Source organism: Panthera pardus, unplaced genomic scaffold, assembly GCF_024362965.1.
Source record: "Panthera pardus isolate Hobbes unplaced genomic scaffold, ASM2436296v1 HiC_scaffold_2, whole genome shotgun sequence".
Lineage (NCBI taxonomy): Eukaryota > Metazoa > Chordata > Mammalia > Carnivora > Felidae > Panthera > Panthera pardus.
Genome location: NW_026526765.1, coordinates 140,822,100 through 140,956,730, shown reverse-complemented (window position 1 = coordinate 140,956,730; position 134,631 = coordinate 140,822,100). Strand labels below are relative to the sequence as shown.

The 134,631-nt window shown below is 40.9% G+C and overlaps 1 protein-coding gene and 1 pseudogene across 2 annotated transcripts; one reads left to right on the top strand and one right to left on the bottom strand.

The window, feature by feature from the left end:
* Window positions 1-9,746: 9,746 nt before the first annotated feature.
* On the bottom strand, window positions 9,747-13,808 carry LOC109278990 (60S ribosomal protein L23-like; annotated as a pseudogene).
* Window positions 13,809-32,097: 18,289 nt separating this feature from the next.
* HSD17B4 (hydroxysteroid 17-beta dehydrogenase 4) lies at window positions 32,098-120,641 on the top strand. 2 transcript variants are annotated; one of them, XM_019469575.2, is made up of 24 exons: window positions 32,098-32,156; window positions 39,646-39,699; window positions 48,070-48,177; window positions 50,316-50,375; window positions 51,930-51,951; window positions 52,059-52,105; window positions 54,931-55,015; window positions 56,359-56,546; window positions 63,320-63,411; window positions 66,931-66,955; window positions 69,007-69,135; window positions 71,616-71,719; window positions 73,201-73,437; window positions 76,462-76,513; window positions 78,703-78,774; window positions 82,065-82,168; window positions 85,088-85,153; window positions 94,974-95,043; window positions 96,400-96,506; window positions 97,610-97,696; window positions 101,939-102,025; window positions 103,245-103,383; window positions 112,926-113,053; window positions 120,247-120,641. In XM_019469575.2, exons 7-24 carry the CDS (start codon window positions 54,993-54,995, stop codon window positions 120,334-120,336), a joined length of 1,800 nt encoding a protein of 599 aa, XP_019325120.2. In that variant the 5' UTR covers window positions 32,098-32,156; window positions 39,646-39,699; window positions 48,070-48,177; window positions 50,316-50,375; window positions 51,930-51,951; window positions 52,059-52,105; window positions 54,931-54,992; the 3' UTR covers window positions 120,337-120,641. The 2 variants fall into 2 exon arrangements, with proteins under 2 accessions (XP_019325120.2, XP_019325121.2); XM_019469576.2 differs by lacking the exon at window positions 32,098-32,156 and adding an exon at window positions 34,751-34,913.
* The last annotated feature ends 13,990 nt before the right edge of the window (window positions 120,642-134,631 follow it).

The window sequence follows — 134,631 nt, the reverse complement described above, 5'->3', positions numbered from 1 at the left end:
CATTGTGTTCCCCAGCAAAGGTATGGCTTCACTTGGAGATATAACTGTTATTTGTCAGGTTTAGATGCTAGAAATATCTGAGCAAGTTAATTTAATTTTTTTTTAATGTTGATCTATTATTTTTGAGAGACAGAGACAGAACGTGAACGGGGGAGGGACAGAGAAGCTCCAGGCTCCACACTGTCAGCACAGAGCCCGATGGGGGGCTCGAACTCATGAGCCGCAAGATCGTGACCTGAGCTGAAGTTGGTTGCTCAACCAACTGAGCCACCCAGGCGCCAAGAGAATTGTGATTTATCGTTGAAATCCCTGATGAGACCCCCCCAATTATAACTTAGCATACCATTCTTGACAGATACTAAATCAAAGATGAGCATCTCTACCCATTTGATGAAATATTTGTAGTAAATAGCTAAGTGCTATGTAATTGCTAGGAAATTAAAGTATTGTAATAAAACAAATTTAATTAGTATATTAATAAGATTTATAATATTTTTACATTTTTAGTGAAGCTTGCATTTCCAAACTTGCATTATCTAAAGTAGTTGAACTTTGCAGTATTTGAAAAATCACTGTTTTATTTGATATATTGCATTCCTCCTGGGTATAAAGCTTCTATGAAATTTGTCAAACACAAAGCAGGTTTTAGCAGTCAGTGGTATTAATGAAAGAGAAACTTTTATCCAAGCTCTGAAATGATTGTCCTTAGGATGTTCAGATAAAGTCTTTATAGAAACCCCTGTCGCACTAACCAGAAATGAGTCAACTTTTTGTTTCCAAAATGAAACAACAGGAAAACGTACAGGAGCTCATAATCACATAGCACTATTGTGGCAAGCTATTGAAAATCCATTATTGCTTTTACTGAAGTGTCCTCATGGTTACTTACATATGCCCAGAGCCAGAAAAACACTTTTATCTCAGGGAATTTCCCAAAATGGAAACATTTTTGTGTCACCAGCCAAAGATGTGTTTTTATGTCTGTCTAGCCAAAGACGTGTTTTCTGTCCAGCAGCGAACATCAGCCCCAAGTTCTAGGGGACAAGACACTCCAAAAACGTCCCGTCTGCTGAGCACTGAAAAAGGATACAGACAAGTCAGCCAGCGTTCACGGTTAAGAGAAAAACATCTGTGCTTTGGAAAATGTTCTTCAGTACACAGAACTGTGCTCTGTGTCCACCAAATTTCCATGAGATCTTTGCAAGATGAGCCAGCGAATGGATAAGGCCCCCTCATCTTCCTTCATGGGTGGCTGAGGAAATTCTTTGCCTGCCTCACTAATAGATAATGTAACTGTTTCTGCCTCATGGAGATAAGATGCTGATCTGGTGCTTGGGGTTTGTTTTTAATGCCAGTATAGTTAACATACGGTGTTATATGAGTTTCAGGTGTACAATTTAGTGATTCCACACTGTCACATACGATGCCCGATGCTCATCACAAGTGCCCCCCTTAATCCCCATCACCTATCTCACCCATCCCCCCACTCACCTCCCCTCAGGTAACCACCAGTTTGTTCTCTGCAGTTAGGAGGTTTTTGGTACTTTTGTTCTTAACACAAGGAAAGAATATGTTTTGATTCACAGAACAACCTAAGACAATGTGCTTCTCTGTACTTCGGTTTTTTCATTTAAAAGCTGATGGGTTGCAGGGTGCGCGCCTGGGTGGCTCAGTTGGTTGAGCATCCAACTTCGGCCCAGGTAATGATCTCATGGTTTGTGAGTTCAAGCCCCACGTCGGGCTCTGTGCTGACAGCTCAGAGCCTGGAGCCTGCTTCAGATTCTGTCTCCTTCTCTCTCTGCCCCTCCCCATTTGTGCTCTGTCTCTCTGTCTCTCAAAAATAGATAAATGTAAAAAAAAAATTTTTTAAAGCTGATGGATTGGGGCCCCTGGGTGGCTCAGTCGGTTAAGCATCTGCCTTTGTTTGGCTCAGGTCATGATCTCACCATTCTTAGGTTCGAGCCCCAGATCGGGCTCTGTGCTGACAGTGTGGATCCTCCTTGGGATCTCTCTCTCTCTCTCTCTCTCTCTTTTTCTCTCTCTCTTTCTCTCTCTCTCTCCCCCTTCCCACTTGTGCTTTCTCTCTCTCTTAAATAAACTTTAAAAAATTAGAAAATAAAGAAAAGCCGATGGATTAATGAAGTCACTTAAACCTGCCTGATGTGAGGTATAAATTCAAGACACGCAAGTGAAAACCCTGAGTACACATACCTGGACTGTCGCCATTATCTGGGATGATCGATGTTTTATGAGAGAGAAATCCAGGTTCCATTTTCCCGCAAACGAGCCACCCCTCAACCAGCCCAAGTGACTGTTCAGCAGCTCTTCCTGCTTTTTTCTAAGACCGCTTATTATCCCGAAAGGATAAATACTTGCAAAGCAAATTATACATTTTTATAAGACATTTAATGTCCCGCAAGAGGGCTTTCACACGGACTTTGTGTTCTCATGACCAAGGAGTCACGGTTTTAGCTTGCTGAAAATATTCACTGAGCTTGAGGTGAGATCCACAAGTGGAAATATTGCACAGTATTGTCGAACACCACGTGTGGGGAATTTGGCATCTCTCCCTCCCGGGAACTCACTGGTGGACGGTCAGGTAGAACCCTGTGGGTACAGAGGGCATGTGCAGGTGAGACCAGTGGGTCTAGCTCCTGTCTGCCAGCCCCTCTCTTGCCTTATCTGAACTTCAAATAAGATCAACTACCTCACATTCTCATTTTAAGGATAAAACTAAAACACGGTGGGCATCGAAACCTGAAGGCCGTCCCTTTGTGAGGTGTTCTTTATCGATGGCCTCTTGCTGTTTGCAAACAAGCGATGAAAATAAGCCTGGAATCTTAAATAAATTAAACAACAGATTTCCAAAGCCTGAGAGCATTTCATTCATTTCTGGTTTCCTTAAAAAAAATTGTCTTTTGCTTTCAATTTAGGAAAATTCTCTCGAGTCGAGTTGTTGAAAGGAATGGTTTCTGGCCATTACTTACACATGATCTCTTAGCCAGTTACATTCAGAATCTCTTCAATTATTTTATCGTTCTGGTTGGTGTTAGTTTTCTATTGCTACATAATAAGCCACCCCAAACTTTACTGGTTTAAGTAACAACAATCATTTTGGGGACACCTGAGTGGCTCAGTGGGTTAAGCATCTGACTTCGGTTCAGGTCATGATCACATGGTTCATGATTCGAGCCTCGAGCCCCTCATCAGACTCTGTGCTGTCAGCATGGAGCCTGCTTAGGATCCTCTGTCCCCTTCTCTCTGCCCCTCCCCAGCTCACTCTCTCTCTCTCAAAAATAAGTAAACATTGAAGAAAAAAAAAAAGACCACAACCATTTTTTTCTCCCATGATTCTGTGGGTTGACTGGGCATAACTGGTCAGTTGTCTTTATCGGGGTTTTCCGTGGTTGTGGTCAGATAGTGGCTCAGACTGGAGTCCTCTGGAGATTTCACTGTGCCACTGTGCCAGCCTCGCCTCTTCCCCTAGTCTCTACTTATTAGTCAGGGCATCCAAAAGTGCAGGAACAGAAGCTTCCAGACCTTGTTAAGACAAATGTCCAGCATAGGCACGCTGTTCCTTCTGCCCCATTCTACTGGTTAAAGCAAACTACAGGCTAGGTGTAGGGTCCTCAAGACCACCTTCAGGTTTGATGATTTGCTAGAAGGACTTGCAGAACTCAGAAAAGCTGTTACACTCACGATTAAGGTTTATTACAGTGAAAGGATATGGATTAAAATTAGCAAAGGAAAAAGGCACAGGACAGAATACAAGAGAAATCAGGTGCAAGCTTCCAGATGTCTTGTTCTAGTCGAGTTTTACAGATGACATTTAATTGTCCTGGCAATGATGTATGACACCACGTACAGTGTGGCCAACAGGAGCCATGATGTCTGGCTTTTTATTAGGAGTCACTCAGATAGGCCTGGAATGCCCACATGACCGACCTTAGTTACTCAGTCTCCAGAACCCCCAGAGGTCAAACTGTTACAGGATGGTCCAAAGTCCCAGGCAAATAAAACATAAATTAATCAGAAATCACATTGTTAGCACAAACTATCTGGCATGGCCCAAGGCCCTTGATACACGAAGACACTCTAATTAAAGAGGATCTGTCAAGGATTAGAGATTGTTTCTAGCTAGTCATGGATTGGTTCTTTCTTTGGATTGCATGAATTTTTTTTTTAAGTTTATTTATTTATTTCAAGACAGAGAGCATGAGTTGGGGAGTGGCAGAGAGAGAGAGAATCCCAAGCAGGCTCCACATTGCCAGCATAGAGCCCAATTCGAGGCTTGAACTTACAAACCATGAGATCATGACCTGAGCCAAAGTGGGACACTTACCTGACCGAGCCACCCAGGCACCTCTGAATTGCACAAGTTTTGATCATCCCAAGCCTGCTGAGTTACCCCTTTACTGCACTTAAGTCCAACTATGATTTAGTATAGGAAGGTCTCCACAAGGGCATTAAATGTGTCATGCATGGTTTTCTGGGGCCATCTTTGAAAACTAGGTACCATATGACTATTCCCCCCCACCCCTTGGCTCCAATAGAGGTAACAGAATACTTAGGGTGTCTTGTGTTCTTCATGGGATAGTCTGGGTTTTGTTTTGTTTTGTTTTGTTTTACCATTAATAGTGTCTTTATTTATTTATTTATTTATTTATTTATTTTTAAAATTTTTTAACGTTTTTTTTAATTTATTTTTGAGACAGAGAGAGACAGAGCATGAACGGGGGAGGGTCAGAGAGAGAGGGAGACACAGAATCTGAAACAGGCTCCAGGCTCTGAGCAGTCAGCACAGAGCCGGACGTGGGGCTCGAACTCACAGACAGTGAGATCGTGACCTGAGCCGAAGTCGGATGCTTAACCGACTGAGCCACCCAGGCGCCCCAATAGTGTCTTTATTTTTTTTAATTTAATTTTTTAAAATTTACATCCAAATTAGTTAGCATATAGTGCAACAATGATTTCAGGACTAGATTCCTTAGTGCCCCTTACCCATTTAGCCCATCCCCCCTTCCCACAACCCCTCCAGTAAACCTCAGTTTGTTCTCCATATTTATGAGTCTCTTCTGTTTTGTCCCTCTCCCTGTTTTTATATTATTTTTGCTTCCCTTCCCTATGTTCATGTGTTTTGTATCTTCAAGTCCTCATATGAGTGAAGTCATATGATTTTTGTCTTTCTCTAATTTCGCTTAGCATAATACCCTCCAGTTCCATCCACATGGTTGCAAATGGCAAGGTTTCCTTCTTTTTGATTGCAAAAAGATTTTTTGATTCTTTTTGGAGTAATACTCCATTGTATATCTATACCACATCTTCTTTATCCATTCACCCATCGATGGACATTTGGGCTCTTTCCGTACTTTGGCTATTGTGGATAGTGCTGCTATAAACATTGGGGCGCATGTGCCCTTCGAAACAGCACACCTGTATCCCTTTGGTAAATACCTAGTAGTGCAATTTCTGGGTCATAGGGTAGTTCTATTTTTAATTTTTTAAGGAAACTCCATACTGTTTTCCAGAGTGGCTGCACCAGTTTGCATTCCCACCAGCAGTGCAAAAGAGATCCTCTTTCTCTGCATCCTGGACAACATCTGTTGTTGCCTGAGTTGTTAATGTTAGCCATTCTGACAGGCGTTGAGGTGGTATTTCATTATGGTTTTGATTTGTATTTCCCGGATGATGAGTGATGTTGAGCATTTTTTCATGTGTCGGTTGGCCATCTGGATGTCTTCTTTAGAGAAGTATCTATTCATGTCTTTTGCCCATTTCTTCAGTGGATTATTTGTTTTTTGGGTGTTGAGTTTGATAAGTTCTGTATAGATTTTGGATACTAACCCTTTATCTGATATGTCGTTTGCAAATATCTTCTCCTATTCCGTCAGTTGCCTTTTAGTTTCACTGTGCAGATGCTTTTTATTTTGATGAGGTCCCAGTAGTTGATTTTTGCTTTTGTTTCTCTTGCCTCTGGAGACGTGTTGGGTAAGAAGTTGCTGCAACTGAGGTCAAAGAGGTTTTTGCCTGCTTTCTCCTCGATGATTTTTATGGATTCCTGTCTTACATTGAGGTCTTTCATCCATTTTGAGTTCATTTTTGTCAAACACATCTTTTTAATACCTATATTTTTTCTTGAGATGACAATACCAATACTATTCATAGCACTTAGACTTATCAAAGTAGTTTCTTTTTTGGATGAACTACAGTGCTCTTCCCTGGTCGACAGCAATGCTTGCTTTTATCACTCTTCCAAATAACTGTTGGTTGTTTATTGCCCTGGTACAGTTTTGTGCAGGGTCTTTATCCAAAAATAAAGTAAATGCAACTCCTTTGCTCTTCCTGGTATCTTTATCTTTCATTATAGTAACCTTTACAACTTTGCCGTACTGGGAAAATATCCAGTGTAAGTCATTCTTGGTGAGGGAAAGGGTCAAGTTGGATACATATACTGTGCTTTTATTTGGGGCCAATCCACCACTCATTTCTTGAGGTGGGGCAGGCTGAGGAGACTAGACCACAAGCCCTCAACTCAGCTGGGGTTCAACCCGACTCTTCCTTGTCTCCTGCTAGGGTCTTGGCATCACGGGTCCTGGGAGGGGTCAAGCGCCAAACTATTTTTGATTTTTAATGTTTATTTATTTTTGAGAGAGAGAGAGAGACACACAGTGTGAGTAGGGGAGGGGCAGAGAGAAAGGGAGACACAGAATCTGAAGCAGGCTCCAGGCTCTGGGCTGTCAGCACAGAGCCCGACACAGGGCTGGAACTCATGAACCATGAGATCATGACCTGAGCCAATGTTGGATGCTTAACCGACTGGGCCACCCAGGCGCCCGGGGAAGACATTTTAAAAACATCATTTTTCTGGAAGTAGATTGCAGCCAAACTTGTAAAGCTAGATAAACTCTGGCTTTACATCCTTGTGCTCAGTGGGGTGTATCTGTGTCCCCGGAGGGCTAAGACCAAAACACGGAAGCACATGGTTGGACCGGTCCAGTGAGCATGGCCCTTCCATGTTTTTTGCCAGCCTAGCCAGTGAGCCAGATCTCAGTGGGTCCTGCCCACTATTTAGTTCTGTCTGCTTGCTTGTCGCTGATCACTGCCCAGCTCCCTGAGTCTTCAGGAGGAAAACATTAACAAGCAGCAATGTCCTCTTGCTAGCCAAGGACTAGGCATACAGCCTGACGAAGGAGCCAATGTGTAGTTTAGGCCCTGGCTGTGTTTCATCTCCAGTGGCTTTCTTTGTGGCTCTATACAAGACGAGGAGCTTTTCCCTTTCATTGGGTTGTGTTCAGAGAATTGGTGTCCAAAGTCCTTTTTGGACAAATCACAACACTTCCTGATCCTCGGTGACTCATGGCAGGATTTTTTTTTATATCTCCTGATGACAAAAAGATGGGCTTTTGAAGTTTCAGTTTTAGTTTGTTCTACCTATCTCTTGACTAACCGCATAATCTCAACCAAAAAAATAATATAAACATGGCTGATTACTCAAAAACCTACCCTACCTGCTGAGCCAGTTTGGTTTTCATTAGCAGCCCAAGAAAGATGTCCCCTCTAGTCTGTATGAAGCTAGCATTTGCTACATTTCTTTCTCCCAGACTTTAAAAGAAGCAATCCCACCAAAAGCACTCTGACTTCTCACTCTCTTTAACTTAAGGAAAGAGAAAGCTGCCATCTTAGTAAGAGGCTCTAGCTTCCTGGTTGCTATCAGCAAGAACAAAGTTGGAAATGTAAGACAACCTAAGCTTTTCAGTCTTTTTCTAGCGCTAATTTTAATACAGATGTTTTTCCTAAGTCGCTTACCTTTATGATGCCAAATGGACTAAGGCTCTGAGTGGGAGGGCCTCAAGCCAGTGGCCTAGAGGGTTCTTGGCTTTGCACAAGGAAGAATTTAAGAGCAAGACTTTAAGAGAAAGGGACAAAGGTTTACTAAGTAGAGAAGAAAGGAGCTACTTCATAGACAAAGTGGTGGTCTCTCCTCCCAGATAGGGCAGATGACTTCCCTTTGCCTCTAACAAAAGCTTTTATAAGTTTGCAAAAATTAACTAACTTTATAGGGAAGGGCTTACTCTTTAAATTTTGGGTGTATCACTTACATTGGGTGAGTAGTTTTTTCATTGTCTTAGGGTTGTGGATTACCTACAGGGAGAAATTTTAAGAATGTTCAGCCTAGGGACACCTGGGTGGCTCAGTCAGTTAAGCATCCGACCTCTGCTCAGGTCATGATCTCATGGTACGTGGGTTCGAGCCCTATGTCAGACACTCTGCTGTCAGCAGGGAGCCCACTTTAGATCTTCTGTCCCCCTCTCTCTGTGCCCCTTCCCCCTTCTCAAAAATAAATAAACATTAAAGTAAAATTAAAAAAAAAGAATGTTCAGCCTATGTAGCTTTTACCTGCCAGAGGGAGTGGGGTCTTGGAATCTTTGGTTCTTGTGACTCTTTTTATGACCTGCTGACTTGTAGGCTAAGGGTCAGCCTAAAACCAAAATGGCTTTGCTTTGGTCAATCTGTCTCCTGAATCTCCCTTCCCTCCTGCCTCTCTTCTGTGTAGTGTTCACGACACTTAAGAAAAGCTTTCTACACATATATGAAGATTCCACTTTCAGTTAAAGGGTCTTAAATTCAGAGTTGATATGGAACCCATTATGCATGGCATACAAGACCTAGAATCAAGAGACGTGAACCAGTGAACCCAAGAAGCATAATTTGGTTGCTCCTCTCCCTCACCATTCGTGAATGTTTTCTGTAGATGAGCTTCCACGTAATACTGTGTGTTTTCATCTAACAGTGCCTGACGGTAGGACACAGGAGTTATGTGGTAACAACCCTGCCCGAAGGGCACGGGCTTTGCAAACACACATGGGGCTAATCGAAAATGGCCAGGGTTGAAGAGTCTTCTCTCTCTCTCTCTTTGTTTTGTACACTTTTCTTTTTAAAATAATTAAAGACTCCTAAGAAGTTGTAAAAATAGTATGAGTCCTATGTACCCTTCACCCAGCTTTCTCCAGCTGTGACCTGTTGTGGAGGTGCAGTATAATATCAAAACCAGGGACTGACATCAGTAGGTTGGTACCAGACTACAGACCTTATTTAATTTTCACTAAATAACATTCGTTACTTTTTTTTTTTTTTTTAAGTAGGCTCCATGCAGCATTGGAGCCCAATGCGGGGCTTGCACTCATGACCCTGAGTTGAAGATCTGAGCTAAGATCAGGAGGCAGATGCTTAACCGATTGAGCCACTCAGGTGCCCCTGGTTCATTATTTTTTTACTGCATTTGTGAGTGTGTAGAGTCCTATGTAATATTATCCCATATATATATTTGTGTAACTACCACCAAAATCAAGATACAGAACTGTTTCGGGGGCACCTGGGTGGCTCAGTCGTTAAGCGTCTGACTCTTGGTTTTGGCTCAGGTCATGGTCCCATGGTTTGTGGGTTCAAGCCCTGTATCAGGCTCTGTGCTGATGGTGCAGGGCCTGCTTGGGATTCACTTTTCCCTCTCTCTCTGCCCCTAACCCTCTTGTGCACTTTCTCTCTCAAAATAAATAAACTTAAAAATAATTTTAAAAAATTATAAAAAGACACAGAACAGTTTCATTACCACAAAGGAATTCTCTCAGGCCACCCACCTCTTTGTACTCACACCCCCGCCTACTTCATCCCCCTCCCATCCCTAGAAACCAGTCATCTGTTCTCCAGCTCTGTGGTTTTATCATTTTGGGAGTGTTGCATAAATGGACTCATAAAGTATGTAATTTTGGGGGGAACAAATAATTTTTATTAGTATTTTTAACAAAGACACCAAAGAATTGTGCAATGGTGCCCGCGTTGGATGCAATCCTTGGCCACAAGTCTATACACTCTTTTGCAACTGGTCCAGTGACAGCACAGTCGTTCATTTTGCCTTGTATTTTGCTATGACCTCCACCTTATCTTCAAAATAGAGAAACACACCGTCTATCCTCCAATATGACTTTTGTTGTCAAATTGCCACTGCTGTATGTACCTTCTTTCTGAGCTCTGCTGTGCCTTTCTTTACTATGGCCATCACCATGACATCCACAGCATCAGGAAGTCTGTTCAGTTGACCCCTGATCCCTTTCAGAGAGATGATATACAGATTTTTGGCTCCTGTGTTGTCAGGCTAGTAGATCACGACTCCTACCAGAAGACCCAGGGAAATCCAGAATTTCACGCCAGAGGACCCACCACATCCTCATTTCGACACCTTAAACATTGGAAAGGGACAGAAAGAGTATGTAATCTTTTGAGATTGCCTTTTTCCACCAAAGCAGAATGCCCTTGGGGGTCCATTCTTGTTGCTGCTTGTATCAGCAATTCATCCCTTTTTATTTCTGAGTAGTATTCCATTATGTGGACACTCTAGAGTTTGTCCAACCATTCATCCATTGAAGGGCATTGGAATTGTTTCTAATATTTTTCTACCATACATAAACATTTGTGCTATGAACATTTGTATACATGTTTTGGGGGGAAATAAATTTTTATTTCTCTGAGATAAATGTCCAAGAGCATGAGTGCTGAATCGTATGGTAAACACTGCAAAAAAAAATTTTTTTTCAGAGTATCTATGCCATTTTACTTTCACAGCAGCAATGTATGAGATCCAGTTTCTCCAAATCCTTGTCAGCATTGGGCATGATCAATGTTTCTTACTTTAGCTGTTTTAATACATGTGTAGTGATGGCTCATTGTGATTTTAATTAATGTCACATCTTTTCAGACTGTTTTTTTTTTGTTTTTTTTTTTTTTTTTTTTTAGAGAGAGAGAGAGCATGTGCATGTACTGGGGAGGGGCAGAGGGAGAGGGATAGAGAATCCCAAGCAGGCTCCATGCTCAGCATGGAGCCCAGTGCGGGCCTTGATCCCACAACTCTGGGATCTTGACCTAAGCTGAAATCAAGAGTTGGATGCTCAACCGACTGAGCCACCCAGGTGCCCCTATTTTCTTTCATTCTTTCTTTTGTTCCCTCCTGCTCCTCCTCTTTCTTTCAATAAACTCTCTAAAGTATAACATACATATAGAAAATCATAAGGGTACAGTTCTAGACATTTCTCACAAAGTGAATACATCGGTTAACTGGGACTTCAATTAAGAAAAGAACATTTCTTCTTTCTCTCACCCAGAAATCCCCCACCCGAGGTGTCCACTGTTCTGACTTCCAGCACTAGAGATTAGTTTTGCCTGTTTTTAAACTTCATATAAATGGAATCAGTCAATATATCTTCTTTTGTATCTGCTTTTACGCATAAGATTCATCAAGTGTTCTTGTGAAACATCTCTAAGAGTGACTGACTGTCAACTTGAGGTAGCAAATACCATGAAGATGTTTTGGAGTTAAATGTTAGGGTTCCAAACCACTTGGCTTACTGGTCACTTAGGCTTAATGTCAGCAGCCAGCCAGCAAGTAGTTGTGATGTCTGACAGACACGAATGGTCAAATCTTGTTTGGGGATGATGAGGATAGTGGTTGGGCCAAAGCAACTTCTGAGGTATAAGCCACTGAGCCAACCTCTTACCCTCTCGACCTTCTTCTTGATCTATCTTGTCAGGGGAGTAAGAGTTGTTTTAAGGATAGCTTTCACAGGGGCGCCTGGGTGGTTCAGTGGCATTCGACTTCAGCTTAGGTCATGACCTCACAGTGGTCTGTGAGCTTGAGCCCTGAGTTGGGCTCTGTGCTGACAGCTCAAACCCTAGAGTCTGCTTTGGATTCTGTGTCTTTCTCTCTCTCTCTCTCTCTCTCTCTCTCTCTGTACCTTCCCTACTCATGCTCTGTCTCTCAAAAATGAATGAACGTTAAAAATTTGTTCTTAATTAAAAAAATAGCTTTGGTAATGGGGAAGCAGATTACCAAGAAAGAAGACAAATGAGTCGGAACAAGGATCATACTTCCCTGAGGTGCGATGAACCATCAGCTTCCTAGTACCGCTCAACAAGTGACGTTCTTGAGGTCATTTGGGTAAAGGTAGAGGCTGATGGCCTGATCGGTGCCCCCCAATCCCCTCACCAGTTCCTTTCCTCACCACTGGTATGCCGCTGCTGGTCGTAATCCGAAAACATTTGTGTAGAAGTGAGAGCGGATAAGGGGAAACTTTGATGGAAGCTCTCACAGATGATACATTCGTTCTTTGTTCCAGGAAAGAGGAAGTAGCACATTTGGGGTTATTTTAGTCAAGATTAGTTCTAGCAGAGATAGAACGGCTATCTCTAAATTTGGTCTTTTCCTGTCTTCTGAGTTTTCTGTCCCTTCTGCAGATATCTTATAGTGATCATCTGGGGATTCAAACCTTCCCACCCTGAGTATGATGCTATTATAGTGAAGTGTGTACTGGGGGCCAGCATGAAGCTGTTAGCTGTTTTGTAGCGTAGTCTGTACTGTGAGGTATGTGGTGTCACTCTCCGCAGAGACTGACACTGAGAAGATAAGAAATTTTCCTCATGACTCAGCTGCCAAGCAGGGGAGCCGGGCTTGAACCCAGAACTGATACTGAGAGCCCTACTCTCTGCACGGCATCCTACAGCTCCCAGCACGGGTAGGTGGCTGAGGCAAATTCTTAGTATTCGTCTTCTCTGGTTCCAGATGTTCAATGACAGAATGTTCTGTGGTGGGCGTAAGAAAGTGGCCGTCACAAAGTGACCCAGTTCACCTTAGTCCTGCCCCTACTCATGTGAGGCTTGTTCAGGCATATCCAAATCAGAAGGCTGATTACAATTTTTAGACGTAACAACTGGCATGTTACCAAAAGTGATAAAATGGAGATTTTTACTATCCTGTCCACAAATTGGATGGTTGGGTTAAACAGGTGGGTGAGGGAGCTGCTCAATGGCTGTCACTTTGCACAGGTTACTTGTTTTCTCTGTCTCTTGTTATTTTTACTTGTTAAGTGGAGATAACTGTGGCACTTCTATATCGTCCATGGCAAACGCTCAGGCACAGAAGAGCGCCTCGCATATAGTAAGTGATTAATTCCTGGGAGGTACCACCACACCATCATCATTATCATTATCATCATCATCATCACTACCACCACCTGGAGATGTGGAGGAGGATGTGGAAGTGATGGGGTGGTGTCGAGTGGGAGCTGAACTCAGGTCTCTGGGCTGAGATCCTGGTGTGGTTGACAGCTGCCTTTTCTAAGAAAATGCTTTCTGTTGAAGTTTACATTTGAAATATACATAGGTATTGTCCATACTATTTTGTGAGGAAGGAATCTAATACACAGAGAGTTTCTTTAGGAGACCAGCTTAATCCTCGGGGTATTGTATTGTATTTAAGTTTATTTATTTATTTCGAGAGACACAGAGAAAGAGTGCGAGGGGCAGAGCCAGAGGGAGACAGAATCCCAAGCAGGCTCTGCACTGTCGGTGCAGAGCCCGACCTGGGACTCAAACTCACAAAACTGAGACCATGACCTGAGCTGAAATCAAGAGTCGGTCACTTGCCTAAGCGACTGAGCCACCCAGGCGCCCCAAGTCTTTGGGGCATGTTAAATTCGTTTATATTTGAGAAAGATTCAAATTCAGAGTTAAATATTCATCTTCATTTTGAAAATATTCACTATCATGTTGCACTTTCTCTTTATTTTCGGAATACACTAACATATTCCATCAAGGGTTCCATGGCTGTGCTAACAGTTTCATTCAAGCAAAACCCGATTCCATCTTACCAGTCTGCAGACTCCTCCAACAATGACCCGTTTCATTCCCCCGTGCCTTAGCTGAGCTTCTGTTCTTGGTGGATTCCAGCTCTCTGAAAGGTGAGTGGCCTGTTCCTTCTGCATCACCCTTGTCTCTGGCTGTAGGTTTCACATAAACTCTATGTATACAATACGTAAACCAGATGGACACCATCTGAGTAGAGACTTTCTTCGCTGCTAGCTCTTCGGGATAAGCTGAAAATTTTGGCACCTGCTTGCCTGTGGCTCCTTTAATCCCTGTTATGGCTTCTTTGTTTTAAACTGTGGAATTTCCAAGGTCATGACAATGTCAGTGTGGGAGAAGAGGGATGATTGACACTTGTTTTACTGCTATGGAAACACAGATATTGACTCTGGCATAACTTAATTTTTGCGTGAAATGTGCTTTATATTAACTGAATCCATACTTAGAACATAGGACCTCCGTCCATATGTTGGCAGTTTTTATCTGTGTTTTAGGAATTATCCTGATTTCTAATGTTATGTCTTCTTTTAAAAAAAATTTTTTTTAATGTTTATTTACTTTTTTGAGAGAGAGAGAGAAAGAGAGACGGTGCGAGCAGAGGAGGCAGAGAGGGAGAGACACAGAATTCCACACAGGCTCCGGGCTCTGAGCTGTCCTCAAAGAGCCCGATATGGGGCTGAAACTCATGAATCATGAGACCATGACCTGAGCCAAAGTTGGATACTCAACCGACTGAGCCACCCAGGTGCCCCTAATGTTAGGTCTTTTTGTCATTCCATGTGCAGAGACTTTAGAATGTATGTAATTGAGAATCCCTAGGCTCATAGGGCATTTAGGACCCATTACATTGTGGTCATTTACATTTGCTGCTGGGCATTCATTTCATTCTATTGTTAACAACACCTTGGTTTTTCTTTAGGACTACCACCTGTCCCCCACTCTCTATCCAGGTACTGATATCAACTGTAATGACAGTTGGGCACAGAACCTGGGTCTGACCAATCAGACTATTTCATCCCCGTTGAGTCAGCCGTTGATTCCGGGATGAATATGTAATAGAGTCACATGATCAGCTCAGCTATAGATCATCCAAGGACTTTTGTTTGAGAAACAGGCAAAGAACCATTCTTTCATCCCACCGGACTTGAAATCATGAGCTTTTGAGTCTGGAACTTCTGACAGCCAGTGTGTTTCCAGGAGGAGAAGAAAGTGATGGTTTGAGCCATGTCTGCAGTAAGTCTTCTCTTGGACTTCTTAGTTTGCTTCTTTATTTTTTAAATTCTTTTGATTTTTTTTTATTTTTATTTTTGAGAGAGAGAGAGAGAGAGAGAGAGAGATAATGAGCAGGGAAAGGGCAGAGAGAGAGAGAGAGAGAGAGAGGATCCCAAGCAGGCTCTGCACTGTCAGTGTGGAACCGGGGGCGGGGCTCAAACTCACTAACTGGAGATAATGACCTGAGCCAAAGTCAAGAGTCCAGTGGCTTGGGGCACCTGGGTGACTCAGTAGGCTGAGCATCCGATTTCCACTTGGGTCGTGATCTCATGGCTCGTGAGTTCGAGCCCCATGTTGGGCTCTGCGCTGACAGCTCAGAGCCTGGAGTCTGCTTTGGATTCTGTGTCCCTCTCTTGCTGTGCCCCTCCCTCACTCATGCTCTGTCTCCCTTTCTCTCAAGAATAAATAAAACATTAAAAAAAAAAAAAAAGGGGGCGCCTGGGTGGCGCCGTCGGTTAAGCGTCCGACTTCAGCCAGGTCACGATCTCGCGGTCCATGAGTTCGAGCCCCGCGTCAGGCTCTGGGCTGATGGCTCGGAGCCTGGAGCCTGTTTCCGATTCTGTGTCTCCCTCTCTCTCTGCCCCTCCCCCGTTCATGCTCTGTCTCTCTCTGTCCCAAAAATAAGTAAAAAACGTTGAAAAAAAAAATTAAAAAAAAAAAAAAAAAAAAAGAGTCCGGTGGCTTAACCAACTGAGTCACCCAGGTGCCCCTAGACTTCTTAGTTTCAAGAGCCAATAACACATTTGATCCTTTTGCTTAAGCCAGTTTGAGTTAAGTTTCTTTCCTCATAACTGAAAGGGTTCTGACTGATACAGGGTGATTGTCAGGTTGGTTTTGCATTTCCTGTGGAATAGAGAAGAGAGAGGGAACCTAAGAAACCTCTAATCCCAGGAAACCTTGCCAAGAAACAGACTAGTGGGCACCTACCATGGTTAGTGGACACACACTAGCTAGAATGCAGAATTAAAGTCTGTCCTTGGGGCACCTGGCTGGCTCAATCGGTTGAGCTTCTGACCTCACCTCAGGTCATGATCTCACAGTTCATGCCCCTCTCCAGGCTCTCTGCTGTCAGTACAGAGCCTGCTTTGGATCCTTTGTCCCCACCTTTCTCTGCACCCCCAACGATTTCTCTATCACTGTATAAAAAATTAGGGGCGCCTGGGTGGCCCAGTCAGTTGAGCCTCCCACTTCGGCTCAGGTCATGATCTTATGATTGGTGGGTTCGGGCCCTGACAGTTCAGAGCCTGGAGCCTACTTCGGATTATGTCTCCTTCTCTCTCTGCTCCTCCCCCGCTCCCACACTGTCTCACTCTGTCTCTCAAAAATAAATAAATGTAAATAAATAAATAAAATAAAATAAAATAAATAAAATTAAATTTTGTCCTTAAGTATTATGAGAAAACCTTCAAATTCAGGTTTATAATTTTTAAGCATTTGTGATTATTCTCTCTCTGCCCCTCACCCCTCTCTAAAAAGAAATAAAGAAGCAAACAAACATTTAAATTATTTTGGAAGGCTGTAAAGTGTCCTCAGGTGAAGGAAACCAGCTTTGTAGTTGAAGCTTGGGAAAGTGGTTTCATTTCTTTGAGCCAATGTTTCCTCATCTGTAAAGTGGGTATATCCTACCTCAAATAATCATTTAAGGCACATAAAACACTCAGAACAGAATGTCTGGTATATCCTCAATAAATAGAAGCTATCACTATTAAAAATGCTCTGAACTTTTCCTTTTTGGACTCTGTGATGGATTGCATTATATCCTTGAGACAAAATTAAGAGTCAAAATAATGAAAAAGAATGAAACCTTGCCATTTCCAATGACAGATGGAGCTAGAGAGTACAATGCTAGGGAAATAAGTCCGTCAGAGAAACACAATTACCATATGATTTCGCTCATATATGGAATTTACGAAACAAACAAGCAAAGGAAAAAAAAAAGAGAGAGAGAAAGACAAATCAAGAAACAGACTCTTTACTCTAGAGAACAAACTGACGGTTACCAGAGGGGAGGTGGGCTGAGGGATGGGGGAATTAGGCGGTAGGGATTGACCAGGGCACTCGTGATGAGTGCCAGGTGATGTATGGAAATGTTGGATTACTATATTGTACACTTGAACCTCATATAACACTGTACGTTAATTAACTGGAATTAAAAACTTTTTTTTACAGCATAAAAAATAAAACTAATCAAAAAATTCAGAATTTTGCCATTCAGCCTATCAGGTCATAAAAATTGAAAACAATAATATAGGATTCTGCTCTAATCTGAGATGTTAAAGGCAGAATTTTATAACGAGAAATATGCAATAATATGAAATATTTAAAAAACAGATTAGTAGTTGTAAACACACATGTAGTCTAATTTGTTAAATCATCTAATATGCTCCTCAGTTGCTACTTTTTTATGCAACTCTAAACGTAATTGAAGAGAATTGGGTCAATCAGAGATGAACTTTGAATATTAAACAAAAAGCAAAAGTAATAATTTGTAACTGATACATCAGTGTCAACATGGGTATGTACACAGAAAGTATTAATGCACACATGAAACACACACGCAGAAAACATACCTTGATTGCATAACTGTAAATTTACTAGAAGTCATTGCATCACACACTTAAAACAGGTGAATTTTGGGGTTCTGTAAATTATGCATCAATAAAACTGTTAAAAGAAACAAAAAATGAAAACTTTTAACCAAAAAAAGAAAAAGTTTACATAAATGAGTCACAAAGACCAAAATGTTAAACTTTAAAAATAATACTAATAAAAAAAAATTATTAAAAAAATAATGTAAGCTAGAAGTATACACTGTGTAGAAAGGGGATATTAGGTACATAAAACATTATTTAGGCTGCCTAAGATTTGCTCGCTAGCTCTTTCAGGTTGTTAGGCAAAGGGCTATTTTCTTATTTTCAGTGAAGGACCAGGTTACCCAATTGTGTTCCCCTGCTCAGTTTAAGGCTGCTACAAGTTGTCAATGATAGTCCTCCTGATGGCAGTGAGAGCTCACCCCAAGCTTTGTCTCCTGGTGCTTAAAACAACAACAACAACAACAACAACAACAACAAACAACAACAACAAAAACCCCACAACACAACACAAATAAAAACTCAATCCAAACTAACTTAGTATTGAGGGCCTGGCTAAACTCAGTGTGCCATCTTGTTTTCCATTACAACTGGAGAAAGTATCTTTTTTGTTGTTAAATGTTTTTATTTATTTTTGAGAGAGAGTGAGAGGGCAGGGGAAGGGCAGAGAGAACAGAGAATCCCAAGCACTGACAGTAGAGAGCCTGATTTGGGACTCAGACTCACGAACCATGAGTTCATGACCAGAGCTGATACCAAGAGTCAGCCACTTAACTGAGCTGAAGTCAGAGAGAAGGTATAAATTCTTATTATCATTTTACACGGGAGAAAAGTCAGGCTCAGAAAGAAAGGATGGTTGAAGGACACCTAGCTGGTAAATTAAGAGCTGGGAAGATAGCCCAGGCTGCCTGTGTTTTAGCCATTGTACACAGGGTGCCTTTGCCCATGCACTGTTTTTGTTTTTTAAATAAGAGTTCAATTATCTATTTATTTGTTTTTTATTATTTTTAAGTTTAAATCCAAGTTAACATACAGTGTAATAATGATTTCAGGAATAGAATTTAGTGATTCATCACTTATATATAACACCCAGTGCTCATTCCAGCAAAGTGCCCTTCTTACTGCCCGTCACCCATTTAGCCCATCCCCGCACCCAATACCCTGCCAGCAACCCTCAGCTTGTTCTCCATATTTAAGAGTATCTTATGGTTTGTCTCCCTCTGTGTGTTTATCTTATTCTGGCTTCCCTCCCCCTATGTTCATCTGTTTGTTTCTTATATTCCACATATGAATGAAATCATATGATAATTGCCTTTCTCTGACTGACTTATTTTGCTTACCATGGGACACTCTAGTTCCATCCACGGTGTTGCAAATGGCAAGATTTCATTCTTTTTGATCTCTGAGTGATATTCCATTGTATGTGTATACCACATCTTCTTTATCCATTCACCCGTCAATGGACATTTGGGTTCTTTCCATACTTTGGCTACTGTGAATAGTGCCGCTATAAACATTGGGGTGCATGTGCCCCTTCAAATCAGCATTTTTGTATCCTTTGGATAAATACCAGTAGTGCAATTGCTGGGTCATAGGGTAGTTCTATTTTTAATTTTTTGAAGAACCTCCATACTGTTTTCCAGAGTGGCTTGTGCCAGTTTGCATTCCCACCAGCAGTGTAAAAGGGTTCCTCTTTCTCCGCATCGTGGCCAACATCTGTCGTTGCCCGAGTTGTTAATGTGAGCCATTTTGACAGGTGTGAGGTGGTATCCCATTTTGGTTTTGATTTGTATTTCCTGAATGATGAGTGATGTTGAGCATTTTTTCATGTGTCAGCCATCTGGATGTCTTCTTTGGAGAAGTGTCTATTCATGTCTTCTGCCCATTTCTTCACTGGATTGTTTTTTGAGTGTTGAGTTTGATAAGTTCTTCATACATTTTGGACACTAACCCTTTATCTGATATGTCGTTTGCAGATACCTTCTCCCATTCTGTCCATTGCCTTTTAGTTTTGCTGATTGTTTCCTTTGCTGTGCAGAAACTTTATTTTGATGAGGTCCCAATAGTTCATTTTTGCTTTTGTTTCCCTTGCCTCTGGAGATGTGTTGAGTAAGAAGTTGCTGTGGCCAAGATCAAAGAGGTTTTTGCCTGCTTTCTCCTTGAGGATTTTTATGGCTTCCTGTCTTACATTGAGGTCTTTCATCCATTTTGAGTTTATTTTTGTGTTTGGTGTCAGAAAGTGGTCCAGGTTCATTCTTCTGCAGCTCATGCACTATTGAGACCAGCAGAATGGTGTCCTGACCTTCCAGCTCCTGAGCCTATGTTGGTTCACCGCAGGTCAGAGAACATCAGGAGACCTAGTTCTCAGGAGTCATTCTCCTCAGGATTACCCCAAAGGCTGATAGTGAGATTTTCCAGTGGCAAGCTACAGATGGTGGGGGTAGAATTGAATCACCCTGAGGAAACAGGATGTCTTTCCTGGGAAAAACTGCTATATCTCCTTGTTGCTCTGATAATTTGGAAAAGATGTCTCATTATGGAAGGACAATTGCTCCTTCCTAATAACCACTCAATAATTGATTTGATACTATGTGGTTAATATGGGAACCAGATGTGGGTAAAATTACCTGCTCTTTAAAAAAAACTTTTTTTTTAACATTTAGTTTAGTTTAGTTTTTTTTTTTTTTTTTTTTTTTTGAGAGAGAGAGAGAGAGAGACAGAGAGAGACACAGCGTGAGCCGGGGTGGGGCAGAGTGAGAGGGAGACACAGAGTCTGAAGCAGGCTCCAAGCTCTGAGCTGTTAGCACAGAGCCTGATGCAGGGCCCTGAACTCATGAACTGTGATCTCATGACCTGAGCTGAAGTCGGGAGCTTAACTGTCTGAACCACCCAGGTGCCCCTAAGAAATTTTTTTAACTTTAGTTCTAAAAAGGGGAAATAAAGGTGTTTACCTGAAACAGGTGAGTTATTTAATGTGCATTTTGCATAGATAACATGCCTTGTTCTAAGATGATTTGAAAATAGTGGTAATAAATGCTTTCTACAACCCTGACCATGATGGTTACTGAGGTCTTTGTTGTTGCTGTCAGGTGTTGTCATTAGCTTAGCTTGTTTCCCTGAGGTGTGTGTGTGTGTGAGCATGCATGTGTGAGTGCAACTTGATGACAATAGAAATTAACAAACGATATGAGCAGATACTGAAACAGATATTTAATGATGCTCATCACATAGCAGTGACCAGTGTGCTAATGGTCAGGGCCACCATATTGCACAACGCCAACAGTTCTATTTGCCCTTTCTTCAGACTTCAAATGTTCCTTGGAAGGCAAATGGGCCCATACTGGAGACTGTGGAGAGGAAAGGGTGAAAAGTGGTTTAGATGGACATGTGTTGTTTCTTGGCTGCTCAGAATTCACTTATTCTCTTTCTAGTAGTTTCTAACTGTAACTAGGAATCTACTATTCTCCTATTATCAATGCAGGTGGCCCTCATTTCACCCCCAACCCTAAAAGTGGCATGTGACCCACTTCTGACCAGTTTCACATTCCCCAAGTTGCATAGATGGATAACGACAAGCCAGGGATAACAGAGCCGCCGGGGTTTCACGTTTCTTTGCTGAGACTTCTGAGATGGACCTTGACTGGTGACTTCTCAGTAGACAGGTCTACTTCTCAGAAGTTCCTGAGCTGGTGGGGCCTGATTCTGAAATCATACTGGTTTGAGCAGATCCAAAGCTGAACAGGAACCCTGACACAATGGCAGGAATACAAGTTTGTGGTGAGTTAGAGGCATTTATGTCTCCATAAGTAAACGTGGTATTCGAGGGAAACATATTAATGGCAGAAGGGTGTTAGAAGAAGTGTTTGGGGAATTGCATCATGTTATGTTCTGGATCTGAAATCTTCTGGAGGATTCCAAGACTCAAGATGCCATGTGCCCCCCAAGTTGGGATAAACTCCCCCCCACTTTCAAGAGTGCTATAGTACAGGGCCTTGGCTGTATTCTGAATCCTTTAGTTAAATGTTTCACACCAAAAGATCTAGCCATTGCTCTGTCTCCGGGCATCTGGAGTCACCTCCATCTTGGTTATTGGTTTTTTCCATCTCTCATCTTTTCTCCCACGACTACCAGAGGATTTCCCTCTGACAGTGTCTAAACTTACATTCTTATTTAATACAACACTTTGAACTCTTTGGAGAAGAGTTATCATAGAAATACCTAGTAAAAGGGCATGCCTGGGTGGTCCAGTCAGTTAAGTGTCTGACTCCTGGTTTTGGCTCAGGTCATGATGTCATGGTTTTGTGTGTTTGAGCCCCGCATCAGGCTCTGTGCTGAGAGCACGGAGCCTGCTTGGGATTCTCGCTCTCTCTCCCCCTCTTTCTCTGCCCCTCCCCTACTTTTGCTCACTCCCTCAAAATAAATAAACTTAAAAAAAAAAAAGAAATATTTAGTAAAAGAATGAACTCTTGCAGCAGACTTTTGGTAACTTATTTTCAATTTTTGTTTTTGTTTTTGTTTTTTTATCGTAGCTTGGAAACCTTTTCTGTTGACTCCGTGTGCGTTAGTTAGCATCAGCCGGGACTCAAGGAATCATATTTCTATTGTCACAGCCATTAATTATCTACCACGGTATTTACTCCTCCCTGGATTTTTGCCTGACATTCTGCCTGCAGCATCTGACTAACTCATTTGAGGGAAAACTGTCTTACTCAGCTCTACTCATTATTCTTTTTCCAGGCTTCGCAAATAATGGGGGGAAAAATCCCAAAACACCCTATGTGGTGAGGTGCAATAAACCACCACCATTTATGGCACACAGAGCTTTAGAATTTCCCCAGGCACAAAGGACTCGAGAATGATTGTGGATCATAATTGGGGATTTCTATTTATGTTATTCTGAGAGAGGTGTGTTCCCCAGGCTCTAAATCTGACCTTTCTCTGCTTATGGAGTGCTTACTGAAGGACTTTCAAAGTTACTCATTGGCCTCTGTACTACCTGGTTGTGTTAGTGCCGTGAGAAATTAATTCAAGGACTATTTAAATCACTGACCATAGCAAGCATTCTCATAAACCCAGCATTTGGGCTCTGGTAGCAAATCAGGGAGCAGAGACAGGCACTGGAGGGTGCCTTCAGCATTGACACAGCAACCCACCTCAGTGTGAATCAGCACTGGCCGCCATTCCCTCAGGAAAGTCGTTAGCAAGAGAAATGAGCTGCTCCCAGCGATGTTTTCCTCATCTTTACAGAGATCTGCAGATATCGGCCCTGCCTTGGCCCAGAAGGTGTCTGGGGAAAGAAAGGCAGAGCCTAGCCTTAAAAACAATGAATGAGATGCTTCTGTGGCTCTGTGCTCCCTCTGGTGGTGATGTCGCTCCACTGCTTTATAACCCAAGTAGAAGCTTGTGTTTCTGTCTGAGGGAGAAATCACCAAGTTGTTTTAACATGAGGACATATTTAGGTCGGAGGTAACAATCCTCTAGGGCAAAAAGCAGAGGGTCTATGCTGCATTTGGAAACATTTCTCAGAGAGTTAAGGAATTCCACTGTTAAAAGTTGTAAATAAGTGTTCTCTCTCTCTCACTCTCTCTCTCAAAACAAATAAATAAAACTTAAAAAAAAATCAGGGGCGCTTGGGTGGCTCAGTTGGTTAAGCATCTGACTCCTGATTTTGGTTCAGGTCATAATCTCACGGTTTTGTGGGTTCGAGCCCGCATTGGGCTCTGCACTGTCAGTGAGGAGCCTGCTTGGGAATTCTCTCTCTCTCCCTCTTTTGCCCCTTCCATGCTCATGCTCTTTCTTTTTCTCTCGAAATAAATAAATACAACTTTAAAAAAAACTTGTGAATAAGTATGTCAATCCACTTTTTCCACTAAGTGCTGGTTTCACTCTTTTTCCACCAAATGTTGGGCTACTATGGGAAGTTTAGGATCTGAGTAGGAAAGAAAGTACCAGATTTTCACCCTTGTGTTTCAGCTGAAGGTAAAGAACGGAAATTTTCACAATAAGAAGTAAGGGGTGCTTGTGTGGCTCAGCAGGTTAGGTGTTGGATTGCCGCTCAGGTCACGATCTGTGAGTTTGAGCCCTACGTTGGGCTCTATGCTGACAGCTCAGAGCCTGGAGCCTGCTTCAGATTCTGTGTCTCCCTCTCTCTCTCTCCCCACTCCTCGCTTGCCATCTGCTCTCTGTCTCTCTCAAAAATAAATAAGCATTAAAAAAAAAAGTAACATTGTAGGATTTGAAATTATATAAATATTCCAATGATATTTTACATATGTGATATGAGTGATATAATATATGCAGTGATACTGGAATTTTTTTATTTATTGGATTTTTTATCCTTTATAGTATACTCTGGTCTGTATCATAGACAGGGGTGGAACAATGGCACACTTTAGCTGGAAGGTCACTGTTTTGAAAACCTGAATAGGCCTGGCAGCTGTCCAAAAAACGTGCCAGAAGTAGATTCTGTTTTTCTAGGAAATGAGCTGGCAGCAAATTTTAAAGTACTGTGCACTGCTTTAAGATCATTCTCAATTGGGCCAGGTGCATTCGTTATGTTGCTCATTAGTCTTTAGTACTTTGGTAAATTGTGTTACATCAAAATAAGAATAGAATCTTTCCAAGCACAGATCCTATAAAAGGCTTTCTTTAAGTGGCTTGGCTGTTCAGGCATTGTCAAGGTAGCTGTAAACATTTGCCTCCCCGCTGGTTTGGTAGACAACCTCTCTGGTTTCTAGGATCCTCCCCTCTGAGGTGTTCACACCTTTGTGTAATCTCTCCCCTGTGAGGGTGGTCTGGACTTACTGACCCGCTTCCAATGCATTGCATGCCACGGAAGTAATGAGATGTTACTTCCAAGATTAGGTTACAAAAAGACAATGGTTTGCCAAATGTGGAAGCAACCAAGATGTCCTTCAGTAGGTGAATGGGTAGAGAGTCTGCAGCAAATCCAAGTAATGGAATATTGTGCAACACTAGGAGGTGACCTATCAAGTTATGAAAAGACACAGAGGAAACTTCAATGCATAATACTAAGTGAAAGAAGCCAATCTGAAAAGTCTACATACTATATGATTTCTACTATCTGCCATTCTGGAAAAGATAAGACAACAGAGTCAGTAAAATGATTGGTGGTTGCCAGGGGTTAGGGAAAGGGAGGGATGAATAGGCAGAGCACAGCAGATAGTTAAGGCAGTGCAACTATTTTTATGTGATACTACAATGGTGAATACATGCCATCATACATTTGTCAAAAACAATAAAATGTACAAAACCAAGAATGAACCAAACTATGGACTTTGGGTGATAATGGTATGACAATGTCGTCTCATCAAGTGTAACATATGTACCACTCTGATGAGGGATGTCGGTAGTATGGGAGGGTGAGTAGGTGTGTGTGTGTGTGTGTGTGTGTGTGTATGTATGTAGGTAGAGGGTATATGAACTCTGTACTTTCTACTCACTGTTGCTATAAACCTAAAACTGCTCTAAAAGTCTATTTAAAAAAGGGTGTCTGTCTTGGGTGCCTTCTCTTGCTCACTCATTTGCCTGCTCTGGGGGAAGCCAGCTGCCATGTTGGGAATGCCTTTATGGAGAGGCCCATGTTGCAGAGAACTGACGTCTCCAGCCAATAGCCAGCAAAGACCCGAGGTCTGCCAATGGCCGTAAGGGTGAGCTCACAGTGGATCCTCCCTCACATGAGCCTTGAGATGATTCCAGCTACAGCGGAACTTTGATGAGAGACATTTTGAGAGACTCTGAGTTTAAGGTGCCCAGCTACAGCATGCCCAGAATTTGAAACCACATTAATAATAATAATAATAATAATAATTGAGATAATAAATGTTTGTGATTTTAAAGTGTCTAGGTTTTACAGGAATTTGTTATGTAGCAGTAGGTAACTAATATAGGCAAATGTTGAAGAAATTCTTTAATACTTTAATAGTAGATGAGAAGGACTTATAGTTCATACCAGGAATGCCATGCACAGTTAAGCATAAATATATCGAACTGCTTAGGAGTATAAAGTTAAAATCACTGCGTTGTTCTAGAATAAAATATCAATCCCTCCACATAACATAAAGGAAATTAATTTTTACTGGCACATATGATTTACTAGACACTTAAATGATCTCTTTTAGGAGGAGATGAGGGTAGTTAAATAATTTATCCAAGGCTACATAGATAGAAGGGAGAGGGGATAGGATGAGAAGTGAGGTGTCACTTTCACATAAAAGTAACATATATCAGTCTTTCTACAACCTTCCTTTGAATTTTTTTATTCAAATCCCTGACAAAAGAGTTTGGACTTGCCCATAGCCCACAATCACAGTGGGATATTTTATGCATGTTTTTCTCAGTAATGAACAGAACAAGCAGGAAAAATGTCAGTTAAGGATATACAAGATTTGAATAATGTGATGTGCAAACTTGACCTTATGCCCATATATAGAACCCAGAGCCCCAAATTGCAAAATACACATTCTTTTTTTAAAAAATGTTTTTATTTATGTATTTATTTTAAAGTTTATTCATTTGTTTTTGAGAGGGAGAGAGTGCAGGAGGGGCAGAGAGAGAGGGAGACAGAGAATCCCAAGCAGGTCCTGTGTTGTTAGTGCAGAGCCTGACACAGGGCCCAAACCCACAAACCCATGAGATCATGACCTGATCCAAAACCAAGAGTTGGCTGCTTAACTGAGCCACCCAGGTGCCCCTGCAAAATACACATTCTTAAGAACATACGTTGGGTCCTAAAGGCAACCCCAGTATATCAAAACGGATTGAAATCAGAATATGTTCTCTGATAATAATGCATTAAGTTCAAAATCAACAACAAAAAGATTACTAGAAAATCCCTTTATGTTTGATATTAAGAAACATACTTGTAAATGGGGCACCTGGGTGGCTTAGTCAGTTAAGCATCTGACTTTGGCTCAGGTCATGATCTCATGGCTCATGAGTTCGAGCCCTGCATCGGGCTCTGTGTTGACAGCTCAGAGTCCGGAGCCTGCTTTGGATTCTGGGTCTTCCTCTCTCTCTTTCCCTCCTCTACTTGTGTGTGCTCTCTCTCTCTGTCTCTCTTTCAAAATATAAATAAACATTGAATTATAAAAATTAAAAAAAAAGAATCATACTTGTAAATAACTCTTGTATCAAGAAAGAAATAATAATAAAATTAGAAAAGTTTTTGAGGATTGTGCAGTAGGAGGAAAAGAAACAAGATGGTGAATTGTAATGATGAACCATGGAGTCTAAGCAAGACAGAAAGGGAGACCAGAAGAGGCTGTCAGCTTTGAGAGAGTCACAGGAGTCAAGCACTGGAGGTCAGAATGATAGGGAAGAATTCCACAATGGGAACACCTGAGCTGGAAAGGTAGAATGTTTGGACATGTTTTTCAGAAGTGGTGAGAGGTAATGAACATGTGCAGGATTTAACCATGGGAGAAAATGCCAGCAGTTGGTTGGATAGAAAAAGTCACTGGAAGTGAGACCATTAATAATTAACTAGGAGACGCTAGACAGATTGTGCACATGTTTCTGATGACTCCAAGTGGAATGGAAGGAGGTGAGGTGAACAGCAAGGCAGCAGGAAGTAAACTGTGTGATGAATGAGGGGTTGTGAACAGGAAGTTGGATGACTGAAAGCCATGAGCTACGCAAGTAGGCGGTAAATCCCACGTGGCTTAAGCGTCCATAGAGCAGGTGTACGAGATAAGCCAGGCTTACTCTCAGAGCACATTTCATCAGGTTCATTTTATAAAGAAATAGGGAAATGGCAGTAGCTCACCAGATACTGAAAAGGGTTTTCAGTGTTTCATACAACGCACAGGAGTAGAGACTGCTTCCCACGGGGACGAACCAGCCAAGGTCTTATTCCTTATTTGGGTTTGCCAAGCCTCACAATGCAGCTTCACTTAGTATGCCTCTTCTTGGTGTTCTCAACTTCTCCCTACAATGATGTGTTCACTGGGCAATACACGTGACTGCTTGTGGTTTCTCTAAGGGAGCTACACATTCCGGAACTCAGGTTTGTGTCTAAAGCAGACTTCACAAGCAGCACAAATACTGTGATTTCTTTAACATCATGCATCTGCTTGGAACTGAGTGGGTTTTAAGCGACAATTCATGGGATCTTATGGAGCTTAAATTGTTTCTAAAAGTTTTTCATTTGTAGGGGTGCCTGGGTGGCTCAGTCAGTTGAGCATCCGACTTTGGCTCAGGTCATGATCTCGCAGCCTGTGAATTTGAGCCCTGCCTGGGGCTCTGTACTAACAGTTCAGAGGCCTGGGGACTGCTTCAGATCCTGTGTCTCCCTCTCTCTCTCTGCCCCTCCCTGGCTCATGCTCTGTCTTTCTCTCTCTCTCAAAAATAAATAAACATTAAAAAAATAAAATCAAAAGTTCTTCATTTGTATAAATTACACAGTAATTTTTTTTAAGTTCATTTATTTATTTTGAGAGAGAGAGAGAGAGAGCACACAAGCAAGGAAGGACAGAGGGAGAGAGAATCCCAAGCAGGCTCTGCACTGTTAGCACAGAGACAGATCTGGGGCTCCAACCGACGAACCATAAGATCATGACCTGAACCAAAATCAAGAGTCAGAAACTTAACCAACTGAGCCACCCAGGTGTCCCTGACAAGTACATTTTCATGCAACGAACAGATAAAGCAGTCTCCTTGATCATTGCCATGGTCCCCAACCCAGGTTCAGAACCAACCAGTTATTGGGTGATGTGTTCCTCCCAGGGCACTTACATTGTTCTAATGTAGTTTGCATATCAGATCATTTTGCTTCCCTGGTTTTCAAGGGATTCCCTTTATAGTTAGAATAAAATCCACACTCCCAACAGTGGTTTACAAGACTACACACAGGCTGGTCCTTGCCCACTTCTTTGACCTCCTCATGTGCCAGGAAGTGTGAAGGTTTTCTCCCCACAGAGCTTGGTATGTGCTATTTGTTCTGTTCCAGAAGCTCCTTCACAATCCTTGTCTGACAGGTTCTTCACAGGTTCCAGACTCAGCTGCAAATTCACCTCTTCACAAGCCTTTCCTAGTTATATTCTCTAAATTAGTACCTCCCTCCTGTCTCCACTTCCAATGTCTTTTGAATGCTATTACTTTGTTTCAGCAACAGAGCTACACTGTGGGGGGTTTGACTCCTCACTTCACTGCATGCTGGCTAAGTTATTTACCCTTTTTTGTGCTTTTAGTTTCCTCATCTCTCAAGGAGGATAATTGTAGTATGTACTTTACAGATTGTTATAAGGAAATCAAATAAGGAAATATTTATAAAGCACTAAGAAAGTGCCCATAATGAACTCTGATGAATCGATAATTTTTTTCCTTAGTGCCTGCAATTAGATGGAATCATTTATTTATCCGTATGTTAATCATCTCTCTTCTCTCGAATAGAAGCTATGTGAGTGCAAGGACCTTGTCTGTTTTATTCTTGGCATCAAGAACATTGCCTGACTCATAGTGCAAGAGTCTTAATAAATAAAGGTGGAACATATCAATATTCAAATCTTAACTCTTGCATAAGGTGCTGTGTGTACAAGAGACACATTTAAAACGGAAAACATGGTCCTACTTTTATGTAAATGCTTTTAACTTTTTTTTAAGTTTATTTTTGAGAGAGAGAGAGAGACAGCATGCCAGCAGAAGAGGGGCAGAGAGAGAGGAAGACACAGAATCTGAAGCAGGCTCCAGGCTCTGAGCTTTCAGCACAGAGCCCCACGCGAGGCTCAAATTCATGGACTGTGAGATCATGACCTGAGCCCAAGTCAGGGACTCAACCAGTGGAGCCACCCAGGTGCCCCGAATGCCTTTAACTTTTATACACTGGCCCCCACTAGATGCTTTCCCCATATCTCGTGCATCTTATACTAGAATGGATGTGACTCCTCCAAGCCCTGGAGAGCAAGACAGAGCCAACTGTAAGTCCCTCACGTGTCTTACTATTCCAAAGAGCACAGGCTACATAAAGTCAGCATAGTAGCAGCCACACTCCCGTGATATTTATAAAAACACCAGCAGCAGTTACCAGAGGCAAAAATAACATTCCCAGATCCCAGCACGATCCCGACCGATACTGCAGTCGCCAGCCAACTGTGTTAGGATTATCTGGGGAATGGAGAAAAAGAGAAGAGCCTCTTGCTTGAGCTTGTCAGCTTACCGGTCATACTGTGTAAGTTAGCCCGGGTCTGTGAAGCTAAACTCAATCGGGAAAATCTTCTGTAGGGAGGTGAGTTGTGTTTCCATATACTCCTCTTGCAGATACCTCGCAGAACCCAAGGCTTTCTCTGGCTGTATGGTCACCACCATCAACATCAAGATGATGCTTCCGAGGCCCAGTGAAGGCACGCTCACGTAAGCTGTCCTACTCTGAAAGATGCACTACCATTTCTTGCCTGCAAATATCTTCTTATTGCAGCAAATCCAAGCTGGGTAATCTACCCCAGGTTGAGAAACAAGAAAAAGGAGGGGGAAAAATCACAAAAAAATCCGTTAGATTCCTACTTATTAACGTGAGCTTGAGAAAAAGCCAGGTCTGAAGGGCTCCATGCTTGCTAATAGCCCTGGGTCTGAAGTTCATCCAAAGTACAGCTACTCTAGGGTCCCTTTGAGTGCTTGTTGTGACTCAGAAGAGAAATTTCTATCTCTTTCCAAGACTTGATTCTGGCTTATGCAGTCTGAGTTCCTGGAAAGTCTGTGCTGATTCTCAAATGAATCTATTTTCTTATAAAACTCAGCTACTGTGGTCTTCAAGGGCTCAATCAGCCTGCACAGTGACAATCTCGAACCAGCTGCAGCTCGGGGACACCTTAAACCAGCCATGGTGAATACAGATGTTTTCATCTCTCCTTGTTTTATTTTAGCTCCAGATGGAAGTTCTTATCTGTGCAATGTGGACTTCTCCCTATTTCACATTCCAAACTCTGCAAGTGCAGGGTTAGAAAAAGGAAGCCCACAGGAGAAACAAAAAGAAACAGATTACAAAAAAGTGTATGTTTGTCCTAATGCCCAATGCTAAGCAGGCCTAGGCTGGCCACTCTATGACTCAAGTGATCATCTAGATCAAGCTGTCATATTGGGAAAGAAAGGGCAGGAAGGAGATGGCTGAGCCTCATACCAGCTGAGAAGCAGTCTTGCCTGGCTTGCTGGTCTGCACGGAAGATGAGAGGAAGCAGAAGAAAGTCCACTGTGTAGGTGTAGGAAGTGAAAGGGAAATGGGGCTTGATTACTGCCTTTAGAGCATGATATCCTCACTGTGGTAAATGTGGTTCAAAACATATGTGTCCTTGGCTATGCAGTAGGATTAGCCATCCCTCCTTCTTTGGGAGATCCATATTAAGTGGGGCCATAGGAAAGAGGGGCTAGATATATCCTCCTGTTCATTGTTGTTGAAGGTATTCTCCAACAATAGGAAGTGGGTTCAGTCTGGCAGTAAAAAGAATATCTTTCACTGTACTATCATATCCTTTTATGCTCTCCCAGTTCACCATATACTGTTGGGACTAAGCCATAAAGCTTATTAGCATCCCTCTTAGAAGAGTAACCCCTTAGAAAAGAGACATCCATAAAATGGGAGCAAAGAGGACAAACTTAGGAGGAGTTTTGACCAGCAGGAAAGATTAAATAGAATTCTCATTGGGAAGAGGATGGAGAAAGATTAGGAAGGTAGCTGATAGGGGGTGTGGTTGGCTTGGGTTCTTCAGGGATGCAGCACTCCTTGTTCCCTCCCTGGGACCTGAGTTTGAAGAAATGAGACAATGAAAAGGATAATTTTGACTCTGAGAAGTCACTGCCATGCAAGTGACCTTGAATTATCAGAGGGTCACTGCAGCAGCATGGCAATGGGCTTGTTAGTGTATGGGATGAGCAAGCATTAGGTCCTACTCCTGTCTCTTTTGGCTCCTGGCTGGTATGGAAGAGATAGATACATACATACATATTTCTGATTTATTTTAAAATTGTATTTGAGTAATTTTTTTATTTGCCTACATATGTTTATGGATCTAGACTTACATAGAAGTTGCTAAAACAGTTCAGAGAGTGACAAAGAATGCAGAGCAGATTCTAGGACTATCTAAGCCCATGCACTTTATCAGTAGCTAGAAGGGAAAAAAGAGGCCAGCATGGCTCCGCTTCTGCCAAACCTTTCCTCTCTGTTAAGGTGACATTTGGGCCAGAAGGAGGAGGGTGAAATCCTGAAAGATAGCATTCACCTCAAACAGATGGAGTTGCCTTTAACTGGCAAGTTCAAGTGTCCTTTTTCGCCTCCCCTCCCACAAGAATGAGGATGTGAGGGTAACCCAAGAACACTAGAGAATAACTTACACATAGATAGCAGTGCTCTGGTAGTGTATTAACTTCCAAGACTCTAGGTCTTAAATCTGTGCCGCCTCTCATTCATATTCAAAGCATATTTATTGGGCAATCATTGAAGACTAGTTGGTGCTTGGTCATGCCTGTTGGCCCTGGTCTGGGACAAGCCAGTGCCCAGTTGTGAGTCTGGGACATGGAGGACTGGCTCCCCAGCAATGGCTGAGAAATCTTTACTTTTGGCTCCTGTTGTAGGCCTTTGGCTGAAAGCACTTCAGAGTAAGTCACCTGGGTTCATTTTGTGCTTACATTTCTGTAAGTAGGAATAATGAACGAAGTCTTTTTTTTCCCCCTTCCAACAGAAGAACGGGGTTACTGGATTAAGCAACAGAGATTACAACACTATATAAAAACAGATGTCCAGCTATTGCAACATCTTAAACCAGGGGAGTCTGGCGAATGGGCCAGTGCTTCCCGGTGGGTTCTAGCTTGAGGCGTTATCAGTCGCTGAAATTCCATCCTTCGTGGGTAAGAAGTAGGGACCTGGAGACCAATATTTGCTGAGTTGTCACACAGGGTTACTCTTGAACCTGGGATTCCCATTTGGCCTTGCCCCCGGCTCACTTACAGGGTGAGCAGAGCTTGCCTTCGAAATGCCTGCGGTTGAGGCCTCCAGGCGTTCTTCATGACCAATAAGCAAAGAAGTTTGCCATTGGCCTGAACCGAGGAGCCTTTGGGCGGAGCAGAGGGTGGCAGCTGCGCAGGCCCGGAACTGAGAGGTGAGCCCCGCCTTCTAGGCGGTGCGTTCCCATTGGTTGGAGGCGATGCCTGGGCGGGGCAAGTTTCCGCCAGAAGTGCGGGGAAGGAATTCTTAACACCCTAGCCCTCTTGTCTTTGGGTCCAGCGCGCTCTGGGCTGTCCTTCCTGGGTTTCAATGAGCAGCAGAATTCAGGGTTCAAACGTCATAAGGCAGATGTGGACAAATGACTAAGACAGCAGGGTGCTGGTTTAGTTTTCTGTGAAAGAAAGGACTGCTCTCTGGAGCTTTAGGCTTGAGTTCAAGGATACCCAAAACTCTCAGTGCTCTAGAATCACAGCTGTCTGTAGACAACTCCAGCTGTAGCTTCGCTTCCCTTCCCTTCCCAAATGCAGTTTGCCCTAAATCGAAGCCGTGTTCCCTTCAAAAGCTGCTCTTCTCTCACTATTCCTTATTTTGAAGAATGGCCCACCATAACCTAGATTCTCAAGCCAGAAATACCGGGGTTCAATCGTTCCTCACATTCACAGTCAACTAATCACAAAGAGCTGACCCCATTTCCAGAAATATCTCCAGATTTTCCCTCTCCAACATTTCCTCTGTCTTACTTTGAATCTCCAAGATTTTTCCCAGTAGGTTTCTGCTCACCTTGTTCACTTCCAACCAATCGTCAGTAATGAGGCAGAGTGAGCTTTCCACGATGTTAATGTGTAGTCTGGAGTAATCCTGCTTAAAACCATTTGCAATAAGTTAAAACATCTAAACATGATCTGACCGACTGGCTATTTCTGCGGCTTTACATCCTCCCTCCCCCGCATCTAGCTAGTGTTTCCATTGCCTGTAATATTCGTTGTTTGCAGAGCTCACTTTTAAGGGTCTTTGTGCATCATCTCCTTTGGAAATTTCCCCTTTCACCCTAAGGATAGGGGCCGTTTATTTTGGCACTAGTTGCAGACCTGTACAGATTTGTCATGTGTTTTATCATGCTGTAGGGTTATGAAAGGCTTACCTTTAATAACTTTGAACACCTCTGGAGGACCTGATTGTTCATCTGTAAACTTGTGTCTACCGCCTGTAAGTATTGAATCAGTGATAAATGAATGAATCACACCATATGACCTTTCTCTTTAAATTTTTTTTAACGTTTATTTATTTTTGAGACACACACACACACACACACACACACACACACACACACATACAGAGTGTGAGTGGGGGAGGGGCAGAGAGAGAGGGAGAAACAGAATCCCAAGCAGGCTCCAGGCTCTGAGCTGTCAGCACAAAGCCCGACAGCGGGACTGGAACCCACGAACCAGGAATCATGACCTGGGGCGAAGTCACCACCCAATCCACTGTGCCCTCTTTTTCTTTTCTTTTCTTTTCTTTTTTCTTTTCTTTTCTTTTCTTTTCTTTTCTTTTCTTTTCTTTTCTTTTCTTTCATGTTTTATTTTTGTGACAGCGCAAGTGGGGGAGGAGCAGAGAGAGTGGGAGACAGGGTCTGAAGCAGGCTCTGCAGTGAGCAGTGAGTCTGATGCGGGGCTGAAACTCACAAACGTCCAGATCTTGACTTGAGCTGAAGTCCGACACTTTACCAACTGAGCAAACCTGACACCCCCATATGACCTTTCTTAATATACAAAAGCGAAGGTCATTTAGGAGCACTTGTTAAAAGTTTGTTTTTGTTTTTGTCCCCTGAGTTTCTTCTTTGGGAGTTCACTGTCAGGGTCTAGGACTGTCCGTTTTTGACAGTTCTTGGATGATTTTCATGCATGAGGTTCAAGTATTACATTGTAAGAAATCTTTACCCATTGGTAAAGGTGCCTTTCTTAGAGGCTATGTCTTAAAGCTATTTAAGGCTAGGGCCAAAGTCCAGAAAACAGTTTTGAGTGAATGACAAAACGACAAGAGCATGGAGGTAAGTCTGGTGTCGTGTGAGCCATTTTACTGCACAGGTCCTAGGAGGTCCCACTACTTCCAGCAGCAAAAGTGGCCCTTTCAAGCCAAACCGCCTGAGCTGGCTCTTGCCGCCACGTGAAGCACGCCGGACTACATTTCCCAGAGTTCCAAGGGATTCTCGCGCGGGCGCACTTGGAAAACTACGGCGTCCTTTCCTAAAACCCGCGGGTCACTCCCATCCCGCCTCCGCGTCCCCCGCTCTCCTTTCGGTCTCTCAGTGTGAGCTGCGGCATTTCGGCTTGTGTGTGTGTCGCAGGCAGGACTCATGGCCTCGCCGCTGCGATTCGACGGGCGGGTGGTACTGGTCACCGGCGCGGGGGGAGGTGAGCACGCGAAAGCCGGAGGGCGGACGCCGGTCTAGCTGTTGCACCCTGAAGACCCCCTTTTCGTCCCAGGATACCCGCGCAGCCAGAGCTGCATTCCTGGCGTCGGGGCTGCGGGCAGCGGTGGGGCGGCGGGAGTAGGCGATTTGTGGAGACCCACTGGACCCGGTGGGCCGGGAGGGAGGACGGGTAACGGCTGTTCTTGGGTCGTCGACTCTGCCGAGCCGGGAGAGGTGGGCCTGGCCAGCACAGAGTGGGGAGCCATCAACACCTCGTCACACAGTCCCGTGCAGCCCGCTTCCCGCCTCACCTTCCTTGTGGCCGCTTCCCAAGGCCTTGGGTCTTGCAAGACGGAGGCCGGGCTGGATTACGGCTTGCAGGACTGGGTAAAAGTGGCTAATGACGCTCGATCGCGACCCTTCTTGTGACTCTTAGGCCTGTCGTCAAGTCTTTTAAAGGTTGCAGGAAAGTCGTTCGCGGCAGGAACCTTCCGCCGCACCCACCCCCAGCAGAGGAGTAGAGATGTCAGCCCCTTGCCTTTGAAAAGTCAACCATGCAGTGTTTCTTTTCATCTGTCGGTTGATTTGGGCATCTTGAGAAGTTCCTCTTTAAAGAAGTTATCTGATAAGAGTCTTCTTGTTGAAGTTTAAGTTGGTATGCTTATCAAGCCTCAAATGCCTACAGTAGTCAGGCAGGCGTTAGTGTGGGAGTGGAGTGGGGACAAACTGGTGGGCAGAGACATTTCTGAAGTAGACCAGATCTTCCTGTATTTCGGGAGAAACAAAATGGAGATGTGTTATGTGAAATAACCCCATTCTTGAAGGAGAAAAAACTAAAACCACTCATACCCATACCGGTGCTTGGCAGTGTGATTTTTCAGTGTTTCCCCTCTGTAACCACCACGTGTAGGGATCTTGACCTTCAGTGCCTTTGAATCCCCTTTGGTGGTACCTTATATCTAAAATAGACCTAATGTGTAATTAATTTAAATTGTGTATTAACAGTCACAGCAGTGGAATTATTCCAGTTGGTCCATTTGTATCTTTATATCTCCATTGATAGAATGGATTCTAATGCTGCCTTTTGGAAAGTGCTTTTAGTATTAATTGGTGGCCAAGTTTGTATTCCTCGCTATATTCATTCTAAAATGATCGTATGTCCTTAGGAAAACATTTGGTTTACACTTTGCTTTTGATGGAAATAATTAAGTGATGCACTCAGTGTTTTAAGCCTCTTTTGACAGTGAGTGATTCACAGTATGAAATGCATTTTGCACCAAGATTCAGTACACAGGTACATCATTTATATTTGAAGCAAGTTCCTGACATGGTACATAGTAAATGAAGTGCACTCTAAAATTTTCTATTCTCTTTCACTAAGTACATGCAGATTGCAAAACCTACGAAATTGATTTTGTGAATCATTAGAGTTGTGACTGGACAATTAAGGACTTAGTACCTCCTGTTTACAAACTGGTTTGTGTCTTAAAGAGCTGTGCAGTCTTTCCATTGCCTGGATTATGATACAATCATTAGCTGTTGCCGATATGAGGGAGTTTTGTGGTGAAGTAGAGACTGTTCCAGATCATCATTGGGGAAGGGAGATAGGGATCAAATTCCAGTCCTGCCACAGAGACCATTGTCCTTGAGTCTTGGGGTTCTTATTTAGAGATCCAAACCCATTGAACTGAGGTAGTGCTGAACATCTCTGGAGAGGGTGTCCATGAATGCCTATTGGGCCTGTGTGGGAATTAGTCTGACTTCAATCCACTCATGTTCTGCAGCTAAAGAGAAATATATCTGCATTATTAAAGTGTTGTTGTGTAGCTTGAAATATAGATTAGTTTAATGTATTTCAGGAGCAACAATGGGAGATCTGTTACGTGAAATAACCTGATAGGAGAGGTTTAGAATTGTCCAGGCTTTATGTAAACACTTTTGCCATGATTGGTAGTACAACAGGGGAATAACAGGGTATAACAGCTGTTTATTAGCTGACTGAAATGGTTATTGGGGATGTAACTGTTGAGAGTGGAGGATTTGGGCCGGGAAAGAAGGGAGGCCATTTTGAATTTGAGATGGTTATGAGATTAGCAAATGTTGGATCTGGAGATAGTGAGAAGGGTGTGAGTAGGTGGAGATCCTGAAGTCAGGGGAGAGATTTGGAAGTCATCTGAATTCCTTAGACTGATAAAGCTACAGAGTGAAAGAGTCTAGGAAGCTATTCTCAGGGGCTCCATTGTTAGAGTAGAGAGAAGTGTAAGCCATCGAAGAGAAACTGAACCAGCAGTTTGAGTTAAGAATCAACTGAGATTTAACAATGCTAAAGAAATTAAGGTCAAAAAAAAAAAAAAAAAAAGAGAAAGAAAGAAATGGAGGGGAGGGGGTGATTGGCAGTGTATTTAGGTGTGGGGGAGATTTAAGACAGGATTTAAGAGATTAAGACAAAATGGAGGCTCTTGGGTTTAAGTTTTTGTGCCCTTGGCCCTTAAAGCCAAGTTGTGGGAAATGCAAAAGAGTGACATATTCAATCTCAGCCATCAAGAGCCTTCTAGTTTAAGTGGGGAGGCAGACTAATGGACATGAAGTAGTTAAATAATGTTTACCTAAGCACACATGTTAGAATCTGGAAGGACCCTTACCAGTCTGCTATGGGCTAGTGGTATTGGAGGAAAAAGGAGGCTGTCATTTTTTACTTTGTGTGCAGATTTGTGTACAGTTTATATGGGCCTTTGTGATAAAAGTACATCACTTACAATCTTTTGAGAGAACTGTGTATCTTGATTTTAAGTTGAGGTAATTTTCTGATTAGGTCACTTTCTCTCCGAGAGACCTACCCTGTTCCTTTCATCTGATGATTTTCTACTGTGTTACCATTAATTTTGCATTCTGGTCATGAGCATGTGATTTCTTTAAACACCATGTTTAGAACAAGTGCTTCAGCCTTGCTTGGATAAAATATGAGAAGACTTGAGTTCTTGTATTGGCTGAGGTCTCTCTTATCCATTCAAAGTGGATTAACTTCTAAAAAAAATTTCTGAAAAAGAGGCACCTGGGCGGATCAGTTGGTTGAGCGTCCCACTCTTGATTTTGGCTCATGTCATGATCCCAGAGTTGTGGGATCAAGCCCTGAGTCAGGCTCCGCACTGAGCATGGAGCCTGCTTGGAGTTCATTTTTTTTCTCTCTCTCCCTCTGCCCCTCTTCCTGCTCTCTCTCTCTCTCTCTCTAAAAAAAAAAAAAAAAAAAAAAAAGGTGAATTAACTTGTAAAATAAATTAATTATTTGGTGATATCTTTCAGTTTTGGAAAACTATCTTTTGGGTTCTTTCTTCTTTGTATACTTCTTTATCCAGTTAAATTAAAGCTACTAATCACATTTGCCAATCAATTTAAATAAAAAATGTATACATGCTAAAACAATTTAAACAATACAAAAGCAAGCATTCCTCTCTTTAAATGTCTACTAATTTCTGAGAGAGTGAGAGAGACAGCATGAGTTTACTTACTTTTGAGAGGCAGAGAGAGAAGGAGACACAGAATCTGAAGCAGGCTCCAGGCTCCAAGCTGTGGGGCTTAAACCCATGGACCACGAGATCACAACCCGAGCTGAAGCTGGACACTCAACCGACTGAACCACCCAGGCGCCCTGCAAGCATTCCTCCCTTGGTTGCTAGTCACACACTTGTGTTTCCCAGAAAACTCCTAAGTGTATATACATTTTCAGATAACAAATTTACACCTCATACCTTTGAGTCAGAATTAAATATTTTTTGTGTTTGGTGATTATGTAGTCAGGGTTCAGTGCAGGATATAGAAATCTCTAGATATCTGGAGCAGGAAAGGATTTAACACAGGCACTGGGTCTTAGGCACTTCCTCTTGCATTGACTTGTGGAACGATATGGAAGTGGTTCATTAGGGGAGCTACTACCCCTGCGGCTGCTTCTGGAACTGCTGCAGCCCAAACAGCCCTGGATATCAAGGATCTAGAGAATGGAAGGTGCTGTCCAGAGATTAGGGAGCTAGATCAAGAAGTTGCCCCTATAACCACTGTTTCCTTGTTTTCTCTTCTCTTTCTTTTCTTTTTCTTTACTTTCCTTTTCTTTCTTTCTCTTTCCTTCCTTCCTTCCTTCCTTCCTTCTTTCTTTTTCTTTTATTTATTTATTTTGAAAGCGAGAGAGTGAGCAGAGGAGGGGCAGAGAGAGAGGGGGAGAGAGAGAATTCCAAGCAGCCTCTGTGCTGTCAGCGCACAGCCCAACACAGGGCTCGGTCTTATAAACCCTGAGATCATGAGCTGAAATCAAAAGTCAGACGCTCAACTGATTGAGCCACCCAGGTTCCCCACTCACTGTTTCTTAATATCTAGGAAACTTCAAGAAATCAGCCTCTTAACCAACAGCAACAGCCAGAAGTCACAGTAAGGTAACTTTTGCCTCCTTTCTACCTTCCAGGTAGGCAAATACATGTAATGGTGGTGCCCACATTGAGCCAGCCTAGCAGCTATGTAGAGGGGTAGGAAATGGTAGGCAGAATAGATAGAAAATATAGTTTTAAGCTTTCAGACCTCTATAGGTTGAAGAAGGTAAAATAGATGTTGAGAGTACCAATGAAGACACTACCACTGTAATATAATTAATTCCTCACCAGTTACTTTGAAATAGGGGTTGATTTGAGTGGACCAAAAAAATGATGCCAACATTTGGTCGACTTTCTGATTATTTTATTTTTCATTAGGACTGGGCCGAGCCTATGCCCTGGCGTTTGCAGAAAGAGGTGCATCAGTTGTTGGTAAGTTGATATTTTTCTTTTTGATGAGTAGCTGGTATTTAAAGTAGAGTCTTCACAAGTCAGCCAGCTTTGCCTTTATAGCAAATAATTTGCCCAAGTCAGATTTCATCACTGGTTAATTTCTTCTGCCAGCACAATTGTCCTCCTTGAGAATGACTTTATAACTTAATTTTTAAAGTAGACTAGTTTCATAGACTTTGCACATGAACAGAATTGATAAAGATGGTCAGGCATTTATTGTATAAAAGGAAGTTCTTGAATTTGGTAAATTGCCAGCTGTAAGTTTTTGAGATAGAAGGCTGGTTCGAGATGAAGCTCTGTAAGTATAAGTATATTGGTAAGAATAAGAAGTATTTTGAGGACTAGAAGTTTGGAGTCAGAGAATCCAAAGTATGTTGTTGTTGTTTTTTTTAAACCTCTTTCATTAAAATTTTTCACATGGAAGCTTTTTGCAACACATTTTTAAAGTTTTAATTGGAGAGGCAGTTGCATGAATTTTATTATGGCTCATCAGTTAGAAGATGCTGTACTGAAGAATCCCAAAGGTGGGAGGTTGTAGGAATCTAAACGTTTTGGACTGACATGATGTGGTGTGCACACAGGAGTGGATTCGTCTTCAGCCATTCCTTTCTGGGGAATAAATGAATGAGTGTTCAGTGCAGGATAGGTGGGTAAGGCAGATGATATGGCCCAATATTTATTAGTATCTTTGCTGGGATAAAATTGTTCGCCTATGATGACTTTCTATAGCCCGTTTTTCTACCTCTTACTAAGGAATACAGAGAAGCAAATTTCCTCCAATTTGTTTATGGAGCCATGCATAACAAAAGGGTAAGTGCGCAGCCTGGTTTTCTAAAGAACACCCAAGCAGGACATTTGAATATACTCTTCTCCCTCAGTGTGGATCCGTTGCTTATCTTTTTTTTTTTTTTTTAATTTTTTAAAATGTTTATTCATTTTTGAGAGAGAGAGAGAGAGAGACAGAGTGCAAGTTGGGGAGAGGCAGAGAGAAAGGGAGACACAGAAACCCAAGTAGGCTCCAGGCTCTGAGCTGTTAGCACAGAGCCTGATGTGAGCCCAAACCCATGAACTGTGAGATCATGGCCTGAACCGAAGTTGAACACTTAACCAACTGAGCCACCCAGGTGCCCCTATGTAGCTTACCTTTATGGAAGGGACACAGAGTCTTTGGATGTTCCTTGTTTAAGGTCATGTCCACTGTCCATTAATCCCATCTTCTTGTGACAAGGACACATTTTGACATTGTGAAATTTAGCCATAGGGTATATAGTTCTGGCCCTCTTTGCCACATTTTCCCAAGATATTTCATGTTGTTACTGTTTTGTCTTTTTTTTTTTTTTCTTTTCTATCCATTTCTTAATATTATTAACTTTTAACTTTTATGCATTTACTTTTTTTTTTCTACTCACTTCTGTAAGTATAAGGTCCTTGTTTTATCTTCTCTATCTCCTATAGGACCTGGAATATATCCTTGTGCAAAGAAGGTACTTTGTTCCTTGGGGCCTTTATAGTTGTTTGAAGCAGACTCGTTCTGGAGGGAATGGGGGAGGGCCTGGTGTGTCTTTGAGACTGGTTGGATAAAATCCTACTTGTCGTGATTAGGTATAATCTTAGCTTATAAACTTGTTTTGGAGAGAAATTTACAGCAGTGTGAGTTTGTGTGGATCAGGTTCCCTATATTTTTGTGTTACCGCTGAACTTACTAAATTGGGGAGAGGAGTTTTTGAGTTCCAGCAAGCAGATAAATAGGCATGGCATGTCCCTTTGCTTAGAGGAGTGTTGCCACAAGTGCTGGTAGAACTCCGGCGAGGCAGGAAGTTTTGCCCCTTGGAAAAATATTTGTCAAACTTGATTGAAGAGCCAGATGTAGTTTGGTGGAGGGGAGAAGTCGGACTGTGTCATACTGCTTAGCTTTTGGCTGATATTTTCTACAGCTTTTTATTCTGTGACTTACCCGTGAGCTTTCTAGGCCAGCCGTGAGTTGTGTTCTTCCCCGACCACTGCTGCCCTCTCTTTCAGCTTTTGAAAACCTAGATGCCCTGCTCCCGGGGTGCCTCACGCACACTAATGTTTCTCCTTTGTTAATGTTAGTTCTGCTCGTGTATGTTTTACACGAGTAAGAAAAAGTAGAGGAATAAGTAAACCTAGAACGGCGCGACATCAGAACATCTCATTTGCGGGAGGGTGATTCCTCCGATAATTTTATGACTAGCTTAGAGTCCAGTAAGAAGTAAGAACAGAGGGATAGAAGAACTTGTTTCTCATATAAGTCAACTTATGTCAGGTTATGCCGGATAAACAAATGTATCTCAGTGATGTAGAATAATAAAGGGTTATTTCATGTTTTTTGTGAGCTTTCAGCTTCTGGTCAGCTGTGTCTCTGCTCTAAGCATCTTCCTAATTTCAGGATTCCAGTTAAAGGAGCAGCTCTGTCTGGGACATTGCTGGTGGTGGATGGATGAGAAATACCAGTGGGTCTGCTTGCTGGCTCTGAAATCCACTTCCACTCATGTTTCAGTGACCAAAGGAAATCACTTGGCCAAGCATCACTTAAGATATTCTCTAACTCTGTATTAATATGATTGCTATGTTTTTTTTTAAATAGAGGTTTTTTTTTTTTTTTTAAGTTTATTATTTTTTTTCGAGGGAGAGAGCATGCAAAAACAGGGGAGAGGCAGAGAGAGAGAAGGAGAGAGAGAATCCCAAGCAGGCTCTACACTGTCTCTGTGGAGCTGGACATGGGGCTTGATCTCATGAACCATGAGATCATGACCTGAGCTGAAATCAAGAGTCGGACGCTTAACCGCCTGAGCCACCAGGGTGCCCCTGATTGCTGTTTTATGTTGCATAATAGAAAACCTTAGGGGAGGTTTCAGTCTGGGCATAAGGACTGCTCAGCCTTTGGCTAATAGTTACAACAAAGGATGATTGGTTTTCTAGAAACTACAGCTTACAGGAAATGTTTGCCCATATTTGAAGGGAATGCTGGGAATGGAATAGTTTTGAATTTTGCTCAGTAGGTGAGCCATGTCCACTACTCAAATATTAAGTTTTCTCTTGAGGGCACGAACATGAAGAAGACTGAAGTTGTGCAGCAAGAAGAACCTCTTCTCTGACAGTAAGCAAGGAGGAAAGTTTTCTGTTCTTGAGCTGGAGAAGTAGCACCTTTGGGTAACCGAAATCCTAATCCTCTCGTGTGAGGTGGGCACCATTTCTTTCCTGGGCTACAGTTACACAGTGACTGGTAAAGATGCCTTTCAGATTCTTGGGGGCTGATGCCAGAGCCCGTGTTTCTACCCCTGTGTGATCCTCATGGCCAAAAGCTGAACCGTGGTGGGGAAAGTGAGCTGCCTTTGAAGTTAGGTCACGTTTCCAGTCCTGGCCATACTGCCTAATCGTGTGACCTCTCACACACTTGGTAACCACCTTGTCTGACTTTCAGGATTATGGTAGGGGTTCAGTGGCATCAACAATTTCTAAGGGGAAAGCAAGGAGCCAGTAGTCAGGACTGCCTGCCACGTGCTGGGCACTGTGCTCAGGACTTGGATATATGTCACAACTCACGGGCATCCCAGCCTCCTTATCTAACACGTGTTCCTTTTCTAGATTCTTAGAGAAAAGGGCCTGCCTTACGTACTAAGGTATTCTCTTCACGTGTGAGCATAGTGCTTCGCTTAGTAATCGGTCAAGACCTACGTGCTGATGAAGGGAATGGGTTACATGACACACGGAGATCACGAGAAAGCACATGTGGATTCCGGCTTATAATAAATGAGCTATACATGCAACGCTCACGTCTTCCCCAGATGCTTCCTATGACTGTCACTAACCCAGGTTATGGGTGACAGCCTGTAAAGATAGCTTTAGAATAGCTCTTAGCCATTTATTGCTTAAAAACCCTGGTTTTGAGAAACTAAAAGTAATCCATACATTTTGTAGCATCATCTGGGCTCATTTATTCATCCAGCACTTAATTTATTGGGTGCTTGTTAGGTAGCAAGCATTGCTCTAGGAGTCGAGGAGATGGAGTGGGGAATAAAACTGACAGGGGCCCTGCTTTCACAGAGCTGACGTTCTAGGGGTGGGTGATGGGGAGACAGACAGTGAATACCTGTGTATATATATCAGATAACGATATGGAGAGAAAACCAGAGTGAATGAGCTGGAAGAGAGCTCTTAGGAGAGACCTACAGGCAGGGGACAAGATGGGGGGCCCAGGAGCCTATGGCAGGGGCACACCCAGTGCCTCTGTGTTGAGGCAGGGGCAGGCTCAGCATGTTTAGGGTCAATGATTGGGCCGGTGCAGCGGCCGCAAAATCATCACAGGGAACAAAACCAAGAGATGAGGGCAGAGAGTTCACAGGAGGCCAGGGCGCATAAGACCATTTAGTTCTGAGTCAGGACCGGCTTTTACCCTGATGGAGATGGGAAGCCTTTGGTGAGTGTGAATGGCAGAGCAGCATGCCCTAATTTAAATTTTATTTATTTTATTTTTTTTAAGTTTATGTGAGAGAGAGAGAGAGAGAGAGAGAGAGAGAGAGAGAGAGAGAAAGCTCGAGTCAGGGAGGGGCAGAGAGAGAAGGAGAGGGAGAATCCAAGCCGGCTCTGCACTGTCAGCACGGAGCCTGACATGGGGCTTGAACTCATAAACCGCGAGATCATGACCTGAGCTGAAGTTGGACGCTTAACCGACTGAGCCACCCAGGCGCCCTGAAGTTTTAAATGGATCACTCTGCTTGCCATGTGGAGAATGATTGCAGAGGAGCAAGGGTCTTAGAAGTGGAGGAGGATGATGGGCTCGTTGGGGCTTTTATACTGTTAACTCCTCTTGTACACTCTTGTGATTTTCCACGAAAAAAGAGAGGGGGTGGGTAAGAAGTGGAAACAGAGTCCTGTCAAGATATTGCAGTAATGCATGTAAGAGCTGGTGGTGATTTAAACAGGTCATAGGAGTGTAGGTGGTACAAAGGGGTTAAATTCTGGGTATATCGTGAAGGTAGATATGGCAGGATTTGCTGATTTGCTAATGTGGGTTGCAAGGGAAGGCAGAGGATAGAATGGCCATTTACTGAGACAAGAAGCCCTGAAGGAGGGCCAGATGGGCAGAGAGGAGGCGCTCCTGGTAGACTTTCAGACAGTTACTAAGTAGGCAGTGGGATGCGCGACCAGTGGGGGACACAGGCAAACTCTATAAATCTGGAGATTCTCGGTTTATAGGTGGTATTTGAAGCCAGGGGACTGGATCAGGTTACCCAGGTAGTAAGTATGAATGAGAAAGAGAAGAGGTCCAAGGACTGAACTCTGGATGATCAGTTTCCCACTTTCTGTTTTTTCTCCCAGTAAAGATACCTTTGATGCCATCTTGTTGTTGAGACAGGAGAATTGGTTACTGGGACCTAATTTAAGATGCCCCTACCTCGACACTACCTCTACCCCTACATCTGCACTGCGTCCACATTTTGTGGTCCTTCAAATATTTAGATACATTTATGGCTCTCTGGAGAAGATTCCTGATGAACTAGGCTGATGAACAGTGAAAATAGTATGATGACTCCGTGTTGTTCTCTTTTCATTTAGTGGAAAAAATTACACCCTTTTTAGGATAAAAGAGACTTGTTTACAGCATTAGAGGCACTGTTAGTTCGTCCGCGCTCTAGTCTGGGTTTGCCATTTCATACTGCGTTCGAGTTGGGGGCAGGTTTCCTAACTTGTCCAAATTTTCCTTATCCATGAAAGTTGAAACAGCTGTTCCCACCAGCTTCCTAATAAGGTCTATGGACATCAGAGGCAGCAGTGTACGTCATGGCTCTTTACAAATGTACAGTTTACGTATCCCAGTGTAAGGTAGCATTGGTATTTTAAAAATATACTTACTTACTATTATTCCTTCGCCACACGTTTGAGTGGTAACAGTGTCACACAGTATGGATACATGTCTCTTTGCATAATACAGTGGCTAAAAAAGGTTTTCACAAAAGCAGAGTGCTTTTGTAGTTCAGGTTGTAACCCTGTGATTTAGGTCTGGTGATGATGGCATGACTGATGGGGGTCAGGGTTAACTTAGTGCACTCTCGTGTAAAGACTTGTCTTAAATAAATCTGTCTCACGTTGTTTCGCTGCAAATCATTGACCTCAGTGAATTATTTACCCAGGTTTCAGTGCTTACGTGTTTGGTTGTACTTTGAACAGTTTCCACTTGAGGGTAGTGTTCTATTGCACAACAGAACAGTTGTTTCTTAAATATCCCGTTTGCCAATTCGCTTTTGAACTTTCCCTTACTTAGTTAAAAAGGCTCTTAAAAGACTGTTAGCTGCATGTCTTAAAATCTTGATTTTTTTTTTACTGGTTGTTTCCTGTCATTGGAATAATTGCACGGAAATGGACATTTCATAGGAATTGAGTCTTGAGAATCTTTTCTTCATCTCTTGAGGGATAATGTAAACCTCTTTTCTTTACTTTGTGCCTCCATACCGGTTTGTATTTGTGGTAAGACAATAAGACTGTATTGTTAGAAAAATGTATCCCAGGCCACATTTTGAGAAGCCCATTTCCTTAAAAACGTTATGTGAAAATACACCTGACTTAGTGGATTTTCAGTATGGCTAGGCCTTGGCTTTTTCTAATGTCTCTCTTTTTTATTTTAATATTTATTTATTTTTGAAAGAGCCCAAGCAGGGGAGGGGGACAGAGGATCCAAAGCAGGCTCTGCACTAACAGCAGTGAGCCTGATGTGGGGCTTGAACTCATGAACTGTGACATCATGACTTGAGCCAAAGTCAGGCACTCAACTGACTGAGCCACCAGGTGCCTTGGTATTGGCTTTTTCTCTGCATCATTCTTTCGTCTCTTTAATCACCCAGTCCCACCAGCCTTGACTCCCATCCAAAGGGGGGGGGGGGGAAGAAAAACTATTCAAAAGAAAAAAAATTTTTTTTCCGTACGTGGCAACCGTCAATTTGGTAATGTTAAAAAAAACTTTAAATTTTAGTATATGCTACCATGCCATTTATTAACTGGTAAATTTTTTACTCCCCAAATGTTCATCTTGCGAAGTAAATTATTTCTTTGTCCCAGGTGTTTTTATTAAATTGTGTTTTTCAAGTTCTTTGGTCTTGCTCTATCTATCGTTTCATTAGGTTTTGCATACTATTATATAAATTTTACCTTAAATTGTCACATAAAACTAACTTTATTATTTGTCCCCATTCTTTAGTTTTGTTACCTTCATACACTTGTTGCTAAAATCTGTGCAGGGGCGCCTGGGTGGCTCAGTTGGTTAAATGTCTGACTTCAGCTCAGGTCACCATCTTATGGTTTGTGAGTTCAAGCCCCGTATCGGTCTCTTGTGCTGACAGCTCAGAGCCTGGAGCCTGCTTTGGATTCTGTGTCTTCCTCTGTCTCTGCCCCAACCCTGTTCTGTCTCTGTTTCTCTCAAAAATACACAAACATTAAAGAAACAAAAAAGATTGGTTAGTCATCATTAAAAAAAATAAAATAAAATGTGTGCATTATTGTAGTCATCCCATACTTAATTTTCAGTAGATGAGAAAGTCTTTGAGGACAGACACCACTTTTACACATCTTTGTGCCTCTCCGTAGATTTCCTTGCTAATAGTAAATGCTCAATTAATGTTTATACCTTTATGGCTGGATATAGGGAGATGCTATGTAGTGAGCGTGGTCACTTGTTTAACATATAATAATGGAGTCATGGTATCAATCAGTGACTGAATGCGTGAGTTTTATATGTGGTTTCTGATCTCTTTTAATAAATAATCTTTCTCTCTTTTATTGTACACCCTGAAACAATATGTTTTATGAATACTTTTCTTCTTTTTGCTGAAATTGGGTTGAATCATGTTCTTTTTCTTTCCAAAAAAGGAAAACCATTGCAAAGTTGAGCACTTCATGACGTGAGCCTGTGTTTAATATCTGCTTCATATCTGTATCTAAAAACGAAGAGGCATGTTTGAAAGTGTGTATCTCATGATGTGTTTGTTTATTAAGGTTTATTTATTTATTTTGAGAGAGCGTTATGCTTGCGAGCAGGGAAGGGGCAGAGAAAGAGTGAGAGAAAATCCCATGCAGGCTCCACTCTGTCAACGCAGAGCCCTACTTGGGGCTCAAACTCGTGAACTGTGAGTGAGATCACAACCTGAGCTGAAATCAGGAGTCGGATGCTTAACTGACTTAGCCACCCAGGCACCTGTCATGGTGTGTTTAATGAGATGGGGTTACCGAAGGAGGGAATTGAAGAGGTGACTGAAGAAATATATTCATTGTAGGATTTTATTTCCAATTCGTATTTGGACTGTCTAGAAATGACTTGTGTATGTTTTTGCATTGCAGTGAATGACCTAGGTGGGGACTTCAGGGGAGTTGGTAAAGGCTCCTCTGCTGCTGATAAGGTTGTTGAAGAAATAAGAAGTAAAGGTGGAAAAGCCGTGGCCAACTATGGTAGGATATTCGAAAGAACTATACTCTTTTATTCTCCTTCAATTAACGCTTTTGCTCCCATTAATGATCATTGAACAAATACCTCAGCATTCCATTGTGATTAGGAGATTAGATTTTTTTCTGAGTCAGCCAAATCTGTTTGGCTATCTATCTTATATAACATATGAGGTTTCCATAAACTTTTGATGTAGATTATTTCATGAGTCTATCTTTTAGCATATTGTTTATGTAATATTTTTATTAATAAGCACATGATAAAATCAGTAAATTATTAATAATGTGGATATGAATATGCTCTTGTTCTTGGGAGACCTATTTTAGCTGAAACATTTTCTGTATTTCTACAGAGTAACATGAGATTCTTCTTTTAAAAATTGTTTTAGAACAGCTCTTGAAGTAATACAGCGTGGGAAGTGAAATGCCCCCTTTCTCTACTCAACCACTGCGTTCCATTTTGCATAAGTAATCATTGCTTATGTAACTTTCTTACCTGTAGAAAAACTTGAGACTCAAAGTTAGGCATTAAAATGAAGCCAGGAGGAAAACAGCATTTGGTACATTGATTATAATAGTATCTGTAAGGAACCTTCTCAAACAGAAATGAATACTTACTGACTTCTTCGCAAATCAGATTGTTTTTATTGGCCAGAGATAAAATTAGATTGCCAGTGACTTCATTTTGAAATTTTTTTTTTTTTTTAACGTTTATTTATTTTTGAGACAGAGAGAGACAGAGCATGAATGGGGGAGGGGCAGAGAGAGAGGGAGACACACAATTGGAAGCAGGCTCCAGGCTCTGAGCCATCAGCCCAGAGCCCGATGCGGGGCTCGAACTCATGGACCGTGAGATCGTGACCTGAGCTGAAGTCGGACGCTTAACCGACTGAGCCACCCAGGCGCCCCTTCATTTTGAAATTTTAAGGGAAGGGAAATAGGAAATGATTTGTTTTGAGTGTTCCAGGGAATAATGAGACAGACATCTTAGCATCTTCTTCACACTGAGGATCTAGAAAAATGTTTTCAACTTTTTTTTTTTTTTTTTTTTTTAAGTTCTGGAGTTTAAAGAATCACTTTTATAAAGATAATAATTCCAGACCCCCTCCTCTTCCCCTCCCCCCCCAACTTTTGACACGCAACCCTTATCACCCAAGATTCAGTGAGGAAAACAGAGACCCCTCTAGGTTTCCAAGTGTGAAGCGTTTTCATGCAAAGAATTAGAGGCTTGCATGACCATTGGAAGGGCATGTCTGGGAAACCGGGTAACCTTGTCAGCCTGCAGCCCGTGGTTCTCACAGCTCACCTAGATGTGGCTGCGAGCCTTCATCGGCACTCTGCTCATAAGATTTGCCCACACCTGCAGGCTTTTCCTACTTTTCTGTCCTTTAGTGGGTATCTCTTTTTGGCAGATCTAACTCCACTGTATGGATCTCAGGGAAGGGAATGTATTTCCTGGCTCCTCCCAAGTGATGGCAGAGAGTACAGAGAAAGGCAGGGGTGATGTTGAGTTGACCCCTGACCATTTGACACACAACTGTGGGCCTGTGAGCTCTTCCCTTGGGCTGATGAACAGAAAATAAGAAAGCTATGCTATTTTGTTGAGCTTTACTTTTTGTATTTAATAATGCAGTGTCTCCATGTGTAGTTATATAGCATTGGACATGCTTTTTCAAATTAAACGTGTACCCCCTTTCCTCCCTCCTCATTTCTAATTTGCATCTTTAAGGGGAAGTGTCCGTGTGACTTTTTCAAATTAAACAAAATGAAATACTCAGTTTGTCTGTCATACTAGTCACACTTCAAGGTTAGTAGTTAGTGGCTACTGTCTTAGTACAGAAATAGGACAGAAAGTTGTACTAGACAGTGCTGTTTCAGATAGCGTTTGCCAAATATTTCTTACTCCCCTTCTCTTTCTCTCTCTCTTTTTTTAGTAGGTTAAATAATTGTTTTAGGGGCTACATTTCTTTTGTAACATTAGGTCATCTATATTTTGATTTGTTATGTGCCTGTAATACACATTTATTTTTGTGGAAATGAATTCTGTCGAGAAGAGTATCTGTCCTGTGCTCTGATCCACAGAATTTAGGAGTCAATCGTGAGGGATATTACTGATGTTTTACACTAATTCTCCCTTCCCCCAGATTCAGTAGAAGCAGGAGAGAAGGTTGTGAAGACAGCACTGGACGCTTTTGGAAGAATAGGTGATGTTTCTTTGTGTTTATGGTCCTGACAGAGCACTTTCTACCTTTCCTAATAAAATGTTCTTGATGTAATTTTGGTTTATAAAAAACTCCTTTTTTTAAACATTTTTTTTTAAGTTTATTCATTTTTGAAAGAGAGACACAGAGCGTGAGCAGGGGGAGCGCAAAGAGAGGGAGACACAGAATATGAAGCAGGCTCCAGGCTTTGAGCTGCCAGCACAGAGCCTGACGTGGGGCTCGAACTCGTGAATCATGAGATGACGACCTGAGCTGAAGTTGGATGCTTAACCAACTGAGCCACCCATGCACCCCAAAACTCCTTCTTTATAACTAAATTTTTAGATTTGTTTTAAAAATTATTTTATATACTCTACCTCATTCACACAAAGGGCTAAGAGGTGGCATTTTTTTTAATGCAAGAATGTGTCGAGTTTGTTTTATATTTTTTCAGATTTTAAGAATGTTTAAAAAATTAGAAGCATTTTCTAAGTTCCTTATGTATCATAATTTGATTATACCTCAAATATATTTATAAAATAAATATTTTGGCAATAGAGGACCCAGTAGAATTTTGGGATAATTATGATTTAGATTAAAATGATTCAATGTTTTGCAAATTAGTTAAGATGAATTATATATAATTAAAATCTTAATTTTTAAGAAGCATTTCATATGTATTGTTTAGTTTATCCCTCTCTAGATAATGTTCTTCGTTTAGTTCCACACATTCTTAGTAAAGGTTATTAGTTACTTCAGGGAAACATTACCTCTGGTAAGCCCAACATGTTTATAGTCTGGAAGACATTAACTTTTATAATGTGAATGTGCTCCCCCTGCTTTTATTTTTGGCTAGGATGTTTGTTTTTCTAGTTATGTTTGGTTAATCTTATGAGGGACTTGTTTACATATAGTTTGACAGAGGGATAGAGGCCACAGAGGTGTGAAGTCACAGGGTGAAAACAGCCACAAGAACCTTAAAAAAATGGTTCCTTTTTTTTTTTTTTTTTTAAATAGTGGGAATACAAGTGTGTGTTGTGATAGGCCGTTAGTTTCTCACTCTGATGGGTTCCTTTCTGGGATTTTGACTTTTGAGTGGCAAAAACAAATCTTTTAAACTTGATTTTCTGAGTGAATTCTGAGATTAATTGAGGGATGGCTTGTGGTTACCACTGAATGCTAAGAACCTTACAGGTTGGACAACAGCTAATCCTACAAACAATCTGATAGAATTTTGGCAGAAGGTGGAGGTGGAAAAACGTACGTATGTAAGTTTGAGAGGAAAGCACTGATAAGGATGTGATACTTGTGAATTGTTTTTGTTTTTGTTTTTTTGTTATTTTACTTTAGGTATAAAATTTTTTTCTGATATCACTCTTTTCCTATTATTTACTTTTCCATGGGGGGACCCCAATTTTGAAAGAAATATGAATTGTAAGCCAATGCAAATTAACATGCTTGCTTTTATATTTGTGACTTGGATATATATATATATATATATATATATATATATATATACATATATATATATATATATTTTCTTTTTTTATGTTGTAGATGTTGTGGTCAACAATGCTGGGTGAGTATTTCTTTTTTCATTTTAAGTAAAATAATGTGTCTGTGAAATTTTTTTTTTTCCAAGTAGGTACTCCTCCCCTCTAACCTGTATAATATCATTGTTTTTAGAATTCTGAGGGATGGTTCTTTTGCTAGAATAAGTGATGAAGACTGGGGTAAGTTGTTTGTAACATATATCTCTGTGGGACATAACCTATCCATTTAACCTTATAATAGTTGAGACATTTGTATATTTAAGGAAAAACCTACTTCTGCCTACTTTTGCTCCTCCAAATGTAGATGATGAATATGATGAATAAACTTTACAACTGAAAATGACAACAACATTTGGAAGTAGCTTATTTTCTTTTAACATTTGATAAACCAGAAAACTTTAAATCAGTTGACAGAAGTTACCTGAAAGGATTTTGTGCCTTTCAAGTCATTTTCCCCTTTTTCTTGAGAAGATGTTAGCATTTCCCAGCTGTACTAACTCTTTTTTTTTTTTTTTTAGTTATTTTTGAGAGAGAGAGAGAGAGAGAGCAGGGGAGGGGCAGAGAGAGAGGGAGAGAGAATGGCAGGCAAGCTTCTCACTGTTAGCACAGAGCCTGACACGGGGCTCGAATCTCCAAACTGTGAGATCATGACCTGAGCTGAAATTAAGAGTTGGACACTTACCTGACTGAGCCATCCAGGTGCCCCTCAGCTGTATTAACTCTTTGTAACGGTCTTCAACATGCTTAGCTGTTTGTGTGATTCCTATTTCAAGAGCCAGAGCAGGATATAGAAGGGGTGTGAGGCACCGAAGATATTGGAGTTCTGAGAACTGGGGAGGGAAAACCATCAATGTAATTTCAAAGTTTCTAATGAGTAGGGGAAAATCCCGTTAGGAATGCCACAGAAAGATTGAGTTTATTTATTTATTTTTAAATGTTTATTTATTTGTTTTTGATTGGGGGTGGGGGTGGTGAGCCAGGGAAGGGTAGAGAGAGAGGGAGACCGAGAATCCGACGTGTGCAGAGCCCGATGTGGAACTTGTGAGATCAAGACCTGAGCTGAAGTCGGACACGTAACTGACTGAGCCACCCAGGAGCCCCAGAAAGATTGAGTTTAGATAACAAACAAGTCACAGTTGTCCCCTGTCCCCCGCCGTTTGGTCTTCATGTGTTTACTTTCATTGGCTGTCAGAACGAAAGTAAACAAAGGTGGTTGAGACCTTGGGAGGCATGGCAACTGAGGTAAATCATATCACCGTCTATAGAATGTGCTTCTGGGGACAATGGCCAGGAGTTCTTTCAGAAGAAGCAAAATATTTTTATGATTGAGAATTAAGCAAAGAAGGGCTTTTAATTTCCTCTTTCTGTTTTAACAACTGGGGCAAAAAAAGAAGCTGAGAAAGTTAGCAAAAGGGGCTTACCTTTTCGATTTCCTTTCCACTCTGGTGGGGCCAGGCCGTTTCCTCCTCTGCTTTTATCCCAGGCTCACTATTCTGAACCCCCTAGTCACCTTCCCTTTCTTCTTTTTCTTTCTTAAGTTTCTCTCTTTTCATTTTTACCTTATTCTTCTAATATACATGTGAAAACATTTGTCGATGTTCCAGATCAGAACAAAAATAAGTAATGGTAAAACCTTGATAATTAAGAGAACAAATGAAATCTGCAGCTGTTTGTCTATCTGAATCATTCCCCAACTTGTGTGTTCATGAGATTGACCTCTCTAAAAGCAGATGGGTCTGTCTTAACCCTGTCTCCTCCCTCTCTCCCTCCATTTTCTTACCCCCTCTGCCCCAACTCATTTATAGTTTACCCTGGTAAAAATAGGGAAATAGTGAGCAACGTTTTCTGGACAGTGAACTGTGTAGTTTATAATCACGCTTTTTCAAAATTTTATTTATTTCATTAAAAATGTTCATTATTGAAGTATAGTTAACATACAATGTTATATTATTTTCAAATGCACAGCATAGTGATTCAACAATTATATACATTACACTTTAATGTTTGTGTTGATTCCCAATGTATGTGTAAAATTCTTGGATATTTATACTAGTGGATTAAAAAAATTTTTTCTTAATCTTTATTTATTTTTGAGAGAGAGAGAGAGAGTGTGAGCAGGGGAGGGGCAGAGAAAGAGAGGGAGACAGAATCTGAAGCAGGCTCCCAGCTCGGAGCTGTCACCCCAGGGCCTGACGTGGGGCTCAAACCCACGGACTGTGAGATCATGACTTGAGCTGAAGTCAGACAATTGAGCCACCCAGGTGCTCCAGTGGATTTTATTTTTTTAAGTTTATTTATTTATTTTGAGAGAGAGAGAAAGTGCAAATGGGGGAGGGGCAAAGGGAGAGAGAAGAGAGTGAGAATCCAAGCAGGCTCTATACCAGCAGCTTGGAGCCTGATGAAGGGCTTGAAGCCATGAGCTGCAAGATCATGACCTGAAGTCTGACACTTAACTGACTGGCCACCCAGGCACCCCTGTAGTAGTGGATTTTTAAATTAAATTATTTTTAAAATAAAGATGGCATTGTATTTAGATGTGCTCAGGGATTATAATAATTTTATCATGAATTATAGGGAAAATGAGTATGAACTATTGATTGTTTACATAATTGGGATAAAAGCAAAAAATAGTTACTCAGGGAGCAGTGTGATAATAGTTGATTTTGAATGCTTGGTATAGGGGTATCTAGGTGATTCTATTGGTTGAGCATCTGACTCTTGATTTCAGCTCAGGTCATGATCCCAGGGTTGTGGGATTGAGCCCTGCATTGGGCTCTTTACTGAGCGTGGAGCCTGCTTAAGATTCTCTCTCTCTTCTGGCCTTCCCCTGCTCATGCTCACTCACTCTCTCTCTCTCAAAATAAGTAAATTAACTAAAAAAGTTAAATGAATGTTTGGTATAAAATGGATGTCTTTGTATAAATAAATCATTGCTTATGTTGATTATGAGACATGCCTGTCTAATTTTTAACAAAATATGTAATAAAAATAATTTGTTGTTTTAGATATAATCCATAGAGTCCATTTACGAGGCTCATTCCAAGTGACCCGGGCAGCTTGGGATCATATGAAGAAACAGAAGTTTGGGAGGTAGAGTTGCATGTGGCTGTTGGGGGACTGGAGACGCTGTGTGTGGGTCCTCATGTCCAGGGAAAGATAAGTGCTTTGACATTGATGAAGATATATTCAGATCTGCACAGGCTTTTTTTTTTTTTTTTTTTTTTTTTTTAATTTATTTATTTTGAGACAGAGATAGCACAAGGGGAGTAGAGACAGAGAGAGAGGGAGAGAGAGAGAATCTCAAGCAGGCTCCGCACTCTAAGTGCAGAGCCCGATGCAGGGCTCAGACTCACAAACTGTGAAATCATGACCTGAGCTGAAACCAAGAGTTGGATGTTTAAACGACTGAGCCACTCAGGTGCCCCTCACAGGCTTTTTAATGCAGTGTTGCCATATACCCTCTCATTAAATTGGGGGTCATTTAGCCACATATTAGCTGAGCCGGCCAACTTTGTATTTCTTTTCACCTCCTGCTTTTCATTATTAATGAATTTCCTGCTGCTCTCTGATATTCTAGCAGTGCAAACATGGAGGATTCAGCCGTACGTTATTTTTTAACCAAAGTATTATTTTGTGTCTACTGATCACTGATCACGTGAGGGGAGATGAGCTGTGTGTCCAGCTGGCTGGTACTGGTCAGACAGGAGCTGGTCTTTATAAATGGTTTGGGACCTGTAGGTCCCATCTGTGGCGGTGTTTGTGCGAGTGCCTTGGAACAAAGCAGAGCTGGGAGGTGGCTTGGTGCCCTCTGACACAGTCCGTCCTGTTAACTTATGGTTCACACGCATTTTCTAGCAGTAAATTGTTTGTGATACCTGTTCTTGGAGCGTTTCTCCTGACCCTCAGTTTCTGAAAATGAATGACGTGAATTGTTTTCTTTGGTCGACTAAATAGAGTGAGTGAGATTGGGTCCAGTTTTGGAGATGGCATAGTTTTAGTATGAGGCATTTAACATTATTCACAAAAAGGGGCAGTGTAATGAGAAGTAAAGAATTAGAACTGGTTTTTCTTATACTTCTTATTGTAGCATTAACTCATATATTGCCACTTTATTTTGTTTATAAATATTTATTGTTGTTCTCAGTAGATAATAAATATACGTTCTTCCACTTGAATTTATTTGGTCCTGATTGGGGATTCTTTTTAAAAGTTAAATCTTGTAGTTAAATTTTGAGAGTTACTTTTATTATTAATATTATTTTATGAATAATATTTTATTATTTTATGAATCATGACTGTAGGAACCTAATGACAGTATACAGAGTTGCTTTTGACAGGTGTAATAGTACGGAAAAAGAAAAAATTAAGTTTGGAGTTTGCATTGTTGTCAAAACATGAGAAAGAGATTTTGAGAGATGAATTTTTCCTTTCAGGATTATTATGACTACATCAGCTTCAGGAATATACGGCAACTTTGGCCAGGCCAATTATAGTGCTGCGAAGCTGGGTCTTCTGGGCCTTTCAAACACTATTGCACTTGAAGGCAAGAAAAGCAACATTCACTGTAACACTATTGCCCCTACGGCTGGATCCCGGATGACCCAGACAGTTATGCCTGAAGGTAAATAGCTTAGATTTTTCAGTGCTCTTAGCTACAAATCTGTGTGGAGTGAGTTTTGCAGAAGTACTTAATTTTCTGAATACTTAAAATGTTATTTATCTTACAGTTTCAAAAAGCATTATGCATAATTTGTATTTGTTACAGAAAATTTAGGAAAACCCAAAGGAAAAAAATGTAAAATGACCCATAATTTTACCATTCAGAGATGAAATTTCATTCTTTTTCTCTGCATAGGTACACATGAATACCTAAATATCTTTGTTGTTTTTGCTTTTTACTGAAGGTAGCAATAGCATTCTGGTTTACAGCAATGATTATTTTTTAATACTAATAGGCTGTATTTTTTAGAGTAGTTTGAGGTTTATAGAAAAATTGGGCAGATAGTGAAGATAGTTCCCATACGGTTTTTCCTACTATGTATTAACACTTTGTGCTAGTGCGCTACCTCTGTTATCACTGATGAACAAGTATTGATCCACTATGGTTAATTCAAGTTCATCGTTTCTACTTGGGCTTACTCTTTGTGTTGTATAGTTATACGGGCTTTCACAAACGCATAATGTTCTGTATCCACTGTTATATACAGAATTCTCTTCTATAGAATAGTTTCACTGCCCTGAAAGTACCCCCGTGCCTTCACCTCTTCATCCTCCCTCTCCTTGAATGTCTGGGAGGACTGAAGTTCATTTCTTTTTGTCAATGAATAACATACCCTGGTGTGGAGGGCCTGTAATTTATTCATTCTCCTATTGAGGAACATCTTAGTTGCTTCCAGCTTTTGGCAATTATGGATAAAAGCTGTTGTAAACATTCATGTGCAGTTTGAGAAAATTTTTTTTTCAAGTGTCTTCACTTAGAGAGAGAGAGAGAGAGAGAGAGTGTGTGTGTGTGTGTGTATGCATGCGTTGGGGAGGGGGAGAGAGAGGGAGAGAGAATCCCAAGCAGGCTTTGTGCTGTCCGCACAGACCCCACTGCAGGGCTTGATCCCATGAGCCAGGAGATTATGCCCTAAGCCGAATCAAGAGTCGGACTCTTAACTGACTGAGCCATCCAGGTGCCCCCATGTGCAGGTTTTTGTGTGAACGTAAGTTTTCAACTTGTTTGGGTAAATACCAAGGGGCGTGGTTGCTGGATTGTATGTTAAGACTGTTTAGCTTTGTTAAGAAATTTCCAGACTTCCTTTCAAAAGGGGTGCGTTGTGCTGTAGTACCACTAGCAACAAAGGAGAGTTCTCACTGCTCCACATCTTTGCCAGCATTTACTGTTGTCTGTCTTCTGCATTTTAGTCCTTCTCATAGGTCTGTAGTGGTGTCTCATGTTTTAATTTGCAGCTCCCTAATGATAGGTGATCTTGTGCATTTTTTCCTATGCTTGTTTGCCGTTTATCTATTCACTCCTGTGATGTGTCTGCACACATCTTTTGCTCATTTTTTTTTTTAATTTTTTAAATGTTTGTTTATTTTTGAGAGAGAGACAGAGTGTGAGCAGGGAGGGGCAGAGAGAGAGGGAGACACAGAATCCAAAACAGGCTCCAGGCCCCGAGCTGTCAGCACAGAGCCTGACATGGGGCTTGAACCCACGAGCTGTAAGATCATGACCTGAGCTGAAGTCGGATGCCCAACTGACTCAGCCACCCAGGTGCCCCTTATTTATTCATTTTTTAATGTTTACTTATTTTTGCGAGAGAGAGATAGATGGAGCACCTGCAGGGGAGGGGCAGAGGGAGAGGGAGACACAGAATCCAAAGCAGGCTCCAGGGTCCAAGCTGTCAGCACAGAGCCCAATGCAGGGCTCGAACCCACGAACTGTGAGATCATGACCTGAGCCAAAGTCAGACGCTTAACTGATGGAGCCACCCAGGCCCCCTATCTTTTGCTCATTTTTAAATTGGGTGGTTTATTTTCCTACTGTTGAGTTTTTAGCATTCTTTGCATATTTTGGAAACAAGTTCTTGATCAGATACGTGTTTTGCAAAGTTTTTTCCCCACTCTATAGCTTGTCTTTTTTTCCCTTTAATGTTTCTCAATTTTGAAGGATGATTTCACTGATAATGGGATCCTGGATTGGTAGTTGTTTTTCTTTCAACACTTAACTATTTCACTCCACCTTCTTCTTGCTTCTTACATGGTTTCTGATTCAGAAGAGAAGTCTGCTGTAATCCTTTCCTTATACATCTGTAGGCAAGGTGTTTTTTCCCCCCTGTCTTCTTCCCAGATATTTCTCTTTGTTTTTCTGCAGTTGGAATATAATGTACTTAGGTGGAGATTTTTGGCAATGTACTGATACTTGATAGTCTCTGAACTTATGGATCTGTGGTTTGGTGTCTGTCATTAATTTTGGAAAACTTTCAGCCTCTACTGCTTTAAATATTTTTTTCTATTTCTTCTCCTTCTGGTGTTACCCTTACGTACACATTCTCTCTTTTGCAGTTATCTCACAGTTCTTGGATATTCTTTTCCTTTTTTAAAATTCTTTTTTCTTTTTGCATTTTAGTTTGGGAAGTTTCTATCGACATATATTTAAGTTCACTGACCCTTTTCGTTTCTGTTATATTGCTTTTGTTTTCTGACATTTCCTTTGATTTGTTCTTAGAGTTTCCATCTCCCTGCTTATTGTAGCCATATCTATTGTTGCATGCTGTCTGCTTTTTCCATTACAGCCCGTAGCATATTAATTATAGTTATTGTATGTATTCATTTATTTATTTTAAAGACTTTTTTTAAAGTTTATTTATCTTGAGAGAGCGCACACACATGTGCACGATTGGGGTAGGAGCAGAGAGAATGGGGAATAGAGAGAATCACAAGCAGACTTTGCACTGTCAGTGCCCAGCCTCAGGTTGGGTTCGAACTCACGAACTGCAAGGTCATGACCTGAGCTGAAACCAAGAGTCAGACGTGTAACTGACTGAGCCACCTAGGCACCCCTAATTGTAGCTGTTTTAAATTCTTCGTCTCATAATTCTAGAATGTCTATTTTATTTGAACCTGGTTCTGATACTTTGTCTCTTCAGCCTGTGCTTTTCTTGCCTTTTAGCATGCCTTGAAATGTTTGTTGAAAGCTGAACATGGTGCACTGGGGTATAGTAGAAAGTGAGGTAAATAGCCCTTTAGTGTGAGATTTTAAGTATATGTGCTTAGGCCATAGGCCATGTTTTTTGTTTGCTGGGACTATCTGTGTCAGAGGCTTTTTTCCTCTCTGTCCTTGTTTTTGTGTTCCCTGTTGTCTTTGGGTTTCCCCAAAAACTCTTTGTTAAATAGAATGTGTCTTTGAGTTCTGTCAGGTATAACCCACTGTTGTTATACTGGAGTCCTGTTGCTGTGGCTGTAAGTCATGGGGAGGGAAGATGTTCTATAATCTTATGATTGAATCTCCATTTTTCTTTAGGGAGTCAAAGTCCTGGGTTGTGACTTTCAGAAGAGTTTCTTAGCCATTTTCACCCTCTTTCCTTAATTGAGACAGGAATGCTAGAGAGGCTCCAGTTTGCTAATTGCCTTTTCCCTAGGTCAGATGAGGCTCTGGTAGTCTCCCGTGAAGATAGCCCTTTGTTAAGGAAAGCACCATGCTCTGGGTATATTTCAAAATGATTTTTTTTTGTCACCTTCTTCCTTTTTTTTTTTTTTTTTTCTGTAATATTTCAAAATAAGTCTTAGACTTTATATTTCACCTAATAAATTCTTGGAAATATATCTCTAACTGATAGGGACATTATAACCACAGTGTCATCATCACATCAAACAAAATAATTCTTTCACATCACCTAATAAATTAATATTAAGATTTACTGGCTGTCTAAAAGGTACCCTTTTTGAGTTGGCTTATTCCACAGGGTCCAGATAAAGTCCACAGGCATTTTGTTACCATAGCTCTTGTTTTATTTAATAAAAGTGTTTGTTCTTTAAAAAAAAAAAAGCCATTTATTTGTTGAAGAAACTAGTTAATTTGTCCTAGAGATTAGTACTCATTCTTGGTTTGCGTTGTCCTTGTCCTTTTGTGGAAAATCAATTGACCATGTAGGTGCGGGGTCTGTTCCTGAATTCTGTGTTCTGTTCCACTGACGTGTGCCTGTCTTTTTACCAATGCCATGAAGTTTTGGTTACTATAGTTTTTCCTTTTTTCTTTCTTTCTTTCTTTCTTTCTTTCTTTCTTTCTTTCTTTCTTTCTTTCTTTCTTTCTTTCTTTCTTTTGACAGAGAGAGTGCAAGTAGGGGAGGAGCAAAGGGAGAAGGAGAGAAAGTCTCTTAAGCAGGCTCAGTCTGACATGGGGCTTGATCTCACTATTGTGAGGTCATGACCTGAGCCCAAATTAAGAGTCGGATGCTTAACCGACTGAGCCACCAAGGTGTCCCTTGGTTACTGTAGTTTTATAGTAAGTCTTGAACTCAGGTAATATGAGTCTTCCAACTTTGTTCTTTGAAAATGTAAAATTTAAGTGTATGATTGAGAGCCTGTTCTTATACTTAATTATATAATAGACTACTTGACTAGTGGACAACCTTGTGGTTTTTAATACTTCTGGTTTTTAACATAATTTCTAAAAGGAAATCTTTATAATATTTTATTTTATTAAAACTTTTTAAAATATTTATTTATTTTTGAGAGAGAGAGAGACAGAACATGAGTTGGGGAGGGGCAGACAGAGAGGGAGACACAGAATCCGAAGCAGGTTCCAGGTTCTAAAATGTCACCACAGAGTCTGACGTGGGGCTGGAACTTACAGGCTGCAAGATCATGACCCAAGCTGAAGTCGGACACTTAACCAACTGAGCTACCCAGGCATCCCATGCAGCTGATGACTTTAAATTGATGCCAGTGCTCATTTACCATTCTGAAAATCCTAGGACCCTTAAGAATTATGCAAAATCTACTCTGCCTGTGTTCTATAAATGGAACAACAAAGCCTTGATGACAACACATGTGTTTACAGCAGGGTTGACTGAATATTTTGGGTCTACTGTTGAGACCTAGTGCTCAGAAGAAAAGATATCTTTCAAAATATTACTGTTCATTAACAGTACACCAGCTCACCCAAGAGTTCTGATGGAGATGTAGATTAATGTTGTTTTCAGGCCTGCTACAAGGAGTCATTTCAACTTTCAAGTCTTATTATTTAAGATATACATTTTATAATGTTATAGCTGACCTAGACAGTGATTCCCGTGATGGATCTGGGAGAAATAAATTGAAAACCTTCTGGAAAGGATTCACCATTCTAGATGCCATTAAGAACATTTGTGATTTGTGGGAAGAGATTAAACTATCAACATTCACAGGAATTTGGAAGATGTTGATTTCCACTCTCATGGATGACTTTGAGGGGTTCTAGACTTCAGTGAAAGAAGTCACTGCAGATTCAGTGGAAATAGCAAGAGAACTAGCATTAGAAGTAGAGCCTGATGGTGTGACTGAATTCTTGCAGTCACATGATAAAACTTGAACGGATGAGGAGCTCTTAGGGATGAGCAAAGAAAGTGGTGCTTGAGATGGAATCTACTCCTGGTGAAGAGGTCATGATGATTGTTGAAATAATAACACAGGATTTAGAATATTATATAAATTGAGTTGTTAAAGCAGCAGCAGGGTTTGAGAGATTGACTCGTTTTGAAAGTTCTAGTGTGGGTAAAATGCTGTCAGACAACATCATATCCTACAGAGAAATCAGTTGACAGGGAGAGTCAAGTGATTGGACATACTTCATTATTGTATTTTAAGAAAGTGTCACAGCCACCCCAGCCTTCAGCAGCCACCCCCCTGATTAATCAGCAGCCATTTACATTGAGGCAAGACTCTCATCTAGCTAAAATATTATAACTCACTGAAAACCCAGATGATGATTATCGTTTTTTAGCAATAAGGTATTTTATTTTATTATTAGTTTTTAAATATTTATTTTGAGAGAGAGATAGTATGAGCAGGGGAGGGGTAGAGAGAGGGAAACAGAATCCCAAGTAGGCTCCATGCTCAGCGTGGACCCTGATGCAAAGCTCAGTCTCACAAACCGCGAGATCATGATCTGAGCTGAAATCAAGTGTTGGAGGCTTAACCAACTAAACCACCCAGGTGTGGCTAAAGTATTTTAAAATTAAAATATGTACATTGTTTTTTTAGGCATAATGTTAATGTACAGTTTAACTGACTATAGGGTAGCATGAACATGACTTTTATATGCTCCGGGGAACCAAAAAATTCATTTGACTAGCTTTATTGGTATATTTGCTTTATTGTGGTGGTCTGGAACCAAACCCACAATATCTCCAAGGTATGCCTGTTCCTTTCTACTCTATTAAGTTGCTCATGGAAAGCATCAAGTGGGAAAATATTTCTTACACTTTGTTACTCATCAGTGATGGTTGCAAGCTTCATTTCACATCATTATCTTACCACCATTACAATGGTCAAGGCTGTTTTGTAGTTTTCTAGCTTCTGGTTAAATTGCTGGGAGAGCCAAATAGTTTTGGGAATGAATGGTGACTTCAGTTCCTCATGTTAAGTAGAATTCTACTCACCACTTACTGCCTAGGTAGCTTTAACTTAACTTGTCGTCTGTATAGTATGTTACCCCTCTTGGAAAGGTGTATCTGTTGCCTTCAAAGTTAGAAGGGATGAAACAGTTCTTTCAAAAGCTTTGAATGTTAGACTGATTAATTTTGTAGATCTCATTTTGTTCTTATTTTGAATTACCAAAATTTGTAAGTAAGGAGTTTTCAGAAAGCAAAATGGTGGATTGAATATGTGTATATTCTTGTTAACAAACATTTTTGGGATGTGTTTTAGATCTCCTGGAAACTTTGAAGCCTGATTACGTGGCGCCCTTGGTCCTTTGGCTTTGCCATGAGAGCTGTGAGGAAAACGGTGGCTTGTTTGAGGTATTTTGCACCTTCCTGCTTTCTCTCAAAGTAATATTTGTGTAATTAAACATAAAAAATGATTTAAGCATTAATATTTTCCACTTGCTCACATTTGGAAAGATCTGCATCATTTGATATCACTTGTATATTTTTCTTTAATGTTTATTTACTTATTTTGAGAGAGAGAGAGAGACAGAGACAGAGAGACAAAATGTGAATAGGGGAGGGGCAGGGAAAGAGGGAGAGAGAATCCCAAGCAGGCTCCATGTTGTCATCGCAGAGTCCAACGCGGGGCTCGATCTCAGGAACTGTGAGATCATGACCTGAGATAAAATCAGGAGTCGGGTGTTTAAGCAACTGAGCCACCCAGGTGCCCCTCACTTGTGTATTTTTTAAATATTATAGTTAACTAAGGAACAAGTGTTGACAAATGTCCTTTTTTGAGAAAGAAATAGCAACTTGATAAATTCTGTTTTTCTTTCTTTCTTCATTTCTAATATGCTTACCAAATGAAAATGTGGCTGGTTAGAGGTGTTTAGTCAAATGAAGAAGGTTTTATTTGGTTTGGGAACCTGAATGTTAAAGTAGGAGGATAGAGCTTATGGTTCAGAGTCAGCCAGCCTGAGTTTTGAATTCTCTGTTTTGACAGTTGCTGGCTCGCTGGAATATTGTACAAATTAATGTCCCCGAGCATTAGTTTTCTTGGGCTTTTGTGACAACGAGAAATCCTATTTTTAAACTCTTAGCACTGGATCTAGTACATAACAGTTAGCCTTCAATTGTAACTGTTATGTCAGCATACCAGAAATTTAGTCTGGGCATGATAGGTCAGTAAACATAACCTATTATGTATTTTAACTTTAAGAATAAACATTCCTCTTTTTCCTCATCGTAGAGCTTTAAGTGTTTATTGTAAAAATAAGCACACGTAATCCAAACATCCAGTGAGATCCAGTTTTCACTTTGTAATCAAAGTCCTTTTAGATCTCTTTATGCCAATTTATACATTTTTGATTCCTCATTTAAGTGTGATCTCTTTTTTCCCCCTAGTACTGTTATATTTTATATTTTATTTATTTATTTATTTAAAAAAAAATTTTTTTTTTTCAACGTTTTTTATTTATTTTTTTTGGGACAGAGAGAGACAGAGCATGAACGGGGGAGGGGCAGAGAGAGAGGGAGACACAGAATCGGAAACAGGCTCCAGGCTCCGAGCCATCAGCCCAGAGCCTGACGCGGGGCTCGAACTCACGGACCGCGAGATCGTGACCTGGCTGAAGTCGGACACTTAACCGACTGCGCCACCCAGGCGCCCCTATATTTTAGATTCTCCGCCCCACCTTTATTTGATTCTCTGTGGTAATAATGAACCTGTTATATGAAGAATACTATGACATCCAAAAATATTTCTTGGTAGCAAAATTACCTGGCTTAGTTGGAAGTGAATGCTATGTTAACCTGATGCATTTGAATAAAAACTTGATAAAATAAAAAATAATGTACACATATCTAAGCAGAGATGTGTGCCTCCACTTTCTTAATGACAGACATTGCGAATTGTGGAAAATTAGAGGCGAAAAGAACTTTCTAAGAACTTTACAGATTTAATAATATCAAGCCATCTGGAGCTCAGAAGTTGGCCTGCCTTTTATGTCATTAAGGAATTTTTATTATTTTGTAGATAAAAATCGTATATGCTTTTATAGAAAAATTTAAATATACAGGAAAGTTTAGAGAAGAAAATAAAAACCTCCATATTACCCTTATCTGGAGATAACTACTATTAATATTTTTATGTATTCTTCCAGTCTTTTATTAGATTTGCATCTTTTTTAAAAAAATTTTTTAATGTTTATTTATTTTTGAGGGAGAGATAGACATATAGAACACAAGCAGTGGAGGGGCAGGGTGAGAGGGAGACACAGAATCTGAAGCAGGTTCCAGGCAGTGTGCTGTCAGCAATGAGCCCAATGAGGGGCTTGAACCCACAAACCATGGGATCATGACCTGAGCCGAAGTTGGACACTTAACTGACTGAGCCACCCAGGCGCCCCTAGATGTTTATCTTACACGAATAGTCTCTTTTCTTAGATATACATTTTATACATACAGCAAAACCTATAGAGACAACAAGGTCATGTTATACGTACAGTTTTATGTGTTTTGTATGTTGTGAACATTTTTAGTGAGGAACATTTGGTATGCGTGATTGATAAAATACAGTAAGAAACATCTGTAATATCCCACCTTAAACCTTGAAATTAAGTTTTGCCACTGTTTGCCAAATTCTGAGAGGTACCTAGAGGGAGAGATAGAGATTCTTTGGCTCAGTTGGACCTCCTGTTTCTAGCGCCTGGAGGAGTTTCCAGCTTTGAGCCTCTCCCAAATACGGTACAATATGACATCTGTCTTGTCTGTTACCGAAACCACTGCTGACTTACCTACCCTGACAGCATCAGGGCTGACTGGTCTGTTGTAAAAGTTGTGGGCATATTCATATATAGGCAAAGGGTGATAAAAAGCCATGCCCTTGACCTGGAGCCACTAACCTGTGTGCTCTCTACTGATAACATATTCTGTTGTCCTCTGCCTGTGGAATTCTCATGATAAATTCTGACACATTGTAGTTGTGGTGCTTGAAGATTTTTTTTTTTTTTTTTTTTTTTTTTTTTTAACATCAGACATTCTCTTCTGGGGATTCCCCTGCATGACCTCTAGAAAAAATGTGATCTTTCTGTGTGGCAACTAATATATTTGGTCGTTTGCCTTCTCTCTATAAAGATATCTTATTGAAACGACTATATGTAGTTGTTTAAGTCAAATCCTAATTTTATTTTCTTTCCTTTTTATGTTTTTCTTCACTAGATCTTTTTAGAGGGAGCTGTTATTTCATGCCTGTGTTGTTGGGACAATCTTACTATTTTATATTATTTAACCTTTATGGTTAGCTCATGAAGAATATTATTATCCTTATTTTACATAGGGGAAAACTTGGATTTAGGGTTCAAATGATTTGATGGGACTCATACAACTAGTCAGTAGAAGAAACTATCCTTTTTTTTTTTTTAAGTTTTTTTTTAATGTTTATTTATATTTGAGAGAGATGGAACATGAGCAGGGGAGGGGCAGAGAGAGGGAGACATAGAATCCCAGGCAGACTTTAGGCTCCAAGCTGTCAGCATGGAGCCCAATGCAGGGCTTGAACTCACAAACAGCGAGATGATGACCTGAGTCGAAGTTGGACGCTTAACCATCTGAGTCACCCAGGTGGCCCTAAAGCCTTAGTTTCTGACATCAGTCATGCTTTTCTACCACATGCATTGTCTACCACCTAATGCTGCTTTGTATTTCTACTGTGGTAACATGAACAAAGCAAAATCATGGAGGCCCATGGACTTTTGTAGAACTGTGTTATTTTCATCCATTGTCATCTAGCCTTCTAATACTCTTAGTATGACACCTGCCTGTTTTTCTATTAAAAAATCCTCTTTGTGATCCATTTTAGATGGTATAACTGTCTTCCCCTCTTTTTGGTAGGTTGGAGGAGGATGGATTGGAAAATGTAAGTCTCTTCTAGTTTTTCATTTGCCGTATATTGTTTCTGTATTTTTAACCTTGCACATCCAGTTGGAGCTGGGTAAAGGTCTTGCCAAATGGCTAACTATTGGAGCTCGTGCATGCATATTCTGCCTCAAACATGGGTATACCAATAGGCATTCTAAAATGTGGAAGCTGTCCTGAAGGCCTTTGGCATTTTCAAGAAACTGTTGAGGATTTTTTCCCCTGTTGGCAGTCCTTATTCAGGAGTTGTCTGGCCTATGCGTAACTGGCTGTTCCTTCAGACGGCACAGTCTGTTTGTCCTCCTGTGTCCTCCTATGTCTCTGGCATCCCACATTATTATTATTTTTTTAATAAAGTTTATTTATTTTTGAGAGAGATATAGAGCATGTGCATATGCATGAGTTGGGGAGGGGCAGATAGAGAAGGAAAGAGAGAATCCCAGGCAGGCTCCACATGGTCAGCATGGAGCCTGTTGCTGGGGCTTGAACTCAGGAACCATGGGATCATGTCCTGAGCCGAAATCAGGATGCGTAATTGACTGAGACACCCAGGTGCCCCCACATGATTGTTCTTGCTGTTTCTGCAGAGTAATGAGTGAGAGAGGGGGCTGTTTTGTAAAGATGGGAAGAGTCTTGTCCTAGAGAGCACAGCAGGAAAATTTTCCAATTCTCTTGTTTGATTCTTTTCTTCCTTGGGGCTATGAGACATCAGGAGGTAATGGTCAGGAATCACAGGGGACAACTTGCTGAGACAGAAATTGCAACTGATGTCTGGAAATTGTTGCCCTCTGGTCCAATAGTGAACTCATTTGGCTTCAACCATCTCTTTCCCCAGCTCCCCAGTCTTGTGAGTTCCACATTGGACAATTGCTTCATGACATTTAAAAAAATTGTGAAAAATTCCAGTATCCCAAATCAAGTTTTCAGTTGGCTGCTGGTATCAGAATTAATGAAATTATTTAAAAGGTTGTCATTACTGGAGGGCATTGATATAGCATAGAGTATCAATATTTTCATCATTAATGACTATTCTCTTTGGTTATCAAAGTAACGTATATTATTCAAGCATTGTTCAACATAAGTGTCTCAGGATATCCATTTAAGAAAGGAAATGTTGCAATAAAAGTTTTTTCTGAGACTTTGTCAATAAGAAAACTCTAGAAGCATGTATTTCTGTCATTGCCTGAGACAAAGCTTCAATTTAATAATCATCAAAATATGACCAATATGTTTAAATAAGGTTACTAGTGGTTATTTTATTCCTTGGGCTTTTTTGAAAGGCAACAGTCTTAAAAATTCTCCTCACAGAATTTCTACAGCAATAATGATTTTTGTGAATCTGCCCTATTCTAGTTGACTTCCTGTGAAAAAGGAGCAAAGAGCAAAGGGAGGCATGAGGGAATTATCTGGGGCTATGTGACATATTAATTTGGTTATCCCTCACTTTGCTGTTTAGCAAAAGATCTTGAAGTATATTACCTGAGTGATCTTTGGTCATGAAGTCAGTCTTTTGGTGTGATTGTCTATAATTAAAATTTTTATGATTGAGCATTACAGTCTTCCTTTAGTAGTATCTGGCATGGTCAGAGGAGAGCTGTTTCCCTTCAGCTTTACATATATATATATATACACACACACACACACACACATATATATGTGTGTATATACGTATATATACACACATATATATGTGTGTATATATACACATATGTATACACACATATATATGTGTGTATATATACGTATATATACACACATATATATGTGTGTATATATACGTATATATACACACATATATATGTGTGTATATATATATATATTTTTTTAAATTCACATTATCCTCATGGGATTATTATCTCAAGAACAACTTCTTTAAAGTCATGTAGTATAACTCTTCAGATGTTAGACTCATTTTGTCCCCCCTGAATTCCTTTCTCTTGCAGTTAAAAAAAATTCAAGGGTCTCAGATGAGTTTTACTTCCTGTGTCCCTTTTAAACTCTGTGCTTAGCTTCTTCGTTTTGTTTCTGTACGTTTCTGTACGTTTGTTTCAGTACGCTGGGAGCGGTCCCTTGGAGCCATCGTAAGACAGAAGAATCAACCCATGACCCCCGAGGGGGTGAAGGCTAATTGGAAGAAGATCTGTGACTTTGAGAACGCCACCAAGCCCCAGAGAATTCAAGGTAGAGGCCCAGATCCCTTCACTCCTGGCTGGGGAGCCAGAGGCAACAAAGCATTCTCTTCTCTTAGGGACCTGTCTTCTGTTTTTAACTAGTGCATGTTTTTTGCGCCAGGAGCTATTAGAACTCTTCAGATTTAAAATATGTATGTCAACCCCCACTGTCACTTTTTCTGTTTTGTTTTGTAATCCTGTGTTTTGGGTGTATGTCCGGGTGGGGGATAGTACAAGTTGTTCACCCTTCTATGCTTCCTCCCTGATGGTTCGTTTCAGAGTCTTCTCTTATCTAACCAGTCATTGCTTACCTCACCTGGTTTTTCTCTGTTTCCCAAAAAGTTCACATAGGCCAGTTTTATTTAGGCTTAGCTCTTTTCTGTCTAATGAGTAGATTTTGCGTTGTTTTATCCCTTCGTCTTTGTTGCTGTGTGTCTGCCCTTCTAAAATGCCCTTTCCTGGGGCACCTGGGTGGTTCAGTCAGTTAGGCGTCTGCTTCTTGATTTCAGCTCAGGTCATGATCTCACAGTTTTGTGAGTTCGAGCCCCACGTCAGCGTAGAGCTTGAGATTCTTCCCCTCTCTCTGCCCCTCCCCTGCTCTCACTGTCTCTATCTTTCTCAAAAATAAATGAGAAGAAACTTCAAAATGCCCCTTCCTGCCTTTATCACCTGTGCTGACCCGAGTACTTCTCTTAAAATCAAAACCCAAGCCCTGGATGTTCAACCAAACCTCCCCAGATATTTCAGGCTACATTGATTTCTCTCTTAGCTGGACTCTGACCACTTAGCATCTGCTCAGAGCTGCTTTTGTTTCGTAAATATGTGGTTTCTTAACGGCACAGTAAGGTCCTTTGGAGGCAGAGACTGTGTCTTGGAGGTACTTCTTTTGTGTTTGGTGCTCGCTTGGAGCCAAACTCAGAAAGGATTCAGCAAATGCTTACTCCCTGGAATTATCGAGTTGTCTATGATTTGCCATAGAAATAGGCAACCAGCAAAAGGCACGTTGTTTTTTTTCTAGTGTAACTCACATATGCATGTAGTATATGAAGTTTATTTTTACTTATTTACTTATTTTTTTAGTATATGGAGTTTAAAGGACTCTTCTGGGAAAGATAATGATTCAGGGTTATTTTGTAGACAGATCTTTTTTTTTTTTTTTTCCTCTTAGTAATTTTATATTCAGTGTTTGGTAGGGGAATATATCTCAAAAAATGACTCTTCTCGTTTTTTTTTCCTCCTTAATGACACTTTCCTGCCTGCTGGTACCCTCATTGAAATTTTCATTATGCTCTTTCTCAACCAGATGATAACACGATTGTAATGTCCTTAATGGTAGCATTTCTTGTATTCCATATTTTTCTGTTTGTGATAAATTTAGCCTGTGAATGAGTCACCCATCATTGAAGATGAATGAAAGGAAAAAGAAAGAAGTACATTAAAAACTTTCCTCTGATGTCCAAGTTCCACTGTATTGCCTTAAAAGTATTCTAAAGAAAAAGCTAAACGAATTACGTAATTCTAAATGAAAATATACCTCTAAGTGTTAAAAGTAGAGTTAGAAGAAACATGTCACATTTTTCTGCAGAACTGATCATGGCTTACAGATGATGGAACTAAATCCCAGAAAAGTGCCGTAACTGGCCCAAGCTTTCTCAGTGTTTGAGCCACATTAACTCAGGTTGCCCGTGTCTCTGTGTGTCCTTTCAGCCTGTAGCAAGGTAACTTTCAGTTAAAAGCCTCCTTCTGGCAGCATTCTTAGTGGGGCGGTGAGGGGAGGATTCGGAGGCAAGAAGCTGGCTGATATCCCTGGTCACACCACAGTTTGTGGTTTGCTTATAGATTGTGTCCAAGGTTAGAAAGAGGCCTGTACCTGTCAGGTTTGTTAGGTCTCAGAGTCCTTGGAATCTTCTGGCATATGTGGCAGCCCCATGAGTCTCCTTTATTAACCTTTTAGACCCCAGAACAGTAGCTTCTGAACCCTGTCTGAAGTCTCTGGTCGTAATGATGGTTTTCTCTGGACGAATTTTTAGTACCGACTTCAGAGCTATCACTTGAGACGTGGGTGGGGGGTTCGGAGGATAATCTTGGCATTGTTCCATCCTGGAGGAGGGGTGATGATGGCGAGAAAGGGAAATTTGTTTTTCCTTCACCAAAAATTGCATGTCTCTGGACAAGGGTCCCACTTTACAGAGCTGTAAAATTGATCAAAGACATTGTAAAGCTCAGTGCCTCTTTGGAATCAAAACCCAGGAAGAGTATGTTGGACAATGGCTTGTTTTCCATTGACAACACCCAGTGATCTTTGGTCTATTTCGGAGTCTTTCACAGCTTCTTCCTTTAATAGTCCTACCTCATATATTCAGTTCATGAGTGCCTGTGAAGGTCCTGTGGCAGGCTTGCTCACTGTTAGAGGAATGATTATCGAGCACGTTGTCACTTTTCTTAGTCATGTCTTGTAACAGAAGCATCCTTGTTGTTATTACTGTTTAGAATCAATTGGCAGTATAATTGGAGTTTTAAGTAAAATCGATTCAGATGGAGGAGTTTCGACAAATCATATGAGTCACGCAGCATCGACAGCACCATCAGGATTTGTAAGTTGGGGAGAAAAGCCTAAAAGCTGTGCCTTTTGTTGAGATCCTCTCTTTTCTTTCTTTTTTTTTTTTTTCCTTTTTCTCTTTTCTCTCATACAAAAATGTTATTTTCCAAGCTATTAGTCCATTGTTAAATAGGAAAGATAAGTGACAAGACTTTTCTTAAAATATGTACTAAATATTTATAGAATTTGAATGAACATGAGGCTAAGATGTAGCCTTATGTAACTTTTACTTTCTTTTCTTCAGTATAATTACACAAGTGTCTTTTTTTTTTTTTTTTGGTAGTATTCTTGATAATTCTACTGTAGTTACTGTTTTTTCTAACTTTTTAGAAAAGGATATCTAAGTGCCTCTTTTGAGTCATTTTTTTTTTTAGGGAAAGCATTGATAGATTGTATTTTGGAACTATTTCAACATCGCTGCAAATAAAGGACCTCCGACTGTGTAGAAATTCTGATGGAATAGTGGTTATAGCTCATGTGAAGTTTGCTGATTTACTGTCACCTTGAAACAAAAAAATGTAGTGCATAAATAGTGAGAAATAAATCATTTGATGCATTTGGTTTTGGTGTTTTGTGACTCAGGGCAGATAGAGTGATAATGTTAACAATCTAATTTTAACCCTGAGAATATGATTGGGTTATAAATATGACTTTATCCTAGAATAGGGGTTGGCAAACTTTTCCGGGAAAGGGCCAGATAGTAGATGTTTTAGGCTTTGTGGATCACCTACCCTTCCTGGTCACATGTTCTTCCTGTTTTTCTTTTTTTTAAACCACTCTTTAAGAATGTAAAAACCATTCTTAGCTCTCAGCCCTTGTTTGTGGACTCCTGTTTTGGGATAAAAGTGATTGACAATTGGACATCATTGCTTTTTAGCCCAGTATCAACTTCACACATTAGCAAGACATATCATCACTAAGTAGAAAAATACAATATCCAGTTTGATGAGGGACATTCCCAGCCAGGAACTTAAGGTAAAATCTCATTTTAACTAAAACCATTCTGAGGCCATCTAATTTACAAGCATGAAGCAGCGTTTTGCTCTTTTTACATTTAATTTTATACAGTAGCTCCTGTAGGGCGATTCACTATCGCTATTTATGACCTATTCATTATTATTACTATTTTTTTGTATTTTTGAGTTTGTAATAGTTGCTGAATTAATTGGGCTTCTCACCGTCAGAGATAGGAAATTTGAAAATGAGACATACTGTTAGTAAGAAGCAAATTATAAAAAGAGTTCTTATCTGTAAATGAAGTCCTTTCCCACACACTTTCTAATTGGTTTCTATTAAAATAAAATCTAATGAAACAATTATGACACTCCATGAAATTCACCAACATGACATTCTATTCACCTGTCTTCAAAAGCAAAAACCAGGTACGTAAGCAGTTAATAGTTTTGAAAAAGTTAAAATGTTAAGGATTTGATAAAAATATCATTGAAAAAACACTTTCGTATACCTTTCTCATAGGCTAGAGCCATTGGCTATAAATTCCCTCCATTTTCTTCTGCTTACACGGAGCTGGAAACTATTATGTATGCCCTTGGCGTGGGAGCATCGGTGAAGGAGCCAAAAGATATGAAATTTATATACGAAGGAAGCTCTGACTTCTCCTGTTTGCCTACATTTGGAGTTATCGTAGCTCAGAAACCTTTAGTAGGTGGAGGGTTAGGAGGGGTTCCTGAGCTTCCGATCAGCTTGGAAAAGGTAAGAGTAATAAGAAACCTTTATTTTGCTTTTCTTTGGTTTCTTCAAATATGATTGATAAATGTCACATTGTTTGCGGGCATATGTATTAATAAAATAGTTTGTCATGGTTGGTTCAGGAATAAAGATTTAGCATATCTTTTGATTTTCCTTTCTGAGCATATAAGAGAAGAGACTTAGTTGAAAGGACAAGCAGAAAGAAGAAAACAGCAATTAGGTCCAGTCCTACGACCCTGACATAATGTTCTCAATCCTCTCTCTGCCATTTGCTTGCTGTTTGACCAAGGGTACAGAACTTTCTGAAGCTTTGGTTTCCTTATCTATAAGATGGATGTGATAACTCTTGCTTGATGATAGTGGTGAGGGAGCAAGCCAGGTAATGATCTGGGAAGAGTATTTGAGCCAGAGAGAACAAGTGTAAAAGGCCCTGAGGCAGATGCATACTTGGCTTGTTTTTGGAGCAGCAAGGGGGCCAGTCTGTTACAGGATGAACCGGGGGTGGGGCATGTGGTAGGAGAAGAGGGCCTTGTAGTCATTATAAGGATTTTAGCTTATGCTCTGATTAACTAACATGGGAGACAGTCTGTAGTGCTTTGAACTGAGGAGTGATATGATCTGGCTGTGTTGACTCACAGGGTCATTTTTGCTTCTGTGTGGAGAATAGATTATATGGGGGCCAAGCCGAAGCAGGCAAACCAGTTAAGAGTCTCTTATAGTAATTTAAACAAAAGGCTGGATGTGAGTCGAAGGAAAGAGGAGTCAAAGATGAAGTTTTTTGTAACTGGGATGAAATATATGCATGTATGTCTCTATCCATGATTTATAATTAACTATATACAATATATTTAGTATGTATAGTAGTTATATAGAACATATATATAACAAGATAGATGTATACAGTTACCTCAAGGTGGGGATGGTCAGGAGTTGGTTTTGGACAAACCTGAGATTCTCTTATACAATCCAGTAGAGATGTAAAATGGGCAGTTGAATATGTGAGTCATGAGTTTGGGGGGTAGCGGTCTCGCTGGGGTTCTTAGACTTGAAGTGGTATTTGAAGACCCAAGACTAGATGAAATCACGTAGCGTAACGTGTGAGTGTAGGTAGAGAAGAGCCTGAGCTCAGGGACCGGACTCTACAAGTGTTGAAAGGTTGAAGACATGAGGAAGAATCAGCAAGGGAGACCGAGAAGGAATGGCTGGCAAGGTATGAGCTCTGAGGAATAGCGGGAGAATGTGGTATCTGAGAAGCAAAATGGACAAGTCGTTTCAAGAAGGAAGGTGTGAACAACTGTGAGAAAGCTTTTGAGGTGGGGCATGTTTCATTTCTTGGAGTCAAGAATGAGTCCAGGGATAGCTGTTGAATCCTAGAGCTGTGAGCCAATTTCTCTGGCTTTGGTGATTGGAGGACCCATTTACTGGAGGAGCGGTTCGCCCATTGCTGCTCTGAATCTGTGAGAACTTCTTTTATTTGAGTATCTGATGAGTTGGGAGGGAGGCAAGAGATATGGACCAGGCAGTTTGTTGTTTTAGTCACTGCCCCATGGTATTTGCTGCATACAGTTCTGTTTGAATAATTGAAATGCAAACAGTCAAAGCAAATGTTTCAGAATTCTGCACTGTACTCCTTCAGAGTCAGGAGGAGTTGGAAAAATCATGAATGGTGTTCAGAATCTGTGGCCAGAAATAATAGCCCTCTTGAATTGAAATCCCTGTCTTCCCACCTTGAGTGTCCAGGCCATTTGATACGGTGGGCCATCCTCCATTTGTCTCATTTTTTTCTCCTTCTGGGTTCGGAGGAAGACAGAATTAAAGGTGTCCCATGGCAGTGGGGTGTGGTCATTTGAGTATATGGGTCAGATTTTGTTTTTTCTGTCCTATTATTTTCCTACATATATTGGTGTATTCTTGCTTCCATACATTGAGGTTAAGTGTCTCTCGAGTTACACAGTGTCCTTAGTATCTACTGATAGTTAATTTATAAGATGCATCTATGTCTATTTTTGTATCTATAGATAATTTGTAAGATATCACACTAAGGAAATACGGACAATGATAGTGCTTTGAACATGGTTGTAATTACTTTGAACATGGTTGTAATACTCTCTTGTGTTTTAGTTGAGTTGTTTGTATTTGGTACATGTGATTTGAAATTCATTTAAAACTTTTATTTTATTTTATTTTATTTTATTTTATTTTATTTTATTTTTAAATATTTTATTTATTTTTGAGAGAGAGAGAGACATAGCAAGAGCAGGGGAGGAGGGGCAGAGAGAGAGGGAGACACAGAATCCGAACCAGACTCCAGGCTCTGAGCTGTCGGCACAGAGCCCGACACGGGGCCTGAACCCACAAATTGTGAGATCATGACCTGAGCTGAAGTCGGAGGCTTAACCAACTGAGTCACCCAGGAACCCCAACTTGTTTTTTTAATTTTTTTTAAATCTCCTCACGTGTGTGAGGGAGAGGGGTGGAGAGAGAGAGAGAGAGAGAATCTTAAATCTTAAGAAGGTTCCATGCTCAGCACAGAGCCCAATGCAGGGCTCCATCCTATGACCCTGGGATCATGATCTGAGCCAAAATCAAGAGTTGGGATGCTCAACTGACTGAGCCATGTAGGCACCCCCAATTTATCCATTTTTATTCAACAGATATATATTAATTACCCTTTATGTTCCAGGCACAGTGATAAGCCCTGGAAATATAGCCTAGTTTAGTGTTTGCATCAGTAAGTAATCCATAATTACCAGTCAGTAAGGATTTATGAATGTCAAGAAAGAACACACAGATACCTTTTCTGCTCCAACAGATCTAACAGTCTTTAGATTGGGAGGCTGATTATTTCTGAATATGATTGATTATGATTATGATTAAGAAGTAGAAGCCAAACTGAGACAGATAATTTGGGGGGAGTACTGATGTGAGCAAGCGGCCAGTGAAATATCACTTGTGATTAGCCATATTCATAGCAGAGCTTGTGGAACAGGAAAGTCGGCCAATAAAATTTTGTTTACCCTAACATAGGTTCTCCATGGGGAGCAGTACTTGGAGTTGTATAAACCACTTCCCAGATCAGGTGAGTTCCTGATACGTGGATTCCTTAATTGTACCCTGATTTTATTTCCTGACTAACCTTCCAAACTGTGTCATTGTGTTAAACTGGCACAGAGTGACTTTATTTATTTATTTTTTTTAATTAATTTTTTTTTTTTTTAACGTTTATTTATTTTTGAGACAGAGCATGAACGGGGGAGGGTCAGAGAGAGAGGGAGACACAGAATCTGAAACAGGCTCCAGGCTCTGAGCAGTCAGCACAGAGCCCGACGCGGGGCTCGAACTCACGGACCGCGAGATCGTGACCTGAGCCAAAGTCAGACGCTTAACCGACTGAGCCACCCAGGCGCCCCTAGAGTGACTTTAAATAAGTCATATCGCAAGGCGTGGATATGCATTAGAATAGATTGATGTGAAGCAGGACCTATTTTGGTGACCTTAAGCTTTGTCCTTGAATAGTCTTGTTTATTAAATTATCTCGAAATACTAACAGTGTATTTCTAATGATACAGGTGTCATTAGCAACTGAAAAAGTATCTCTGTTGTATACATGTGTTCTAAACTTAGTAATTGTATATAGGCAGCTATGATTCCTATGAATAATGGTTTTTGATTCTTTTCTCAGGTATTTATGTTGGTAGCAATTTTCATAAAGGCAAGCGCATTAAAAGATAGAGGATTTGTTGTAATTAACTATTCCTGTTTTCTTTTAGAGTAAGTAAAATCAGGTCTGCCTTAATAATGAATTTTCTTCTTCTCAGGAGTATCCTACTTGTTCAGTAAAGCTGCTTTTCTTATTCTTCGACTATAGTTTGATAGATTTGTTTCAGTGCTCTAATGTCAGCATATTGTCTAATTAAATACTGACCACGTAAGGTGGTAAAATACCAAAAAAAGGGCTTATTTATCATTTCGCCTTATGTAACATGCAGGTCAGCAAGAAGCTAGAATCCTCCTTTCATGTTTTTCCGAAGCTTTTTATTTTACCAAAATAATGTATGAGATTCTCACTGTTTCAATTTGAATAGCCTTATTTCAGTGTTATAGCAGAAGTTTTCACACAACTGTTTTTATCTGAGGTGATGTGTGGTGACTGCCTTCATCAGACATCCGCTGCTTACCTGCCATGGACAAGGCAGAGTTTTCAGTTTTAGATACATTTTCTAACCTGGCTACCTACTGAAACAGCCTGTTACTACGTTAAGTTACCTGTTATTTTAAATGAAATACGGTGTCTGGATCCCCACCGTGGAGGTTTTGTGTGCACGCGTGCATCGTGTGCGGGCATGTGGCGGTGGCACTGGTGGCCAGGGCAGAGGCCAGGAGGCTCCCTCTGTCTGGCATGTGCCAGTCACTCTACCATGGGCTCCCTTGGGAACCATTGTTATAAGGAAAGTACGAATGTGTAAGGTAGATTTTTGCCTTTAGGGATTTTAAATATCAAGAGAAAGACACAGGCATATACTCCAAAATGATTACACCTGGAAAGTGATATGAATAGGAAGGTGTGGCAAATATTTTTCTTAATTTCGTGTACCTCCTTAGCATCAAGTTACGTTTCTCATGAATTATTTTTTTTCAGTAGCTTCTGCACATTTTCTTTAAGTACTTTTAAAGCTACCTCTCTAATGCCTCTCTAATATGAATATTCAAAATTCGAGATACTTGTGGTTTGGAACCTCTTTAAACTACAGAAAGCTAAGGTACGGCTACTATTTATAATCTTCCTGTGAAACCCAGCAGGTGATGAGACTCAGGACCACAAGCATCAGGATACTGATGTCAGCGTCTCTGTCTCTCTCACTGGATTTGTCAGCTTCATTGGTACTGTCAGAGGCCATGTGACTCCTCCTGGGGATAAAAAAAAAAAAGCATTAGATGGAGGACAAGAAACCTATCAGCAGCCCTTTGTGTCCATTGTGAACTAGACCATGGTCTAGTTCAGGCTATGCTGGTCTCCAGATTTTCTGGGTATTAGAAGTTTGATCTTTATTGTGTTTCTACTTGATGTTTCAAATGTAGTGACTAAGGTATTCTCTTTCCTTTTAATGTTGAATGATTCAACAGTACCTTGAAAACTATATCAAAGCATAGCTTTTAGTTTTGCTGAACTTACAGTGGAGATTTTGTTAAATTCTCTCATATCTTAATATAATGATCTTATGGTCTTTTTAAAAACAGAGGATTGATTGATTTGGCTGTTCATTTCAGGAAACTTAAAATGTGAAGCTGTTATTGCCGATGTCCTAGATAAAGGATCTGGTTTAGTAATTCTTATGGATGGTAAGTCACTTTTAATTCTTACAATAATATTGTTAGATTGACAGGCCTTGTGTGTGTCATGTGGTGCTTCACCATAGAAACTGATCAGTACATTCACATTCATCTTCCAGTTTTCGAGAAACCAAGATAACGATCAGCGTTCTAAAAATTTTGTAAGCTCTCAGGAAATAAGCGAGGATGAGACAAAGGAGCAGGTTAGGGTAGCGGTGGGAAGAGTGGGGTATTTCAGGGGATTTGAGACCACATGACCAGAGCACAGAGGTGCAAACTGCGGCTGGTACAGAGAACGTAGTGGCGGACTGGAGTTTGGACTTGGCAGGAAGGAACACATCGACAACCATCACTGGATAATTAGTATTGTAGATACTCTTGTCTTTGTTCGCTCTTTGGAACTTGGAACGTATTTGGCTCTCAATCATTTTCATGAATGGTGGTTAAGTTCCTATTGTTGTGCATTCAAGCCTCTTGAACTCAAATGTGGTTTAAACACCACAGCCATATTTTATTTGCAGTGGGAAAAAAAGGTTATAGTAGTTTAGTAAAGGTTGACATACTAGTAATTAAACATCAGCTCAAGAAACATTGCTTAAAATTTATTTATTCTGACGTTTAAGAAGAAATAGATATTGAGGCACCTGGGTGCTCAGTTGGTTAAGCATCTGTTTGACTCTTGATTTCAGCTCAGGTCATGATCTCATGGTTTGTGAGATCGAGCACCACATTAGGCTCTGTGCTGACAACAGAGTCTGCTTGGTTCTCTTTGCCTCTCCCTCTGCCCCTCCCCTGCTCATGCTCGCTCTCTCTCTCTCTCTCTCTCTCTCTCAAAATAGATAAATAAACTTAAAAAAATAAAAAAAAAGAAGAAATAGATCTTTATTGTCAAAAATTTTGGAAATAAATTAGAGTGGGAAATTTGATATTGTCTGATAGTTGGAATATAGGCTTCATCATCTTTGTTCTAAATACACGGAAGGTCATACTGTATATGCTGTGTAGGAACTTGCCTTGTTTTTACTACATAATATGTTGAGAACATTTTTGATGCTCTTAAATATTCTCCTACTACATTATTTCTGTCAGCTCATAGTATTTCATAGCATGTCTGTTTTTTTCCTCTTCCTGTATTTCTTTTCTTCTTCTTCCTTCTCCCCTTTCTGTTTTAGATTTTTATTTTTTTATTTAAAAAAATTTTTTTTAATGTTTATTTATTTTAGAGACAGAGAGAGCACAAGTGGGGTCAGGGCAGAGAGAGAGGGAGACAGAATCTGAAACAGGCTCCAGGCTCTGAGTTGTCAGCACAGAGCCCGACACAGGGTTCAAACCCTGTGTCCATGGGGTCATGATCTCATGACCTAAGCTGAAATTGGACACTCAACTGACTGAGCCACCCAGATGCCCCATGTTTTAGATTTTTGTGTTTGTTTGTCATTCCAGAAGTTGGCCAACATTTGGCTGCAACTATCCTAGTTTTCTTTTTTCTTTTTTTTATTATTATTTTTAAAGTTTATTTTGAGAGAGAGAGAGTATCAGAGTTGGGGGAAAGGCAGAGAGAGATCAAGAGAGAGAGAGAGAGAGAGAGAATCCCATGCAGGATCCACGTTGTCAGTGCAGAGCCTGACATGGGGCTCAATCCCACAAACTGTGAGATCATGACCCAAGCCAAAATTTAGAGTCAGACGCTTAACCAACTGAGCTACCTAGGCAGTCCTCTCCCAGTTTTCTTTTACTCTTCTTCCTGAGCTACCAGACATGTGACATACCTCAGAACAAAGTTTCTGCAGTAACCTTAACTTTCGTTTTTACTATTTTCTCTTGACCCACTCCATTTAGTTAACTACAGCTTGATATTGGGTAATAATGTATTAGAATTTATACGCAAAGTGCAAATGAAATCAGATATCCAATTTCCTGCATAATACAGTTAAAAATCTTATTTTAATACAAATTGCCATGACCTTCCTTATTTTTTGTTATAATTAGATTTTTTTCTTTTGTGTGCAGTTCAAAGTCATATTTCTAATTTTCTAGAGCTGGAGATAGAGTTCTCACACCCTCACTAGGAAGTTAGTAGAAAGAGGGACAGCTGTCCTACATTCATTCATTATTTGCTTATTCATTCACTAACTCGTATCATTTATTCATTACTCATTAATTTAAAAAAATTTTTTTTAATTAGTTTTCTTTATTTTTGAGAGGCAGAGAGAGACAGAGTGCGTGTGAGGGAGGGGCAGAGAGAGAGGGAGACAACAGAATCCGAAGGAGGCTCCAGGCTCCGAGCTGTCAGCACGGAGCCCGACGCGGGACCCAAACTCATGAACTGTGAGATCAAGACCTGAGCCGAAGTCAGTTGCTCAACCGACTGAGCCACCCAGGCGCCCCTCATTACTCATTAATTTAATAAATATTGGTTAGGTGCTTTTTCTGTCCCAGGTACCATTCTGATTGCTAGGAATATAATGGTGAGCAAGACCCATGATTCTGTCCTCCTGAAGCTTATACCTTGATCTTCACTTCTTCTTTTGTATTTCAGGTTCTTTTTTTTTTTTCAAGTATTTTTTTTTAAATTTTAGATTTATTTATTTATTTTGAGAGAAAGAGAGATAGAGAAAGAGAAAGAAAGTGAGAGCAGGGGAGGGGCAGAGAGAGAGGGAGAGGGCGAATTACAAGCAGGTTCCACACTGTCAGCACAGAGCCTGATTGTGGGGCTTGAACTCAGGAACTGTGAGATCGTGACCTTAGTGGAAATCAAGAGTCGGGTGCTTAACCAGCTGAGCCACCCAGGCGCCCCTCTTTTTTTTTTTTTTTTTTTTTTTTTTAGTGTGTGTGTGTTTGTTTGTTTATTTTGAGACAGAGAGTTCGAGCAGGGGAGGGGCGTCTGAGCCACCCAGGAACCCCTCCAGGCTCTTTTTGAGTCCTTTGGCAGAATGTTGGAATGTTTGAGAGTGTTGGATACCTGCACTGTGTAGTGGGATTTTGTGAAATGTTTGAGATGGAGAGAGTTAAGATAGGATAGGCAGTTGGGGAGGTTGAAGAAGAGGAGAGAGAAACTGCTGTTTCACAGTCAAGAGAGGGTATGTGAAGGTCCTCTTCACTCTGCCTTCTAGAGACCGGTAGTGAAGAAATTGAAAGATGCTTTATAAACCAAACTTGGGCATCTTTAAGTTATCAGACCTTCTAGTGACTACTTTTTGTTTTTGAAACTTTTAAAGGAATTGCTGATCATGTCGTGGTTAACTGGTTATGTCTTTCGATAATAACTTCCTTTATTTTTTCTTTCATTTGCTTTTCAGTCTATTCTTATTTTGAGAAGGAACTTATATGTTACAATCAGTTCTCTCTCTTCCTTCTTGGCTCTGGAGGCATTGGGGGAAAACGGACGTCAGACAAAGTCAAGGTAGGCTATTATAAGCTTTATAAGCGAAATATATGGGTATGTAAGTATCCATATAAGCAAAATATATGGGTATGTAAGTATCTGTATGTATATTTTGAACTTATCATATTACCATAGGTGTGATTTAACAGAGTAGATCCTCAGTAATTCACACTTCTTTGAATCAGAGTATCTTTGAATTAATTGAAAGAGCTACGTATGTTTGCATATTTTAATATATAACACGTATTTGTAGAGGAGTCTGGCTGACATAAGTGTAATGTACCTGAGATAATTATGGGAATGTTTTTACTTTCTTCTACAGACTTTGCATCACCCAGAAGTCTTTAGGAAAACCTAACACATGCGAGTGATCCTTGTGTAAAATAAAATCTTTATTCATTAAATGACTTAAGGACTTGTCTTGTGTAAGACGATTCTAGTTACTCTTTAGTTCTCAAATTCTACCTAAAAACATTTTTTTTTCTAAAAATATTTTATAACTTGGACATTCCTTTTCATTTAACCTGGCCTTTATTTCTGATTTATTTGAGGTAATGAGATTATAATGTCGTAAATATTCTGGATAAATGAAGTACGCTTAAAGCAGTATGGAGAAACTGCTTCTGGAACGATGGTGTGAGGAGTCCCCTGGACCCTCTCCCCATTGAGTCAGCCATAACATCATAATGGATGAAAGTTAAAACAAAAAGAAAACCATTTAAAGTGTCTGGAGATTGTCCTCAGGGCATATAGCAAATTAGGAAATATTTATTCAAGGAAGTCTTTATCTTGGTAAGACCATTGAGAATCTGTGGCATTTGAGCCACGGCTATTCTCCTTTTTCCCTCATCGCTGGGCTCAGCATAATGGCAGTTCCACTCTAGGCATGTGTAGCCCAAGCACAGGATCCCTTGTCCCTGCTCCCAGAGCAGGCTGTCCTCCCAGCAAGAGCAGGTCACCAGATTTTCTTATGCTTCCCACAGCCCCCAGCTTGTGTTGTTGAAGCTCTGTTCCAGGTAGAAGTGGCTAAGAGTTATAGCATTCTCGTTCTCTACCCGGCCTCCACATGTAGAGTGGAAACTCTGCTCCATACATGGTAGGCTGAGAAGACTGAAGGACCCAATCCCTCTTGCCCCCACTTGCCCACAGGGTGAGGAAAGCTGAGGAGGCCAGAAGCTATTACCTCTGCCCAGCACAATTTCTTGTAGAGTGAGGATGTCACTTGGAGATGAGTGGGCCACTATCCTTGCCCCTACTTCTACTGCAGTGGAGGAGAGGTTTCACCCAGGCACTGAGGCAGCCTGTAATAATAGAGATCTCTGAAGCTCATCCCAAGGAATAGAGTAGTTGAAAGTTCAAAGGTAAGGGTGCCCACAGATATTAAGTTACTTTAGATTAACAACCAAGAGGAACCTTGTAGCTCCATGAGAACAATAAGCTAACAACCAGCCCAGCTAGAAGTTTTCTAGAGAGAACCGTGGAAAGAGAGAGCTAAGAAGAGCCCTCATGGGATCATGACAAAAACTGGCCTGACTTTAATTGGATCAGACTGTAGAGTGATTTATGCCCCAGGGCATTATTGAAAGTAATAGAGCAATCATCTGGCGATTAGTGGAGCCTAACGGTTGGGTATGATACCAAATGAGGCAGACACTTGAGCAGAGAGATCAGGGAGAGAGAGTCACAGAGAACCCTGGGAAACCCACTGTTATCCCTGGGTAACTGACTGTGTTCTTGCCCAAGGCTATACCTCTGAGGAGCCACACCAGAAGTTGCTCACTATTGGGGAAATAGACTTAGCTGAAATAATCTAGCCAAGGCACCACACAAATAAACAAATTAACAATAACCACAAGCCTGTCACAGGGAAAGGAGGTCAATATCCTGAGTTGTGTAATAGGTTATCTAAAATGTCTAGTCATCAACAAAAAATTACAAGACATGCAAGAAACAGGAGCACATGACCTGGAAATAAATGACAGGAAAATAAAACCAGAACAAAACAGGCAATAGAAACTGCCTTTGAGAGGACTTGGTAGACAAAGACTTCAAAGCAGCTCTTCTAAATGTGTTCACAGAACCAAAGGAAAGCACGCTTAAAGAAGTAAAGTACGATGACAGTGACTCATCAAGTAGAGAAAATCAACAAATAGAAATTATGTTGAAGAACCAAATAGAAGTTTTGGAGCTGAGATTACAATAAGGGAAATGAAGAATTTTCTAGAGCACTCAATAGTAGATTTTAACTGGCAGAAAAAAGAATCAAAAAGCCTGAAGATCTTTATCTCTGTCTGTCTGTCTGTCTGTCTATCTATCTATCTATCTATCTATCTATCTATCTCCAGAGACAAAAAAAGATGAAAAGAAAAAGAAGTCTTAGTGAAATGTGGGGTACCTTAAGTATAGCGAGATGCATGTAATGGAAAGACCAGAAGGAGAGGAGAGAGAGAGAGAAATAGAAAAAATAATTGAAGGAATGATGGTTTTGATGAAGAACATTAATCTACACATGCAAGAATCTGAACCAACTCCAAATAGGATATAGATGCAAAGAGACCCGCACTGTTAGTAAAAAGTACATTTAAAGATTAAATCAATGTAGGTGTGAATTGTTTATTTAGTTCTTATAGTTATTATCACCTTTTGCACTGGGAAAAGGGTCTTTACCTCTTTCTCCTTGGTGGCCCAGGGAATGGATCTGGTTGTATAATTCCTTTCGTTAAACAGGGTCATTTCAGGGAAATCACAGCATAGATGAGGCTAACAGTTATGAGATTTTAAATGTTATCTCCTGAACAGAAATTATTTTTAAAAACATTTTCTCTAACTTGCAGATTTTGTTATACTGAAACATGGTTGTTCATCAAATACTAATCTGAGTAAAGAGAGTACCAATTACTTTGTTAGTATTTAACCTGTGATGTTTTTTGGTTTCAGGAAGCTGTAGCCGTGCCTAATAGACCTCCTGATGCTGTACTTACAGATGTCACCTCACTTAATCAGGTGAGATTGTGTTTTTTGAAAAGCGATAAAGCCACCTGACTGCTGGCTCTTGAATATATAACTCTGATATCCTATAGTTTTGTGAGTCCAAACGTAGGGCTTTGTCCTTGAACATGATAAAGATTAAGGGTATATTTCCATAGTTGTAATCTGGTCTTTCTACATTTTTGCTCATCAGATTTTTTTCTCCACCATAAATCAAAAGAAAATATAGAAAGACTTTTCACATGTCACCTCAGGAAGCATCCTGCTTTGCTGGGCAGTGCTTAAAGACACTGCCTAACTTAGTAGTGAAGAATTTCATTCAACCCCTAGTGAGCAGGAGGAGAAGAATTAAAAGGCAAATTTTGGTCACCCTTTCCTCTTTCAGGAAAGAAAGTTGAGCTACATTGCTTGGAAACAGATTATTATTATTATTTTTTAAATTCTTTTTTAATGTTTGTTTATTTTTGAGAGAGAGAGAGAGAGAGAGAGAGAGAGGGAGGGAGAGAGAATGAGACAATGAGTAGGGGAGGGGCACAGAGAAAGGGAGACTGAGAATCTGAAGCAGGCTCCAGGTTCTGAGCTGTCAGCACAGAGCCTGATGTTGGGGCTCAAACTCACAGACTGTGGGATTGAGACCTGAGTCAAAGTCAGACCCTTAACCGACTGAGCCACCCAGGCACCCCAGAAACAGATTATTTTATGCCAGCTTTAGTGGATAGGCAAAATAAAGCATCTTAGGAGGGGTAGGTGATTTAATGTCTTTTTTTGGGCATAAATAATTTGTTTTCTGATGGAGGAGATAAAATGCCCTATCAGTTGACAAATTTTTTGAGCATGCAGATATTTATTTAAGAAACAGAAGGTAACCATAAAGATGAGAAAAGCCACTTTGTGTTTGAGAGTCCCCAAAGATTCTTCCCCACAGTGGCCAGAGGAGTAACCATGCAGATACAGAACGAAAACATAAAGCTTTGAAGATACACTGTGAGGGAGCTACTGTAATGACAGCAAATTATTTATAAAGTATATGTGGTTTTTGATACTAACTTTGATATGCTTGATATGAGAACTTATGCAGGATTTCTGTTTGCTGGCAAATAGAAATATAATTTCACAAGCCAGAAAGAATTAAGATTGGTACATATTTAATTATATTTTTCTCCTGTGCTTGTATAACCAGGTGACGGAAAGGAGAACACTTTTTTTCCAGAGATTAGTTTTTGCCTCTAAATGTTTTTCCCATCCCTGTTTCTTATCAGTTTCTTATGCGTGCACTCATATTTGTGTTTAATTAAAGTTTCATAGTGAAATTAATTTTATTAAGGCACTAGAAAGAACAGAAAAGGACTTCGTGGTTTCATGGTTCATGAAACCCCACAGTGCTCCCTTATTATTCTGGAGTTACTGAAATGATGAAAGGTATCTGCTGTAGATAAGAAAAGCTGAATAGTTTGCAAGGCTTGAATTTCTACACACAGTTAGTAGAGAGACTTTTTTTTCTTTTCCTCTTTTTCAGAGTAGAACTTTACGTTTATTTTCAGCAGAGTTCTCTTTTGCTGTGTGACAAAGGGAAGTTTTTAAGTTAGCAAATTTTTTTTTATTAAAAATTTTTTTTTTTAACATTTATTTATTATAGAGAGACAGAGAGCATGAACATGGAGGAGCAGAGAGAGGAGGAGACACAGAATCTGAAGGAGGCTCCAGGCTCTGAGCTGTTAGCGCAGAGCCTGACGCAAGGCTAGAACTCATGAACTGCAAGATCATGACCTGAGCCAAAGTTGGACTCCTAACCGACTGAGCCACCCGGGTGACCCTAGTTAACAAATATTTTTTGTATAAATAACGGGCACCTGTCATTTGACAGAGCATTTTAGTCTCATGTGGTCATTTGAAAATCTCACGAGGGGCACCTGGGTGGCTCAGTCAGTTGAGTGTCTGACTTTGGCTCAGGTCATGATCTCACGGTTCATGAGTTCGAGCCCCACATCAGGCTCTGTGTTGACAGCTTGGAGCCTGGAGCCTGCTTTGGATTCTGTGTCTTGCTCTCTCTCTGCCCCTCCCCTGCTCATGCTCTGTCTCTCTCTGTCTCAAAAATAAATAAAACATTAAGAAAAATTAAAAAAAAAACAAAAAGAAAATCTCACAAAAGCCACCGTTTGTTCAAAAACCATTTTTCATTAAACTTTGCATAAATTTCAGGGCGTTATGGGCTGTTTTAAACTGAATCTGAGCTATATAGGAGACATAGATCAAGTGGAAAAACTGATGTGTCATCAAGGAGCTGAAAGACACTCAAATACTCAAGATGTAAATGTCAAAATAACTAGGGCACCTCTTCCAAACTGTGAGTGATTAAACACGGGCTTTGAATTGCTGAGCAAGTGCTGTGGACATTCACAGTGGGGATACTCACAGGGAATGATGTTCAGCAGGCTTTGGTAGGAAAGATGGAACTTAGCTGAACCAAAATGGCGTGTAGATACTCTCTGTTTACCAGAGACGTAGGGCTTGCAGTTTGGCCGGAAAGAGGATAAGACGTCATGATAGCTGACTGTAAGAGAAGAGAAGAGCATGATGGCGTAGAAAGAGTAAAAACTGGAGCAGCCACATGACAGAGAAGTGGGAGATGGTCATGGATGGGCAGATCTTGAAGGAGTGGAAATAAGGAAAAAATTACGCTGTTACAGTGTCAACTGTACGATAGGTTTTAAATTAAGTCAGTAACTTTTCAATCACTGAGGAAGCAGGCAACCGTAGTTTTAGTTGTACTGAGATCACTTCTGGGGTGGTCTGTTTATCATGTCCTTAGGGGAATTTCTTCATCTTCAAACTTAGGAAGTTGTAAGTGTCCTTTGAGTGTTTTATAATTAATAAATAAAAAATTCATCCTTAGTAATCTAGAAAGGCCAAAGAATAAATAGATATTAGATGTCAGGCTTTACAGTTGGGGGAAGAATGAAAACAAGTATCTCTAGTTTCCCAGATAGTTATTTTATACCATTTATTCCAACAGGATTTTAGCTACTCTCATTTTTTTAAATTAATTAATTCATTTTGAGAGAGAGAGAGCAAGCGGGGAAGAGGCAGCGAGAGGGAGAGACAGAATCCTGGAGTGGGGCTCGAACTCACAAACAGTGAGATCATTCGCTGAGCCAAGATCGATAGTTGGGTGCTCAACCAGTTGAGCCACTCAGGTGCCCCACTACTGTCATTATTAAATAAAGTTAGTCTTTGGCATATTAGTTATATCATCCATTAAAATATTTTTTATTACATTACGAGGTGTATTATAAGTACTACTTTTTTTTTTTTTTTTTTTTTTTTTTAATGACTGTGGATTGGGTGTTCCTTCTGCCTTAGCTTGTGTAGCTATTCTCAGATGGTGGCTGGGTAGGGCTGGGAGGCCAAAGATACCATCTTTGCTAAGTTTAGGGGCTTCTTGCTGACCTTTGGCTGGAGTGCCTCTAAACTTCTCCACAAGGCCTCTTTCTTCATGTGATGTCTCCTCTTCCAGGGCCTTTCTGTATGGTCCTCAAGGGGACTGACCTGTGTTTAGATTTCTGGAGCTCTTTTCTGTGTAGCTTCTTCTTCAGTACGTACAGATTCTAGCTGCATAGACTCCTGGAACTCTGATCTCTATCTCTTTAACTCACTGAGACTGTTTTGCTGTGTTTGGATTTCCTTTCTTGCCCCACAGTCTGAAAAGTGCTGTCAGAGAGCTGTGGCTCTTGTTTGTGTCTCTTCTATCAAGTCTTAATCTCAAACTGCTTACTGTGTAACATCTAAGAGCAGTGCCTCCCTCTCTGCCTTAAAATTTTTTTGCTAGTTGTTGGCAGTAGAAGAGTACTCTCTCATGGCCAGAAGTAGAAATCATAAACCTTTTCCTATGCCCTTGGTACAAACCTTTTATGGTTTTTACCATAAAATAGTAGTTTCTCATTTTCTCACTTGTTACCATATGGTTTTTCAGTATTTATTGTTGTCTCTGTTTTTTACTTGTTTCCTGTATTACAGTTAAAGAGCCTATTTTATTTTCTTGTTTCTCTCTCCTTTATTCTCATCTTTTGATATGCATTAATTTTACTTTTTCGGAGCATTTAACATTTGTATATTCTTTGTGTATTCTCTTCCCCATCTTCATTTTAGTGTTAGATTTGCGACTGATTGTATCAGTCCTTTTGCCAAACCTTCCCCCAACACCTCCTGGTTGGATAAAGCCCCACCTGTGGTGGGTGCCCCAAGAAGCGCTCATGTATATAGTGTTTCTTTGGTTCCTGTGTATTTAAAACTATTTTTCTATACCCTGCATACTTGAAGAACAACTTGGCTGGATATGAAATCTTGAATTTCTTAAAAATGGTGCTCCATGGACCTTGCTTTGAATGTGGCTTTTGAACACTCTGATGACAGTCTTTTTTATCTTTCTCCAGGTTTCTTGGTCTTTATTCTTTAGGCCCTTAGAGTTGTTCTTTATCTTTTTTCTTTACCTTTAAAGTCAAGTAGTTTTACTAGGCTGGGTCTCAGTGTTGCCCATTCCTGGCCATTGACCCTATGTCACTAGTGGGCCTTTTTAATAGGTATATTTAGATAGTAAAATTTTTTTAATGTTTATTTTATTTTATTTTATTTTTTATTTTTGAGAGAGAGAGAGAAACAGAGACAGAGTTCAAGCAGGGGAATGGCAGAGAAAGAGGGAGACACAGAATCTGAAGCAGGCTCCAGGCTCTGAGTTGTCAGCACAGCTGACAATCTCGTGAATCACGAGATCACAACCTGAGCCGAAGTCAGATGCTTAACAGACTGAGCCACCCAGGCGCCCCTAGGATTATAATTTTAAATAGTAGTTCTCATTCATTTTTCTGTTTTTCTTCTTCAAATACTTAAGTTATATATGCATTGGATCTTTTTTCTGTCTTATTTTAGCCACTTCGTGGCTTTTTTTTTTTTTTTTTTTTACTTCTTTCTTGGTTTTGTTTCATTGTTTTTTTTTTTTTTTCTCTCTTTCTTTTCTTTTTTTTTTTAAGTTTATTTATTTGTTTTGAGAGACAGAGAGCACAAGGAGCAGGGGAGAGGCAGAGAGAGAGGAAGAGAGAAAATCCCAAGCAGGCTTCATGTTGTCAGTGCAGAACCTGATGTGGGGCTCAATCTCGTGAACCGTGAGATCATGATCTGAGCTGAGATAAAGAGTTGGACACTTAACCAGCTGAGCCCCTCAGGTGCCCCTCTTGGTCTCATTTCTGTTCTCTTGTTTTTTTTTTTTTCCCTTCCTTTCTTCTGTGCCCCTTATTAAATTTTTATTTGAATATGTTTTCCTCGGGGCGCCTGGGTGGCTCAGTCGGTTAAGCGGCCGACTTCGGCTCAGGTCATGATCTCACGGTCCGTGAGTTCGAGCCCCGCATCGGGCTCTGTGCTGACAGCTCAGAGCCTGGAGCCTGTTTCAGATTCTGTGTCTCCCTCTCTCTGACCTTCCCCCGTTCATGATCTGTCTCTCCCTGTCTCAAAAATAAATAAACGTTAAAAAAAAAAAAATTAAAAAAAAAGAAAAAGAAAAAAAATGAATATGTTTTCCTCTAGGCATCTTATAATTCAGTCTTCATTTCTGATAGGATTTCCCCCCCCCCCCTTCCTTTTCTTTCTAGAGTTTAATTATATCTTATTTCATTCCTTCATGTTTGTTGTCTGTTGATGTTGTTCTTAGTTTTTGAATTTTAAATTCATGGTGTTTCTTTCGTATCCCCAAATGCTTGAATGTTGTGTTACAGTTTTGTTCTGTTTGGTAGTTGGTTGTTTGGGGAGATTTCATTTATGGTAATGTTTTGGTTCTTGTTTCCTCTTTTAGTCTTAGAGTAGCTTCATATAGATGGAGATTACTTAAATGTATGCAGTTTGAGAGGAAGATTGGTAGTTTGTGATGGTTTACATGATTCTCTCATTATGAAATTCAAGATTGCCCTCTTCTGTCAGTGTGGCAAAGTGCATTTTTTTTTTAGAGATGGCTTTTTGGAGTGGGACATTGTCGGGAGCTGTTTTATTCAAAACATTTTTTTAGTTCTCTTTATCTTAAATTTCCTCTCTTCTTTTTTCCTACATTATCCAGTCTTCAAAAGGGACATTGTTTTTTTTTAACCCTCTTCTCCCTTAGAAATGTGGCCAGTCTGGACTGCGACCTGGAGGCTGATACATTCTTAATTCTTCTCTTTGTAGTCAGTGCTCTTATCTTCGAGGATTCTTCTCAGTACTTTTTCCTCTTAAGGTGGTCTTTCTAGAAGTGACTTTTCTTTTCTTCCTCTCTCTTCCATGCACTGTTTCCGCGCTCCCCTCTCTACCCACACCACTCTACAGTAGCTTGGAGAGGGTGCGGGAGATCGGTGTTCATTTTTGTGTTTATAGCAATTTGAAGTGGGCAGTATTCTCTGTCTTTTGGTTACACTGTAGGCTTGGGATCTGTGTCATTTTATTCCTTTTGTTGATTGTAACCTTTTTTTGGAGCATGTGAGGATTTGAGAAGCACAAGTTCCTGATTTCTTTTATTTAGCATTTAGTTTAACTTAAAGATACAACTTTTAAAAATAAAATTAAGGACTACTATACTCATATGTAGAAGATACTCCCACTGACATGTAATACACGGGCAAGGTAATTTATAGCTGATTTTCTAAGTTCTGTGTATATGTGTTTGCAAGTTTTAATGACTTTTCTATCGAGGCAGAGATGTAACAAAAGAAGCTTTTAACTCTCCTTCTGAAACTTAAAATATGAATGTCCCTCAAGATATTCAGAAAGTAAGCCTTGAACACAGTGTTCCTTATTATTTGGAGAATGGTTATTTTGCTTTATGATTGAATTTCGTCAAACCTCCAATTACTTGACTTTAGTCATGTCTCATGATGGCTCTTTTTTTGTCTTTGCTTTCTCTGCCATCTGTAGGAAGCAATGCTATCATTGAAAGAATATGAAAATTCTCAGGGCGCCTGGATGGCTCAGTCGGTTAAGTGTCTCACTTCAACTTAGGTCATGATCTCGTGGTTCATGAGTTAAAGCCCCGCATCAGGCTCTGTGCTGACAGCTTGGAGCCTGGAGCCTGCTTCAAATTCTGGGTCTTCCCCTCTCTCTGCCCCTACCCCACTCACGCTCTCTCTCTCTCTTTCTCAAAAATAAATAAACATTAAAGAAAAAAAGAAAGAATATGAAAATTCTCATATTCCTTTAAGATTTCTTTAGGAGAATTGGTTTTTGTTTTTGTTTTTGTTTTTTTTTCCATTTATAGGAATGATCTCTGTGGGATAAGAATACTGGTACTAATCTTAAAACTTGGCTGTTCTACTTTTGTGCACTACAACTGCAGTAGGTGACTGACATTAGCCTCCTGGAACTGTCTCAAGTGACCTCAAGGAGAAATCAAAACCAGCAAGAACTGGGGAACCGGTTAAACAGAGACATGGAAGCAATATTTTTAAACAATCAGATATATAGAAACCTAATATATTTTTTTTAAGTTTATTTACTTATTTTGAGAGAGGGACAGAGCGAGCAGGGGAGGGCCAGAGAGAGAGGGAGACAAAGCGGGCTCCACACCCAGCAGGGCTCGAACTCAAAAACTGCAAGATCATGACCTGAGCCAAAATCAGGAGTCGGTCACTTAATTGATTGAGCCACCCAGGCGCCCTGAAACCTAATGTATTAAGATGACCTAAGGGTCTTTCTTGTGTCTCTGTGGAAATCAGAAAACCTTAGTTTTGACATTCATAACACATATACCTTGTGACGCGCAAGTATTTGGAGAACTGCTTGCAAGCACACCTTCTCCCTTCCCCTGTAGCTGATGCGCTGCAGAGCAGAGCAGTTCTTCTGGGCAAATGGAAAGACTTTCCCAGGCTGGCATCCTCAGTAAGGCAATGAATAAAGCGTTTATTTACCTACCTACTTTGAGGTCGGCTTTCTTTCCGTCGACATACTGTTGCTAATATCTTTTAAAATAAGAACAATAGCTCACATTTATTGAGGTATTAATATTTATCATGGGTAATGCTTTCTGAAAGGTTTATCAGGTGAGCAAATTGAAGCTTGGGGTGATAAGGAAACTCGGCCATTAAAGGCAGAGCTGGTATCAAAGCCCATGGTCTATCATGTGTTGAACAGTTTGCCTTTCAGACTCTGAAATGTATTTTTGCTTTCATTTGTATGCAACATAGTGATGTATATTTGCCTAGTATTTTCATTGTTTGTAAAGAGCTTTTCAAATATTGTCATTTAATCCTCCAACATATTATGTGGAATCTTGTAAGTCACCGCTGTAAGATAATTGTTGATCTGATTTAGTTATTCTTAGAAGGTAGTAGAAAGGGAATAATATTCGGCAATTGAGAAAATGAATAATTGATACAACTATTATATGTGGTGATGAAGAAGAGAAAGAGCTTATTAAAATTGTACAAAGCATATTAAAAAAGAAATGACATTTTCCTATGCATTATAGAAAATGTTGTTTTCTATTAATAAAATCTATTTAAAAAGAATAATCAATAATTAAAAAACCCAGTAATTAAGAAAGTCAGATATGCTGAAATGATTAGTCTTTTTTTTTAATTTTTAAAAAAATTTTATTTATTTTTGAGAGAGAGAGACACAGAGTGTGAGCAGGGGAGGGGCAGAGAGAGAGGGAGACACAGAATCTGAAGCAGGCTCCAGGCTCTGAGCTGTCAGCACAGAGCCTGACTTGGGGCTCAAACTCCCAAGCCGTGAGATCATGGCCTGAGCTGAAGTCAGCCGCCCAACCCACTGAGCCACCCAGGTGCCCCTGACATGATTAGTCTTTATGCAACATTTAGGTAGTCTTGGAAAGTCTAACATTGCAATCTATGAGAACAGGGAGAAGTATTGAGGCAGCACAAGAGGATCAAAATTAAATACAGATATATTAAATGCCTACTGTCTGCTATTTTGTGAATCTCTCCCCTTCTGAAAAGTACTTTCTAGTTTGAACAGTAAACAAGTTAAATGCTGGGAGCTCTGGTAACTTTTTTTCTATTGTTATCTGTATCTTTCTGCTCATCCTGCCTCATCTAAGTGAAGAAGTGATATGAAGGTCTGGGCCAAGCAGAAATTTAATCTTCATGGCAACCTGTCAGTCTATTTTGTTGCAGGAGAGCTAGTGCTCAGGACTTAGGGTACCAGGAGGATGGAAGTTTGTGGTAGTCTACAGGCTTCAACTGAAAGCACCCCTAAATTATGTGCCTAAATTATGCTTGGTTAGCAGAGGCTGTAAACATCTACCTTATCTTCACTGTGTGTATGTGTGTGTTTTTTTTAAATGTTTATTTATATTTGAGACGGAGTGCGAGCAGGGGAGAGGCAGAGAGAGGGAGACACAATCTGAAATGGGCTCCAGGCTCCAAGCTGTCAGCACAGAGCCTGATGCGGGGTGTGAACTTGTGAACCATCAGATCATGACCTGAGCCAAAGTCAGACACTTAACTGACTGAGCCACCCAGCCGCCCACCCTTTCATTGTGTTGTAATGAGAGTAGATTGATGGATTCCTTTCTGTGACTTGCTCCTCAGGCAGAGTTAACCATGGTTTTACCCAGGTGTAGTTCTTGGCCCCTTCCCATTACCCGACAGGTCCCCTCCTCCCCAGCTGATTCCAGTGGCAGGTGTTATAAAAAGCACTTGATTTACAGTTCATCTGTGTTAGAGATGGTTATTTTCTAAGTAGAGCTTCAATTTGGTATATTATATATTTCTTATATAAAAATTGAACATATTTCCTGTTTTTCTTTTAATGTATTTTCAGAAAGCACTGAGTGCTAGTTATTTTTATAATTCTTTCTCTGCAGGCTGCTTTGTACCGCCTCAGTGGCGACTGGAATCCCTTACACATTGATCCTAACTTCTCTAGTTTCGCTGGTGAGTTGCTCATAATGTGTACCAATGAAAACTAGTAGTTCCGTTATCTAAATAACACTCAGGGACATTGCTACTTAAGACAGGTAGTTTGAGTAGTATTTAAAAAATTTTTTTTAATGTTTATTTTTTAGGGAGGTGGGGGTGGGGCAAAGAGAGAGGGAGACACAGAATCTGAAGCAGGCTCAAGACTCTGATCAATCTGTTAGCACAGAGCCTGACGCAGAGCTCGAACTCACGAACCATGCCATGGTGACCTGAGCCGAAGTTGAACCCTTAACCAACTGAGCCACCCAGGCATCCCAGTTGTATTTAAAAAATAGCCTTCTCCTAATACATTTATGCTAAGGGCAGAGAAAGTAGGAAGTAGTGTTCAGGAGGTGTTGTGCTTGGAATTCATAATTCAGATTGTGGAGGAAGGCAGCTCCTAGTGCAGGGTTAGGATTTTATCATGTAGGTGGGTGTCGGAGTTATCCTGCTGGGCAAGAACATTGGAGGAGAGAGGAAGGAACTGAAAGGCTAGGAAAGGATCATCTGCATACCTGGATATTGAAATCAGCAGGGGTGATTTCATCGTCAGGACCACAGCCAAACAAAACAATTCTTTGTGTTCCCACATCTCTCACATTCCTTTCTTGATTCTTCTCTGTTTCATAGTTTTCTCCCTGGAAGTATTATTTATAAAATATTTTCCATGTTTCTTAAAATAGATGGTATTAATTCATCCCAGTGCTGTTTTTTTTTTTTTTTTATTTTTTTAAATTTTTAATATTTACTTTTGAGAGAGAAAGCGACAGAGCACAAGCAGGGGAGGGACAGAGAGAGAGGGACACACAGAACCTGAAGCAGGCTCCAGGCTCCAATCTGTCAACACAGAGCCTGCCGCAGGGCTGGAACTCACGAACCATCAGATCATGACCTGAGCTCAAGTCGGAGGCTTAACCAACTGACCCATGCAGATGCCCCATCATAGTGCCATTTGAAGATGTGTTTTTGAAATCCTGAATTAATTATCCTTGGTGTGTGTATATATATATATATATATATATATATATATATATATATACAAATAAATTTTTTTTTAAGTTTTTATTATTTTGAGAGAGAGAGACAGTGTGAGTGGGGAAGGAGCAGAGAGAGAGGGAGAGAGAGAATCCCAAGCCAGCTGCTAGTGCAGTGTCTGATGTGGGGCTTGAACCCACGAAATTGTGAGATCATCATGTGAGCTAAAACAAAGAGTCGGTTGCTTAACTGACTGAACCACTCAGGGGCCCTTGGTTTTAAGTAGGAAATATACCTATATCTAACTAACTAAAGTCTCTCTCTCTTCTCTCTCTCTTTTTTTTTTTTTTTTTTTAGGTTTTGACAAGCCCATATTACATGGATTATGTACATTTGGATTTTCTGCGAGGCATGTATTACAGAAGTTTGCAGATAATGATGCGTCAAGATTCAAGGCAATTAAGGTATATGTGTATTATTGCATAATTTGAACATTAGTTCCCTTTTTTATTTTTAGAAAAGGAGTTTTAGTGACTTCATTTGAAATAGGTACCGTACTGAAGCAATACACATTTTTATTATTTCATTGACTTGGCAATCAGCCCGTGTTCTTATTGTAGCTATAAATACCTCTTATGCATGAACCATGAAAGATATCATATACAATTATAATTTCCACAGATTACTTTGATTGTTTCATTAATTAGGAGCATACATGCATATGTCAGTATATCCGCATTAATAAAAACTTGAGGTTTACCTTAAACATTTTTTTTCTTGACTATTTTGCAATTTGTCTTAATTTAATTAAAAAATGTTAAGTGGCTGCATTTGAACTCATTAACGTATACCTATGTCAACATGACGGCTGCATATTGATTTTAGTTTTTGTACTTTTAAGTTGGTTTCACGTTTTCATCTATTATAAATTACAAAAAAAAAACCTGTCTCTACACAGCGTCTTTGCAGAAGTTAAGTCTAAAGACAGACATTAACAAATGGTTTAAGACAGTGTCAAATGGCTCCAAAAGCTTTTATCAGTTGTGTTCTGTGCAGCAGTGAAATTGCATTTTCTGATGTGTTGCCTTTAATAACACAGATTATTTTCATGCTTTTCATTTTATTGTAGCTACTCTTAATAGCTAAACATACACAGAGCAAATAATATGGCATAGAAAATTATGAAATAAGAAGTGGGATTATTTTGTTCTAGATGCCACCCCAAATCTTAGTCCCTGGATATACTTAGTACTGCTTTCATCTGCATTGATGAAGCTGTTCTGGGACTACCTGTATAACTGTCCTTAATACAATGATGTTTCTGTTTCTCAAGATTAAACACTATTCATGGATTCTGTGCTTTGAAAGATAAAGAATGAGCTTATAAGAACTATATCGTTGCTGTAATTTTTTCTTACTACTGTTTTTGTCCTTTTAAGAATTTAAATATATTTAAACCTGTTTTCTTCCTTTTTTGTTCTCCAACCTTCCTTGGAATTTCTTTCCCCACGAGTAGAAAGGTTTCATTTTAAAACATTGTTAACCCCCAAACTCCTTTCTTTTAAAGGTTCGTTTTTCAAAACCAGTATATCCAGGACAGACTATAAAAACTGAGATGTGGAAAGAAGGAAATAGAATTCATTTCCAAACCAAGGTATGAGTAATGTAGTCAGAGGGGCTTTGTTACCTGGTTCACCACACCCTGTAATTGTATTCTGTCTTACAGTGTTATTTTGGTTAGTGCTATGGGTATGATAGAAAATCTAGAGAGTTTCTTTTTAATTAATGGTAACTTCAAAAAATTTATTTTGAGAGAGAGAGAGAGAGAGAGAATGGTCCCCCGTGCGTGCACGTTAGCAGGAGAGGGGCAGGAAGGGGGGGGGGTGGTGGAGAGAGAGAATCCCAAGCAGGTTCCACGCTCAGTATGGAGCCTGACACAGGGCTTGATGTGGTGACTGTGAGATCATGACCCGAGCTGAAATCAAGAGTCGGATGCTTAACCAACTGAGTCACCCAGGTGTCCCTAATCAGTGGTAACTTTTAATTGAAAAGGTGTCTATGTCCCTTGTTTTTTGTTTTATTTTTTACTGAATTGGTACCTGCCTTTGTACAAGAGGCACAGCTATTCTGAAAACCCAGCCTTTTTGACTCAGCCAATCAACTTGTCAAAATGTAATCTTCAGAATATTAAAGGCATCACTCTTCCGCAGGTATAAAATGAAAATATGATGGGTGCCTGGGTGGCTCAGTCTGTTAAGTGTCCGACTTCAGCTCAGGTCATGATCTCACGGTTTGTGGGTTTGAGCCCCGCGTCGGACTCTGTGCTGACAGCTTGAAGCCTGGAGCCTGCTTTGGATTCTGTGTCTCCCTCTCTCTCTCTGCCCCTTCCCTGCTCGTACTCTGTCTCTCTCTCTCTCTCTCTCTCAAAATAAATAAACATAATAAAAAAGTTTTTTTTTTAAATTGCATCAATGAGGGGCACCTGGGTGGCTCAGTTGGTTAAGCATCCAACTTTGGCTCAGGTCATGATTTCACACTTTATGAGTTTAAGCCCTGTGTCAAGTTCTGTGCTGATAGCTTGGAGCTTGGAGCCTGTTGTGGATTCTGTGTCTCCCTCTCTCTCTTCCCCTCTTCCACTCATGTTCTGTTTCTCTTGCAAAAATAAACATTAAAAAAGATTCTTTTTTTAAGTGAAAATATGACAAATCTAATTGCTTAATGAGGGAGCCGGCAAGATGATAAAAGTGGTCCAAAAGAGAATTGGAGTAACAATATATGGCCCAACAGGACCCACTCTAAATAATTTTGCTGAATTAGAGACAAAACTAGTTAATGTTGCACAGGACAGTAAAACCATACCCTTATGGGTATGTTTTCTACTGGATATCTCAATCATACAGAAATCCACAAATTGTGGATGGAACTAGAGGGTATTATGCTAAGCGAAATAAGCCAGTCAGAGAAAGACAAATACCATATGATTTCACTCATATGTAAAATTTAAAAAACACAACAGATGAACAAAGGGGAAGGGAAGGAAAAATAAGATAAAAACAGAGAGGGAGACAAACCATAAGAGACTCTTAAATACAGAGAACAAACTGAGGTGGGGAGGGGTGGGGGGATGGGCCAAATGAGTGCTGGGCATTAAGGAGGACACTTTGTGATGAGCACTGGGTGTTCTATGTAAGAAAGGAATCACTAAGTTCTACTCCTGAAAGCATTATTACACTATATGTTAACTAACTTGGATTTAAATTTTAAAAAACCACAAATTAATACCTTATGTCACAGAATTTGGGCCTAGTGAATAGTAAACAAGACACAAAATAAGTATGTATCCCTAAAGAGTTAAGTAATGTTTGGGTGAGGCTGTTAGCAGTGTTCCGGTAAAATACTAAAAGGACATGCGATCATTCCTTTATATGTGAGATTTTTAAAGCTAATTTTTGTTAATATGGTTGACCAAGCTGGTACTTTTTGGCCTGATCATTTTGTACCACACAGATGGTTTGTGTTGGGCAGTGTAGGTACCATCATGAATAATAATAGTAGCTATTAAACATCTGTGAGCAGGCTGTACCATAATCTCTAATATACCTAAGAACTCTGTATTTGATGAAAGAAAATCTGGGTTCAGGTCTTTCTTTTTTTTATTATTATTATTTTTTTAACATTTATTCATTTTTGAGAGACAGAGACAGAGAGCACGAGCAGGAGAGGGGCAGAGAGAGAGGGAGACAGAGGATCTGAAGCAGGCTCCATTCTGTTAGCACAGAGCGTGACGTGGGGCTCGAACCGATGAACCATGAGATCATGACCTGAGCTGAAGTTGGACACTCACCTGACTGAGCCACCCAGGCGCCCTGGGTTTGGGTCTCTTAAATACCATCTCCTGGTCCCACAGAAGGTGATGGAGCCGGGGTACAAACCCAGGTCTTCTGGCTCAAAGCCTACATCCCAGGGCCCTCGCTCTTCTTACTATATCACAATTTCTTTCATAAATAAATAACTTTGTGGAACTCTTCTTTATGTGGTTGCCCTACTCCTCATTAATTCCTGTAGCTTGCACTATCACTTGCCTGCTTTATTTGTGTATACGCTTCATTTCCCGTGGCCTTTTGTCTTTTCACTTTCCTTTCAAGCTCTTACCTTGCCCTTGGAGGCAGCAGCTCCTTACTGCTCACTCCTCTTTTTCTGCCCACACAAACTCACATACTGCCTTTCTCTCAAGTCCTCCTATGGTTAATGTTTGTGCCACATATTCTGGAGCCTTCCTGTTTTCTCGTTATTTTGATTAAGTTTTATTTTTTGAGTAAGATGATGAAATCTGAAAGTGTTAAGGTCCATGACTATATTACAGGTTTCTGTTTTCTCCAGGTCTAGTAATGAACAGCACAGAAATAATTTCCATGGATACAACTGAAAGGGCTGAGAAATAACTTAATGTCTGAATATAATACCTTCTTGCCATTTTGATAAAATCTAAGCATATCTTCTTATCTTTTCACTATATTTGCTCTTTCCCCCCAGTGATTAGAGATACTCTTTCCTATTAGTTATATATAGGATCCTTTCTCCCTCCCTTCCTTCCTTCCTCCTCCCCTCCCTCCATCCCTCCCTTCCTTCCTTCCTTCCTTCCCTTCCGCCCTCTCCCTCCCCCCTTCCTTCCTACTTCCCTCCTCTCTTCCTTCCCACCTCCCCTCCTCCCCTCCCTCTCTCCCTTCCTTCCTTCTTTCATGCTGTATTTTAAGAAACATTTTAAACTAATATTCCAAAATGACATGCTTGGCTTGGTCACAAGAAAGTAATTTACTAAAGTATATTTTGTTCATAAATTGTCTCTTTCCATATTTTGCACTGTATATAATTAGAACAAAATGAACAAATTGTTTGAAAAATCTTTTTTCTCAAGTATGATGGCAAGTAGTCAAAGGAGTGTGCTCTTTTCTTTTTTTAATGTTTTATTTATTTATTTATTATTTTGGGAGAGAGACAGTGCACAAGCAGGGGGCTCAAACTCACAAACCGTAAGATCATGACCTGAGACGACTAAGCCACCCAGGTGCCCCAACAATTATCTTCTTAAGTGTTAAAAGTCAACATTAATGCCACCTTAATTTTTAGACATTATCCTGTATATTTGTAGCAATATCACAATTTTATGAAAGAGTAGCTACTGGAATAATTTTAGATGAAGTATTAGGAATTAGAATTTGAATTCCTCAAATGAATATTTTGATGAAAGTATATTTAAGCATTTTGTTTATGCTATGTATACTTCCTTTTTGAAAGAACTTGGATTATTACTTTAAAAAGACCAATGCAGTCGGGCGCCTGGTTGGTTCAGTAGGCTGAGTGTCTGACTTAGGCTTAGGTCACAATCTCGTGGTTTGTGAGTTTGAGGCGCCCCCCCCCCCCCCCCCCCCCCCCCACCTCCCTCTCTGTGCTGACAGCTCTGAGCCTGGAGCCTGCTTCAGATTCTGTGTCTCCCTCACTCTCTGCCCCTCCCCCGTTCGTGCTCTGTCTCTCTCTCAAAAATAAATAAACATAAAATTTTTTTTTTTTTTTTAAATCTCCAAATACGAATGCCAGGGGTCCACCCCAGACTATTTAAATTAGAAGTTTGGAGATGGGACCTTGGTCATAGGTATTTTTTAAAAGGGCATCAGTTGACTCCAGTTAGGGTTAATAACAGTTGTAGTAAAACAGTAAGACTTCATGTTTATTCATCTTGATATTTAATTTATAAACTTTATTTAATTTGGATTATTATTTTCTTCTTCTTATGAGGAAAAACTGTAATTTTAAATGACTTTATACTGTTTTATGGCAATACTGTGTTTTCATTGGAATCATCAGAGTGAACTGGTGTTTTTTCCCTCTTCTCTTTAAGATTCATGAAACCGGAGACATCGTCATTTCAAATGCATATGTGGATCTTGTGCCAGCATCTGGTATTTCAGCTAAGACATCCTCTGCGGTAGGTCGTAGAAACTGGTATCCCAGTCATTTCCTGAGTTATGCATTTCAGTTAACATTACTTCTAGAGTGTTCAGGCTGCTTTAGAAAATTAAGAGCTCTGAAAGATTCTTATTCTTGAAGGATAATAATTCAAAACTGTGAAAGTAAAAGGAATACTTTGACAACTTAGAAATTTTTAAAACTTTTTAAAGGGAGATGCTGGGGTGGCTTTCAAGAGAAAATACTTAATATTTTAGTTTTAGAGTAACTGAATCAGTTGTTTCTTTTTTAAAAAAACTTTTTTTTTTAATGTTTATTTATTTTTGAGACAGAGAGACAGAGCATGAACAAGGGAGGGTCAGAGAGAGAGGGAGACACAGAATCTGAAGCAGGCTCCAGGCTCTGAGCTGTCAGCACAGAACCCGACGCGGGGCTCGAACTCACGGACTGTGAGATCATGACCTGAGCCGAAGTTGGCCGCTTAACCGACTGAGCCACCTGGGCGCCCCTGAATCAGTTTTTTCGTTGGAAATTTTAAGCTAACAATATTTTTGGGGAAAAAGCAGATGAAAAAGTTAAATATCCTGTATCTTTTCTTGATTTAAAGATCTGTGTAAAGCTTTGTATGCAAGTATGAAAACAATAGCATGTATTATTTATTAAAATATTTGTGTTACTCGATTAACGTGCTGAGGCTTTTAATGCAAGTGTTTCTATTCTCGGTCTTCAAAGTATTAACTTTGTAATCTGAGGTTCTCAGACACAGGATCTTTAATTGTCTCTTATGAGCTGTGTCATCCCATAAATGACTGAAGATTAAAATCCCTTAAGAAGAATCTAAGATCAAAAACTTTAGAAGTGTTAAAGCTCCAAGGAAAATCAGGCTTCATATAACTTAATCCCATTTTACAAAGCAAGGGATGAGACTGCAGAGGTTAGACTGATTTGTCCAGTGTCTTCCTACTGAAGTTAGTTAGGACGTAGGTTGTCGAGTGTGCTTTTCAAATATTACTTCTGAATTCTGATAAAAGTAAAATCCTCATTAAGAGGACTGAGGTCCTGGGTGACATGAATGAATGTAAGGAAAGAGTAAAAGAAGGCTGGTGTGCAAAAAACTAATTTGCCTTATTTTTATGCAGATTAAAAAAAAATCACTTTATTGCACATACGTTTTGTAATCATTTCTCCCCTCGTGTCATTTTACAAACTTTTAAAATTAAATTTTCTCTTTTTGCCAGCATGAGGAGCTTCAGAGTACCCTGGTGTTTGAGGAAATAGGTCGCCGCCTTGGGGATATTGGGCGTGAGGTGGTGAAGAAAGTGGATGCTGTATTTGAGTGGCACATCACTAAAGGTGGAAACACTGCAGCCAAGTGGAGTAAGTCCTATCCCTGACCTTATCCTGTCCTAAGGTAACTCTTAGTACATAGAGGTAAAGCGTCCTTGTTATAATTAGAGCCTGTGTCTTTGAAGGTAGGTGAACCCTACCTTTTCATGGGAAATAACACGTTTTAGGGCACTGAACCCATGTGTGTTTTTCAGAGGTGTAAATCCGTGAAAATGAAAATATCTGTTTTTAAAGATTTCATTGTGTATAACTGAAATTAGTACTTTTAAACAGTCTTGTTAGCTATGTGCTTCTTTTGTCTTTAAATTCCCCTTAAACAGAAAGCAAATTTATAGGTCAAATGAAATATTTTCAAATCTTTATATTTTGACAGATTTAAAACTGTTTTCCTCGGGGCGCCTGGGTGGCTCAGTCGGTTAAGCATCCGACTTCGGCTCAGGTCATGATCTTGCGGTCCGTGAGTTCGAGCCCCACATCGGGCTCTGTGCTGACAGCTTAGAGCCTGGAGCCTGTTTCAGATTCTGTGTCTCCCTCTTTCTCTGGCCCTCCCCTGTTCATGCTCTCTCTGTGTCTCAAAAATAAATAAACGTTAAAAAAAAAATAAAAAAAAAATAAAAAATAAAAAAATAAATAAATAAAACTGTTTTCCTCATCCCAAAACATTACTAATTTGGATTGCACCTTAATTCTCAGATTGCTGTTTAAGACTGACTTTGTGAGTGCCTTGAAAATCAGTTTGTTTTATTCTTCCCTACAACTAAACATCGCTATAAATGCTCACTTAGAGCAGAAAATTAAAATATATCTCTAAAGCAACTGAAACTTTTTGAAATAGTCTCCTGTTATGTATTCCTAGAAGAACATTTAGGAGTTTTGTTAAACTGATTTTGGATCAATATTAACAACCTTCTTTGTAATATAGCAACTGTTGTTCCTTTTAAGCAGTGTATGCTTGTGACATATAGTTTGATATATAAAGGCATAAAGAAGAATATAAGGATGTATATAGTGCCACCACCCTCAGTTAACATTTTGATGTTTGTTCTTCTGGGACTCACTGGGCTTCTAGGAAGTTAATTTAGAAGGGCGCTGGGGGGGATAAAGGAAGGCAAACATGTGATAGGTATTTAGTCCCCCAGATTTCAAAGTGTCTAATTTTTGTCTAAATAACTTCATAGATCAACACTGTGTGTGCAGGTGTTATCACACCCTTCCCGTTGTCTATCTTTCCATGATGGAATTCAGCTTTTTCCCTAGGGAGGAATGTCTGTTAGAAGTTGAATTACAGCACAGGATCTTTGAAGATACTGGTAGAGGAGAGGAATGAGATCTGTAAATAGTGAGAGAAGGTGCTGGAATCATGGGTCCCAAAGTTGGCACCCTCGAGCCCTGCAGGGATGTGTAACATAGACAAGAGCTTCACTCTTGGCAAACTAGTGTTAGTAACTCAGATTTGCCCCTTGTCTTGTTGGTACTTTTCCTCGTAGACAGTGTTAGCAAATGTGCTTCCCTTTACAAATGACCTTTAATTAACTCAGGAGAAGGGTTTTTCCTGACAGTTCCACTGGAAAAATGGAAATATTGGAATCCTGTTAATAACTACTTACTATTGATGCCCGGTAGCTTTTTGCTTGCTTTCTCATCTTGAGCAGTCCTTAGTAAAGCTCATGTCACATTGGGATCCTAAAGCTTTCCCTGAAAGGGTTCACTGTTCCCTTTGGTCGGCCACCTATTATTGGACCTGAATCTCAGCTGTGTCGTAACTGTTTCCACTTCTGGTTGTTGCTTTCCCAGTCTCTGTGTCACAGACTATGTCACCGTGGCTGGCGGCAGTAGAAGCTGTCTAGGCCTCTGGGCTTACGGTGTCTTAGAAAATGATTCCATGTTGGCATCTGTCGTCTTCATCTTGGCGCTTAATGCCATGAAATGGATGGTTGAATGCTTTGATTTAGGGAGTCCTTATTTTTTTTTTTTTTTTGCACAAGCGGTTTTAAAGATTTTTTCTTAAACATCTTAGTATTTTAAATTGCTCTTAGCTGTCCCAGCCTCGTTGGTGTCTTGGTGGACAGGAGAGAAGACCGCAGCTCCTCACTGCACCTTGGCTGAGCACGGGTGTCACCGGAGTGACCGTCACAAGTGACTGACCTTGTGCGAGTCTCAGAACCCGGGGGTTTGGGCTTATTGGCCCGGAAGGTGCATTCCAACTGCAGATCTTGGACTGTGCCCGTCTTCTCCCCGCCCTTCCTCCCCCCCCCCATTCCTGCCATCCCGATGCCACTCCTGACATCACCCAATCATGTGTGGTTGGAGGTGGGGAGAGTAAGAGTCTTTTAAAAACCAAATTTGTCTGAATCTCAGGAGAATTAGCTGAGTTCTCGTGTTGGCCCTTGGGTCAGGGTTGGTTTCGGCTGCAGAGGAGCCGTATCTGTGTCTTTGAGATGAGGCCCTGTGAAGCCTGTTGTGCGTCGTCACCCAGGAGCAGGAGGGCCGGTGTGGCCTCTGCCTCACTGGGCAGAGATGGCCTCAGAGAGGCTGGAGATCCCGTCCGTTCCTTTCTTGTGGGCCGAGAGCACGGAACAGAGAGATGTGGGATGAGGGCGCCAGATCTGCATAAAGAGCCGGAAGCAGGGCCTTGATGAGGAACTCTGGGGAGGAGGCTCACTAGGACCTTCTTATTTCTGCTTCTGGAGACAATGGTTTGATTACAGAGCATTGTTTTATATTACTAAAAATGTTATGACCCGTCATAGTGCTTCTTTATGTAGATAGAAATTGAGAAGCCTGTTTTTCTTATTTCACTGTTAATAATGAACAATGTTATATATCATATCATTACCATATAATAGTGTATAAAATAGTATTTATAACATGTAACCATATAATGATATCAAGGACATAATGATCTTGTTATTTGTGTCTTTTTGTGACTCTAAAATGTAGTTGAAAGCCTTGCCATGTTCTTATGTTCTGTTCCTTCGGGTATTTTACCCTTTTGAATAAATGTTCTCCTTTAGCCTTTTACTTTTATAGGGATTCTTGGATTCTGTTGCAGGGGTGTAGATGGACATTAGCGGGAGAAAGAAATCTCTAAATTTCCTTTGAACAGTCTTTTATTTGTCACAGTTATCTTACTGGGTTATGACCGTTCATAATTAGGTGTCTCCTCCCATCTGACCTTGGGGGTAAGCCTGAGAAAGGGCTACAGATTAATTTTTGATTTCTTGCTTCTAGTACAACCTGTAACACAGTAGCCTCTTTCCATGTATGTTGACTAAGTGCTAAAAGCCATGTAGAGTATATAGTCTTAGATGAATCACACACCTGCTTTTTTTTTCTTTTTAAGTTCTGAAATTGGTACCTTCTGTCTTTTAAAATGATAACGTGTTGTGTGGATATTTTCTAGTTAGTATGAGGGAAATAATCAGGAACAGGGTGATCCCACTGAAACCTTTTATAAGTAAGCAATATAGCTTATAACATCTATGACTGTTAATTTCTTTTTAAAAAAATCTTTTTTTTTATATCTTTGTTTATTTTGAGAGCGAGAGTGTGAGTTGGGGGGAGAGGCAGAGAGAGAGAGAGAGAGAGAGAGAGAGAGAGACAGAGACAGACAGACAGACAGACAGACAGACATAGAATCTGAAGCAGGCTCCAGGCTCTGAGCTGTCAGCACAGAGCCCCATGTGGGGCTCGAACTCATGGACTATGTGAGATCATGACCTGAGCTGTAGTTGGAAGCTCAACCGACTGAGCCACCCAGGTGCCCCCATGGCTGTTAATTTTTAAAGCCAGCCAAAAGTTGTTCTGCTAAACCCTTTGGATCCCATTCTGTTGTTCTAAGCAACAGGAAAAATTCAGAGGAAATGAAAGATGACAGGAAGGCATAGAGGATGATAAAGAATCAGAGGCTTTACCTGAAAATTAAAACACAGGTTCTTCTGTCCGTCATTCCAGAAACCACAAAGTCTAAAACTGGAAAGGTCTTTTTCCTTCCAACTCATTGATGCCAGAACCTGACTGGAACTCATATAATGCAAATAATTGTCCGCATCTCACCTGGTGTGAATGAGTTGAGTACAGAAATCGTGTATCTGTGTATAGAGTGTTACATCGTCGCATCTCTTCCATAATAGATGATACATGTTTTATGCGCTGTATTTCCTTCCTGAAATCTGGAAGATTCTGAATTCTAAAACACATTTTGCTTGGAGGAGTACAAATAAGGAATCGGGGCCTATTCATATCCATCAATAATTCTGAACAGAATTGATAAGAGACATGGAGAAGGTGTCATCAACTCTCACAGAACGGGGGGATTGGCTCGTTCAAGTAATAATTGAGTGCTTACAATGTGCCAGGTGCCCTGCTAGGTTGCAGATCACAAATTTGAGAAGACTGGCTGTTCCCTCTTAGAGGCGGGACACAGGAAAATTTGAATACAGAGATTGGAGAGACAAGGATTGTTGCATTGCAGATGAAAGGGAAGGAAGACCTAATTGAAGGTCATGGAAGGAATGGAGGGAGGAGGGCATATGTGGATTATTGCTAAGAAGAATTGACTGGCTTGGCTACTGATAATGTCTGAAAAACAAGAGGAAAGAGAAGGAGTCCAAATGGATGCCAGAGTTTGGAGCCTGTGTGGCTGGGGTTGTTGACTGTGTTGCCAGATGTGTGAAACGTGGGCCAGGGGAGGGGTTTGGGAGAAGAGGATAAGCCATGGTGCTTACCTGTAGCAGACTGAGATGTGGGCTGGTGGGTAGGAACCGTGGGCTGGGAACATGGGATAAATAAAGTCACAGCTGAGACAGGGCCTTGGAAACCACGCTCAGGGAAATGGTGGGTGGGACTCCGGGCAGTAGCTTTGCTGCTGTGCTTCATGGCACGCAGGAAGAAAATGGAGGGAGATCCTTGTTCCGACAAGACTGTCTGCTGCGTAGCTAATGGCCCCAGCGTCTCCATTTGTGTCTAAATAAAGTGAGCATCTTACACTGTGGCTCGGGAATCTTAAAGATGCAATTTGTTGTAAGTCTAGACATGGATATTACCCTCTGTTTCCAGATAAGAATCTGTCTGTTGTTTGATTGTATCTAGTAGATGTAGAATAGCCACGCTACTGAAACTTTTGATAAAGACCCATTTCTTTTCGTGTAGTGATGATACAGTGTTGCTGAGTAACAAATATGTTCTGATGATAGGTTTAAGCTGGTTGGCGTTGAACCATTTGGTTGTTTTTCCCCTAAAGGAAATTTAGTTTCTTTTCACATATTTGTATTCTTTGCCATTATAGGAACATGATTGGAATTGGCATTGATATAGCAAGATTGTAGAAATACTATGCATTATTGCTTGCATACTGCTGGTTATGTAATGAAATTATTTGGGTTTAAAAAATATATATACTGAAATTAATTGTATAGAGCTAAGTCTACGTAATTGGACTAGATCCAGGCATCCATTATGCACCATGTAACAATGTCTAGACAAAGGTGTTCTGTAAATATTAGAGGTCATTTATTTTGGACCTTAGAAACTTGCCAGAATGTGGAAGGATATATACAGATTTGGCAACTGGCGTTCTGTTAAGATCAGAATACATTCATTCTTAGTGGCACCGTTTGATCATTAGGACCTATTGGCTTCATAGTCGGTGTTCATCTTCTAGCAGACCAACCAGTTCACCTTTGAGGGTTTCTCAGCTGGGCTATAAACTCAGTCTTGAGGATGCTTGTTCCACATTTTGGACTGGGATCCGAAAGCGTCTCATGGGTTTACAGGAAAGACTTGAAGAGATGACCTTCGGAAAGCACTATGGCATCCAGTCAGGGGTGGGGACCTGTGTGTCGGAGGGGCGTCTACCTCAGGTTACTCTCGATTCCCTTAGCACCTGTGACCACATCCCCTCATACAGCACAGCCCCTGACTGCTTGCCCACACTCACTCACTCACTCACTCACTTGCTCACAAAATCACTTAAATCGTTAATGGCTTTCCATCTTGCTGTGGGTGCTATTCATCTTAATAACATCTTTTTGTACTTTTTTCTTTTGAAATGATTTCAGACTTACAGAAAAGTTGTAGGAATAGTACAGAGAACTTGTCTGTGTCTTTCACTCAGTTTCTCCAAATTATGATTTTATTCCATATCCTTTACTATTTTTTTTCATCGTACATATTATGGTCATTTTTCTAAAGCATTTGAGAGCATTTGAAACTTACAGATACAGTGTCCTTTATTCCCTGGATAGTCCAGTAGCGTCTCCTAAAAACAAAGACTGTCTCTTATCTATTCATAGAACCACTCTCAATATCAAGAAGTTAACATTGATACAGTATTAATTAATCTACAGACTTTCTTATTTCACCAGTCGTCCCACTAATGTTTTCTATAGCAAAAGAGTAACAATAGAAAGAATAATAACAACAATAATAGAAATGAAGAAAGAAAAAGAAAGAGCTGTCCAGGGTCCAATTGGGATCAGATACTACATTTCATTATTAGGTCTCTTGAGTCTGTTAATCTGGATGAGTTCCTCAGTCTTTTCTTGTTTTTTGTGACCTTGACATATTTGAAGAATAGAGCCCAGATATTCTGTAGAATGTTCCTCAGTTTATGTTTATTTGATGTTTCCCATGATTATTAGTTTGAGTTTTTGGCAGGAACAGCACAAAAGTATTGTGTCCTTCATGGTGTGATTTAAAACAAATCTTTATTAAAAAAAACATTTTTTTTTTTACATTTATTTATTTTTGAGAGACAGCACAAGTGGGGGAGGGGCACAGAGAAAAGGAGACACAGAATCCGAAGCAGGCTCCAGGCTCTGAGCTGTCAACACAGAGCATGATGTGGGGCTCCAACTCACAAACCGTGAGATCATGACCTGAGCCTCAGTCGGATGCTTAACCGACTGAGCCACCCAGGCGCCCCCAAAAAGTCTTTATTTTTAACTTAAGTTTTCATTTTGTTGTTACTATTTTTTTTTTAATAGAGATGCTTCATCGGTGTGCTTTTTTAATCATCCGTTAATAAATAGTTTCTAAGTACTTTCTATTTGAGGAAGTGTAGGGGATACAGACAAGACATTCTTGTTCCAGCAGAGCATTTATAATCTTCAGGGAAGGAGGCATCAGTATAAACAGCTGCCTTCTCCTTTGTGATTTGTAAGGTACATATATCCCAAGACCTTTAGAGATCCCCAGTTTTCCAAATGGCATGGTCTCTCACCCCCATTAAATGTTGTAAAGTACAACTGAAATTTTCATAGACTCTTTCGGAGCCTTAATGATCATATAAATACAAAGCTGAAGTCATTCACAAAGCTTTTAAAATAGTTGCTACCAGTAAAAGAAAATACATATAGTATGTTTCTTCATTTCAGTAAGAATAACCATGACCTTATTGGTGGGTGAATGTAAACTCAAGGTAATGGTGGTGGATGATGAGTCTGCTGAACGAGCCATATTGTAGACCATAACCTGAGCCACCTTGGAATTGGACATGCCAATCCTTTCCCCTCACTCCCTGTGTTCTTGCTAAGAACCTTCTCTTTCTCTGAGCCCTCTTTTTCATCAGTCCTAGTTTCTAGCTTTCCACAGAGGAGAGTCATATTGCTTTCCAAGAGTCATGGCTGTGAAGCTGCACGTAGAACCAGGGGCAGTGAGAGGGCAGGCGGACAGATAAGAACCTTCGTTAGCTCAGAGCCTTCCTCCCTCACCTGAGCATTAAGATGTGTGCAGCCCACTAACGTTCCTGAGCAGGACTGGTGTGGGCTTTTAGCTCACTTGTGACGAATTAACATCATGAAGGTTGTTTGTTGAACGCCAGAGGTTTGCCTTTTAGAGTTTAGAGTCTTTCTCCCGCCCTTTCCTTCCCCACCCTTCCTGACTCCCTCCCTTTTTCTCTCTTTCTGTTTAACTCTACAAGCAATACAGGAGAACACACATGTCATAGTTAAGTGCCAGTAAGAACAGAGCCTTTGCTCTTCACGCATGACTTCTAGTACCTTGCGTTTGTCTGACACCCGTAGTAGCAACTCAGCAGTGGAGTGAGTGAACGAAGTGTACAAAGCAAAAACTTCCCCTTCTCCTTGCCCTTCTTCTTCCCCAAGGTGACTTTTCGTTGAGTTCTTGTTTTACCTTAGTTGGCCAACTTCTGTACTCTGAAGAGTTGGAGTGATATCATTTTCCCTCTGGAGCAGGTCTTGGGCTAAGCAGGAGGTAGTTAAGCACTCTGGGTTTTCCTCATGCACGTGTAGCTTGGCCCTAAGCTGGGCCCTAAGCTCTCTGCACACTCGTAGGGACGGTGATGCGATTGTAGCTCCTTTGCTGTAGCAAGAGAAAGCGCCTTCCGGAGGCTGGCACTGGAGGAGGGGATGATGGTCTCAGTCACATGGGAGGCACTTAAAACTTTGTAAATTGTGGCTTTGGTATTCAACTCTATAAATGTTATAGAGAGCAATGAAGGTAATTTTTCATAGTTTTCCCAGTTACCCAGCCTTTTTCTGGGATACTTAAATACTTCTGTCAAAAACAGTTAAGGGAAAAGAAGTTAAATTGAAAAAAATTTTTTTTAATGTTTATTTTTGAGAAAGAGAGAGAGCAGGGGAGGGGCAGAGAGAGAGGGAGACGCAGAATCCGGAGCAGGCTCGTCTCTGAGCTGTCAGCACAGAGTCCGATGCAGGGCTTGAACCCGCGAACTGTGAGATCATGACCTAAGCTGAAGTCGGCCGCTTAACCGACTGAGCCAGCCAGGTGCCCTGGAAAAGAAGTTAATTTTGATGTTTATTTGCAACAATTAGGGCAAGAAATATTTTGTAAATAAATACTAAGTACATGCAACAAATTAGAACATTTTTACGCATCTGTTTTGACTATCTTGCTATGACAGAACCTTTGATGAATATAGGTATTTAAAAGGTGACTAGATTGTGTATTTCCTTCTTCCAACCCAACTAACATTCACCTGTTTAAAATTTTTTTTAATGTTTATTTATTTTTGAGAAAGAGAGAGAGAGAATGAGCAGGGGAGGGGCAGAGATAACAGGAGCCACAGAATCCAAAGCAGGCTCCAGGCTCTGAGCTGTCAGCACAGCCGATGCGGGGCTTGAACCCACAAACCGCAAGATTATGACCTGAGGCAAAGTCAGATGCTTAACCAACTGCGACACCCAGGTGTATCCAGCATGCACCTGTTTTAAAATTCAGCTTTCTTCCTTTGTTGACTATAGAGTTTGTATTTGAACCTAAAGGCCTTAACCATATAACCACCAACAATTTAGCTTCCTTATATCTTACTCTACATTAATTCACATTTAAAATGTCTCTGTTGTATATACTTCTTTAGTGAAGTGAAACTGTTATTGATTTTTACTCTTGTGAAGAACTTCTTTATAAAAAAGACATCTTGAAAAATAAAGATTTTCTAATTTTTCTAAATGACAGAGAACGTGTAATGTAGAAAGCGCCACACTATCTTGGAAACTATAAATATGTTTGCATTTCGTTTGCTTTATTTTACTCTCCTGTTGTGAAGAAAAAAAAAATAACACACGTTGCTCTCTTCCTGTCTTTGACAGCTATTGACCTAAAAAATGGTTCTGGAAAAGTCTATCAAGGCCCTGCAGTAGGCTCTGCGGATACGACCTTCACACTTTCAGACGAAGATTTCATGGAGGTAGTCCTGGGCAAGCTTGACCCTCAGAAGGTAATGTTCCTAACAAGTCCATTCATCATCATTGCTTCCTATTTGACAATTGCAGTTTTCAGCTGACTCCCAAATGCTGATTTATAAGACAGGTTCCTTACAGCTTTGAAGAAGACACAGTTGATATCAATATCTGGGTTGACAGATCATATATATTTTTAAAGGAGTTCCAAATAACACCTTTTATTTTTATTTTTATTTTTATTTTTTTTTTTTTTTTTCTGTAGAATTTTCTTTATTGGTCTATCCTTTGTTTTTTTTTTTTTTTTTTTTTTGTTTTGTTTTTTTTTTTTTATTTTGAATTTTTTTTTTTTTTTATTTTTTAATATATGAAATTTACTGTCAAATTGGTTTCCATACAACACCCAGTGCTCATCCCAAAAGGTGCCCTTCTCAATACCCATCACCCACCCTGCCCTCCCTCCCACCCCCCATCAACCCTCAGTTTGTTCTCAGTTTTTAACAGTCTCTAATGCTTTGGCTCTCTCCCACTCTAACCTCTTTTTTTTTTTTTTTTTTCCTTCCCCTCCCCCATGGGTTTCTGTTACGTTTCTCAGGATCCACATAAGAGTGAAACCATATGGTATCTGTCTTTCTCTGTATGGCTTATTTCACTTAGCATCACACTCTCCAGTTCCATCCATGTTGCTACAAAAGGCCATATTTCATTTTTTCTCATTGCCACGTAGTATTCCATTGTGTATATAAACCACAATTTCTTTATCCATTCATCAGTTGATGGACATTTAGGCTCTTTCCATAATTTGGCTATTGTTGAGAGTGCCGCTATAAACATTGGGGTACAGGTGCCCCTATGCATCAGTACTCCTGTATCCCTTGGATAAATTCCTAGCAGTGCTATTGCTGGGTCATAGGGTAGGTCTATTTTTAATTTTCTGAGGAACCTCCACACTGCTTTCCAGAGCGGCTGCACCAATTTGCATTCCCACCAACAGTGCAAGAGGGTTCCTGTTTCTCCACATCCTCTCCAGCATCTATAGTCTCCTGATTTCTTCATTTTGGCCACTCTGACTGGCGTGAGGTGGTATCTGAGTGTGGTTTTGATTTGTATTTCCCTGATAAGGAGCGACGTTGAACATCTTTTCATGTGCCTGTTGGCCATCCGGATGTCTTCTTTAGAGAAGTGTCTATTCATGTTTTCTGCCCATTTCTTCACTGGGTTATTTGTTTTTCGGGTGTGGAGTTTGATGAGCTCTTTATAGATTTTGGATACTAGCCCTTTGTCCGATGTGTCATTTGCAAATATCTTTTCCCATTCCGTTGGTTGCCTTTTAGTTTTGTTGGTTGTTTCCTTTGCTGTGCAGAAGCTTTTTATCTTCATAAGGTCCCAGTAATTCACTTTTGCTTTTAATTCCCTTGCCTTTGGGGATGTGCCGAGTAAGAGATTGCTACGGCTGAGGTCAGAGAGGTCTTTTCCTGCTTTCTCCTCTAAGGTTTTGATGGTTTCTTGTCTCACATTCAGGTCCTTTATCCATTTTGAGTTTATTTTTGTGAATGGTGTGAGAAAGTGGTCTAGTTTCAACCTTCTGCATGTGGCTGTCCAGTTCTCCCAGCACCATTTCAAATAACACCTTTTAAAACTGAATTTGGGGGTGACGTTCTTCTTCAGCATAGACTAGAACAATATAAAACCCACATCTAGACCTTTAAATATATTCTGTCATTAATTCAGAGGTGAAAAACCATGCATTACTAGATACTTTATGAAATTAGAAATTCATTCCTGATGTAGAAGATTAATAAGTTGTCTTAATCATCATTGAAAACTGGAAATAGAAGGATAGAATGTAACAGCTGGTGTCTTACTTAATAAGATGAAACATTTAGAGGCCTTTCCCTGGAAAATAATGCTTATGACAAGGCTGCCCTCTCAGATCACTATTAGTTAATATTGTTCTGAGACTTTTGGCCAAACCACAGACGCAAAATTAAAGAAACTGATGTAACAATTAGAATGGAGGAGAAAAACTTGTTACTTTCAAACCATGATCGTGTAGCTAGAAATCCCAAGAGAATCAACTACTATTTATTAGAATGAAGGGCTTCAAGCAAGCAGTTGGATATTCAATTATTATTAAAAAATAGCTTTCACACAGCAGTGAACCCAAGTAGAAGATGTCACTGAAAATAAAAGTTGTTTATAATCACAACGCAAACTGTAAAATGCCAGTGACTTCCCGAACAAGGAAAGCCTATTTGAGAACAGTTGTGCAAGTTTACAAGGAGCAGAAAATTTGGATACCTGAGAAAGTGCACTTTTCCTGGATAGAAAGACTAATTTAAAAAGAACTGTACAGTAATTAGTGTAGTGTTAAAAATATGATCTTTGACATGAGATAGGTCTGAGTTTGAATCCACGCTGTCACTTATTCTCTAAATTCTAGTGTTCTCAACGATAAAGTTAATACAATAATTGTGATAATCCCAAACAATAGTCATAACTAAACCTGATAACGTATACGAAGAGCTCAGTCTGGTGCTTCGCACCAGCTGACCTCAGTTGATTCCTTCCCAGAAATTTACTTAGCACTTAACTCTGATTCATGCATTAGGTGTGGCTCAACATGATAGTGCCCCCTACTGTTTGAGCTTAGTTCTGGAGTGGAAGGGAAAAAAAAATCTAATTTCAGGTATTGAGAAAAATAAGGCACAGTAATGGGTCAGAGCACTGGTTGGCAAACTTTGTCGGTAAAGGGTCACCTAGTGAACATTCTAGGCTTTGTGGGCCAGATGGTTTCTGCTGCATCCCCTCACTTCTGCCCCTGTAGAGTCAGAGTAGCCACAGATAATATGGAAATAAATGAATGGGGCTGTGTTCCATCTGTAAAACTGTATTTCCAGAAACTGGCCTCAGAGTTTGGCCTGCAGGCTGTAGTTTGCTGGCCCCTGGATTAGATGGTGATAGGCTAGGGGAACTGTTTGAGATGGGGTTGTCCAAAAAGGCCTGACAGAGCACTGGCCAAAGTGAGTGCTCATGGATGAACCATGAGGCCAAGGACATGAAGTGTTGATGCAGGAGTAGCTGGACTTTACTGAAGCACTTTAACTGTGAGGAGACAGGTGAAGAGCCCTGGGAGGGAGGGAGGAGGGGGAGTGGGAGAGTGGGGAAGGGCTGGTTTGCACAGGACCTTCGAAGTCTTGGCAAGGAGTCTAGATCTTGTGTGTGATAGGAAGCCATTGTGGCATGAGTTTGAAAGGTCATTCTGGCCGCTGAGTGGAAAATTGACTCCAGGGCAGAGAGTGGGTCGTTAGGAGTTCTTTTTTAGACGTGTTACATTTGAGGTGCCCTTATATAAAGATTTAATGTAGGATCAGGGAAACATTTTTGTAATTGCCAGGAATACAAGACCCTTGGGGGTGAATGGATCATTTAGTGGATGGCACTGGGCAGCGGCATAGCAAATGGTAGTGCTTTCATCATTCCATGTACCTAAGTCACCACCAGAGGGAATGGGATTAAATGTAAAAAATAAAAGCAGAAGCAAAAACTTAACAGAAACCTAGCTACTTATTCTTCTTAATGATAATCCTTTGAGAAATTCTAATTAATATCGGAGTTTTTCTGAAGCCATTTGGCTTTGTTACCTTCTCCCCAACCTCAGTGCTAATAAGATCATTAGTCTTCAGTCATCAGAGACCGCATCTCCTCATATATACAGTCTTTCTCTCTCTGCCACCGACTCTTGCTGACCTTGGTAGCTTCCCTCATGATTCATAAAAATGGCTTCTCCAACAAGTGACCCTTTGTTCATTCATCTCTCTTCTGATTATCTTTTACTGCATTCCAAGTCTGCTTTAGCCCTTCTTAGCATTCAACTGAGTTAACCACCAACTTCTTGAAATGATGTCATCCCTTGGCTTTCTTGACACCATATTCTCCTGTTTTGCTTTCTGTACCTTTGGCTTTTCCTAATCTCCTTTACTGTCTTCTTCTTCCACCCCACCCATTAAATTTGGTGCTTCTCAGGGCTCATTTCAGGGCTCTTCTCTAAGTAACGTCTTTCCCCAAATGCGTTCCTCCATCCTGTGGTATTTAAAGCCTTGGATGTGCTGACAGCTCACAGATCTAAATGTCTGACTTGTCTTCTCTGAGTTCCACAGTGTTGTCGGCATCTCTCCACCTGACCCTCTGATGGGAGGTCTTACTGGCATCTCTCACTGACGTCGTCTAAGATAGAACTCATGAGTTCATTTTCTCCCCCAGTCTTTTCTGTCTCCGTAAATGGCACTACCATCTATCTATACAAGTTAATACGCTTGGTAATGTAAGGATTGTCTTGGCTTCTTTCTATACCTCTATATTCTGTTTGTCCTTAATTCTGCCTGATCTTTCTCCATAATATATCTTAACATTCATCCTCCACCTTCCCCGCTAGAGATACCACCACGATCCAAGCCTCCAGCATCTCCGCTGGCTTACTCCTGTGGCTTCTTGGCTGGTCTTACTACTTCCAAACTTGCCTCTCCACCAGTCTGTTCTCCACACAGAGTCCAGGGGAACCATTTAAAAATGTAAATTAGATTATTGGTCGCCCTACCTGAAAACCTCCCTAAGATTTCCGTTTGCACTTGGATGACATCCAGACTACCAATCTCCCATGTCCTGCGTGGCGATTTTCTTGCTCGTCTTTTCTCACTTCAGCCCACACCGTTTGTCTCCCCACTTAGAATTCTGACTCATTCACATTGTTCATTCTTTCCATTTCTTCCCATCACCTTTTACTGCTTTGGTGTCTGTGCCGTTGCCTTTTCTGGATCTTGTCCCCTGAGCTTTTGGCAGAGCTGGCTTCAGTTCATCCAGAGTAGTTCCTTTCTGTTAGGAAGGATGTGAGGATAGCATCCTGCTCTCTCCTTCCTAGTGTTTATGACAGGTTTTAATTACTTGCTTACATTTTATTTTTTGACTCCCCTACCATAATGTTAGCTCCATGGGAACAGAGGAAGATAACCTATTTCCTGCCTAGATTATCGCCTGGCATACTGTGGGCCCTCACTGATACTTGAGCAGATGAAAGCAAGGATAAAAATCAGGAACAGGAGCTCACCAGCAGCAGTTGAGGCCATGGGGAAACTGAAAACGCCAGCTTGTCGGACTCCTCGAAGTGGTCCCATAAACCTGGGGGAAATAACACAGACAACGACGATACACGGTAGAGTGGTGTCAGTAACCTCTGCAACGCTCTGAAAAACACCAAATAGAAAAAAGTTAGCAAAAGTTGTGATCCAGTAATCAATAAATAGAAATGACTTAGATACATAAGAACTATTCATTTTTCCCAGTAGCCACAAAATGCAAATTAGCGGATGTCATTTTGCCTCACATTTTCAAAGGTTAAAATGAACAGTATCGTTACAGTTGGGATAAGAGAACTCACAGGTAGCTGGAGCGACTATAAACTGGGTACAGTCTTTCTGGAAAGCACTGTGGGAGGGCTTCAGACTTTGTTCCTTCGTGGCAACCTGCGGTCTCAGTACTTTTTGCCTCGCACTCCTAGGCTCAGAGAAATACCTAACAGCCCTTTATTAAGTGATTAGGTCCAAGCAAGAGTTGTGTTTCACTGATGTCCCTGTATTTCCCTCGAAAATGCTAAATGTTCCATACTGTTCCATACTGTGCCGCACAGTTTGCACACTGGTGATGGGCAAGCGTGGTTGTGTCATGATTCAGTATTTCTTCTAGGAATCTATCCTAAGGAAATAGATAGGGACAGAGATCTCTGTACAGAATTCTTCTACTCTGCGACACCTGTCCTCGTTGGCTTTGGTGTATCTACTTCAAGGAATTAGGTGTTCTGATCCTCGGTGGCAGGTCCGTCTCAGAGCTGGACCCCAGCAGGCAGGTCTCGGTACTGACGCCTCTGCCAGGCTCGCGGAGCGTAGTGCCTGTCACTGCCCCGCGAAAGCAGTCTTAGCTTTGAAATCCCAGACTCCTCTTTGGACCCCTCGCAGTTGATCCTGATTGTGAATGAGTTCCCCTTTATTTTTTTCTGGGATAAGAAGTTGGCGTAGTTTTGGCTTTCCCTCCAGTTGATGAGAGTTTGCTTCTAAGATCAGGTTGCTGTATGTTGATAAGCCGGAGGCTGTGTTGAGGAAGAACACGTGTGAGTTCAAGGCCTAGCCCCGCTTCTTGCTGGCGCTGTGGCCTTGAGCCGGTTATTACAGCTCTCAAGTTTTCTCAGCTGTCAACTGGCAGGAAACAGGCTCACTGCAAGCTGATGGCTTGGCTTCTCAGGTGAGACTGTATTCCTAGGCTGCTTTGTAATGGTAAGAATACATGGATATTACATTTTTTTCCACCTATCTAAAAACCTAGGGATTTCTTTTTCACTTCATAGTCTATATACTATTTCCCCATTAGCTGTATGAACTTTGACGTATGTGTTTTCTTACTGCGAGGGAAGTTGACAGCGAGGGTGAACTTAAGGAACGTGGACAAGTCTTTGTGTCAGGCCACGCCCACAGGCGATTCTGTAGTGTTCGAACTCTCCAGCCTTCACTTGGTTATAATAATGACACGTTTGATAGGCCCTTACCGCACATCACACTCTAAGCTAAGCACTTGACACACTATTTCGTTCAGCTCAGCGACAAAGCTACGTTATTTAGGTACTGTTGTCATGCCCCCATAGATGAGGAGGCTAGAGCTCAGAGAGGTTAAGTAATTTGCCCAAGCTCACCTTGCTTGGAAGTGGCAGAGCCTCGATTTTAACCCAGCCCTTCTGATGCTATAGCACAGGGCCGATTCACTACTTAGTTACATGGTGTTGTTTTGTCGTTACATGGCTTTCTCTTTCAAGGAGTAAGAAATACTTTTATTGTCAGGACTACAGCAAAGCCCTATATTCATAGGGTCTCAAATTCACATTTAAGAACATAGACCGACATCCAAGTGTGGGTTGAGACACAGAACTCCCAGATCTGTCAGTTCAGATAAATTATTCTGTGGTTTTCCAAAATACACAAGGAGTCTTTTTGTTTGTTTGTTTCCTTAGGTATCTAGGAATTTGGGTACTATCTATAATCATTAAAGTATTATTGCTAGATAAAAGTTGCCTTTGTCATCCAGAGTTATTATCTCAATTGTATTCAGTCTGAACAGTGATCTTTTCAAAAAAGAAATGAAATGCAACATGATAAAGTCTGGCGCTCTTTTGTCCCGCTTTCCTTTCCAGGCATTCTTTAGTGGCAGACTGAAGGCCAGAGGGAACATCTTGCTGAGCCAGAAGCTTCAGATGATTCTTAAAGACTATGCCAAGCTGTGAAGGACACACCACCTTATTAATGAGAATAGAGAAATTAAATACTCTCCTCTCCCAGATATGCAAAAGTGATCACAGCCAAGATACAGAGGACTCTGCTTAACATTTTCAGACTTTAGATAACTTTTCAGATTTTAATTTTTTACTAACTTTTCATGTTATAATTATTTTTTACAATGAACTATAAGCTAGCATGTAATTACTTTCTGTTCTTAGAGCTATATCTTCATAATAAAAATTTTTCTCCCAATTCTTTAGAACTGTGATAGCATTTATAAGTGGAAAGGAACATTAAATGAGGAAAACCACTTTGATGTCTTCTGCACTTTGTTTTGCTAATTTCTGTTCTCTAATGTATTGATACCCTAGTTTTAACATGAATTGTCACATGTATTCACTTATTTTTCCATACTTTGCTATGACATTGTTCTGCTTTAAAGCAGGAAAAAGGTCTTTATGTTCCCAAATAGTTTTCCTTCTTCTCACCTCGGTTTTGTTGAAATTTTTTTATTTTCATAGAATGCCTGTAAATCTACCAAACATAAGAATTTTCTTGTTTAATCAGCACTCTCAAATCAGAAATAGGTCACAGGCAAGTGCTGTCACACTGGTGTTTTCCCCCACCATTTTAGCTCGGATGATGTGTGCCGAGGAGATGCCCTTTTGATGGGTCGGCCGCAGAGGCGACCAGCAAGTGGGATGCCGAGGTCGGAGATGGAGTGAATTCCAGTTGTGGAGTGCGGCCGAGAACATGTGTGCGGAGAGGGCTGTTACGGGCTGCGTTCCCTGGCCACCGGGCTTTGACGTGGAGATCTCCGGGCAGGAATATATTTGGAGATGTGGGATCAACGCCTGGGTGGAGAGTGGTAAGCAGAGGAGGCAGAGAGAGAACAGAGGAGGCTCTGGTGCCCGTCAGCATTGCCCTGCGCTAACCAGTCACCAATTACGGCCCGGCCTACGGACAGACTGTGACCTGGGGCCGACGAGTGTGCTCAGAGACCGCTGTTGACTTGCTCAGGAGCTGGGGGACCATCTTCAGTCCCAAATAGGGCTTCGGGCAGCGTGGCCTGGCACTTCGCTTCAGGAGGCTCAGGGATCAAGGGAAACGGTCTCAGAAACATGGAATTGGAACATTTAGCACACTGGGGGAACACGAAGGCACGCCTCAGGATTGTTGGCTTAATGAGTGAGCAGGATGCAGAGAAGACCTAGAAGTTATGCCTCAGCCTCACGATCTCTGTATGGTATCCTAAAACTATAATTCAGAGTGATTTTTTGTTACACCAGTTGAATTTGTTTTTTAAAGGGGCAGCCTTTTAACGTTGGTCTTTTGTCATAGCCGTTGTTGCTCTTGAGCTTGGAAGAGCTTAGTGTCCTTTCAAATAGAAACAGTATGTTAAAATGAATCAAATGCCACACACTGATGAGAGTGTTGAATGTAGACCCTACATCTTTAAAGCATGTTAAGAAAGAGATGTTTTAATTATCTTCCTAACCTTTCTCTGTCAGTCTCAAAGGTCAGAGAGAGGCTGTTATCCAGATTGAGCGGCTTCTTCTTTGTCTTTGTGCTCCTTAACTTTTTCTGTAATCTTCATACTGTTGAATACACTGTCCTCCTTAATTCATCATTTCCCTTTTATCCTTCATTAAGAAATATATTAACTTATTAATGAACCCATGGGTTAGTCTCCCTGTTTTCTCTTTGTCTCTTCTATAATTTCTCCTATCTACCCATCTCTGTAGGATCAGGATTGAGGTTTCAGGCCTGACCACCCTTTGGAAGACATTTTCTTCCTGGATGGTTTCATCTCCTCTCATATCTTCACCCATCGCCTGAGTGCTGGTTCCCCTGAACCTGTATTTTAGTTACGCTCCTTCCATAATCCCACAGTCCCACCCACAGTTACAAGTCATTACGAGGCTGTTGTCCTCTGGTTACTGTGCAGGTCAACACGTCGTCTTCCCCTCCACCCCTAAATGCGCATGTATTCTTGTTGCCTTAGTTAAGAACATCACCTCTTAGGGACACCTAGGTGGCCCAGTCGGGTAAGTGTCAGACTCTTGATCTTGGCTCAGGTTGGGATTTTGTGGTTCGTGAGTTTGAGCCCCGCATGGGGCTCTGCACTGAGTGGGGATCCTGCTTGGGATTCTCTCTCTCCCACATCCAATCCTTCACTTCCATTTACTGAATCTTCCAGGGTTTTCCAGTTGCTGGTACCATGTATACCCTCTTACTGGATAGCTCATTTAGTGGTGTTCCCACTGGTCTCCAGTTTTTCACCACGCACCTCCTGCCCACCAGAGGGGCCTTACTAGTACACACACCTGAATAAATATGTGACTTCCCAACTCAGAAACCTGACAGGGTTCTCACTTAGTCTTCTCTCCGTCAGACTCTGGCATGGTTCAGTGTCGCATCAGTTGGGATCCTTGCGGTGTGTTACTAGTTCACACTGGTAACACAACTTGCCTGCGTAACAGAGGAAACATCTAGAAGGGTAGGACTGTCTTTGAAGGGGCTTGATCAAGCAATTGATTGTGATCCTGGCCCAATTCCTTGCCTTCTGTGCCTGCCTTATCAGCAGGCTCCACGTGGTACCCTCCCTGGTAACTCCAGGTTGTTCTTGTTTGGTCATAAGAAGGCAACCACCAGGTGCAGCCTCACAGTCCCATCCCACATCAACCAGCAGAATAAAGAATGCTGGGTTCTCAGAACGCCAGGGAAGGCCTCATCTGGTCTCACTAGCCATGCTGGAGTCAGAAGCCAATCCTCGGATCACCTCGATAGAGATGTTGGCTATGCATGCATCTATCAGGACCCAAACGTATGGCTGAGGGTAGTGTGTTGGCAGGTCCCCGACTCCCCTGGTTTTGATGATTTGCTGGGAGGACTCGTGGGACTCAGCATACAGCCACACTCAAGACTACAATTTATTACATCAAAAATACAAAACAAAAGCAGAAAAAGGAAGAGGCTGCATTGAGTGAAGTCCAGAGGAAATCAGGTACAAGCTTTCAAGACTTTTTTTTTTCCCATGGAGTCACACAAGACATGCTTAATCCCCCCAGCATCAAATCGTGACAACACGTGTAAAATGTCTATCAAGACTCAGTGTCCAGGGTTTTCACTGGGAGGCTTGTCACACAGGCTCGTCTTGCCAGACCCCGTAGCAGAATTCCAGATTCATAGAAGGAAAGCAGGTATATTTAGCATAAACCCCCTGGTACAGTTTGGGAACAGGGAGCCGCTTTCTCAGGGAATGGGGGAGCCCTCCTGAAATCTAAGTTCCCACATGCCAGCCGAGGGCCAACCTTGCAGGCAAACCTTTCTAAGGATAGCTGTCTCAGAGCTGCCCTGTTAACTCTTAACATCCATGGGATCCTTTCCCCGAACCTCATGGCCCAAGAGCTCATCAGGTGTGATGTCTGAGGAAATCGAGAATGCTGGGAAACCAAATCACAATGGTCCCTCTGCAAAGACTCCTTAGCTCCTTTTTTTTTTTTTTTTTAACTTCATCACCTGGTAAACTCCTCTATATCCTTAAACTTTTCAAGTGTGCACCTGTGTGAAACTGTTCTTATTAATACTGTTGACTTCTCACAGAAGTCGGTGTATCTATTTTATTTTTTAATTTTTTAAAATGTTTATTTTTGTGAGAGAGAGAGAGAGCACAAGCAGGGGAGGAGCAGAGAGAGAGGCAGACACAGAATCTGAAGCAGGCTCCAGGCTCTGAGCTGTCAGCACAGAGCATGACACGGGGCTCAAACCCACCAACCAAGAGATCATGCCCTGAGCTGAAGTCAGACACTCAACCAACTGAGCTACCGAAGCACCCCCTGAACCTCTGTTTTAAGAACCTTGGCTACATAAATTATCCACAGCTGACGAGAATAACAAAATACACAAGCAGAAAAAGCTGTGTGTTGCTTGGGGCAGCATTGACTGGGGGAAGTTTCTGGAGGTATAATGGAAGAAGATGTAAAATTGAACCAGAAAAACAGACTAAAAAGTATCACATCGAGGAAGAGTCCTTTGAAGGAATATTGAAGAGCTCAGCTTTGTATTCCATAATGTCTTTTGATGTTACTACTTTTTTTTTTTTTAAACACCTTTGTTAAAAAAGGTACAAACTTGTACAAAAACAGGTCGGGGGTTGGATTTGGCCTATAGGATGGGGCCTGGGGTAGATATTGAGTGCCAGTTAAGAAAACAGTACTTAAGGGGCGCCTGGGTGGCTCAGTCGGTTAAGCCTCCGACTCTTGGTTTCCGCTCAGGTCACGATCTCGTGGTTTATGGGTTTGAGCCCTGCATGGGATTCCTCGCTGGGATTCTCCCTCTCCTCTCTCTCAAAATAAATGAATAATAACAAAAAAGAAAACAGTATTTAAGACTGTCATTCCTTCTTGCTGTAAACAATTATGGAAGTACGCAAGACCCTCTCCCACTCACACACCCAGGCAGTTAAAACTGCCGGGCACACACAGTTACCAGCTCTTACCAGCCTGAGCTGCGCATTCCCTGTATCTGTGAGAGGCACTGGCACCTACTCAAGTTTTCCAAACCAGCAACTCAGGTATCACCTCGATCTTCACTTTTCATCCCCGTCAACATTCATGAGCCTCCGCCCTGTTTACACAGTGCTGTTGTAAACATTGCCCTTCCTCGGAGTTGTTTTCTTAGACTAAAACTTTCAGGAGTGGAATTACTTACTGGGTCAGATGGTAAGAGCGGCTTTACAGCTGGCAGGTTCCCTGTAGGCTTGTCTCACTTGGGGAGGTGAGGCAAGGAAGGCAGGTGTCAGCGTGTCCATAACGGTGAGTTTTGTCATAAAAAAAACCAAAAGCGATGGCCTTAAGCAAAGTCATTCCTTGCTGACAGCAGCAAGGCTTTCATTGCTTAGCGTTACTACGTTTTGTATCACCAAACAAGAAAAAGCAATTGAAGCAATTAAGACTCAGATGTCTGATTCAAATGAGGTGGCTGTGGCAGTAAATTGGACAAGAGGTACGTGCCCTGTGTCTGGGGGCTGGTCCCTGTTTCTGATTGGAAGTGGGTTCATGATCAGAACATAACAGTCCTGTTCACCCAGTGTATTGTAAGAAAATCCGTAGTGTTGTGTGTTTGAGTTGAATCTTTGACTTAAAAAAATATTTTTAAGTTTATTTATTTATTTTAAGAGAAAGAGAGTGAGCAAGGATGAGCAGGGGAGGGGCAGAGAGAGTCAGAATCCCAAGCAGGCTCTAATCTGTCAGTGCAGAGTCCGATGTGGGGCTCAATCTCATGAATCGTGTGATCATGACCTGAGCCAAAATCAAAAGTTGGACGCTTAACCTACTGAGTCACCCAGTCGTCCTGACCTTTGTGAATAATCACCTGAAGCTGGGTCCAATGACAGCCAAGCCTCAACCCAAAGTGAGCCTTCACTTTTGCCTGTGTCCCAACGGAGGACACATGGACAGTGAAAGTGTGTTTTACCTTTGAGTTCTGATTGGGAGATTAGAGATTGGGGTGTTGGTACCACGACTTTCTTGCCCACTGTCCCCAGTGAAAATAGACCTCCCTTCTTTTTCTTCTGCCTAATTCAGAGTACTCAGTTTTATTGGCCTGTGAAGGTAAGGACACACTGGATGGAACAAATTGTTTCCCCTCACTCTTCACCCTTCAGCTTAATATGGAAGCAGTAGCAGAAATTGTTTCCCAGAGAACAATTTTCAAGACCATTAATGGATCCTCAGTCAAGGAGTATTCATTGGACTCCTAATGTGTACTGGGCATTGGAGATCCAGATGTGAACAAGGAAGACAGAATATCTGACATTATGGAGCTAGTTCCATTGAAGAGTGAATGCAATTTTATTGTTATGTCTTAAGATATTATCATTTAAAGAAATTACTATTCTTTAGCACATGTTCCATGATGTCTCAGGTTTGAATTCAATTGCATTAAATTTTTTTTAATGTTTATTTTTGAGAGAGAGAGAGAGAGAGAGAGAGAGAGAGCGAGCACTCACAAGTGGGGGAGAGGCAAAGGGAGAGGGAGACACAGAATCTAAAGCAGCCTCCAGGCTCTGAGCTGTCAGCACAGAGCCTGACGCGGGAGTTGAACCTACAAACTGTGAGATCATGACCTGAGCTGAAATCAGATGCTTAACCGACTGAGCCACCCAGGTGCCCCCAGTTGCATTTTTAAAATTAATTAGAGAATATATATTTGCCTAGGAGTTGTTCCAGAAATATGTATTCTGGGATACCTCTCTGACTCATTTGGTGGAACATGCGACTCTTGATCTCGGGGTTGTAAGTTTGAGTCCCACATTGGGTGTAGAGATTATTTAAAAAATAATATAATCTTAAAAAAAGAAATATGAGGGCACCTGGGTGCCTCAGTCGGTCAAGTGTCTGACTCTTGATTTCGGCTCAGGTCACTAACTCACTGTTTGCGAGTTCGAGCTTACAGCGTGGAACCTGCTTGGGATTTTCTCTGCCCCTTTCTTTTTCTCTCAAAAATAAATAAATAAACTTAAAAAAGGAGAAATATGTATTTTTCCTCCATGTGAATTGTTAGCTTCTAACTCCTTAGAGTTGACAATTAAAAAAACCTGATTTGGCAGACGGCCATGTAACTCAGAAGATAATGAATTGCGCCAGATCACCCTGGGAGACTCATGAATGTCACACCAAGAAACAAGGCCGCCCACTCCTACTTTGTGTTTATTCTACTATGCATTCGAAGCGATATCTCTAAACCTCCATCCCTATCTTTGGTACATCATCTGATTTGACTTAGACCCCTTAATTAAGCTGAATGTGGGATGCCTGGGCGGCTCAGTCAGTTAAGTGTCTGACTCCGGCTCAGGTCCTGATCTCGCGGTTTGTGGGTTCGAGCCCCACGTCGGGCTCTGTGCTGACAGCTCAGACCCTGGAGCCTGTTTCAGATTCTGTGTCTCCCTGTCTCTCTGCCCCTCCCCCCCCACTCACACTCTGTCTCTCTCTCTCTCAAAAATAAAAATAAATATTAAAAATAATTTTTTAAAAATTAAACTGAATGGAGCTCAGAGGAGTGCTGATCTATAATGCCAGCAGGACTTTAACTCTATAACTTTGGAATTATAGAAAATTCTCTAAAGATGAAATAGGAGAATGCTGGGTATTATAGAATTACATGGACCAGAGAAGCCCCTTTATGTTGGACATGTTTTATTTCTGATTTTCCTTGCAGGGTTGAAAACATGCCCCTGGCTTATTCCCCTCTAGCTCCTCGATGTTTTAAAGTTCTTTCCCCTAACTTTCTTTTTACAATACCTTGGGGAGTCCTCTCTCCTGGACCATCACACCTCCTCTAATACCCAAGCAAATATCTTTTGTCTTTTTCTGATAAAATCTTATAGTTGACAGTCAAGTTTTCTCTTGAATTTAATTAGGTTTATAACTCTATTATCCAGGCAAATACTTAGAGGCGTGAGACATGGTCTGTTAATTTCAAGTTCTTTTTTATTTTTATTTTTTTTTAATGTTTATTTATTTTTGACAGAGAGAGAGAGAGACCGAGCATGAACAGGGGAGGGGCAGAGAGAGGGAGACACAGAATCCAAAGCAGGCTCCAGGCCCTGAACTGTCAGCACAGAGCCCAATGCTGGGCTCCAACTCACGGACCGTGAGATCATGACCTGAGCCGAAGTCAGACGCTCAACTGACTGAGCCACCCAGGTGCCCCAAATTTCAAGTTCTATAGAGTAGCTCATCGTTGACTTCTTTGTATACCTTGAAAGTGCAGTTATTACTATTAAAAATGTATCACACCACTGTGGGAGTTATGGCTTTATCATTCAGCCATTCTGTAAAAATCACAGGTTTAAAATCTCCAAATGAAGTTAATTAAAACGTTTAGTTCATTTTTATTTCATACATTCAGTGACATTTAGTTTAAGCACATACTCGATAATTAGACTACAACCACAAAAATTGCTTAGTCTTGTATTCTTTGTAAAGGCATTCGATTTTCTAAACTTGTGTTCGTTTTGTTTCAACTCACCAGAAAATCAGTTCAAGACACAGAGAAGCAAATGAAAGCTTGAGAAGTTTTTTTTTTTTTAAATATTTTTAGAAGGGTATTTATTGATTTTGAGAGAGAGCAACTACAAACAGGGGAGAGGCAGAAAGAGAGGAGAGAGAGAATCAGAAGCAGTCTCAGCGCCCTGTCAGGATGGAGCCCAATACAGGGCTTGATCTCACAAACCGTAAGATCGTGACCTGAGCTGAAATCAAGAATCCGCTGCTTAACCGACTGAGCCACTCAGGTGCCCCGAAACTTGAGAAGCTCTGATAGTCCAATGGGCCTGTTTTCATACTTCATCTCACTTTTCTATGTCAAAGAATGAGTCTCATCATGATATTTTATCCTCAAAAGAACATTCATTTGTCATCAGAGTTACCAGATCTAATAACATATTGACATAGTTGATTGGTGTAGTTGAAACAGATTGTTGCTGAAGTGGAATCACTAGTGTCTCTTCTCTGGAACGTCTGCAGGGAACTAGGAAGAGCTGCCTGGTTTTGTGAGCCACCTTACACACTCAGGCTCATTTTTATTCCCTTTCTGACATGAAACAAACCAGCCCAGCGATAAGGAGGGGAATGGCTGCCTGTGGCTGTGAGCTCCAGTCCATTTACTGCTGGAATGAGCTGTGAGATCTGGGCATGCCACTCCCCAGGCTGGTTCCCTAGCTGTTATGAGCAGGGACTAGGTCACTGCCAGAAGGTTGTCTTGCTTCAAGATTTCCAGAACCCTATGAGCATGCACTTTCCAACGTTGCTTTGGAATCAAATATTTCACTTCATTGAGTAAGAATCATACATATGTCCAGTTAAAAGCTAGTGATGAAAAGGGGAAAATGGCACAACTAAGCTGTTAGCAGTCTTGATAGGTGAAGGGGGTCAGGCCCAAGTTTTCCAGCACTATCCATCACCCCTCCTTAATAATTAAATCCAGAACTTCCATCCTGCTTACAGTGAGAAATCCAGTGTCCCCACCAATGCGCCCAAGTATTCTTGAGGAGTTTTAATGGCTTTTCCAGTCACCTTTTGATATGATTTTCTGATTCCATTGGATCATAATCTCTCATTTCACCCGGCTCAGCCATTCCTTTCTGCCCTGAAACTAAATTTGGAGCAGCATTCACTTTTGTTGACATTTTCTCCACACACACTCAAGGTAATTATGTGTACTGGGCAGATACCGAAACACTTAGATGAACACAGAGGGCTTACCTTACAGCTTAGCCCAACTGGCTACTCATGGCATATACTAGACCCTCTGGCTCTTAAAAGTGCCTTGGCCATTCCCACTGTCCAAGTGCCTTGGCCATTCCCCAATGGGATGGCTCCTCTCACATCTCTGCTCACCTCTCATGCCCCTGGAAGCTCAATGCTCTCCCCCTTTATCATATCCAATGGTTTGGCTCATTTCTCAACCAGGCCATTTGGGAGTTTCTCTTCACAGATAACAAGGATTCCACTGTACATACCTCAACAGATACATTTCTTTCCCTGAGAGGCTTCAGCATCTAGCTTACATGTAGTATCTCCTTCTGGGCCACGTAGGATGGCAAGATAGGGAGAGAGGTGCATAGGAAGACCTGAGGACCCTGGGGAAAATGATGCTGGGAAAGGGAGCAGTCTGTGCCAAGAGTTTTACAAGCACCATCCCAGCCAGTCGTCACAACAAACCTGTGAGGTAGATTATATGATGACCCCCATTACAAAGATGAGGAAACAGGTTTGGGGAGGTTAAATCATTTGCTCACCATCATATCACTGTCAAGTGGCAGATCTGGGATTTGGACACACATAGTTTTCATTTTTCATCATGGTAAAATGCTGCCTTATCCATTATGCTGGCGCCCCCCCACCCCTGACATTATTGCATTTTATTCCTGTGATTTATGTGCAGTTTTCTTCATTTTTTTTTTTTTTTTTTTTCCCAGAGAGGAAACTTTGCCAAAGTCACAGACTTAGGATGTAGTGGTGCCGGGAGTCAAACTTAGATCACTCGTCTCCTAACTCTACGTGGCACGCTGTCTTGATGGGCTTTCCATTTAAAATATTCATGTATCGCAATAGCACTGCTAGGAATTTACCCAAGGGATACAGGAGTGTTGATGCATAGGGGCCCTTGTACCCCAATGTTTATAGCAGCACTTTCAACAACAGCCAAATTATGGAAAGAACCTAAATGTCCATCAACTGATGAATGGATAAAGAAGTTGTGGTTTATATATACAATGGAATACTACTTGGCAAAGAGAAAGAATGACATGTGGCCTTTTGTAGCAACGTGGATGGAACTGGAGAGTGTTATGGCAAGTGAAATAAGTCAGGCAGAGAAAGACAGATGCCATATGTTTTCACTCTTCTGTGGATCCTGAGAAACTTAGCAGAAGACCATGGGTGAGGGGAAGGAAAAAAAAAGGTTAGAGAGGGAGGGAGTCAAAACGTAAGAGACTCTTAAAAACTGAGAACAAACTGAGAGTAGATGGGGGTTGGGAGGGGAGGGTGGGTGATGGATATTGAGGAGGGCACCTGTTGGGATGAGCCCTGGGTTTTGTATGGAAACCAATTTGACAATAAATTTCATATTAAAAAAATATTCATGTATCCATACTCATACTCGGGTTTAACAGGCAGAATTTTTTATAATGATTGTACTAAAAATTTGCAGACTTTATAATGAACATCACAGAGTTGATGCATATGGACATTTATTTGAAAACTTGACAGTGAGAACAATAGAAAAGGAGGAAGGATACATTAAAGAAGATTAAAGATAACACTTTCAAATAGCAAAGATACCATTGGAAAAGAAATACACACATTTGGGGTTGTGAGGTATTAGGATTGTTCTAATTTTGGAATTCCAAACCCATGGATTCCAGTAAGAAATATCTTACTGTGTTCTTCCACTTGACAAAAGTGAACTAGCTGGCAAGTATGAAAAAATACGTTGTCATTTATGTTCATTGTTGCGACAAAAATACCAGGCTTTCATGGTCCTTTGAAATTAGTGTGCCCACAGAAACATTTTGCACCTAAAAGTTACAGAGAGGGTGGGGCACCTGGGTGGCTCAATCGGTTAAGTATCTGACTCAGTTTCTTTCATCTAGGTCATGATCTCATGGTTCCTGAGGTCGAGCCCTGCATTGGGCTTTGTTCTGACAGGACAGAGCCTGCTTGGGATTCTCTCTCTCTCTGTCTCTCTCTCTGTCTCTCTGTCTCTGTCTCTCTTTCTCTCTCAATAAATAAAATTTTTTAAAAAGTGACAGAGAGGGTGATAGGGATATTGTGTTTTTTTAAATACTTTTTTTTTTAATTTTTGAAAAATGTTTATTCATTTTTGAGAGAGAGAGAGATTGAGAATGTGAGCAGGCGAGGCACAGAGAGAGAGGGGGACAGAGGATCTGAAGCAGGCTCTGTGCTGACAGCAGAGAGCCCAATGTGGGGCTCAAACTCATGAACTGTGAGACCATGACCTGAGCCAAAGTCAGACTGAGCCACCCAGGTGCCCCTTGAGTGTTTTTTAATGAATAGCCTAATGAAGAAATTAAGAGAATTTATAATCAATAGAATCAATAGCCATATCTGTCAATATCCATCCCACTGAATACTTGAATCCCCTTTTTAATGTACCTGGTGAGTAATTCTGCAATGTTCCTTTGCTTGGTTACCTCTAGGGATGGAGAATTCTGTTTTTCCTAAGGCAGGGGAGGGACTTCCCTTTCCGTGGGGAAATGGACTAAGCTAAGTGTTATAAAGTTCAGTGCAGTGATGAAATATGCTTGTTGGATAATCTGTTGATTTGGGTGTTTGCTTAATGAAGCAGGAGAGATTAAGTTTCTTCTGTTCTGTAGAGTTGGTTCAGATCCTTTTAATGTTATTTATTTATTTATTTATTTATTTATTTATTTATTTTTACATAAGTGTTTTTTCACCCCTAATGTTTATTTATTTTTGAGGGAGAGAGAGAGAGAGAAAGCAAACAGGGGAGGGGCAAAGAGAGAGGGGGACAGATGATCTGAAGCAGGTTCTGTGCTGACAGCAGAGAGCCCGATGCGGGACTTGAACTCATGAACTGCGAGATCATGAGCTGAGCCGAAGTCGGACGCTTTACTGACTGAACCATCCAGGTGCCCCTCAAATCCTTTTTAAATGGGAGGGAGTGTGGTCTAATGGGGGGAAAAATACTAGACTTGCAGTCAAAAGGCCAGGCTTGGAATCAGGAGGCCGGCCTCGACTTCACACAGTCGTGGGTCTGAGGGCCAGTCCTGTGATGCCTGAGAATCCTTTACTTTATCTCGCCTGTTCTCTTGGTACATCTCATGGGGTGGTTTGAAGAGTCATGTGACAGTGAACATGAAAGTGTTTTAGTGACTTTGCCTTATGGTTCTGTGCCTTATCATTCATTAAACTGGTGTACAGGGCTCTAATTGTAGGCAGATGAGTGTGGACTTTAGTGATTCGGGTATTTTGCTTAATTATAGAGGAATTGTAAAGAGCTGGCGCATTTGTGGACATGGGTGGGGAGAGGGTAGGTTCTGATGCCAGGAGGGGAATGCATATTCCTGGAGGGTCAGGTTTTTTCATAGGTAGGAGATGCTCCCAGCTTCCTTGGCCTGAAGCAGTCTGTCCCAAATTCATTCCTCAGCCCATGGGGACCCTCCACAGCTTATTCTTGGTTCCCCTAAGGGCTGAGGTCGTAATCTGATTCCAGCAGCTAGATAGTGGCTGTAGGACCCCACCCATCTCTTTTCACCTTTCAAGGGGGAGGCTTTGTTGCTCACCAGATACTGATGGGTCTGCCAGATGGGGCAGATGTCTGGGACTCAGCCATTACCTGCCTACTTCCTGTCATTGGCGGCTTAGTTTTCTCAATGCTGTGTTGTGCTTTTTGGATTGGATTGACCCAATACCAAAACACTTCTTAAAAAATGCCTCTGTTTTCTAGACTTTGGAGACACTACATGTTAGATCAGTGGATCTCAAAATATGGTCTGGCGGACCACAATATCAGTCAGCATCTGCGTATGTGTTAGAGAGGCAAGTTCTGGGGCCCCACTCCAAACCCCCTGAGTCAGAAACTCTGGGAGTAAGGTCCAGCAATCTATGTTTTAACAAGCTCCCCAGGGGATTGTGATGCACATTAATATTTGAGCACCCTGTCCCGGACTGTCTGGTTACCCTCTGTGCAGGCAGATAAGGTCACTTCACCTCCTCCTCTTCCTGTCCTTCTTCTAGACAAAAGTTTTCTGCTGGGACACCTGGTGGCTCCGTTGGCTAAGCGTCCTTCTCTTGGTTTCAGCTCAGGTCGTGATCTTGTGGTTTCGTGGGGATCTGCGCTGGCAGCGTGGAGCCTGCTTGGGATTCTCTCTCTCCCTTGCTCTCTGCCCCTCCCCAACTCATGCTATCTCTGCCTCTCTCAAAAATAAGCAAATTAACTTAAAAAAAAGTTTCTGCCTGGTGTCACCTTTTACCGTCTACCAGCCTACTGCTAAACTCCACCCAAAGGATCACCATGGCGTCTACATAGAAATAGTCTGGGTTAAATAAGATGACCACAAGAGCATAGCAAGCCACATGTTCCGGTGCTGTGATTTACAGGTATCCATCCTGATCTGCATTGCTCTGCAATGGCAAATAACATACAGTTTTCTCACAGACTAAAGAGATGCCACTTGGGTGTGGGGTGGAGAGGGTGGAGGGGCTTTAGGGATGGGAAGTCAGTTAGGATATTACCCCGTGTCATGCTCAGGATAGCTTTCCTTCTTTTGTCCTCCTCTTTTCCCTTCTAATTTTGTTTTACTTGCTTTCTACAGGAACAGATGAGCAGTTTGACAGTGTTATTAGCTAACGAAAAGAAGACCGCATTACCTTATTTATGGACTTAGGGCGTTAATATCCAGAGGTTTAAATGGGAAAGGTGAGGTAGGTCTTCATGACGGCTACTTAATTTCTTCAGGAATACCTAAGTGGGAGCTACAATACGTCTTTGTTTAGCGGCTTTGGTTTTCATTAAATTTAATTAACTCTCCCAGAAGCTTTAAATTTAGGGCAACTTCAAAATGCAGGTGGCTTCTGTTAAGTATAATTATATTCTGTTTATAGCTGCCGTGGAATGGGGAAGCTGGGCTGTCAGACCCAAAGCCTTTAACGGGCTCTCTAGTGTTTCAGGTTCAGAGAGTCCCACTTCCAAGCCCAGCCTGCCTGCCTGTCTTCTCACCTTCCTCTCTTCCTCCCTCCCCTTGTGCA

Bases quoted from the DNA above. Each gene is read 5' to 3' on its own strand.
- HSD17B4 (XM_019469576.2), top strand. From the start codon at position 34,856: ATGGCCTCGCCGCTGCGATTCGACGGGCGGGTGGTACTGGTCACCGGC. The intron at 66,956-69,006 runs GTAAGTCTCTTC...CGTTTGTTTCAG, and splicing joins AGGAGGATGGATTGGAAAAT to TACGCTGGGAGCGGTCCCTT. The intron at 71,720-73,200 runs GTAAGTTGGGGA...CCTTTCTCATAG, and splicing joins CGACAGCACCATCAGGATTT to GCTAGAGCCATTGGCTATAA.